Source organism: Puntigrus tetrazona, chromosome 12 (genome assembly GCF_018831695.1).
Source record: "Puntigrus tetrazona isolate hp1 chromosome 12, ASM1883169v1, whole genome shotgun sequence".
Lineage (NCBI taxonomy): Eukaryota > Metazoa > Chordata > Actinopteri > Cypriniformes > Cyprinidae > Puntigrus > Puntigrus tetrazona.
In genome coordinates this window covers 3215083-3320285 of record NC_056710.1, presented here as the reverse complement: position 1 = coordinate 3320285, position 105203 = coordinate 3215083, and the positions used below count along the sequence as shown (strand labels likewise).

The window sequence follows — 105203 nt, the reverse complement described above, 5'->3', positions numbered from 1 at the left end:
CAGCAACATTTGCGCTTTCTGGGCTAAAAGGCTATATATACAAGTAAATAAATCGATTTATATAACTAAATGTAATGTAAGTGTACAGTAGATTGAAATTGTGTTTGGTAAATGATTGGTCAGTACAACAATCCAGTTGTACTAGTAAAAACAACAAGATACAATCATTGTACAACATGAAACCATCTACTGTGTATCTCTCTATGCAGCACTCTATATTCTCTAGTGAAGATTTACACTTTTTGTAATGTTCAAAGAAAATTTGCATGCGTAATATTTTTTATGTAGAAACCACTTTATAAAACATAAAAGACACTTGAGACTATAATGCAAATATAGTCACTCTTGGTGTACTGCAGCATAGACTTTTTGTACCTATTTATACATTTTTTATAAAATACTGTTCTAGACATCATACTTACCTATGCAGTAGCTTAAAAACCTATAAAGCAATATAAAGCATTATATCATTATATTGCATTATAATGCATTATAACATGATACACAACATAACATTTGGTAAGTTATTCATATGTAATGCATTATTTTTTTAATAAATAAGTATTACAACACATTAGTTTATCTCTCATAAATGTTGTAACTTATTATATGTGTAATTAAAAATGAATTGTAAACGCACTGGAAACATCTATGCTTTAACAAACATTTGGGCTTGTTTTGAAGTTATATACTTTTTCTTCAGGAATTGCATTTTCCAATTCTGAGTGTAATGTGCTGTCAGTGTAATTTAAGGCTATATGAGCAACTCCTAATCAAATCCCTGTCAAAACGGTCTTGCATGGGTGTGGCCAGGCTTGTTTTCTTAGGGAGAGCAATTTAACATGGCTTATCTGGATCTGTCTTTCTTCCCGCGATACAGAAGTGCCTTCTTTAAACCAGGGTCATTATTATCCGGGAGAGCCACAGTAAAAACATTTTTCTGCCCGGCTTCTATGCTTATTCTGAGGTGAAATGGGCATGAGATTACAATTTCAAGATGGGGCAAACGTTTGGGGTCGGGCATAAAATGTATTTGCAATTCATTGCTAAAGACATCATGCGAAACTTCAGATGCTAATTCAACAAGATTCAGAACCTGGCATCAATCTCTTGAAAAAGAAAATCTCCTCAAGGACTGATCTTGAATGTTCTTCTGAGTATGTTTTTTATGATGCATCCAAGCTATGTAAAAAAAAAAATATTTATGAGTTGAATAACACATGAATAGGAACACAAAATCATAAAGTAGTAAATGGAAACTCTGAACTCTCAATGAGGCCAGAGTTTCCAGTTGAGGGTATCTCGGTGAGAAAAATATGGCGGGTCTAACAGATGCAGCATCTGTAAATTTGTGAATTATCGATTATTATTTTTACTTTGCAACACAAACTACTTGAAATACATACAAAATGTGTGATAGTATTGTACAATTTGTTAGAATCCAGTCTCCTCAATGAAATGCACAGTAGGTAATTTCAGTGTAGAATTTCGATTTTTTAAAAAGATACAGCACGATACCCTAAAAATCGCATTTCTGCAGGCTTCTCGCTTGATTTTTGGAATATCAATCTCTGAGTCTTAATTTATATGTGGTATCCAAAAGACCAGAGTGTGAAATAATTATACGGATTGGTGGTATGGACAGGAACTTACCGAGCATCTATCTTGATGAGAATGCATGTCTGCTTTCTCAGCTAACGCTCTTTGATTTCTTACTTCATAGGTGGCGCGCTCGTCTTCAGCTCCACCTTCACCCGGTGTTTGCTGGCTACCACGTGGGCATTGGTTGCAATCAGGCTACATCTTCAGACACCATTTTTAAATCAGAGCCGCACACTTCGGCCACTTCCCGCTTAGTGAATATCATTCTAAGAAGGAAAAATTAAGAATTTCTTGAAGCTTTTCAACAACTTTCCACAGAGGAACAGCAAAGAATGATGGTTGCTCAACATTCTGATTTGACCATATTTTCCTGCAGGATTTGAGACCTAGGAGAAAACTCCATTGACAAGTGATTTGTGGAAAAACATGACAGTTATTCTCCATATTTTTTTTTTTTTTTTTTTTTTCATCACAGTGCTCAATTTCAACAAGCTAAAAATTGAGGTTGGCTGTTTTCACATTCCACAAATTCAGAAGTCTTTATGCAGTGATAATGATATTGCGATTATTAAAGCTATTATTTAAGAGGGATATTCCATCCATACTCAAGTCAGATACTTTATGTTATTCTATAATGAAGATAGCTTAATGGATTATGCCTTAAAATGACTTATGAAACGCGACGCAACATGATTTATCCAAGAGGACCATGGTCCTGGAAGAACAATCTTTGTCAATTAATCATAGATCACCTTCTCCAAAAATCTGAAAGAAATTATTAGCTAATAAAATGCTAGTTTAGGGCCAATATGGATGCAATGTCAGCATGCTATGGGAAGAAGTAATTCTGCACCCATATTGATGATAGTTCGACTAATAAAAGAGCAAACAAGTGGAATATCTGTTTTGCCCTGTGGTGACTTTAAAATCGGCAGCAGAAATACCATGAGAACAAAATTGAAATTCAGTTCACTTTAAAAATAAATGTTCCAAAAGGGTATCAAGATCCATTTGCTGCTCATCAAAGAACCCTGCTCCAAAAGAAACCTTTAATTTATTTTTGTGAAAATACTTTTTAAAAGAACTTTTTAAGTAACGTGAAGCTTCCACAGATACTAAATGGTTTTCATGTAACTATAGTCAAAGACAGTCTTGATGAAGACGTGTTTCTGGAGACATGAGATCGCTGATTAATGGAGTGTGTGATTCAGGATACATACTTCAAGGAACAGCTCAATGTGAACCACAGCTGGAGCAATCTTCTCCACCACATCAGCGATGAAGTTATATCTGTGCCGGAGGCTGTCTGGGATTATCCTCATGGCCTGGAGAACATATGGCAAAACAAAGAGTAAAATTATGTTGTGTAAATTATAAAGTATAAAATTAGTATAAAATTAAACCAAATATAGAGTGCAGATAATCGCTCTAATTGTATATCACTATTTAATTCCAGAACTGGATTACAGATTTGTCAGTAAAGTTGCTAACAGGGTCCTTAGTGCTAATGTTAGCAAGTTTCTTTAGTTTATTTATTTATAATTAAAATTAACTAGCATGATACGCTACCTAAAATTCTAATTAAATTAAAAAGTATTTTATTGTGATTTTCTGGGCAACCAGAGCTGTGTATTATTTATTTATTTATTTTGACAGTACAATTTTAGAGCACTTTAAGGCTTAAACAAACATGAAGCATTGATTTGAATAGAAATTACTTTATTATTTAATCGAATTAGAGATCAGTGTGCTAGAAAACATGAAACCAGCATTAACTAGGAATGTCTTTGCAAGGAGACAAGACAAGTGTTTAGTGTCTTTTACAAAATATTCAACCCCAGAATTCCATGATTGCTCAAACAGAACAGCATCTATTCTGAGAAAGTCTCTCGCTCTAATTATTCCATACCAGCCAACATAATCTTGCTTATAAAACAGCAAACTGAAGGAGGCGAATGTTTTTGAGAAACAGGGGTCAGCTTATCTAGAAAACGATACATCCTTAGTCTGAAAGTGCTTATAAAACTTGGATACGAGTCAAAACATATTATTAACTTTGTCCAGTTGTAACACCATTTTTTACCTTTGCATAACCCTGTTTCACAACATCTGCATGCAGCACATCTGCACTGCTCCTTGTCCATGTTAGGTAGTGGTGCTAGTTGTTTCTTCCTAAGGGTCTGTGTGTACAGCTCTTATGCATCCACTGTTTGAAATCCCCAGTGATAAAAACAGCACCTTGACCCAAAAACAAAACTTTTATGTCTTTTTTTTTTTTTTATTTCTGGGAAATTTGCTGCAATAGTGAATGCTCATCTATTAGGGTTGTAAAAAGAGCAATTACCATAATACAAACACAGATGGGTAAAGAATAACTGCACAATTGGCAAAACCAAATACCACTCTGAGGCAATATGAGCGTGAAACTAATAAATCATGTACACCCTGGGCTGTTTTTTTTTGCTATAAATAATATCAGATGCTAAATTCATGGGAAATGTCTTTTTAAATGCTCTTGACAACCTCTGGCAGAGGGGGAAAATCTAAAGTTTCTAAGCTGAAAATTAGTTGTGAATAGGAATTAGATTTTACTATTGTAGAAACAGGTTGGTAAAAACATATTTGTAGGCTTATATAACTGATTGCCATTCCTCTAGCATATCCCATCATGACTCTGGAATCTTGATAATGAATTGTTTTTCCTCCTCATAATATGGCTGCACATCTGTAGAGGGTTTAGTACGTTTAAAGCGAGAGGAACATTTCATTTGTTATGTCATAGCTGGCACAAAAATCTAAATACATTTGTGCAACCCACAGCACGAGTCGCATGTTTACAGTGCAAAAGTACAAATAATGATTCTATAGGTCCCAGGGACGCGTGAAAAGGTCAGTGAAATGGCCACATGGACATCTGCTTCATGCAAGTGCAATTTTAACAAAACTGAAAAGAAAATGGCACTGCTTTCATAACATTTCATTTACTTTTACTTCAGTGTTTTTATAGATTTCCCAGAACAAAAGCAAGGGAGCCCTAAGTTGCAAATGGACGATAGCCTTAGACTGTGTCAATGCTTTGTATTTATGTAGTTATAGGATGTCTATACATTATGTGTGCCCTTCCAGACAATTTTTTCAAAAATCATACTTTTGGCAATATATAAAACAGCTTTAGCAACTACATTACAATAAGAAAGAAAATTACATTATTTTTGGTAAGTGTATAAAACGTGATTTAAAAGTTTTTAAATATTACTTTTGACCAATTAATGAGCAGGTCTGTATGAATCATGCACAATTAATCACTCAACTTCTTCACAGCTTGCTTTATATAATGAAAATATGATACCAAGGGTAAATAAGGATAGTGAAGCTGCAATAACTAACATTCAAGCTTATTGTTCAGATACAAGTGTTCCAGGTACATTATGTGTTAATATTAACTATCTATGAATATCACTCTTCTACTGATTCCAGTTTTAGTGGAACTTTTATTATTATTGCATATAAGACTAATAATCATTTTTTAAAGATTATTAACATCTTCGGTCTACAGTGAAAATACTGTCTTATTTGAATCAGGTTTAAAAATTCATTAAAAACCTCCCCAACTATCAGAAATAAATACAATTTGATCTTTCAAATTTCTGTGATGTTTTCCCTGGTTACCCATTGGGAGAAAAACTTAAATTACATCGTTGAATTACTTTCAAGATTATCAGTTTTATGACAGTCAACCATTGTTTGCCAATTTCAATGACAATAAAAGAGTACTGCCATAAGCTGAATCCTGAAAGCTTGACTAATGGCTTATTTTATTTCATTGTAACCCAAATACAGCTCACTCTAAAATGGCTGTTTAATAGTAAACGCCCACTCTTAATGTAAAATATGCCAAAATGATATTACATTGCATCTACAAGTTTTGGCGACACTTTAAAATGTCCAGTTTGTGGTGATAAAAATTTTTACAGTTTAAGGAAGCAGATACATAACTCTCATGTTGCTGTACATATTGCAGCAGTGGCACCAAAACGTTAATGCTCCCTTACAAAAGTAAAACATAACTGACAGCTGGATAAGTAAATCAGAGACAACAACGCATTTGCTGATGCAGCTAAGCTGCTTATTTTAGCTATTTCTTTTGAGTTCTTTTACAACAACTCGTCAATCCTGAGCACTCAGCATTGTGAATTCAACTCTGCAACCAGGTGCACTACTAGAGCAAGTTTACTGTGTCAAAAATCGCTGGTTTCAGAATGCAAATTTAAACCTTATTAGTTTACAAATAATGCACCTAGGTTAAATATGTTTTGTGGTCATAACATTAGTATTGTGCAAGGAACCAAGAAAATTAATTCTACCCTGTAATAACAGTTTTTGAAATGTATAATATTTGTTGGTATTTTACTGTAACTTGCATTCATTTTTCATTAAAGTGTGTACTAGGCACTATTCTATGACAGTAGAAACATAGTATATAGCAGTATTGTACTATAGTATGTAGTAATATATAGTATAAATAGTAAGAGTAGTGTGTTCATACTGAAAATCCCACTAGGAAAAAAGTGCTCTTATGATGTGCCTAAATAACAAAAAAAAGAAAAAAAGAAAGAAAGTGTGGAATGTTGGACACCTGCAGCACACGACGACACTGTTCAGTTGTATAGTGCATCATTTTGGACATTAGATGGACATCTTTGGATACTACTTTTGATACTACAAATACATCTTGCTTCTTTAATAATCATAGTTTCACAGTTTGACATTTTGATACTAATATGTGAATTTTAACAGTCAAACGATGGAAGCCAAGTGATGTGATAGCAGATGTGGTAATATTTATCAGAAAAGTCTAAAGGCCATTTTATGGTAATTTACCTGGTTCAGTGTGTGTAAGTGCTTAATGAAAAGCAATGTGTTATAAAGACAGCACTGCAAATAGTTGCCCCTGTTTGTTCAGGCCAGGCATCACATGTTTCTTCGTCACGCGGTCCCGCATGTTATAATTTTTTTGCTAATGTTAGATAATAGCGCGCAGTACAAAGCGCAGTTTACATGTTTGTAAATTATACAAGAGGCTGATATGTCATCATTATCCTCGCAAAATGTGTCTTGTTGTTCTGTCGTGAAACACCGATTTGGTCACAAATATTTATTCAAAATTTCAAATTCGCTTCTTTGGTTAAATTCAGTTATGTTGCTATGTATTGTTTGTCATATTAGGATTAGTATTATGGTCACCAGACTAAAAAAAGTGTTTGAAATTGTTTTGGATTACAGGTTATGAATCATGTGGATATTCAGATATTCCAGGTGAAATTCACAGTTCTTTTATGAATGGGAAAACTGTCGAATGCAAACAGACGTCATTAGCCTCATGTGAACTATAGCACATTGCCAACTATAGTAGGAAGGCTTACAAATAGACTTAGAGACAGTTGTGATGTAATGTCGCTTTTGTGTGCTATTAGTGGGTCACATCCTATTGACTTAAACACAGAGACGCATTTCTTACCAACAGTAGCATTAGTGTAGCCACATGATTTTATCATCTTTAAAGAGCACTATGTGAAATATAACGAATGTAATTGGAAAGTGTAGCCCTATATGTTACAAATACTGAGCTTCATCAGGATGGTACTAAATAACCACTTTGAAATTATTCATTTTATGAATTACTCATTAACGCATTATGCTCATTAACATCATTCAAATCTGAATTCCAGTTCAAGGACCTTTCAATCCTTCCTGTCTTCCTCACACTGTCCAGCACAAAAAGGCAAAAAAATCCTTAAGAGTTTAAACATTCAAATTATATCCATTTGTCATGCAATATCTGGCAACCGGAAGTCCTGGATCAGTAGTCCCAGTCAAAGGGGTAACGCCAAAGTCTGAAGCATACCTGCCCTCCTGACGATTTTTCCACATTTTTGCCTGAACTCAGAACTCGCGGTGTAGACATAGGATTCTTAAACTTCCCTTGACGGTTCTTATAGTCTGCATGCCACCTGGCTGAGATTGTCTTGCGGTATGCATTTCTCCTCTAATGCAAACTCAGCACTTGGGGTGAAACCAAAGAGTGTGCGTGTTGGCTTACTGCAGCGTACAGTAACACCCTCCTGTTTCTCAGCTTATGTTTGAGACAGACGCTCTTTATACTGTCATTTATGCAGTAAAATCTGTAGTCGTTAAAAATCTACACCACTGATTCTCTTGCCCAATAAATCACCAATGAACTGACGTCTGTGAGCAATTAAAGCCAAATGCCTCAGTTTGGGGAATTTTAAAACATGATATCACACATATGCTCCTTCGCGGATCGTTTGGGCGCATAAGAATGTACAGTGTTTGGCAAGCAAGACCCCCTAGACCTCATCAAAGGGGCGTGGATAAAATATATAAGGGTGTTTTTAAACACTTAAAACGTATAAATTCTGGGACATTTTTCTTTGTTATATAAAGACAATTATTTTTTATTATGTCATCCTCATTTGCTTTAATACTAAATATATTTTAAGTTTGGAAACTAAATGGCTGGATATTATTAATGGATGACGACGGTGGTAAAAGTCCACAAGGCCAAATGCTTCTCCTAAAGATCTCCTGAATTTGTGGTTAATGAAAAAACGGCTCCAAGACTGTAAAAATTTGACCTAGATCTGGATCCTCAGAGAATAGGCTTTTAGATAATGTCCAGCCTCGAGAACTCCAGATGGTAGATTTACATCATGTGATTAGAGATGTCTTGTTGTAATAGTTTTGACTGAGTAGAAACAGAGCCTTGGCTGTAGATCTAAGATGGAACTTTTCAGCACAACTTGGGTGCACAAACACTGTAAAGCGCTATTTTTGGCCAGTCCAACGTTGACCGGAACAGAAGTGAGGTGATAGCTTAATGAGCCAAAGGGAATCACGCAGAAAGCCGGTTACGTGGATTTGTGCAGACAATGCCAGGCTTGATTTGGAAATCATGTCCAATGACATGAAGGCCTGGTAGCACCTAATTAATCACATCAGATGAGGTTTGTTCAGTGTGTTCAGTCTATCTGTTTCAAAACCCATATTGTTGAAACAAAATTGACAAATTAAAATTTCAGAGAGGCTGGTCTAATTGTGCAGTCAGAGATCTTATTTTCCATTTTGCGCAAGCTTTAACTGACTGTCTTATTTCACAAGCTCATAATAGATTTTATGCATCAGATAATTTTCAAACTGACAAAAATTAGTTTAAATCATTGTTGGCTATCATTTGGATTTTTAAAATCTAATTACGCTTTGGTAGCATTTTGCTTTGTGGAAAACAATATGGGTGGTGAGAGAACGACTTTTTTGAAACACCTAACATTTAATGAATACCTCCTGATGGGACCAAACCCTTTAATGCACTAAATTTATGGAGACCACGCTGTCTCTCTTGAAACTCAAACTTTTTGGAATCTACATTTCTGTTGCACTCCAAGAGAATCTGGATGAACTACAGCTGACTCCTCTTGCAGGGAAGGGTGTAGGCATGTGGTTATCTGCTGTGATTTGTTTTTGCACCTTTTTCCAGTTTGTTTCCAGTGCCAAGCATAAATCCCGGTAATGGGGTTGCAGACGAACTGGCAACATCTAATAAGCTTCTGTGTTTACTGTCTTGAAAAGGAGCCAGTTTAAATCACGCAATATCAAGACGCTAAGCATTCTGCCAACTTAGAATTTTTTGATTAGGGGGAGTATAAAATTCAATCTTTTCTCATCCATTAGAGGAGACTTGAACTATCAATGTTATCTAAATTATAAGAGATCAGATAGCTGATAAGGTAAATATTGAAGAATTATAAGAGTGGGTATAGTTGGATAAAAAGAAGCAGGATATGTGAGTCATTGCTGTATTATTGGAGTGTATTTGATATTTTGTCTGAATTCTCCTCTTGGGCATTTTGACTTTATAGTTTTTCAGCAGACTATCGCTATATAACCCATGGTGATTTTATAAAAAGAAAAACTCTTGGTCTTTTAGAATTGTCTAAATATTGGGATGCTGATCTGAAGAACTTTTTTTAATTTTCTTTTAAAAAGCTATAAATAAAACCCCAGAATTAAGCTTGGGTCCGAATTAGGAGTCTTAAGCTCACTGTGTTTTGACACGGTGCTCTAAGATGTTATAGGCAGCTCACTAGGTTTGGGATTTTGGTTCCGCAAAGAACCATTCAGGTCTGAGGAACATAAACAAAATTGCACTGTGAAAGTTCTTCATGGAATCATAGGTGCCAATGAAGAAACTGTGATATTTAAGAGTGTAGGATGCAAGCACACAAGGTCTTACCTTTCCGCAGGCTTCTCTCTGGATGAAGATGATGGGTGGCTGCTGGAGTTTCTGTGCCCGGTTACTGACTCTCTTGAGCTCGCAGATGTTCCTGTAGGACACCCCATCACCGCCGCAGACGGGCTCGGGGATCTTACAAACGCACACGCCGGTCTTTCCTCTCCTCCTCACGGTAGTTGTTGATCCGACCCCTCAGTGACGGCGCACCCAGACCCTCTCCACACCTGGGTCTCCCAGTTTCTGTACCGCCGCAGGGCTCATCCTCGCCGGCCGCGCACACCGGGCAGCAGTCGCACTGGTCCAGGGATGTCTCCGGCCAGACACTCGGCCGGTATGGGCGGACACACACTCTTATCGCAGCGCCCGACATCCGATCACATAACGCTTAGAGATCCGCGCATCGCACAGCACAGGCACCAGAATAACAGACGCGCAGAGAACCCACAGATGCATTTTAATATTGTTCTGTGATAAACTTTTTCAAGTAGAATCTCTTCAAGTAACTAAGTTGAAGAATACGTCGCCGGACAAATAAAAATATAACGAACGTAAACTTGATAGAGTTTGTTGTGCTGTCAAATGCCCGTTGCCTTGCGTTTCTGTGACAGACTTTATAAAGCTTAGGAGTATAAACAGCAACGCCGATTGATGGATAGGAATGACGTCAAATATGTGGGCGGGACGGGGAGAAAGGGTAAACATTGAGGCTAACGCCTCAAGCATGTGTTTAAATATTGTGTTAACAAATCCCATACATCCCATATATACATAAAATGTCATGCATAAATAATACAAATAAATAAACAAAACATCTGCATAAGTTGTATTTGCAAGTATATTTTAAGGTACAATTCATAAAACAGAAAAACAAACAAAAACAATAAGAGATCTGTCACAGAACGATTTCAGATTGATTTTATAAAGCATACTAGACTGCAATGAAAAAAAAGTAAAATAAATAAATAAAAGTAAAATTGTATCCTGACAATCACAACTTTTAAATTCAAAATTAGTATTATTATTAAAGTCCAAATAATCAATCTAAATACATGAATTTATACTATCAAAAAAATAATAATAATTATGGATTAAGTCAGTAGACTGCACTAATTTCAGGTTACTTTTTATTGGGGGTTAATTTAGTACAGGGTATAATTAAAGCTTCAAGGTAAAAATTGAATCTTACTTATTAAATTATTACAGTATCTCTCTTTAAGATGCTTTTACAGTATATTTGTATTATTATACAACTATTATTATTCAAGTCATAGAGAGTGATGCAATACATCTCCAGTCATTCTTAATATTTATTGCCATATTAAATTTAACTAATTTGGGATAGTACAGAAAAATACTTTTAATATTTCAGATCTAGTTCTTTAGTACAGAAATACTGCAAACATAGAGTTGCTTATGGGTTCCTGGGATCAAGCGATGACTCCCTTCATTGGTGAAAGTTGCCACGTTGATTTATACAGTTTGTTCATTTCAGTGTTCATTTTATGCTTTCGAGCATGGCGGTATAAATCAATGGATTTGTGAACATTTGACTTGTTATGTAAGACATCTATTATAAAGCTTTTAAATGACCAGTCTGCCTTTTTAACTAATAAATCTATAAGTCATTGTGGAGATAACTGGAGTTACATATAAAGCCTATACTTTGTAGATTTTAATAATTGACCTACTAAAAATACATTGAAAAGCATATCCAGTGTGTTGCTGAAGCTCGATCCAAGCTCATAAACTTGTGTTCAGCACTGTGGTCAGATGTAGTACTTGAAGAATTTTTAGACGTGCTTGAGTCACAGAGTGAACAAAAGTGGTCCAAGTTGTCCTCCCATGCAGCTCTCTGAAGGGAGGCGCTCCAGCATTATGCAAATAGAGCGTATAGGATTTCCTCATGCTCACTGATCCTAGGCAACGTGTAGATTTTCGGTTCAATATTTGTGACCTCACAAATATCTCAATATTCTGAATCTATAAAGGGTTGAAGCCATGACTTTTTCACGAGGCCAGTAAATGTGAAATGAATCAAGAACATTCATGTGGTAGAGTCAAATGATTAGAGGAATTTGAAAGTGCACAGAAGCAAGGCTCTTTGCGTTAAGCGTTATGCATCGCTAAGACTTAATGATCGGGTTTTGCATCCACCTTCAAGGGTGTTTGCATTACATGTCATCTCTCAGATCCAGCCTCGGTCATCTCAATTTGAAATTATTTGTCTATAAAAAGGAAAAATCTCTGGCATTTTAAAAATGACCTTTATATATATATATATATATATATATATATATATATATATATATATATATATATATGATATATATATATATATATATATATATATATATAAATTATATAAATTCTAAAAAAACAAGTGATTTTAAAAATAAAATAAAAAAATTGTCTTTTGTGGGGAACGGGATAGAATCAACCAATTCGTTCAAAATGATCTGTTTTTAATTCTGACTGGGAAAGAAGCATGTTTATAAATCGGTCACACTCTCAACCTAATCAATATTCATTCATTCATTTAACAAAACACTACAGTGTGTTGCTGAGAGAACTCAATGGTTTCAATTTAGCTATTTTGTTGGTGAAATATTATCAGTTATGCATCTAAAATGTCACTTAAAATGAACATCCCTGAACTGCTGGAACAAAAATCAGTGTCACGTTTGGAATTGTTCTGACATTCGGCCCTCCAAAAAACAGCTCATGTGTGATAACTCAGGATTTTTTTGAAATAACACCACTGTTTATAGGCTATAAATAGAAACGCCACTCAAGATAGGCGCTTTCGTGTCAGAGAAACAAATGTGCAGCCGTCACTTTAAAATGGAAAAAAGAAATTGAATTTGTATTTACTGCAAGTTCCCAGCTGTTAGGTTTTAAACGAGCTGTTCATTCATCAAATTTGTATGACCTTCACTGTTGAAATACAAGAAGTACAACAGCACAAGGTTCCCAAGATGGCGTGGCTACTTGGGATCTATAAAGGGTTGTTCTTTAGAACCTATGCTCATTAATTCGCCGCGCAGCGCGCTTTTAGTAATGTTTAGTAATGTTGGGTAAGTCCCTTTTTCTGATCAAGATAACTGCCCACGATTTCAAGAACATTCCTGTGAACGCATTCGCAGGAAATAGCCTAACTTACTTCCGCACTAAAAAAATAAGGTGGAGAAAACCTCCAGTTTGAGTTTGAAAGTGCACACGGCAAAGCCTCCATACTTGGCCTTGCCTACGCTGCGTGCAAAGCATATTTCTTGTGCATCGTTCTGCCATTGTGCCACCTTACGGAAAGCCTGTATTTGTTGAAGTTACTGCTACCAGCATCACCTCACTAAGGGTGTATGCGTGCGGAATGATTTGATGACATCGGCAGATGGATCCTGATTGCACTCAATTCCAGAAACAGGCTTTCATCTTAAACATTATAGCTACATCCTATTTAATTACATCTCAATAGCACAGGCCTCCTCTTGACGTGGGAGTGACAAAATATTAAAAACAGCATGAAATATGCTTACTAGTTGACCATTTCGCCTGAGATGTATGACCTGTTTGATAACGTCCGGGACTTGGATTGTAATGAAATCAGCTCATTTCAGTGCTTCTGTGTAACATGCTGCCCATCCTACACTGGATATGGTTGAGGATATGATATGGATATGAACACATTTTAGTTCATATTCATGTTGTCTTAAAATAACACAGTTGAGTACACTTTGACGATCTTAAGTTTATCTTGACTTGGTTTGCTGACTAAAAAAATCATTTTTAGTATATTAAGTACAAAATTTTGCGCCTAAAATAGAGCACTCTTAATTATTATACTTGTCTTTTACCTGGGGACTATTCACAGTGTTGTCTATAAGCTGTGTGTTTGGGGTCGTTAGATCCTGTCATGGAAGGTGACCCCTTCTGCTCAGTCTGAGTTTCTGAATGCTCTGCCCTGTGACTGGGTTTTATTTAAAGCCATCTCTATATTTTGCTGCACAGAGCGCTCTTCTACTCTAAAGACTCCTCATTCCCTGCTGCTGAAACACAGCCCCTACAGCATGAGTCTGCTACCAGCACACTTTACTTTTGGGATGGTACTCTGCAAGTCATGAGCAAAGCTGGTTTCATCAAACATGATGCTTGGAATCGAGATTAATCCGAACAGAATATCTTGTGTCTCAGAACCCGAGGGTCTTTTTTTTTTTTTTTTTTTTGCAAATTCCAAATGTGTTTTCATGTGTCTTAACTGAGGAGAGGATCAAGTCTTACCACACTGCCATAAAACCCAAAGTGATGTTTGTCAAGTTCTGTAGTCTTTCTTCTATCTCCACATACGATCGTGAAGTTTTTACTAGAGTGACCATCAAGTTCTTGGTCACCCTCTAAGCAAAACCCCTTCTCCATCAATTGCTCAGTTTGGACAGGAGGCTAGATCAAGGAAGAGTCCTGGTTGTTTCAAACTTCTTCCATTAAGGTTTACAAGACTACATGCTTCTGTGACCCTTCAGTGAAGCATCAACTTTTTTAAACTCTTTCACAGATGTATGGCTTGGTGCAAACCTGTTTCTCAGTTCTTTAGGCAGTTTCTATTCACCTCAATGTATGGTTTTTGCTCTGATACGCATTATCAGCTGTTAGAAACGTTTTATTAAGTCATGTGTGCCTTTCCAAATCATACCCATTCAATTGAATTTGCTACAGGTTCACTTGACCCTAAATGTAGTAACATCTACAAACAGTATGAATGCTCCTGAGCTATATTTCAACTCCTTCAGATAGGGATATGAATACTTATGCTTTGGAATCATTTTATTTTTTGTTTTTAATAAATTTGCCGTGAGGTATGGAGTGTAGATTGTGTAAAAATATGTATTTTAACATTTAACATTAAGTTAAACATAATGCAGCAACGTAAATGAAAAAACAAAACTAAATAGGTATCAATACTTTTTACAAGGCACTGGGAATATATATATATATATATATATATATATATATATATATATATATAATCATGAACATATATATATGTATTGTTTCACAGTTTTGTGTAAACTATAATACTATTTTTTTATTATTATTTGATAAATAAGAACAAAATGTTTGAAAGAGCAGCATTTGTTTGGTGAAATAAATGAAGGTTGTAACATTATAAATATTTTTACTGTCACTTTTGGTAAATTTAATGCATCCTCCTTGAATAAAAGTCATTTCTTTTTATTAAAAAGTATTATAAATATAGGTAATATTGTTTCATCATTGAAAAGACACTGATTTAGCCTGCAAGATGAGCATAAAACAAACAAAAGTCTGAGGTTAATATGTAGAGAAAAACAGATGCAGATACAGATATAAAAATAAAAGACAGTTTTATAAATTACATCGCTACTTCCTTTTAAATCTCCAGGATGTATCATTAGCTGCATATTGTGTTGATCCATCCTAGAGCGGTAGTTCTTCAACACTTTTATCATAAAGAGCAGAGTACAAAGTTGGCAATGTTACACACATAAACACACTGACTCAAACATCTGGACATCTGTGGACTCTCTCAAACACACAGAAGATAAAAAATAGCAGCAACATGAATCATACAGTGCAAAAACTATAGCTTAACCCAGATTTGTTTGACGTGGCTGTTTTATGTGGCCATGGTGCGTTTCAGCGCTGTAACTGAGCACATATTCCTGCAACCGTTCATCAGGCTGTTCACTATTCCTTCCCACTTCATGACGTGAGAGTATCAAGCTGGGCTCATGTCAGATAGACAGCAGCATTCCGGGAAAGCTAGCCTGCTCTCCTCCCAGAATTTCCTGAAACAATCCCCAGGACAAGTGAGTCACTCTTTTCACATCAGAGAGCATATTTCACTCAAGTAACTTTAATTATGGCACTTCATTTGCTTTTGCTATGTTTTGGTACTACAATGAATCAATTTCAAGTCAACAGAGGAAGAAGGGGAGAAAAAAATCCCAAAATTGCATAATTATGTTGGCTTGACAAAATGTATATACTCATTTACTAAAGAATTAATTTAATACTGCAAATGTGGCCTACAGCTTTTCAAGGTCTGACCACCAAAGCCTAACTGCGCACAAATATGAGTAGAAACAAGTAATGCAATTAATTTCAAAGTCCAAAGTTCAAATTTGTTTAACTCTCTGTAAAGACCATTAGTAGACTCATACATCACGCCTCGATCTACCTTGACCTAAATTGGCAATTGAGTATAGCTTTACATTTTGAATGTACAATAATGAATCATGTCTTTAAAGGTGCTTTATGTAGGATTTCCACTAAAGCATAAAAATACTATAACGCTTGCAGATACTTAAGAAACATGTTAAGTTAACATGCTTATGTGAAAACAATGCAACAGTCAATTATTCTCCTTGAAAATGTGACTTCCGCCCGGAATGTCTGCCGCTGTTTTGGTTTGTGAAACCCGCCCACTGTCCGTTTACCCAATCGTGTTTCGGAACCCCGGGTTGCCAGTTTGCAGAAACCACAGCGTATTTATTTCAATCGTAGAAGCTGGAAAATAAAGGGATGAGCGGAATCTGGCAACCTGCGTGTGCGACAAGTCTGAGTAGGAGCGCCGAGTGAAAAAAAACGTCTCCGGTATTTTGAATTTCGACTGCAATAACTAGTTCGACCACTCGGTGCCAATTCTACATTTAGCACCTTAAGACACTGTATATCGCCATATTAATACCTCTCTCTATATAAATTGTAATCGGGCTTAATAACTATTATACTTAATAACAACAATGTATTTTAACTGTTTATCGGTAGCTAGCCTAGTTTCTATGCTAAAACATTCTAGTCATGTACTAAAAGCGTGGTAGCAATGCTAAACATGCTAAAACATTCATTGTGGAATAAATAGAAGAAACATAGCAACACATTAAAACAAGGTAGCTTTGCTTAAATAAACATGCTAGCAAAAATTAGCGTGTGTTAGTGTGTGACTGTGAAACTGTTTAGAACAAATAATTGAATAAACCAATCCTTGAACTGGAAATACCCAAACCAAAAACCCCAAACATGATTTTTACCGTAAAAAAAAACAACAACAACAACAAAACCAGTTAAACCATAACTACAAATTAACCATGTAAGGTTTTACTACACCAACCATATTTTAACCATGATAATTGTAGCAAAACTGTGGTTTTGCAAACGGTAATCAATACTCTAAAAACATTTTTACTGCCTTTCCACCATGGTGTAGTATATATATATATATATATATATATATATATATATATATATATATATATATATATATATATATATATACATCCATTCATTCATTCGACTTGGGTTACTGGCAATGAAAAGTTCACCTGTTGAATCCTGACAATCAAATGTAAACCGTTATTTCCTATAGGCCTATGTCCGATAGAGCTCCTCCTGGTTAAAAAAACAGCACATGCTGGTTAGGATGTTTGAAGCTGGGATGCCGGTTTAAGATGGTCCTTTGCTGGGTTTTAATCTGGTTTGATCAAGCAGGAACAGCTCAAAACAGCATCCCAGTTTTAAAACATATGCAGCTTTTTTACAGTTATTTTACATTTTCAAAAAAGCTCAAGCTCAAAAAATCATCCAAGATGGCAAACGGAGTAACAAAGAGAGTGATACAGAATATTTCTAATGTACTGTTTAAAACTGTCTGTGGTGGGTGTCATTAGCTTGAGCGACATGCTAATGCTTATTTCTGCTGAAAGAAGTAAACCAATTGTGAGTCAAATCTTCAGACTTCTTTATATTCAATACGTGAATCGCCCTGGCCCACTTTCTACCACAATGCACTGGTGGTCCTGATTATCCGCAACCAGCTGTGCAGACCTTTTGAATGAGCTGTGAGAATTAGTGATGAAGTCAAGGTTCAGCAGAGATCCTGATGCATCATTTATCCTTTCTGAACTGAACTGTAGCAACTCCCTCAGTTGCAGTTGTCTTAAGATGACTATCACTCTTTTGTCAAGCCGCTGGCACTGCTGGAGTGTTAAGCAAATGATCGCTCTTTACCTCTTTTCAAATATAAAAGACAAAATGCACCGTGAAATGATATGCTTTATAAATGCATGTAAAGATATTAAAGAAATTGTTCAATCCAAATCTCCCCTTTCTGAAATATTGTGCATTTGATCATTTTGGCGCAGTGGTCTAGGAGGATATGATTATATAAATCCAAAGTGCTGTTTAATAAAAAAGAAACATCCAAAATGTGCAGTGCTGGATTCCAAAACCAAGACCTTAGAAGCACTGATTAAGCAGACGCTTCATCCCAGGCGCCTTACAATACAAATGAGGAAAAACACAAGCAATTCATCATGAAGGAGATAAACAATATTAGCTTTTCCTGTAATGGCAAATTTCAAACTCAGAGGCATCTGTTCTATGTATTAAAACCTGGCTTGGCTTGAGCAATAGACATTCAACGGCAAATGCATTTTGAGACAAGAGGCGAGGATGAGTAAATAATGACATGGTTAGAACAAATAATATAACCTCGTGAAAAGAAGTGCACTTGATTGTATTAAATAGATATGTGATGGTCAAGTCCTGTAAGCATATATGTTAAAATAATAATAATAACTAATAAATGCAATTTGAAAATAATATTGAAATGAAAAGTCCCAAAGCAGACCCGATTTAATTATACATTTAATTATTAAATACTATGCTTAACTCTCATAAGCGCAAATAACACGCAGTTCATTCTTAGAGGCTTACTCCACCCCAAAATGTGTTCTTTGGGAACACAATTTAAGATTTTGGATGAAATTGTGACTGTCCCACTGAATGCTTCATTTGACAATGGAAAGAGAATAGCACCATCCACAGGACATAAAGCTTTCATGCGTATTTCACAGGGTTAGGGCTGGACAGCAACCCAAAATGCAACAGCCAAAGCCTTCGCATGACTAATATTCATGGTTATTATGAGGGGATTTATTGAATACAGGCACTTTTGCCAGCATTTATATAATAGCATGAATCTAATAAACCTCCACCATTCATCAGTTACATAGTCAAACCCACTCTTTTACTTTCATAACGGATCTCACCTTGGGCAAAACTACCAAAGATGAACAAAACAAATCATATATAACGCATAGCTGTGATAAATTTCTAATGCAGTTTTCCTATTTCTATGCGACATGCAAGACATTTCTGCAGTAAACTAGAAACTATAAAAAGAAATCCAGCAGAGGGCACTACATGAGCATCATAAAAGGCTGCACAGCCCTGAAGACCAGGGGCCGTTTACACAAAGATGAATTTTTTATTCACTATTAACTCTCAAAAGAGTTCCTAGCTAGGGAGTTTTTGCTTAAAACTCGCTCACAAACCGATAAGAGCACATTTCCATTAGTTTTAGCAACAAAATAGCAATTTTACAATTATTAATATGCTATTTGGATATTTAAAATGTTAAATTAAGTGGAGTTGATGAAGGCTGGTTTAAATATTCTCTACGCGATTTCCTCTCGAAAGGTTTGAGGATGATCAAGGTATAAATTCAGACGAGCCTCGAGCTGTTCTTCTGGGAAGCGATGTTTTCTTCCTCACCGCTTCTTACATGGATGTCATTTTTGGTCAGGATTGGATTGGGGATGTATGAACAGCGACCTTTTATTGATGAAGAGAAGCCGCAGTTCCTGCGATGTTGTATTTGGGTCTTTTGTGACTTCCTAGAGAAGGCGGGTCGATCTGGGAAGGCTTGTTACTACGTCCTGAGTTTTTTTCCCCCCCATTCGTAGATAATGCCTTTCACTGAAGCTGAAGTCTGTAGTAATGCACTCAAGGCAAAATCTGCATGAAGGCCATCTCAAGACAGGAGCCACTTTCAAACCAAACAGCTTTCTGATGGTCAGCACCCAAATCCACCCTTGCTGAGCTTAAGCAATATCGGTACAGTCAATTTTTCACAAAACACATGAATTCCTATAGAAATGAATTGAATTTGTATTTGTATATGCATTGGTATATTTGAGTCTCAGACCAAGGGCGTATTTTCTTTTATAATGGTTTTGTAGTTCTCGACATTGGCTGATTTGAACGAGTGGGTTTTTGGCAATTTGGCAAACACTGGTTTGGCAATTTAGTAACAACTAGTAGCTTCGATGATTATCATGTTTTGTTTTGTTTTTTCAATGAAATTATCAAAATCATATAAATGCCAAATATCGGGCTTCTCATAATGTATGGCAATAAAGAGTCAGAAACATCATACAAATGAAGACATCCACAAAATGTGGTTTTGTCAGATTTGGCTCACTTCTGGTTACAAATTTGTTACTGGTGTATATGGTTAAGTGAAGCAAACACACACACACACACACACATTGGTATCGGTGGTTTATGAGGACTCTCCTTGGGCGTTATGGTTTTTATACTGTACAAACTGTATAAAAAGTATTGCCCTACACCTAAACCTACCCCTTACAGGAAACTTTATGCACTTTCAGATTTTAAAAAAACCCAACACCATTTAGTACGTTTTTGAGCCTTTTGAATTATGGAGAGATTGTCAGCGTCCTCATAAACCACCTTCAAAATTTAATACCTCTCTCATATCCATGTTATTAAACACATTTGTGTCCCCATAAACCACAAAAACCAGCACACACACACACTTACTCAGTAACTGTGATACTTCTACTGCATATGCAACACTAATTCCTGACTCAATCCATGACCCTAAAATAAAAGCAAAACAATTATTTTGATTCATTTCAAAAATGTATTTTTTTTCCAGCCAAGGACAACTACATACATTACACATGAAAAACATGTTGAAGTGTCTGAATCCACAGTTAAACAACATACAGTATTTATCATCGGGGTCGCTGACTCTGCTTGCATTCACACCAATACTAACACATGGACCTTTTTCACATGTCTATGTTACCATTTGCTTGAGTAGCATTTTTTTTTACTTTACAAAACAGAATAAAAATATAGAGATACGGGAGTCAGACGACAGAAATACTGTATGTCGAATTTGCCATCTCTTCCTCATGTGCAACTACATTGTAATTGGCAAGGCAATACAGAACAAAGTAGTGTTATGTACAGTTTGTACAAAAGTACATTGTAATTTAAAGAGACAGAGAGAGAGAGAGAGCGAGAGAGAGAGAGAGAGAGAGAGAGAGAGAGAGAGACACAGAGAGAGAGAGAGAGAGAGAGGACAAGAGAGAGAGAGAAGCACAGAGAGACACAGAGAGAGAGAGAGAGAGACACAGAGAGAGAGAGAGAGCGAGAGACACAGACAGAGAGAGACAGAGAGAGAGACACACAGAGAGAGAGAAAGAGAGAGAGAGAGAGACACACAGAGAGAGAGAAAGAGAGAGAGAGAGAGACACACAGAGAGAGAGAGAAGAGAGAGAGAGAGAGAGAGAGAGAGAGAGAGAGACACAGAGAGAGAGAGAGAGATACACACAGAGAGAGAGAGAGAGAAAGAGAGAGAGACACAGAGAGAGAGAGAGAGAGAGAGAGAGAGAGAGAGACAGAGATAGAAAGAGAGAGAGAGAGAGAGAGATTTAAAATAATAAATAATAATAAAACTTGGCTAGATTTGCAACGTTTATAAAATAAGAGTCTGTGAAAAGGGTCCATTCAACAGTGTTCAGTGGATGCCTGTGCTTCGTTGGTAACACTTAAGGTTCAATTAATTAACATTACGTAATGCATTAGGTATCATTAACTAACAATAAACAATAGTGTTAATGTTCTACATATACTAATATATTTGTTATTTGCTGAAAACTCAAAAAAACATTTCAAGTACAAACATTCATTGAATTAACATTATTAAAAATCAGAGTTTGTACATTAATAAAACATTTCATTGTGGAACATCACTACTCATCCTAAGCACGCGATGACCGCCATATAATGAATTCATTAATGTTAATAAACTGAACCTTTTGTAAAGTCTAACTTAAAAGTGTTTTAGAAATACAGAGTCCTACGCTGACATGCATCTGGCAAACAGGAGAGCTTACTCATAGAGTCTCGCTCCCAAAAGAGAGCTGCCTCATGGTGAATGAAATATAATAACACAAAACACGAGCTTGTTGCGGTCAAACACAAAGTCCAATTCAATTTATACGTAAATCATTTCAGCAACAAAAAATTGAATAGCCAACCAAGAAGACAAGAAGGAATACGTTACTGCAGGACCCCAAAAAATGATGTAAAGACACCAGATTAATTTTAAATGAAACAAACGGAATTTATGGATTCAAGGATTCCAGTGGCTTTATTGGTAATATTAGCAATATATAGCATATGATTTTGCTTATCAGTATCAGTTTGATTAGGTCAATACTAGAAACTACTGTTTTAATATTAAGTTCTTACATTTTTTATCTGTGTTTTTAAATAAAAATAAATACTTTCTTTTTTAAACAATATTATTTCCAGTTTTTGACCGTTCATTAAATGATTCCTGATTCCACTAAATTCACTTTATGTGCATGATATTTAGGATTAAAAAAATATACATTTATAACAATAACTATAATATCGCTTTTGGTTGTAACAGCAAAATAAATGCCCATTGGCCCATTTTTTTAAGTCTCCAAGCATTTTCTGGTTTGAACTTTTGGGATTTTTCAAGAGTTTTTTTTTTTTAAGAGCTTTGGTTGGGGAAAACTCCATATCCCATGGTGCACTGGGCTCGATTCACATTCATGAGTCCCTGTCCTGCTTTTAGCATTAATAGTTTGTTTTAACGCGCGTGTGTGTGTGTTATATACCAAGTACACTGTTAAACCTGGGTTTATGCAGGTCTTCTTCTTGTGGGATATCCGGAGGCTTTGTTACGCGCTTCTCATTCGCCATGGTGACGTAATGGTCAGTGTTTACTTGAAGAAGATTTGGGCTTACTCCCTGCAGCGACAGGCGCGCTCGTGGCCCCGGGCGCAGGCTGTTCAGGTCCGGCCCCTCCCACGCTATACTGAGGGCTCGAGGAGGAACGGCATTCTGGGTGATGGAGTTCGGCGGGAGGTGAGCCAGGAGTTGCGAGACTCTGTTCGTCGGAGTAGAAGAGGGAGATGGGTTCAGCGTGCTCCTGTGAAGATTGAGGAACGGTTACAGAACGCAGCGTCAGGAAACGGCTTCGGGAGAAAGGGAAGGTGGAGGAGAAAACTCAAGAACGAGAACGAGTGAAGCAGGAGGAACAGCAGGAAGTTTAGCACACGGGCGGCAGTCACGCCAGCGAGCGGTGGCAGTCAAAGCTACAGCAGGAACAGGATAGCTGCTAGCGCAGAAGAAGGGCTTGTGTTTGGGTTGTTAGTGTCTCAGTGTCACGTTTAATCTCTGAAAGGGAAAAACGAGAGGTGCGAATCAGCATTCGAGGAAGGCTCAGACGGAAAAAGGATTCTGCATAGAAAGGAGGGTTAAATAAAAAGCATAAAGGAGAATATTTTTACATTCGAAACTAATGGTTTTAATTTCCTTTTTTTTTTTTTTTTTTTTTTTTTTGCATTGGTCTGAAAAGAAATGCAAAAACATTATATCAAAATTGGGAAAAACTAACTTGTGTTGTTGTGAACAGGCCTTAAAATGAATGAAAACCCTTGTGAAAAAGAAGCTTAACTTCAGAATTCTTTTTAAAAAGGGTAATTATGGAAAATTACGCTTCAAAACAACATGCTTACGCCGCATAAAATGATTTCAAGGACATGCTATTTTAATAAAATCAATATTATGCATTGACTTATTTATTTCAAATGCAATTAGTTGAATTTTTGTGCTTTTTAAATGCATTTCAGTAGGGCTTAAGTAGATTTTAAAACGCAATTTCATAATTTCATGTTTGTGGCTAAAGTGACAAGCATTTCTGGTAAACTGAAATATACTTTTAAGCTATTTTTAATTGAAACGTTATATGCTTCGTGAATTGCTCATTTATCATTACGGTTGTAATTTTGTACATTTTAAATGTCAATAACACATCAAATAACACATATATGAAAGATTTAAAATTATACTTAAGTACAACAAGTACAAGTAAGCACACTTCTTTTTCACAAGTGACAACTCGGCCAGAAATGAAAACTCTGCCATCATTTCCTCATCCTTTGTCGCTCAGAACCTTTGTGACTTTCTTTTTTATGTTGTATATCAGCCCCACGAAGGTGAGTAAATTATGACAGAATTTTCTTTGGTGAACTATGCCTTAAATGGTGCACTAAGCCATTTATTTATGTGACGCTTTTTATCATTACAGCTTCACGTGTGTATAAAACACATTAAAAGCTAGCAACGCGACATCACGGATGAACAGCCTTTCCTAAACAAATATGACTACGGTCTACATATTTCAGAGAGAACTGATTGAAATAAATAAATAAATGACTTAGTGCATAGTTAATACTCGTTACGATTATATGCAAATTTCGTAATGTCCTGTAATAAAAAAAAAACCAAACAAACAAAAGAAAAGCAGGTGAGGTTAAGAAATGAATTGTGAATGAAAGTTATCAAACATGATTAATACAAAATCATATGACGGATTAGATAATGTGTTGAACAGTATACGATGAAAAACGGTAATACTTTAGGGACCAATCCTCACTTTAACTAGCATGCATACTGCTAGCATACTGGCTACTTATTATAAGTTGCTACTTATAAAGCCTTATTCTGCATGACCATGTTTGAGATTCCTTTATCCTATCCCAAACCTAAACTATTAATCAACAGATCTTCGTTTACACTTCGTGTCCTCGGAGCGATCGAATGAGGAATCTACCAACACCTATCTATGGGTACGACAATGAGATCGATGTTATTCTTTACACTGTCATCAAGGATACGGAGAGAGAAAGTGGGCAGCCACGCCATCGGTTTCAAAACTGCTCCGTTTACACTGAAACGCAACCCCTGCGTTTTCCAACCTAAAATGGCCTCTTCTGCGTTTCCGAGTCGTAAATGATAGGTGTAACCTTAGCAAAACTTACGCTTTAAAACTAAAACGCAATAGCTGGCCTTACAAACAGCGAACAACAAACCACTCTTAACTAAACACAATTAGATATAGTTTCAACTTCATGATAATTTAGGTGGAGATACAAAAAAATAATACCAGCTTGACAAAAGATCCAGTTGGGTCAACTTTTGGCTTTCAATATATCTTATGAACCGTGATTTTGTAAGAATCACAAAGGTGGCTTCTTTATATAGCTGGAGTCGTAATTTATTATTTAATATGGCATCGTTTACTTAAGATTTGATTATTAGATTTCAGTTTAATAAAACCGATCTGAAGCTGTTCTAATGAAACTGAAAAAGAGATCTCGAAATTTCACAATGGTGTACTACATCTATTAAACTGCATTAATCATTGCTCATGATGAGAGTTTATGGAAATGACTCGCCGCTTATAAACGTAGAATAACGCTCAACTGCAAGATGACGAATGGAAATGTTTTTGAAAACAGATTATTAAATATTTTTATGAATCGATGTGGACCTACTAGTAAATACGTCCTGCTGTGCTGGCAAGCTTCATGATTCAGTCATTGTGTTTACATCTTTGCAGCGCTTGTAACGGATATCCCTAATACATTCTATTATTATTCTTCCTCTCTGTAAATTTCTAAAATTAATTCAGCCCTAACGGATTCACATACAGAACACATTCAGCTTTAATTAGACAATTTCAGTGTGTTAGGTCTTTTGTTGTTGTTTTTTTAAACAAGTGTAGAATTTAATTAAAAAATCTTTAACTTTAAGAATGTGCTTCAGTGTAACACTTCAATCTATCCATCTTTTATAATCCCATATTTTAGAATTGAGTCACGGTACAATTGACAAAATTTAAAATAAATCAAAGCGGAAATTTAGCTAAATAAATAAATGATTTAGTCTTTGATATTTGCAAACCGAATTGACTTTCTTGCATATATTTAAATCACTTTATAAAAATCTTTTTTTTTTTTTTTTTTTTTTTAATATGAAATGAGTAACATTAAAATTACATATCAACTATAAATCAATGTTATCAAATATGTTTGTTTTCACGAAAGTGGTTTTATTCTGAATTCATTTATTTTTATATTTTGTTTTCATTCATTTATTTTAGTTTTCGTTTATTTTATTATAGCACATCAACTAAATCACACTGAGAAATGCCGCCTTCATAACTAGGTAAAATAATTATTTTCTTTCATTTCAGTTTATTGTATTTCAAGTAACTTTTCGTTTGTGATTTTAGCTTCAGTTTTAGTTCACTGTGTTAGTTTCCCCGGGCGCAGAAGTGTGGGTAATCGGATGAGCGCGTGAGACTTTAGCGTGGATGTACTGAAGCATGTTAAAAGAGCAAATGGGGATGATGGATGTCAAAGGTAACTATAGAACGACATGAGGTTCGGGTTTAGTTTGGTTCGCTGGGCTTGGATTATTTAGTTGAGGCACCTCTACCCTGCTCAGATCTAGCTCGAGGACTACAGGCCTCTAAAGTCTAAGCAGGGGCTGGATGCAAACAAACAGGGACAAAGCGCAAGGGGTTTGTTCTCAACACATACGTGCTGCATTCACCATTGCAGGATGTATACCTCTGTATACAAGGGTTTGAGAGCCGCCTGGCCTGACGATCTGTAACACAGCGCACATTTATTAGACACCGCAACGGCAGAAAAGAGAACAGAGACAGACAGGCACAAAGAGGATATACTAGAACGGGCAGTCTGGTGAATCAAGTGTTTTTGAGCGGACAATGGCAAATATTTAATTTTAGGGTAAACCACCCTTTTAAGATTGAACTTTTGGTCATTCCAGCAGTAAACATAAACGAGTGACGCTCAAGAGACACATGGATGGGCTGGACATGGACAGGATGTGTGGCTACAAAACACTTCACAAAAGACAATTAAAACCAGGAGAGCACAAAACGGATGAGAACTCGCAATGTCACTAAACAAAGACGATTCTTACAGAGGCTGCCGAACGCCCAGGACCCCGTTGGGCCACTATGGCACCAGAGATAGCCTTGATCCAGCCGTGCATCTCGTCTGGGCTGTCCGACTGAGAAATACAGAAAAATACAGCAGCTTTCAGTCGAATTGTTTAACATTTATCCTAAATACAATCGATTAATGTGTTTATTCGTGTTTAAAAAATGATTTCGGTTAACTTCGAGACTAGTCATTGCACGCTTGTTAAAAAAAATAAATATAACCTCATCTCGTGCATCTCATACTACTAGAATTGGTTATTCTCAACATTTTCTATTTGTAAAATTTTATTTCAACTACTTTATTGTTGAAAAAAAAAAAAGAAATTATTTTAAAATCATAAAAAGTACCATTCTTATTTTTTTACCTGCCAATAAACCCCTACAGTAAGAACTAATATGCATTTATTTTACCTTCACAAAATAAATTCACAAAAGAATTAATATGAATTAAAAAATAAGATTCAATACTACCTGAATGTAGAAAGTTCTTGAGGTAGTAACCAGTTCAAAAAGATTGTCCCTCATCATCAAGTCACTATTAGACACAAATCAGTATTAGACAAAAAACTAATATATAAAAATGGGTAAAATAAACTGTTGTAACAGCACAGCAGCACAGATGCATGATAGAAATGCTGTTATTGTTTATTACTGTTTGTTTGTGCATAATTGTTTGTACTGTTATGCAAGGTCTGCCCAAACAGCAGAAATTTTAAACACTGCGTCTAAACGGTCACGTGTTAACATTACCACAAACTTGGCAGCCTGGAGTAAATAAAAAATAAAACAAATGTCATGTTTGTCTGACCGATCCTGACAGATCACATGCATCACCAGGACGTCTGCTCAGTGTGTGTTTTCATCCGGAAGATCCCATTTTTAAAAGGTTATATATTGCTAACATCACTAACGCTTCCTTAGAACTTGATTTGGTGGATGATTTCTGATGTGAATCTGCTCTTTGAAATGTTTAGCAGGTGCTTTCCAGATGATTTCCCAGACGTAAAAAACAATCTGTGCCTAATGACTGCAATCGCGGTTTAAATGCATGCATTTAAAGTTACGACAAAAAAATGGAAGTAGGATTACGGAATTTCTATTTTTTTTTAAATACATGCATGGGTGAATTCTAAATTAATTAAAGTATTAAATCTGGGGCCCATAACATTTTTAGTTAAAAAATGTTCCAAAATCAGTATATTGAGCTAGTGTTAAAAAACTATTGCCATGCTTTAGATTTACAACAGTTTAGCTTAAAATGAGGCTTTTTAATTTGAGTGGTTTGATGTAATAAAAGCCAATCGATCGCTCGATTAAATCACCACTGGTAGCGTGATTTACGGTAATGCTTTTTTCCTCGGGTTGGTCTGAACAAAGCGTGGCGCACTTGTTATTTGTTCAGATGGCAATATTAGGTGAAAATTCGTGGCGTAGGCTAGGACATTAGATTCATCCGCGCTGGAGCACAACCCAATGCATGGAACATAATTCCACAAGTACCTGCAGTTCCGGGTTTTCAAACATAGATGGCGACGAAGAGCCAAAACGGACTGCAGCTGTAATGTCAAACAGCTTCGCACTTTATAGTGCAACTCTAAGCGAACAATTGAGGCAGTAATTGAGTATTCGTCTACAGTTTTTCCTCTAGTTTAACCACTGGCGTATGTATGCAAGACTTCCTTTTTGTGGAGAGCCGAATGACAAGGGGGTGTGGCAGAAGCGTGTTTGGAAACCATTTTTGAAAAAAAAACAACAACAACAACAACAAAACGAAACAAGACAATACAAGACAAAACACTAAACTAATAAGAACAGAACAAAAGCCCCAGAAGCACTACCGACCTTTGTTTACACTCCTGCACCTTGTTCACTTCTTTCAGAAGAATGACTCGTGAACGCTCTCGCTCCTAAAAACAAAGTTTCATTCAGTGACTTATTAAATATCGTCTTTATTTCATGAGAGTGACTGAGCAATGAGCAAACATTCCAGCCGTTCTGAGCGTGTGCAGTGAGGAAGTGCAGGCCCGAGCAGGGTGCTGAGCCGAGCGCAGGCCTGTGATTATCAGCCCTGAAATAGACTTTATTGACATCTACTGTATGATTTAGCCTCTGACCAAGCCTCCTTCCTATGCCTGCCGTCCACACACACACACACACACACACTCACACACACACACACACACACACACACACACACACACAGAGTAGGAGAGAGAATCAGTTGCTTCCTTTGCTCTCGCTGAAGCTGTAACAAGTTCTTGTCACTTTCGACAAAACAGCTGTCTTTTGCGATGGTATTTAACAAATACTGTACTTTATCCCCGGCTATCAACGGTTTCAGTTTGAAAATAGGTTCTGATGCGAAATCAAACATTCAAGCAAAAAAAAAAAAAAAAAAAAAAAAAAAACGGTTTAATAGTCTCTGCTATTCTTAACTTCGTGCGAATAAAAATAATTAGGCTACTATAAATCCGTGGGAAATTATGTTTGTCAAACATTTTCGACAGGAAGTTGTGTGTTTGAACAGTGGAACAACTTTCCATTGTTCTGCCCCCTCAGTCAAAACAATTAATAACCATTTACCACGAGTTTAAAGGACTACAGGCAAAAAAGTGAGTCAGTGACGGTTTCTTTATTTTAGAGGAAACACGTCATATGCTAAAAATGGGCTTTCCATCAATACTCTAATGAGTATCCCCTCACTCTTGAAACTGTTAACTCGGCGTCACATTCAAACCTGCATTATGAAACTTTTAATTTACCAAATTTAAACCTGTAGGGTTAACAATTCTGATGGTTTAACTCCCATAATGTGGTTTGGAGCAGGGCTTATATCTCAGTATTTCTTACTTTTTAAAAAATTACAAGTGCCCTTGACCTGGGGTTGGGAACCATAGCATTAAAAAGCAGCTTTCCCAAGTACTAAAGACAGAAACTACAACAAAGAAAATGTATATATTTGGTTCCACTTTATATTCTGTATTTAAATCCTGAATCACAACTCACATTTGTGACTTAAAATAAATGTATTCGAAGTATTAAATATATTTAGGAGAATGTCCAAATAAAAAGTCCCCAAGGTCTATAAAAGTGAAAGAAAAAAAAAAAAAAAAAAAAAAAAAAAAAAAGTATAGTAGATTCACTTGAAATGTTGACATATATATATATATATATATATACATATATATATATATATATATATATATATATATATATATATATATATATATATATATATATATATATGTTTATCTAATTAGGATAACTTTATTTAATTAGGAAAACTTTAAAACAACTATAAATATCATTATAACATGGCATGACAAAGATCTTAATTGTCATTTTGATTTTTAAAGGCAAAAAGTATGCCATATGTCTCTGCAGATATTTTTAACATAGGAGTATTGTATTTGTTTCTAAAACATTATTATGAAATCCCCGAAATTCGTATAAAATTTAAAAGCAAGATGTGCTTCCAGTGTAGTCCCAAAGCAATAGCCACTGATATAGACATGTTCTGACACTGTCAGCCTGTTGACACAAAGCAAGAGGAATTCATAACACTGTGAACAAGTTCAAACAACCACTAGGTACGTGCACACACACACACACACACACACACACACACACACACACACACACACACACACACACACACACACACACACACACACACACACACACACACACACACACACACTCATAGTCTCCACTGGATTTAAGCTTTCACTCCCACATGAGTCACTGGTCTAATTCTAGGGGCACATATGTAAATATACTTCATTGGTGAAATGTGATTGGACACAGGATCAGATGGCACGAACAATACACAGGCCGGACTTTCACTTATCAGATGGGAGCTTACAGACAGGCTCATAGATGCACAGGTGCAAAACACAATGAAAACAAAGAGCAGGACAGGCCAGTGGCTTGTGACGAATCCAAGGTCAACAGCAGTGTGCAGGACTCTAGAGAGATGCAGGAGGAGGAAGCAGAAGAGGGAGAGACTAACCATGTCTGATTTGAAGTAGCTGAGCGCATTGTCATCCAGCAGAAAGTATCTCCTTTTCCAGTTTTTCATCTGGAATAAAGACAGAAAGGTTTCTTTTGAAAGTTAGCTGTGCTTTATGTGCAAAGCCTTTTCTCTGCCAAACTTCAGTAACGTGAACACGCGTTCAAACCAACAATTATTCAGACACTAGATATCATTTCTGTAATTTTTTTATTAGTGGGTGCAGGAGAATGTAATGCATTTATGTAAGAGATGATAGTGAAATGAAGTTAACTGCGACATGCTACACCCAAAAACAATAAAATCAACCTGGTCTGATAAAAATATGTACCTCTGAGCACTTTTTGCCTTGCTGCACGTATTGCCGCAGTTTCAAAGAGAAAGGCACACTGAGTGGCGTTAAAACACAGGTTCAATACGTGAACCCTGGCCCGTTTTTATTAAAGCGATATAGTTATGAATTTGCGGCAGTTCAGAATTAAATTATTAATAAGTTAATGCTTTACTATGTTGGAAATATGCCCTATACCAAATCCAATCCAAATGTTAGTGTTGACAAATGCAAAACAGACACATTTGTTGATGCATCTGTGCCATTTCAACTTCTTTTTACTTTTTACACAGTTTTGTTGAAATGTAGTTACACTGGATTCAAACCGAGGCTCCTTGCCTCTCAAACACGTCTCTGTACTCTGCGAGCTACTGAACAAACTCGCCGTCTATGATATGAAGCTGGATATGTGTGACGCTAACGTTCAAAAGCATCGTGTAAAAATACGACGTCAGAGTTCTACTGCCTGTAGTGTTCATTTCTTTAGGAAACTGCGGTGATATGTACTTACTGGCACGCATTCAGTGTCTCGCTAAAAAAGGCACCAAGGTATGTTTATGCCTTGTGACAAGGTAGAGTAAAATAGATACAAATTTGGGACCAGAATTATTCAGATACTTTGCATATTCCGCCGAAGTGTTTTTTCTTTAATTGCTAATGTGACCTTTTACAGCACAGGCTGAACAAAATTAAGCGTTGCTTGGTAATTGGTTGACCTAAATTGGTATTATCTAATTGTGTACTTAAATTAAACAGCTGACAGCTATTCAACGCGATTCATTTGCGAGACAGTATAACGGAAGGATGGCATTATCAAGATGAATTCGTTCCGACACAGTTTAACTCTGGGCTCTTGTCATATTTTATTACCATTTTGTAAACTATAGCCAACAAACTGCGATAATGTGAGAAATGCTGAAGGTGTCTGAATAGGTTTTGTTTGACGGCATAAAGCCTTCTGTATCATATTCGATAAACACATCTTCTCTAAATTATCAACATCGTGTTAAAACGTATCAAATGCGATACATCAGGCTTTTGTAGAATGTTTACTTGTCCACCCTCAATCATCACTCAAGCATTGCGTTACATTTTTCCCCCCCACAATAAAAACGGTACAACTTTGAAAACTTGATCAAATAAAACTAGGTATTTAAATATTATCTTGCTAAGACACATTGTTGGAAGATACAGAGCGAGTGACATTTTTATTTCATTTATATGCATTTTATGCAAGTATTCTGCTATACTGTTATCTAACTGACTTACATTACATGCTATCAGAATTTCATCTCATTTTGTCGCCAAATGAATATCAGTAACTGCATCAAATTGCATATTTCTGCTTATTTCAGACTTCTGAATAAATGTGAGGTGTTTTTCCCCCTTCCCAAGCATGAAATCTATATTCTATATCACATACGAGCCCTAAAAGTCGGATTTATGAAATGTGATACTCAACAAAAAAATGCATATACAAACTTGTTCTGCACTTTTTACTCACCAAAGCTCCCTGTTTGACACAATATCCAGCTTTAATGACTGACTGGTCTTGGTTACTCCGGCTCAGGTAAAACGGTAGCTGACCGGGAGGTTTTCTCAACCCGCTCTTGTCTGCACCGTTCTGACCTTCCCCCTTTTCCTGAGACAGCGACATACAACAATGTTGATTATGTCTATTTATTTTACTCACAAACACATGCTTTGAAAAGTTTCAATCAATTGGTATCATGATGTACATCAAAGATAAACCGACTGATTATCATGAAACTGCTCAGCGTTCCATACAGGATTTTGTATTTGCAGTTTTAATGTACGTTAATGTGTCACAAGGTTAAATGACCTGTGTGGTGGTGATGATGGGTACTCCTGCGATAATCTCGGTCTTGTAGGACACTTGTTTAGTGGCGCCTGATGTGTCCACACATGCTTCTGCTGCATTATGGGCCACCTGCTCACCTGACTTTGGCACCTGGCGAAGAAGTAAGAAAAGACAAAAAAAAAGCATAACTAATTTGTATGGAACGGCTGCTTTCTTTATACATTTACAAGTTTATTTACATTTGGAATCAGTAATTAACGAGTTTTTTTTGTTATGACTGTTATGAGATTTCTATAAAAAAAAAAAAAAAAAAAAAAAAAAAAACACTGACCTCATATATAAAAATCCTAAAAATAAATGCATCACCGTTTCCACAAAAATATCAAGAATCACCAATCATCATATTAGAATAATTTCTGAAGCATAATGGCTGCTGAAAATTAAGCTTTCTTGTAAGTAATACATTACATTTTAAATATATTAAGATTGAAAACTAATTTAAATAAATGCCATTTTATAATACAATTTTTTTTTTTTTATATTTCACAATATTACTGGAATTTTGATCAAATAAATGCAGCCCTGGTGAGTATTAGAGACTTCTTAAACATCTTACCGATGCCAGTTACTTTTTGTAATGATGCATGTATTAAAGTTTTTTAATTCTCTCCATGCCAATGAAATAAATAATAATAAAAAAACACTGCAATTTAGACAAAATAAATCTAGACATTTTCTTTTCCCCTCAGTGTAAATGAATAATTTGTCCCTGTGGTTGAGCCAATGCAGTGATCAATCGCTTGCTAGTATAGGCTGACTGACACTACTGATTCTGTGGGGATGGCAGTTCATCGTTTAGTGCCTTCAGGCCAAAAATACTTTACTCATCAATACACCATCACTACAGATGCAGCCCCTGACCCAAAACAAACCGCCAGTTCTAATCACGTTAGCATCCAGTGGCAAACAAATCCTGCGCTGCATGATAACTCTGCCATTAACATTCAAACAATGTTATTAGCAGCATCTACGTTATGATTTGACATCGTCCATATTGAATATTCTGATTCTGTACGCATCATAAATGACCCAATGTGTTTAAGCTGGATGAAGATGATTAAGCCAATATCAACCTTATAGATGGCTGGCATATACAAAAATATATAAACAAAAAGCAAAGAACATGTACTGTGCATCTCTTTTTCACAATAGAGGTTGTGATGTAATCAATAGGACCCTGATTTGATGCAAGATTCAATGGTTACTTTTTTCAAACGAAAAACAACTCAATTCGATTTGAAAGAAAAAACAAAAATGTTCTATTAATAGTTAGTTAACTATTTCTGCCTTTAGTCGGAGTTTCTGCCTTTAGTCTCCTCTTCGGCTGATGAAATTCATGTTTTATCAGCTTTAGATCTGAAGACGGACTTGGGAAATCTAAGACTTTCTATTTCTTTGCGCTGATAAACTCCCTGACTGAACTGGCAGGATGCTTTGTCGAGTTTGGTGGCATTTTCTTGAACATTGGTAGCCAAGATGGTTTCTTGCCCTTCCAAATTCATTCTGCTACTGTCATCATGCATTAAGTCAATATTAAAGTACCAAGAGTGCCTCTTCCAGAGACAGCCATGCATGCTCATGCCAATGACACCACCTCCAACAAGCTTTACAGATGAGGCCGTTTGCTCAGGATCATTTGCAGTTGACTTTTTCTCCACACTTTGGCTCTCCCATCACTTAGATAAAGGTTAATCTTTGTCTCGTCTGTTCATAAAACTCAGTTCCAAAACTCTACAGGCTTGCAAACTGTAACCTTGCCTTTGTGCTTTCGGTACTGGTCGGAGGTTTGCATCTTGCTGTGCAACATCTGTAATTTGGTGTCCAATGTGGACAGTAGATTATCAGAGCTTCCCCCCAGCTTTCTGGAGGTCGTTGGCGATTTTAGGTGACATTGCGGTTCATTTTTCATCAGTTACTGTTGTTTTTCTCAATCAGGTCAATGTTGGTTGCTGATATTGCCAGTGGTTTCCAAACTCCTAATTGCACAACGGCCTTTGATTTTGCCGTACTTTCTCTTTTCTTTGAGCATCCAAATTGCTAAAAGTTCTCTCAAAGTCATCTTAGGAAAATTATGTAACAAAATGCAACTGATCAACTAGAAAGACTTATGCTGACATCACGAAACTAAAAAAAAGTGCTGATCTTCTGTGTTGAATCACCCAATAATAAAATTCCTGACGTTATGGAGATTTTGCCTCATATTCGCCTTTTAATCATATTTACAGATTTCTTCACTTTCGTCAGCAAACGAAAAAAAAGCCAATAAATTCATTTAAAGAATACTATAACATTTCTCTTCTTTTATGTTTACCGTTACCTTAGTCTATGGCCTAAGACGCTGGGATGGGTTTCAGTATACCCAAGTGTTTTGAAGAACACAATGGATTATTTTCTTATTCAATTTTAGCAGAGAAACTGTATTTAATGTAGGCTAATAGTGTCGGAACTGTTCTCTGCTTGGAGAACTGTTCTCTGAATATTAAGAAGAATTTGATCCAGGGTCAGGACTTACTGTGATTTTGGTGGCGTTGTTGAGGGCACTGACCCACTCCACTAAATCCTGTTTATCATTCGCCTGCAAGTAAAACTTCCTCATTCCAGCGTTGATGACTGTGGGAGGACACCAAATTTTATATTTAAACAAATTTGAGATGATGACATACGCGTCTATGTCATGTCTAAATCTCTGCTTCTAGGCACGGAAAAAAATGTGCTTTCACACTAGCATTTCTGGTTTGCATTCAGGTTAAAGTAAAATAAAATGAAATATCTGCCTTCCATGAACATCAAAAACAAACAAACAAATAAACAAACAAACAACACACAATTACTAAAATTATTTAAAAAAAATAATAATAGTATCTCGGTTATGCTAAAATAACACATACCAGCAAACCACAGCAGGGTCTACTTGAATAGGTAGTAATGTGAACTCCGATACGGTTCGCTGCTGATAAATGCAAATGTGCAAGTGAACCGCTATTAATGAGGAATGATTCGGTCAAATGCGTGTGTGTGTGCAGTCGCGTGTGTGTGCAGTCACTTTCTGACAAGTGGGACTGACGTGCACAGAAAGATTGTACTTCTCATTTCTAAATATGTCACTGTTAATTAACCGTCGCTAAACATGAAATGTTATCTTCACAAGTCACAAAGTATTTTCCTGTGCAAGTGTAAAAGTGAAAACTCTCATGTCCCTTTTGTGTGGCTGGCAGCTACTATAGTTACTGTGTTAACTTAACGCATGCGAAACTTCCTGTCGGTGTTTCCAAAAAACCTTTATTAAAATCACCCTTGATATCGAGATTCAATGAATTTGACCTTCAATGAACTTAAAGAACATGCTTTTAGTGAATAGCTAACATTAAAGAATCAAATAGCATACGGTATTCACGGGGTCTGAATCACTTCAGGAGGGTCATACTCGATGTGTGACTAATTTTAGTATCTGTCTGTTGCTCACGTACACTACTGACAGTGGCCTCTCATCTGACTCCGCCGGGTATAGTCCCAGAACCCCCAGTGTGTGATTGTCTCTGGCTCTGATCTCAGAAACAATAGCCAAGGTCAGGGGTCATGGTCTAACATGCCCTACGTTCTGTGTACTGCGTCCTCTGAGTGACACGTAGAAAGTAAATCAATTGCTTACCAAAGCAGAACTCCGCCTTTGGCCGCAATTTGGTGGCATCGCTAACCTAGCAAAATATGATCAGATCAATAATAATTCTACACATATGCATATTTAAAGGTGCGCTAAAGACATTTTCTACTATATATATTAGGGGTGGAACAGTACACAAACACGATGGTCCGGTACATACCTCAATTTTGACATCACGGTTCAATATGGTTTCAGTACAGCAGGAGGGGAAAAAAACTAAATATAAATTGCTTTTTTTTCTTTTTTTTTTATTCAACAATTGTTTTAAACAACTATAGGAAGCCTTTTTACATTTATATAAGGTTACAATTAGCAAATTTAAATTCAATTACTATTTATTTTAAACAACACTCAAATTTAAAGATTGTATGGAAACATGTAAATAGTTTTTTTAATTAACTACTCATTTATACCATTTCTATTTGTTGTTAAAAACCTGTTTTATGTTAAAAAACATATTTATATTATGAAATTGACTCAAGATACTTATCCACATGATAAAGGATATCTCACATGTTTTGATTAACCCAATATCACCCAAAATCGTGGTTATGGTTTTTTGCCTTTGCATGGCAGTATCTAATATTCTAATAATCTAATATTTCACAAAAACTGTCAATCATGTTCACAGACTGCCTCCAAAACATTTGTTTGTCATAAAAAAAAAAGCTGTTTCGATTTTCTGCATTCACGCATCTGTAGCAAGAATTTTGATAGGTAAGGATGACGAATATGAAAAAAAACGCATAAAAATTTGCGGAATTTAAATTTCGCAAAGACCTTCAGTACAGGCTATGGCGATATGGTGAAAAGAGTGTCAAAACAGGATGCATTGTCTGGTTTTTCTGAAAAAAAAAAAAAAAAAAAAATGGAATGATAACCCGAAAAAACCTGTACTGAACATTTTCATTACAGATACATGTACCGTTGCACCCCTAATACATATTTATTATTGGCTAGGAATTACAATAAACAATGAAATTGAATGCAAAGAAAAGCCATGTCTCACAAACAAGCAGCACAATATCAAATTTATAGTTGGTAAAATATAAAGTTGGTAATAACAGGTAATTACAAACCTTGGATATATATGTTAGTTTGAGAGAGCCGACACAGGATGTTCCTTCTGGAAGATTCTGTAGAAGGAGAAAGCAGAAATCATTAGAGCCAAAATTCAGAATATAAAATGATACAAGCTGATTTGATGTGAGAAGTGTGTTTGTGTGTGTTTTGAGCAGTGTCTGAAAACAACCGTGGACAGAATACATTTACGGTGAGAGTACGGTATTCTCCAAAGTTGTAGAATTGCACAGGGGTCTATGAAAGTTTTAGCACACATCTACAGATGCAGTGAGGTAAATTATTCAAAGTCAGACGTGGCATCAATAAAAGATGCTGGCTGGGGCTACTGACTGAGTCTTAGATAAAGTGATTGGTGCAGAACCTGCAGCAGCCGAGAGAAAAGAGAGAATCCATTAAAGGAAACAAAGAAAGAACATGAAGAATCAAAAAAGACAGGTCCTGACATAGGCTCTTCATCAGTGATCTCAGTTCTTGTCAGCTTTCGCCAGAGATTTCCTATTTTACTCCAAGCTAAATACTGAAAGCATCAAGTATGCACTGAAACACACCAAGAAAAACATTACCATTTATTTTCAATACATTTTATTGTGTTAATTAACTATTTTTTTCATTAAACGCTTTATAATTAACCATCTGCGTAGATTCCACGACAACACAGTTATGAACAGTCAGTTTGCTAGTCTGGAGTCTCAGACAAAGACACCCTTATAAAGTCGCACAGTAAAGCAAAGTGTGACCCACACAGATGCAAATACATTTACGTACATACAAACAACATAAATCTGAATGGTTAGATCACCTAGTTAGATCAACTGGTCTGGAGGCAAAGACACATTAATGCCCTCTAATACTTCATGAGGTCCAACAGAGGCCATGACACATATCCTTTACCATCCAGCACTTGAGAGGTGAAGTTTCTCAGAGTAAAAAAGGCCAATTACAATTATAGTTTATTATAAACAAGCTGTGTAAAAGAGGAAATGTTAGTATCACACATTGTTTTGCATATCAAGGCTCGAACCGTAATAGCAGAAAAAGGTCAACTGTGGCTTATGGTTTTCCTGTTTCCGACAGCAATGAAGGTGTAGTTCTCTACAGTTACCGCCCCAAACCACCAAGACACCGAATCATCGCACTGTAGAACTGTGGTGTGTTTTCAGTGATTTGAGTAAAAAGGTTTTTCTTTTTTTCTCATCCATTTGGGAACTGGACTACTTTAGTTACAAATAGTTAAGTTTGTGCAGTAGCTTCAGTCGTGGTGTTGTGGCATCAGTTGTGTTTCTGTCCACACAGCCAGAAGAATGCTTTATTAAAAGCATAAAGAGAATAGTTTGATTTCAAAATGTATCCATAACGTATTTATTATGTGAAACTTAAATGGGTCAATGACTAGCCCCTGGGGTACACCATACTGTATATATATATATATATATATATATATATATATATATATATATATATATATATATATATATATATATTATTTATTTATTTATTTATTTTTTTTTTTTTTTTTTTTTTTTCACTGACAGGGTGAAAGAGAGGATGATGAGTAGATACCTGAGGGTTATCCATGTACCACACCAGGCTGCCTTCCAGGGTGTCCAGAATGAAGTAACGTCGTAAAACTTGCCGCTGCTCTCCATTTCCTCTATGTCTAGAAAGCCACAGATCCGATTCTGACGATCTACGTACGGCATTTCTGAAACTAAGCATTACCCTGCAAAACAAAGGAAACAATGCTAATTATAAGGGAGATGAGAAGAGCAGAGAAAGAGGTGGAAGACGGTAATTAAAATAAATTTGGTATCTTCGTGTGTAATCGCGTCTGGGAAAAGCGCTGGTAATTTCCTATGATGTCACACATGGTCATGCTCCATGAAAATGACACTTATTTCATTTCAGACCTCGGTGCTGATGAAAACCCCCATCAGACGAAGCTGCATGAATACAAATGACTTGATTGTGACATTACCACAGCTGAGAAGCACTGCACAACTTAAACGGTGTAATTTACAATTTAGCTGCAGCCTCTCTAAATGTCATAACGGCACTATAGTAACTGTGATTCATGCAGAAGTTATGCCCATTAAGGTAGAAATAAACCAAAGCTTGAGGGACAAAATCCACAAAAAGTGATGAAAATGCCAGATATTTAAAATGTGGGAGCAGTCAACTAGTGGCCAGCATCAATCCTTTAAGGATAAGGATACTTAAATGAACTCGACTGTGTAACAAAGGTGCTGAAGTCTTTGAGGTTTCTGAGCTGCAAGACTCTTCCTCTTTAACTACAGGAATATTTCACCCCAAAAATATAAATTCTGCCATCAATTATGCATCTTTGTGTCAGCCCAAATCCGTAAAGCTTTCATTTATCTTCGAAACAGAAATTAAGCTATTTTTAATGAAACCTGTAAGATTTCTTTCTTAAGTGAATAATAGGAAGATATTTGAATTATTTACTAATAAGCTAGTGTTTTCACAGTCCGCAAAAATTCATTTCCTGATTCGCCATCTCCACATAGATGCAGCTTTAGAGAGAAGTCATCTTTACAGATTATTCATTATTATTATTATTATTATTATTTCTATAGATATATTTATCATATCACCTTTTCGCCAAGTCTCTGTACATTTTTGTGAAGTGCTCCCTTTCAAGACGAGATGGCAGAAAGCACATCGTGTTTGTTTTCTTTATTTTACAAAATGACGTTTTGTTGATATTGTCAACGCACATTTATTATTATAGCGCAGGTTTACCGTTTAAACATAGGTATACTTGACACGTCTATAGATTTTATTTTAGGCATGTCGCAATGATTTGAGAAGGCTAAATTGATCAATCATAGTTTATAATCCACTGTCTGCAGCTGAACTACAGTGAACATATTTATATATGTTTTTCTAAATTGATCGAAATATAATAATTTTGCCATTACACTCAAAACTTAACTATTTTAATAGCTGAACCAGTACCCGGGCTTTGGACCCGGGCTTGAGCTTGAGAGTCTCGGGCCAGGGCCGGGCCGGGCCTAAATTTGAGGCCACGCTGGGCTTTAATACAGGAGTACAATCTAAGAAGGCACTTCAAGTCCAAGCACTCAAACTTCAACACACATTTTCCTCCAGGCTCTGATACTCACTGACATAAAGTGCAAAGCTTAACAAGCTATCATGGTCAGATCATGTTTCGAGCAAGAGAAAGCTCTTTCAGCCTCATGAGTCCTCAAGAAAAAAAGATGAAACTGTTCACCGACTGTGAAAGACCACATGCTAACACTATAGAGGATATTGTGATAAAGACAGAAACAACAATCGATTAAAAAAAAATACTAATATTCGACACAATAACAAGAAGTAAAATATCGGCATACTTAGACAAATTAAAGAAGATGGAGTCAATGCCTGTGAATGGATCCACCGAACTTCAACATTAACAACACGAAAGCGTAATGTTTCCTACACGAAGCGATTTATTCCTACATCACAACGATAAACGACAAGAGGAAAGGAAAACATTTTTGTAGACTCAGACAGGAGAATGCTTCTTTTCTCCATGGCTGCCATCACTGGAGAACTGTCACATTTCTGTCTCGAACGCGAGAAGAAAATTTCATGGCAAAAGAGTGTTTTCTGAGTGACAGCTTCCATCGCTTGAACAGCCTTAATCTGGGATTGCAGTGATGAGATAAAATGGTTTGTGATATAGTTGGAACACTCAACGGATTTAAACTTAAGATGCGCTTATATTTGTAACTTTTGCACGCGCCGCTTTCCAACACCTCAAGACTTCATAAACAACTCGACACAACAAATTGGAAGAGATATGATGAAACTTTGCTGCAAGGTTTGAAGACTTCAACACACCTCCAGTTAATTCAATTTGCTATTGCTGTAGAGAGAGTTTGCGCACACAAGGTTCTCACACGATAGCGCAGTCCTTTATGTGTTTATATTTTTCCTTTTTTGATGTTGTGGATATTTAAGACTTTTTAATCATTTTGTGGATATATGCACTATACGTAACAGCCAGAAACAATGTGGCAAAATTAAATATCTTTCCACTGTTTTGTGCCATGTAATGAAAATAGCAACAGTCTTGAAAAGGATTATTGAAAAGAAAAACATGTGAGACAGGGTCTTGGTTTAATCATTAAATTGTTGGTATGAATGGAGGAAGAGATCAATGTGAGATTTCAGTCAACTACAGGAAAGAGACAAGGTCTCTGCAAAAGCTCTGCATTACATCACTAATGAGAAACATGTCATTTTTACAGGAAGTTAACATTTTGATTAAAAACATTAATGAATTACAATTAGATCGGTACGATGCATTTACAAAAAGTCAATATTAATTTCATGCTAGGGCATTTTGTCTTTCATATTGATAATATTAATTATATTCGAGTCTAGATAACTCTGAAAATGCTTGATAAAATTATATTTTAATAATCTAGCCCTCAAAAGACGATAGTTTGCCCTCATTTGCTGTATTGTGATAACACCTGTATGTACAATTTCATACGCATTTGCTGTAGATTTATTTTTATAACACAATAACTCACTTAATGCAACGCATTAAATATTTAAATAAATAAGCAGCACATTTTTAAATTGTTTGAAAAAAATGATGAAGATAAAATAAAACTACATCTAAGATGCTAACAGTTCCCCTCATTCAAAAATCAAAACACAAAAAGCTGTTCTGAATATCTGCTTTTCAGAAATGCGAAAGCAGGTTCAATCTCGACCCAGATTCACTGGAAAAATGTGTGTCTATTTTTACAAAGCTCCAAAAACACACTTAAGCATACAATTTCGACTTACGTGTACACTAGTAGCAGTAAAACACCAACGATTTATGTTCCTTTTAACGCAAATCATTACAGGGGTAGAACGTCAATTATTGTCTTACTAATAAAGACTCAACGCTATGTTATAATCTCAAAACATCTGATTTTGTAATGAATAGCCTACATTTTTAGCCTCATGCATACGGAGTATATGGCTTTTCTAATGCAGTAAGCTTGCTTGGTAGCTCACCCGGTACAGTACGGTAGGTCTACGCTATTTTCAAATGAATAAGCATTAACCTTTTACTGCCACTCATTTTGAAACTTCTGTGTAACTCGTGTAAGCAAAGTAATATGCATTTGTCAAAAATGTTGCCATAGGCAAATATTTTTTCATGAGCCTGGGTTGGCCAATCCTCTTCCCCTTCTCTCCAAAGGAATTTTCTCTTACTTTCTACTGCATTTGTGAGGTATGTGCACAACTACATATTACCGTGCATGTTGTCTGAACAACAACTAGTTGAGCAGTTGGTCTTAACCCCCGCATAACTAGGCTGCAACTGTCTGACATCACAAATTATTTTGCATTTAAATGACCTGTCACTGTAAACCTGTTGGATTGCTTCATAATGTAGGAGTAGAGTCAGGAATCATGTGCTCTGTGTCCTTGTGCAACTAAGTTACTAACCCTGTGTTTGAGCAGTTGGGAGCCACTCCGGCATGACGAACATGCGAAGAAGAGATTTGAAAGCTACAGTGACTCTATAAAAAGGAAGAGAAAGCGTAAGGTTGGCTAAGCCATCACAGGTGCAAAAACAAACGATAGCATGCTCAGTACTGGTAAAAAAAAAGCTTAAACTGGGTAACTGACAAAAAAAGGTGAAGTTTCGAACACGCAGGCTCTTCAAGAGAAAATAAAAAAATTAAACCAGCAAGTTTTAAACTACCAGGTGATTAGTCTCGTGACTAAAAAAGTAACTACAATTCATATACATGCTGAGATATGCAAATTATTTCAAAAATAATTATAATTAAACACGAAAGCCACGAAACAAGCGAAAAATACCAAAAAGGGCCATTCGGATGGCAAATTAGCATTAGATCGCAATACTATAAAAGCGCGGATGGGAGGAAATAATTCTGCATTTGATTTGCTGACAACGCGAAAATTAAAGAACGAAGACGCTGCAAACTCATAATAAATCTAGCCTTAAACGTGAAAGCTAATAATAATAATAATAATACAACAATAAGACATGTAGTAATAATACTAATGTCAAAATCGTCCATTAGTTCTAAAACACCTCTAGTTTACATACAAGAGGTTTCAAGTTTCAAAAGGGAATTATTAAATGTCACCTCCTTCACTTGACAGCTAATTAAAGCTATTGCCATATATGGAAAAGTATAAACCGAATGTCTAAAAGCAGAAAATGCTGAGCAACCACTTTTGAAATCTAATGGTGCAACAGTGTTCTGAAATCTTACTCTATAGAGGTTGTGCCCACACAGACCGATGTCAATGCAACATAAACCACAATGGCAGTTTTACAGGAAACATTGACTATTATTTAATAAAGGGCGCTTACAAGTTCGAGTTTTATAAGCGAAGTTAAGTTACAGACATCTATAATTAGAAAATGCAAGACAGGTGGTAAATCCACTTGTTGCGTAAGATTATATGGCCCTTTATATACACATATAAGCATATGCGCATAACATGTACACAGCAGCTTCAAGTGATGGGTTGATGGGATTTTGGAAAGAGGACCATTTTTTCATCTTTCCAAGTCAAACAATTGCACCTATGCTTTCGTTGCAAAACGCACAGCAGTACATTTTGAAGCAAGCTATAGCAAAACTGATTGTTTATATAATCACAAAGTGTAAACTATATCATAGCCTGCCAATATATATGTCAAAGGTTGGATATACACTGTATAGCATTCTACTGTATGCATAGTCTCACCTAAAAAAAAATCTTGACTGCTCGATAGTATACACTGCTTGTAAGCGAGTAAGTGGATGTATTTATACATCCAACTTGATTATAAAGAGCTGTGAAATAATAGTAGACATATTGCAACAAGGTAAATAAAGTTGAAAAATAGCTTTTTTTATTAGTGTCATGATGATGGATAAAGGTTTAATACACAGGAAGTGCTCTGTTCGTCTCTCTCTGATTCATAGAGACTGACAAATATAGATACACACACACACACACACTCACTCACTCACTCACCCAGACCTCTGATGACCATGCGATAGATATATATATACACACACATATACACGCACATAACACCCATGAATGTCCTCACTTATTAAAAAGCACACATAATCAATCTGTGCCTACAATAAAAGCAACAGTAGCACGCTGTCTGTCAGATCACATGCCCTGCAGGCCCTACCTGAGCTTCTGTTTATGTTCACAGATTTAGGTTTAAGGGAGGCAGAGTGACAATTCCTTCCATATTCACTGTCAACAGATTTAAATCAGGTGTACAGTCGGAGATTTTTTTGTTACATTATCTAGCAAGAGATGCATGTGGCACGTAGACTGTTCCGAGTCAGGTAAAACTCGTAAACTACAGGAAGGAAATGCTAACTGGATTGACTGGATCTAGAGGAAACGGCAACGAAGTATTCCTATGCTGAGCATTATTGTTTTTTTAAGCCCCTGGATGCAAAAGAGAACAAGTCTTACCAATTGGAAAGAAGCACCAGTGGCATTTCAGCAAAATTATACTACGTCGCTAAATTTTGCGATGCTTTAAAGTGAAATGTCCACTAAAAGTGCGTTTAGTTTTCTCCAAATCAATCTGTCAGTATTTTATGATGTTGGTTGTTGTACATGGTTTTCATAGCATGTACAACATAGCACCTAAACCTTAGGGAAAAACGATATGATATCAAGTCCCGATGGTTAGCATTACCGTTTCATATTTTAAATATCGTTAAAACCGCATTTGCTTAAACTGATTTTGTAAACTTGCGGTAACCTCGGAACCAAAGGGTTAATAATGCTGTCGCAAACTGAGTATGACATTTTTGACCGTGTTTTTTTTGTTCTTTCCTATTAAAATGCTTGATACAGATGCAAAAAAAAAATGCAGTAAATCGAACTTGATACGAATTTTTTACGACGATGGAACGTTTTGGAGCGTGTTTGAGTCGTATTTATTTTTTTTTACATGTGAAAATATCAGACAAACATTAAGCGTGCAACGACCTTTACTCCAGCCCAAAATTTAAATTCTGTCATTAACTGCTCACCGTTCATCATTCAAGTATCAGCCGACTAATCGCGCGTTTATTATTAAGCATTTAAATCGTTGTAATGAGCCTTTACCTACGTTGCCCGATAAGCTACTAAACTGTTAGTTCACCCAAAAATTTTAATTAGCATGTGTTTTAATCACCTTCAAGCCATCCTAGGTGTATATGCTTTTTTCCTTTCAGACGAGTCCTGACATTTCTAGTGGGTGGATGTTAAATAAAATGTGTGCAAATGTAATAGAAACAGCTGCAGGATATACCTGAGAAATTGGTAAAATAATGCAGATTATATTAAATAATGCAGATTATATTATAATGTGTGTGTGTATATATATATATATATATATATATATATATATATATATATGTGTGTGTGTGTGTATAAATTCTAAAAAAGGAAATGAATTGATCAGCATAACTTTTGAACTATAATACGGTATTTGTGTCCAAACTCTATATTGCTTTACGTACAAAAGTGCTGTGCAGCAGCACAACACCTGACTGTTTTCACTTCAGCACTGCTGTTTTGGAGGAACTTTGATATATATTTGATACCCTTGACATACTTGCTCGACAGGTTTGACATATCATCCTTGAGTAAAATACCTTGAGCATAACATCACACAACAACCCATTAATTCTGCATCGTTCGGTGCGTTAGAAAGTCGGAAAACCATTCAATCCACTCTTCGCGTTACAATCTTAGTGCTTGCACTTCCATAATATCGTAATACGAATGAATCGTCGTATTACCACGAAAAGTAAATGCACGCTTCAATTTACACAGGTCCTAACTCAAAACCCGTAATATCTGTGGAAACGGGAAACTGTGGAATAACAGCCATGAAAATACAGAACCCAGCGCAGCAATTCAAAGAATAGTTCGCCTAATTATGAAATTATGGCAGCTACTATTGTTATTATTATTAATACTAATTTATATTGTTCTACGCAGCTCTTTTCCATACGCTAACATATTATATAACAAATAATTCCATACAGTAATAAAAAAAAATGTATCTGAGTAAGGTCTGCAATATCTGAGCCCGAACTACTTTACACTTAAGCAATGACAATGGCAAAAAGTAGGTACTATCATAAAACATGTTTAAACCATTCTTGATGCAGCGTGATTACCATGACGCTATCGATTACTGAAGGAATGGGGACAGCGATTTAGAAAGTGGTACGCAAATGCAATTGAAGAGAAAACAACAGCAGAGTGCATGCAACAGTTGGGTTCCAGATATTAAAAATCCCATTCATTTTCTTTAAAAGCCAATACTTAGGCAACTATAACTTACACAAAGTACCTATGTATTATTAAGTGGTTGTAATCGAGTGGATATAGTTTTGTTAAAGCTGTTAAACAATTAATTGCGTTAAATCACATTCAAAAAGTTACACACCTATCTTACGTTAAGTAAAGATCATGTTCCGTGAAGATATTTTGTAAATTTGGACAACGACCTAAAAGGTGATTTTCTCTCTCTCTCTCTCTATATATATATATATATATATATATATATATATATATATTTTTTTTTTTTTTACACCTTCAGATTCCAGATGTTCAAATAGCATCTCAGCCGAATATAGTCCTAACAAACCATACATCAATGGAAAGCTTATTTATCCTTATTTCAATTAATTTTTAGTCAGAAATATACACGTTACACACATGTAGTATGTAAAAACAAACCTTTATTTTGAATGTGATTAATCTTGATTAGGCATAATCATTTTGCAGCCCTACTCTAAATCAATAGTTATATATATATATATATATATATATATATATATATATATATATATATATATATATATATATATATATATATATATATATATATATACAGTACCACAGTACCATATTTATTTATTTCCTTAAAATCAAAGTTTGTTACGTTGTGAATCCCTTCGAAGCTGATTTGTTTGTTGTTTGGTTCATTATCATGTTTCATCAAACAGGTCCAATTCTTTATGAGAAAGATTCACTGTACCTCAAAAAAACCAAGGCCACTGAAAAAAAATGGGCGGCACTTTTTAACTCTAGATCAAAACTGTGATTGAACTGGTCTTTTTTTCCCCATCTCAGTACCATTGACATGGTAACACCATCTGATACTATCACTGCATCGCTGTAACACGGTTTCACCACATTACAGGTATTTCTACAGCATTTACGGGCATCACATGCGCGTTTGTGCGTTCCATGCATGCTTATTATGTCTAAAAATGCTGTCTAGTTAAGCAGTAGAGCTATGACTACAGACTAACGCATCAATGCCATGTCCTCAGACAAAATCTATCTATATTTCAGATAGCGAGGTCAAAAAAGATTTTACACGTCAAGGCTAAATTAACTAATGTGTTCCGATCGGCACGTAACCTGTTATCTGTAACAGAAGCGACAGGTTTTGCATAAAGTGAGCTAGTGAACTGCCCCAGTAAATGTGTAACTAACGTTACTGATTTGATCACAACCAATACAACGCATTCAAAGTTTAATATTCCACGATATGTCTCGTTAGTATATGTGTAGATAACTTACACGCTTATAAGCAGCTGTGAAACTCCTGTGCAGCAGTGTTCGGTCTGCCTGTGCTGGACTTTCAGCCCATCTCCCACAAACTTCCGACGGTCTGCCTATCCCGCAACTGACGGGCGGAGAGCGGAACTGCGAATCCCACTATGATGTGGGATGCGCTCATGAATATTAATTAGGCCCTGCTGACGTCGCTAGGCAACCTTCCTAGAATGTCCAGTCAGGCTTCTGTATTAATAAACATGAGCCAAGCCCTCCTGGCAGTTGGACTTGACAGTTGTGTAGCAGACTAACGCCCACATTCCTATCCCTGCATTCAGCCAATCAAATAGCCGTCTGTCAGGGGATGTGATTAATATTCACGACCCAAACCTTCACCATAGTGGGATTCATAAAATTACGACCGAAGGCGGAAAAGGCCTCTTTTTCTCCGGATGTACAGAAAAGGATTATGGGACTTGTAGTTATAAATAATGTCTGACGCTCAGCCTGTTTAAGTGTAAGTCACTTTTGATATCGTTTTCTAATAGTTACATTGCAGTCACGTAGATGTGATTCAGAAATCACTGAAATATACTGACTTAAAATTATAGCTTTTTAAAATAAAAAGCTTTTTATTGTTTTTTTTGTAGAATTTATTTCTATTTTTATTTAAATGTATTTCTTTATAAAGGTATTTATAAATTGATAACTGTAATAATACTTTTGTTCAGAACAAACTAATCTGAATAAAGTAATGTCTGTTGAAAATTCAGCTTTGCCTTCATAGGAATAAATTATTATATTACAGTTGTCATTATAGTTTTAATTTTTACTTTTTACTAACATATTTTAAAGCTTTGGGGCTTTTACCTCCACAGTGTGAAATAATTTGGTGGTATATCCAGTTCTTTCAATGCACTAGGTGAATGAAGAGAAGGAAATAGTGTTGTATTATGGGAAATTCCCCTGGATGCTCTCACCCAGTGTTTTATTGTTTAGGTGCACGTTGGAGATTCGAGCAAAGGTTATTAGAGGTTATAGTGACCTGCAGAGATTGCACGTATAGAAAAAACAAAACAATACAAAAAACAAACATGATATTTGTACTCAAACAAACTAAAAAAACACTTTAAACACACCACAAATTATGTCTCTAATCAATGGCAATATTAATATATAATAGTGAAATACATTTTTAGCAGTTTGAACAATAAATGCCTGTTATTATGCACGGCTGAAAATGTACATAAACCGTAGAGACTGAAACTGCAAATTTCTGAAAAATAACTACATGCATAAATTCTGTTTTCTATAGAAACCTGTTTTCAACTGTTTAAAAAAATTGTTTGTGACAATTTGGACTTTTCATATTGCAATCCTATGCTAATATCTCAATTCTGAGATCATTTCTTAGATTTGCACAACAATAAGTCATCATCTTTAGGTATTCTCATAATAGGAGTCAGAATTGTTTAAAAAAATATGGCATTTACTTAATAACATTTTTTTTTCCATAGTTTTCTGATCAGTCGTAAGGTAACAGTTCACTCGGACATTACAGTTTTGTCGTGTGCTGACACTCAAGTTGTTCCAAACCAGTATAAATTTCTTTCTTCTGTTGAATGCAAAAAAAAAAAAAAAAAACCAAGAATGTTTTTGAAGAATGCTGCTAACCAAATAGCTGGTGCAGCCATTGACATATGGAAAAAAAGAAGTAAAAGAACGTTCACGCTATATCTAATTACCGTAATTACAAGATACCGACTTGTAAAAAGTGCCGTATAGAACTCGTAATTACAACTTGTGAGCTGGGAGTTTTCTGAGAGCTATGGCTTGACGCGAAACCAGAGACCATAGGCGGCGGCGCTTCCATTAGTAAAATGTAATTTTTTCATAATAATTCTATTTAATAATTTGTGACTTTTTCCAAAGTAAATGTGAACGTAAATGAAATGCATGCAGCCGCAGAGCTAGATATCTAGGCTATCCATGTAATGACAACCTCAAGAAATAATTATGAAGTGTAACAATAACGCATGCACTTGTGTTGCGAGTAGCATTCCTTCACTCTGGTTTATATAATTGACTGTCGCTATAGAAACGGATGACGCTTATTTTGTTCTATTTTGCTAATACCTAAACTTTCTCTGTGACGGGTTAGCAAGACTCTTCTGCTTTCTCATATTCGCTTTCGAATTAAAATGTGGGTCAGGGGAAGCCAGTCGCGGGGTGGCTTTATTTAAAGCCTGCGTGGGGTCAGCGGGTCACGCGGTAGCCTGCGGACGGCTGCTGTATATCCGCATCGCTCGCCTGAGCGTTTTCCAGCATGTATTGTGATCGGGACGGCTTCGCTTCCTCAGTGGCAGTTTGCCCATGTGAAAACACAGAGCGCACCACGCAAAACACGCTTCCTCTTCCCTCAATTCGCAGCCCTTGAAAACAATAGCAATGCAGCACGTTTCAAGAGGAGGGAAACTATTTTGAGGCAGCGCGAGCCAAATGACGGCAGTCCACAGTGTTGACGTGGACACCGTGTCAGATCTAGGTATGAGAAATTAGCTTCAAAGACAACAGCTTATACTGCAATAGATGCTCCTTACGGAGATATTTTTCATTTTCAAATTTAATTTCACAGTATATTATGCAAATTGTATATTGTATGCATGAGCTTCTGCATTCGCCAGAATGTGCAGTACTAGCACACCGGGCAACTTATTGTATTGTAGGGGGAAAAGGCAGCAAGAAGAAGAAGAAAAAGAAGAAGAAGAAGAAGAAGAAGAGAACAAAGACTTTCAAGTGTTCATGGCAGACTGTCACCAGCCTTTCCTTCAACAAAATTTCAGACATTAATCTGGACAAATGATGCAAACAGACAGAAGTGATGAAAACTGAACGTGCCAAAAAAAAAAAAGGAAAAACAAGGAAAGAAAAATACAGAAAAAAAACTTTTATCAAATTAAAATAAGAAAACATATGTCAAACCAAAAAATAAAAACAATATATTCTGTAAAAAAAAAAAAAAAAAAAAAAAAAAAAAATATATATATATATATATATATATATATATATATATATATATATATATATATATATATATATAAATTCTTTCTTTCTTCTTTTTTATCTTTCTATTTATCATACTTTTCATCTTTTATCTTTGTATCTTTACTCTCAGATATTTGCTACCTTTGCATTGTTTATTGACAATTTTTGTACAGCAATGAGGCCACTTTTTCATTAATAATTAAAGCTACAGAGGATTTTGAATGCTGTTATTTTTGTTTCTTAAGCTGGGAATGAATAAAAATACCCAGATGTGTCTAACTGTCTTTAACTAGATTTGATAGATAGATAGATAGATAGATAGATAGATAGATAGATAGATAGATAGATAGATAGATAGATAGATAGATAGATAGATAGATAGATAGATAGATAGATAGATAGATCATAACTATTCCTTAAATATAATTTAGTACCATAAAATGGTAAACGTTAATCATGCAAAATGTTAATTTAAATAATAAACAAACTAAAATAAAGTTAATTGAATTCAAATGTAATAAAAACAAAAACAAAAACAAAACAAAACATGCCGCATTGGTGGGTTATTATGTTACTATTTTTACTATAGGTATATAAACAGTCTTTTCTTTACCTGCAGTAAAGAGGAGTTGACTTATGCACACACAATAAAGATCCGCTTCATAGTTTCATTCCTTTTCATCAAATTGTGCACTCAAAAAATGCTGGGTTAAAAACAACCTTTTGTTTTTCTTAAGCCCAGCAGCTGTTTAAATGATTTATTTTAAGAGGTGGTTGTGAATATTTTTATGGCGCAAGTGCCCACACTCAAATCCCTGATATGATGATATAATAAGCATTTCTGTGCTTTTTTAAGCGTAAATAATTAATAATTTAACACAAATATCAAGCAAGTGCATTGCTCATGTTTAATTTAATGACTAGGGAATTCGTAGCATTAGACATAGTGTCCACTAAACATGAACAACACAAAAGCGTTTTGTCATTCTGTATAATCCATTTATATATTTACTATGAAACGGGGACTAGATGCAAGCTCAAAATGGGAATGCCAGAGCAAAGGTCACCAGGATGGGAGAAGAAAGTCCTTCAATCTGGAACGGCTGTTAAAAAAAGGACAAATTAGAAAAATGTAACTTTTAAAAAAAAAGCATCAAAGTGTATTGTATTGCATTACAGATCAACCACCTATTTTTAAAAATGATAATAATTAAATTAAATAATTAATCATTATAACGCGACTAAAAAAACATGGTTATTCTTTCATTATTTATATTGTTATCAGGGTTATTATTGTTAGCAAAAACTAAAACCATAAAAAGCTAACTTTTGTTATCATAAAAAGTTTGTTATCATAATATATATATATATATATATATATATATAGATATAGATATATCTATATATATATATATATATATATATATATATATATATATATATATATATATATATAATGTAAAAAATAATGACATATATAATTATATAATGACATAAAAATATCAAATATTTTTGTCAATATAGATTATATCAATATAGATCATATTTACTGTATGTTTGTATTTATATATAAATAATAAATATATACCGAACACACAAAAACTGCAAATAAACTGTTCGGATTATTGTGTTCATCCTGCCTTTAGTTTTTGTTGTTTTATATTAGACTCTGGGTGTTGGTACCTTGCTCCTAGAGCGGCGCTTGCATAAGCCAAACTCTTGATTGACAGGTCCACTGCTGTGCTCTTGCCATTGGCCACTGGCAAAGCTTTGCACTGTGATATGATAACACACTGATCGATCAGATCGCATGCTGTACGGACGGCTCACAATGGAAGACTGGCACACAGCAGGATCCCAGTGTCTTAACCTCTACACACAGAGAGAGAAAGAGGGATGACATATGTTCTGAAGAATCTCTCTATGAGTTCACCCAGAATATAAAAGATAAAAAATGTATGACTTTTTTTTCTTTTGTCAAATTCATGCAATGGTCTTCCATTTTTATAGTTTGACATCTCTCTTCTGCTTTTTTTTGCCCCTTGGAGCTTAGGCTGAATGACACAGGAATTCATGAATGATGACACTATTGCTCAAATAACTGCTTTTTTTCCACAACATCAATTAAATACATGGAATACATTGATAGCTCCATCTCAAATCCACAAATCTGGTTCCCAACTTGTTAGACATACAAGATTTTAGTATAGGGACCAATACTCGCTATTAAATGGTTACTCCACCCCAAAATGGAAATGTCATTAACCACTTACCCCTATGTCATGCCAAACCCTTAAAAGCTCATTTTGTCTTTGGAACGCAATCTAAGATATTTTAGATCCCATTGACTGTCATGGTAATGAACACTGTCAAGGTCTAGAAAAGTATGAAAGATATCGTCAGAATAGTCCATCTGCCGTTCAACCATAATGTTATGAAGTGTCGAGAATAGTTTTTGCACAAAAAGAAAAATAAATAATGACTTTATGGTGTAGCTTCATAATGTTACAGTTGAACCACTGTAAGCAGATGAACTATTCTGATGACGTCTTTTCTACTTTAGTCATAACCCCATTTTTCATCCAAAATATCTTAAATTGTGTTCCGAAGACAAACAAAGCTTTATGGGTTTGGAATGACATGGGGGTAAGTGATTAATGACAAAAGTTTCATTTTCATTATTAACATGCCTATTACTAAAAGCTAAAATATAAGCTATAACAACTACTGTACCTTACTATTAATAAGCAGAAAACTAGGAGTAAATTAATGAACAATTTATATGGTTTAACAAGAATTGGGCCTTAAAATAAAACTGTGCATGAGTACTTTTTGATCCAATTAAGTAAGTACATCTCTATATATTGCTTGTATTGTCTTTGAAAAATGGTTAAACTGCATCGCTAAATACACTGGCAAGCATTCTGGGAAAACAAAATATGCTTATCATTGCCATTGGAACTTGTATGCCATAATTATGTTCATCACTATATATTTGTAGTGAAGTCATAAATATGTTAACCTTAATTGCTATATAAAACAACACACTTTATCAAGTGCTTAGTCAACATGTTAAAATAAGTGTCCTTTTCAACACATGATAAAGAAAACGTATAATTTGACGCTTTTTACAAAGCACGCTTTTTGTAGAAAATTGGTCAGGAAGGGTATTTTCAGTATTTTCAGCTCAAACCTCAATAGAGAAGCTGTACGTATCTGATTCCTCCATTTTAGCAGCTTGGAGAAGAAAGTAAAAGCCATAGATGCTGATGGTTTGAGCGTAGCACTCTTGCTCCTGTACGGTGATACAAGGAAAAACAACACACAAAATACTGTCTTACAAGCAAGTAAAAGAAAAAGCACAGACTGATTTTGTTGTATTGTAATAATAGTAACTGCAGGTGACTTAAAGACCGAAAAGCTCCAGGAATGGCCATAACGCATGAAGTGTCAGAAAGTGTACCGCACCCTATCAAGCATCATTCCAAAGCGGATAGCTTGTTTGGAGAAGTCAGTCAATACCATGTCGCCTCCGCTGTAAAGCTATGGAAAAAAAAACATACAGATAAGCCCTACAGCTAATGAATTAGTTTTAACATGGAGCCAAAAAATCTATACAGCTGATATTAAAACAAGCAGCTTATGAATTATGTATGGGGTGCATCTTGAGTGACTGGTGGGTTGAATAAGGTGTTGTGTTTGTGGTCTCTACACACACTCACAGTGTGGTAATGATTGGACAGGATGTGCAGCAGCCAGGATTCAGGAAGAACTCTGATGTTTTGGAGCTCCTGCAGATGCTGCCCTGAGACATGAACACACATAAACAACACATACTTCGCTGAACAAATGTAGTAGCTCTCTCAAATATAAAAGTTTTCTTTAAATGTTTTCACTCATAGTTTTCAAGCTATACATTGTTTTTCATCAGAACGGATTTATAGGAATTTAGCGTTACATCACTGGTTCTGCTTTGTTTTACAGAACGAATCGTTGCCTGGGTTGCGTAGGCTACATATAAGTGGGGTGGAGCAATTAAAATAGGGACGAGGTCCTTTTGGGGTAGGGATCATTTCAAATATCAACATTGGCTTCCAGAAATTCCAGAAAGAGTCTTAACTTTAAACTGTTGCTTCTGTTAAAAACATCTCAAATATAGATTTGTTTATGAGAAACACACAGCTGTTTGCTTCAATGGTGTCTTGCTATTTGGGGATTTTCAAACAATATTTCAAACTAAATGTTGTCAACGGTCACCCAGGTGAGACACAGGGCCCAAGACTCATCTAAATTATCCAGATAGAAATCTGTTACCCATTCTCAATTGAAAAGTGCCCAAGCATAACTGTTAAAAAAAGCCGCCCAGCAAAAACGCTCAAAACACTGCTTAATGTATCTTTAGCATTAACATAACTAAGTGCTAATAACCGTTTCCTTTCAGGTTTCCCCACGTTTTACATCTCATGACACTACAACATTTTTTTTTTCCGTGCAGGTTTGTATGACATGATGGGTATAACAACAAAGTGTTCCTTTTTTTGATACATTATTATTTTAAGACCTAAAAAATAGCCCACATCAGTAGTGTGTCTGTGATGTATTTCAGAATAGTTGATAGAGTTGTCCTGTCTGTTTGGTGGGCGTTGGAGGACCAGTGGTTGAGGTTCTGACTGTGACCATGACGTGATCCTGTAGCTGGGATGTACTGTTTGTCTGGACACGCTTTCGCGGAGATATACACATTCATTGTGCCAAGCGGTCTGTTTTCAGTTAAGCTAACAATGAGGCATAACAGCCTTCAGAGACTGGGGACAAAGATATGCTTGGTTTTGAAGATCGATGTTGTAGACGGTGTTAGTTTGTGATGTTGTGAGCATCTATCACGAAGCAGCCGAAACTTACATTCAGTAATGCCATGCATACGAAGAGCTTGAAAGATAGTAATGTATTTTTGACCCTGAGGCTGTTCCAAGAAAACAGCCGTTTCCCTGAAACAGACAGATAAATGATGGAGGGATGTCATTAAAAAGCATATGTGCATGAAACTAGCTGTATCAAGGTCATTTCAAAAAGAATGAATAGTGTACTGAATTACTGTAATGTCCTCCATAAATGGAGTTCTACTAATGGATCACGTGCATTGTGTTTTGCTGATAGCTGTAAATACCATAAAGAAGGTTACCTACTTGGAGAAGAAGGTGATGACGGTGCTGTGGGCTGGTAGAGTCTGTCTGAGAGGGTTTAACTGCAGGTAAAGCCAGCACAGCACTGCTCTCAAGACCTCATACTCATTAGATGTGAACAATCTAGACACAGAAATCTTATTAGTTTCCTGCTGATTTACACCATCTGCTCAATTTTGATGCGTTCTAATAGCCACTATGTATGCAGAAGGTGACTTGAAGTACAGAAAAGTACTTTATAAGTGTTATTAAGAATGTCCAGGCCAGATGTCACCCCAAAATCAAAACTACGTTTTGCACAAAGAAAAAAGGCCTATTTTAAGAACCTTAAGTGTTTGATAGAGGGAATGAGGCTAAATCGTATTTTACCCATTATAATGTAGAGATAAAAAAATATATAAATAAAGACGAATGTGAATATGCATTGTGGTATTGGTATACGGTATACGGAGCCCCAAGAGACATGGTGGTGGAAAAATTCTGGTTGAGTGGAATTTTTTAATTTTTTTTTGCATTCCCTCCAAAGTTTCTCAGGGGATTTTTTTTTCCTCCACCATGTCCCTTAAGGGGCTCTGTAGTATTATTTAGTTTTGTGTGCATGTGTGTGTGAAAGAGAGAGTATACGCATTAGTGTTTTGTGTTGCATTATGACTTGACACATTTCCCCTATCGATAGATAGATAGATAGATAGATAGATAGATAGATAGATAGATAGATAGATAGATAGATAGATAGATAGATAGATAGATGCTTGTTCTAATTTGAACACTGCCTGTGACTTGGTGTTACAAGCACTTACTCTGTCTGTTTGTCTCTCAAAAAATGAATCACTTGATGTACTCTCAATTGTAAGTCGCTTTGGATAAAAGCGTCTGCAAAATGACTAAATGTAAATGTAGATAGATAGATAGATAGATAGATAGATAGATAGATAGATAGATAGATAGATAGATATAGAGTGTTTGATTCAATGTACTTATTTTATGTTGATGTTAATGGAGAAATGAAATGCATTGTGTAAATGAAGAAAACATTTGCTGAAAAGATGATTTTCCTGACTATATTACAGTAATGAGAATCTAATGAAAATTACCATTGAGAATAAAGGAATTACAAACAGCCTCAAAAGTATGCAATGCAGTAATGAAGCTTTGGAAGGAAAATGTCACCATGCAAAACATCCTAATGGTCTTATAAACAGACTTCATCTTCTTTATGCAAAAGCAATGTAATCAAGATCCTGATGGAAGTGCTTCTCAACGTGATTTGTCACTGAAAGGTCAAAAAGACATGAAAAAAATATGAGACCTTGGACTAAGTAGGGTCTTCAACAGCAGGTCAAAGGTCATATCTCTGAGTTTTATATGGCAGGACAGTTTAGTCACTAGAAACAGCTCCAACCAGCGCTCACATGCACTCTGGAGAACAGTCTCTTTAAACTGAAAAACACAAAAAGAGATTTAAAGACGTTTACACGCTAAATATAGAGCTCCCCCTATTGGTAATTTAAAGAACAATTAAACAAAGCAAGAAGAAGAATTGTTACCTTGCAAGACACTTGATGAAAGCTGCACACAGTCAATGGTGATATATTCTTTAACATCTCTTTAAGACACCTGTCAATCATATCCATCAGCTTTAAAAGGACACAATATTTGATATGACACACAACACAGTGTATTCATGTATGTCTGGATTATTTCTGATATTCTGAAGTGACATTCTAAAAACTAAACATATGACATATCGTGATTGCATGTAAAATTTAATTCCCATTTAAGATTACAAATTGACGCACCCATGACCAAGGGAAAAATGCCCTGTTATGCAATGCACGCTATTAGTACGTTTAAACTCTGCTGGGTGGAACATCGGGTGATCTTATTTGAAAAATATCTTTCAAATAAATACGGTGACTGACTGCAGTGCCAAATTTCACATCCAGTTCCACCCAACATCCTGGATATGAATCAAGCTGAGATTGGACAGCACAAACGTCTCTAGAAACCTGGGTGTGGGCTTATACACTACTGGATCAGTCTTTGTTGCTTAATATGACACACTACACGCACACAGGAATCGTCTTTTTTGTACTTTCTTTTTTTGTAGGAGACATATTCTACGTGACCCTTTCTCAAACCTTTCCTAATCTATGATTTATTTTCATACCAAAATATATGCAGAAACTACTAAATTTACCCCCTAAAATGTCATTCAGTGTAACAATCTTGTCAGGCATATGTACAAAAAAATGAATTCATGACACATTAAAAAGATTAATTCTTTTCACCCTAAGTAGCAATTAGTTTAATTTAATTTTTTTTTAAATTTGCCACCATCCTAGGTTTCACCCACTTTTTTTTTTACTAATTTAAAACTAAATAAAATGTAATATGCTTCCTTATTCTGTTGTCATACAAGAATAAGCATGTTGTTGGAATTTTTACATAAATACTGTGTTACACTGAATGACAATGTAACATAATTTAAACCACATTTTATTCTCCAAAAACTCATTAGAAACCTTAAAAGTAGACACTTAACTTAAACATAAAAACATAAAAACACTTTTTGTGAATTTCTTTTGATGTGAACATCTTTGACCCATGTATAAATGACCGTGACTGCAGAAGCCTTGTGTTTTGGACATCTTGTACTGAACCTGCTAGTGCAAAGACAGATCTGAAATTGCCAATACTCACTTCTGGAAGAGGTCTGACATTCCCAATAACGCAGCAGTAGACAGCACAGCCTCTCCCCACTCACTGGGGCGTTCCTCTGGGTCGTACAGGGTCCGCAGGGCAAAAGACAAAGCTAGAACACAGCAGAGATTCTTACGTAACTGTGTTTCTCCTTAAATGTCACTGTATGCCCCCTCATCAGTCAACATCAATGATAGCACACTTAGTTCAGAAGCTCATGTGACAGCAAGTCAACAAGTGATGATGATGATGACACAGCTTGTTATTTTAGCGCTATAATATAATAAATATGACACCTTCTTAGCGCTTACTTTCTTTATTGATGGAGGCGTCTTTGACAGGCAGTCGGAGAATGAAAGGGCCGCTGTGATGCCACTTTCTGTAGACCAGTTCTCTTTCACGCTGAGACCTATTAACTCTGCTGTCTTTACCGACGGCTGCAGTACACAAACGAAACAGAAGGCCTGAATTTCTCTCTTGAACTGTTTGCTTTTTAATATGTCCATTCCATAAAGTCTAATATAAACATGTGAAATATTTATATCCGAAGCTGTATATTTATTATGATGACTATAATGGGATCTTCACTTTTGCATTATTTATTATATAATATTGGTTTACAAGTTATTATTCTGCATATTTTATGACTGTTTTAATGAACTCCTTCATAAATAAACAGTTATGTCACGTGTGCTTATTATATAATGACCTTTGAATGGGTTTGGCTATGCTTCAGGACTTTTTTGTGCTATTCCTGCACCGAACTAATGACTGTTTTCAAACAAGTTTCCAGATCTTCCACTGGTTAGTCATAGATCCTCATGTTACTAGCTGAGCCATTGTTTTTTGTATGAAGCTTGGTGGGATATTCAAACGATTTTCAGTTTGCACGCAGATACCGATCCCACCTGAGAGTGTTCGTGCAGCATACTGTTGCTATGGTTACACCTTCACGCAAATTTTAAACCCAGAAAACTAGACAATGCACAACAAACCAAAGCAAACGAACAAAAACAAAACAAAACAAAAACCAAGTAAAAGAAAACTAAACAAGCTAAACAACAAAAAAAAAAACAAGTAAACAAAACGCACAGAAAACATATACTGTAGATGGGCACCATACCAGCTCTCTCTTGTAGTTGAACATCCCTCTGTTTTTTGCTGTCAGCATACAACTCAGATAATGTGTCTGAACTGCTCAGGACAGAGCAATGCAACTCCCACCTGACCCCTAGACATTCCAGTACTGCATCTATGAACATAAACAAATCCTTACTATATCATTATATACCATTTTATAGAAGCATGCAGTTGCTATGTCATTGCTAAGTGGATGCTAGGATGTTCAGGGTGGTTGGTAAGTCAAAACAGCCCAACTCCAAGTCTCCACAGCCTCTATTTCAGAACAAAAAAGGCTACAAAACTAGGATTGTGCCTTAAATGGTATTTATTTATTGTTTTAAAATATCCAAATGTAAAGAGTGCATTATTTTTAAGTCTTCTACAGACTGCGCGATTTTAGCACTCCAATAAGATCATTACAAATCACAATGTGTGACATGAACCTAATAAACTTAGGTACGAGATTTATGCAGACTGTCCGATGATGACACCTAGTGACTGGGCAAGTTACTATTGAAGAATAAAACGTCATTAGCATGCACTAGTGCTAAACAAAAAGAGCACGATGAAGCACAGTTTGACAGTTGCACTTTTTATGTTTTCTGATAAAAGAGGAAGGTAAGCAGTTTTAAGATTTAGCGTCATGTCGCACTGATCAAAGCCATTTTTTACTGCATTTTTATTGGCTGGTCAGTAAACATGATTGTAGCAGCAAGCACGATGTGTGATGATCATGCTGAATTTCTGATACTTTCAGAAAACAAATACAAGCTATCTTTGATCTTAGGACCACTGTTTGGTTTAGGAATCATGATCATGATCAGAAATTGACACATTGCTAGGGTGTTTCTATGCCGTAATTTTGACTTTAATATTACTTTTGGCTTACTATTCAGGCTCTAGATGTTCAGGTACCATTTTATCACGTAGAAATACAATAATACACCTCTTCTACACACATAATTTGAGTCATCGTCAATTAATGCACGGTTGTCCAAAATAAATTTGAGTATTAGCAATAATAATTGCTGTTTTAGCAAATATCACAAATTAGATCTGTCAATACCTGGTTTAGCGTTTTGGGTCAATCTGCGAGACAAAATATAAAATTGTTCCTCTGGAGTGTCAAGCTTTGAAGACCATGTGACATCTTTGCTGCATAGAAAGGTAAACAGATACATTATAGGTGCAACTACACACACACACAAACACACACACACACACACACACATTTTGTCAGTTTAATCCTCTCTAATCCCACAGTGCTTTAGTGCCAAGTGTTCTGCGGCCCCTCCTGATAGTCCTTTGTGTTCAAAGGCCCACCAAATTGAAAGTTGTCATTCTCTAATGTGCTATCCAACCTGCTCCATAATGATAGCATGTGGCCTGGCAGATATCCCATAGATCTATCCCTGGAGTGAGATAAACTGTCCCCCTCTCTCCTCGTCTGCCCATCTCTCCCCCGCTAAACAGTTGTCATGGAAGTCTACTTGCCCCTGGCAACATACCAGAGTCTGGTACGTCGGCTGGCCGAGAGGGGGTGAATGAGACGTGGCAAAGGGGATTGTGGGCAGCTAGTGGCATCCTCGTGCCAGTGGAGTGCACTGGGGTCAGCTGCAACATAAACACACAGTGAGAGAAACTCCAAGAGTGTGCATGTTCAAGAATAGGATGAAGTGTTCCAGATATTTGAGTTTTGAATAAACATATGTCTGTGACAGATGGCTGTGTGCTTTAATGAAAATAAGAGTTAATTATGAAAAATAAATGCAAATTAAGAATATTCTACTGTGGATTTATTTACTATACAATTTGAGATCATTTCTATAGCCTTTTAATAAGAAGTGCAAAAGGATTCATAACAGACGGTCTAGTTAAATGTTAGTAAAAAGTAAAACAATGCTGTTTTGCATCAAAAATGTGTTTGTTTCCTCATCACAGAGCAGATTTGGAGAAATTTGCATTATATTTCATGTGATTCCAATGAAGAAACAAACTCATCTACATCTTGGGAATGCCTAAGGGTACATTTTACAAAAAAAAAAAAAAAAAAAAAAAAAAGAAAATAGTTTTTAGCATTTTAACTTCGATATAGCTTTTTTTTAAACGTAATCTTTGCAATTCTGTTTGCAACACTCCAACAATATTTGGGACATGACTGAATGCAGTTTGAAAATGAGCACAATTATATATAAAAAAATAAAAATCTATATCCATATAAAAATATAGTTAATGCAGCTAATCCCTTAGCTCCTATTATATTAATATTATATTAACTTAATGTATTTAAAAAAAAATAAATAATTAAACACTATAATCAAGCTTGCTAGGCAGCTGAAGAGTCATACAGGTTTGGAAAGACATCAGTCAGTAAATGAAGTGGAATAGTGAACTATCCCTATTGTTTAACGTATTTAATAGTTCTCTCCTCAAAAGACATGGGGTTTGTACCTTTACTGCTTTAACAAAGCAACAAAACAGCAATTTGCTCCCTATTTCTGTAAAAGTATGTATTTACATCTCTAAATTCATCCCTATACCGTCTCTGAAAGACAGCAATAACTCCAGTCATGAGAAGCATTCAATTCGAGCATATGCCTCTCAGCATGTGGACCTCTACTTCATCAAAACATTCTGATTATTCTGAATTAAAAAAGACTCACAGAAACCTGGCATAGGAATCAAAAGCCATACTGTCTTTCTTATTGTTTCTCTGGGTAAAGGGCGTTCGAGTGCGTAACTGCCAATGCCTCTTAAACCCCTCCCGTGCCAAAACCCTACAGGTGCCTATCTCTAAAATGATGCCAGGTTTGTGACACCAGGTCGGCGGGTTGGCACAGACTGGCACTCGTATCCCCCTGGTCAACCCAGGAATCTGGCAAAAGTCAGTGCTGAAGACGCACTACGGCATTATGGCTGAAACTCATTCATGCAAGTTGGTTACTTCTTGATATAACAAAGCCTTCGCCAAATATAAACACCATTCTGAAAGACATGTGTTGTCACGATTCGTAGATAGATAGATAGATAGATAGATAGATAGATAGATAGATAGATAGATAGATAGATAGATAGATAGATAGATAGATAGATAGATAGATAGATGATAGATAATTTGGACCGTATTCTATGATGTGACATTATAATAAAATAATTTTAAAAAATAATAAAAAAACTTAACACATAGATACTGTTGGGAAAAATCTTCGTTGTTTCCCATGATAAAAATGTGGTTTATTTTCAATGTTTTTTATATTTATGTCAAACCATAGGACACACTGATACGTTGAATACCCACATACTTGCATAAATACACACATACTGTTTTTTTAACTTTTGTTACATTGCATTTTTTGCATATACTGTAGTATACTGTTAACTTTATTTCAATATTTTATCATAAACTATCATTTTTAATTTGGGATTTGAGTGATGTTCTACATTGTAAGATATTATTGTGTATGATGTTCAAGACGATGTTTAATAGTGTTTAGTAACAGTAAGTTATAGTAGCCTAATTGTTATTTTTAACATGCCGTTTACAGTTTGAATTTTCATTTTCGGGTAACCTATCCCTTAAAAAGTATTTATATAGTCTGAAAGTAAAAAAATTGTTTTTCATGTGTGCATGAATCCAACACAATTTTTCCAGATTGCATTTTTAAGCTGATTGCACATCTTACCTGACTTAATTTTTCTGTCGGCTGATTTATCACCAAACTCCTCTGCCCTTTGAACCTGTGCCTGACCCAACAGGTCACTGCCTAAAGCACCTGCCAGCTGCCAGCGGTTAGTGTGCCCAGCTTGTGTGCGCTGACATAGTGAGTGAGCCGACACCTTTTAGAAACATAGAATAACAGTATGCGCTAAATATTCCAAAGGGAAATGAATAGATTTGGTACAGAGTTGTAAAGGAGATTTCAACGTACACTTCTGGTAGGCCTTTTTTGTAAATTGTGCGAGGTTATGAACATCAACCTGAAAAACAAAAGTACTGAATGAGTGGCCTAATAAAAATGCCCAAACACAATTCCTTAAAACCTTTTACTTTATGAAATGAACTATAGATATGAAGTGTATTGTAAAATATTTGTGTTATATTGACAAAATTAAATAAAACAAACACTGTAGAGTGACTTAAAAAAGTTCTTAGTCGGAAATAAGACAAAGTAAGAGATTTTTGTTTTTGTTTTTTTTTATTTAGTACTGTCCTGAGTAAGATAGTTTACATATAGACCACAAGACAAAAAAAGTGAAAACTTTTTCAATTTAAGATCAAAGTATATTGTACTTAATTTGTCTTCCGAAAAAATGCTACCTTCTGTTGCTTCTGAAGGGCAGTACTATATGGGAAAAAAATAATTTCAACAAATATGAAAACTTTGAACATATTCATCCTCTTGAACATATTCAGAGTCTTAATGCATCTTGTTTCCTTCTGGAGCATCAGTGAATGTTTTTAATAGTTATGTTTCGGTCCCTAAACTGTCCACAGTGTGAAAAGATGGATCTCAAAATCATATAATTCAAGTTCAAATATGCAAAAGATGCTGGGGGAGTCATTCTGAATGATTCATAACCTTGTTTCCTCACAGGGAACGGATATTGCCATCTTTGTGGGGATATATGGTACAAAATATGCGAATATATACAATATAAAGAAGTTATTTAATGCGTAATGCTATTTCCCAATATTAATGTTTTCGTGATTTAGCACGTACATGCACTCTTGATGAAAATGAGACATTATTAACAACATTTAAAAATCTCTTATGAATTAACCCACCTTGTGTGAGGTCTGAATGCCATATTCCTGCTTGATAAATGATTCCACTGAATGTGCATTCTCTTTAAATACAAATAATTTCGCTAGTGGTGGCTGACAGTTCACTTCATGTTTTAAACACTATTACGACGTTAAAAGGCTAAAACCAATAATGAATATAGCGTTGTTTCTCGCTACATTTTAAATCAACACTGAAAGCCGCTAAATAAATCAGGCAGCACCGTACAGGTAGATGAAAAGTAGAAGAAACTCAGCGTTTATGTCCCGTGTCTCCTTCCTGTTGACAGTTCCTGTTGCTAGGAGACATGTAGGTCACTTGATCTGTCAGATTCCTGACCAAAATAAACGGAAAAATAAAATGATATATAAACAAACGAAAATATTCACTATTGGCCCAAAATGTAGATAATGCTAAACTGCCATTTTTTTCTTCATTTAATTGTGTTATTAATTACTAAACACTTGTTTTTTACTAAACAATACAACCTTCTTGCACATGTGTATATATAGATATTGTTGCGTTATTTCAGTAAATTCCTTAACATAAAACCAACAACTGCCTACAATTCCCACAGTTCAGCGAGGAGTACGTGACGCCCATCGCGTTCAAGTTCAAGTCTCTTTTCAGGACTAACCAATTACGCTCCTCGAAAAGCGTCTGACGTGTGCACAGCGCGGCGCGTGATTGGTCAAAATATTTACGCCTGTGCCGCGACGCAATTGTCGTGACGCGAAAACGCGAGGGAGGGGGAACGCGAATGGAGGCCGTTGGTGTTTCAGAGCCGAAACAATCGAGTGATAAATATATGAGAAAAACTTAAACAGAAAGCTTGTAAATCTTTATATTCCGTTATATCGAAACTCATATCTTAGATACACGTATAACTGCGTTGGTTGAGCTCGTGAAACAGTGCTTGTCAGTATTTAGTGTTTGTTTATAGTGTTAGTGGAGCTCGGAGGCCCGGATTCACTCTCTTCATTAACCAGGCGAGTATTTAACCTCCTTCGGTCCTGCTGTGGGTTCAGTTCTCCTGTAGATTAAAAGTCAAATTTTTAACCAATGATTTCGTTTTATTGCTGGACATAGGGGTGCATTTCGCAGCATTGCCTGATAGCCTGCTAGCCTTTTCACGCTAATCCTCTTGCTAGCCCATTAGCCGTTAGCATGGTTATGTTGTTTTTATCAGCTAAGCTGGTTTTCAGACACTCTTTTGTTGGATTAAAACATAAAGAGGTTGTGTTTATGTCTTATTCGCTTTGCGAAGGGAAGAACTTTGCAAAGTGAAAGGTAAACAGGAGAGAACAGGTACAATTAATAGCATTAGCTAATAATCATATTAGCTTTTAGCATTCATAGTTTATTGCTGAATATTGAGGGACAGTCTCTGTGTTTGCAATAATATTGATTGGAATTGTAGCATGCATTTTTGTTTAATATTTTTGGGGTTGTTCAGTTGGCACTAGTTAGTTTGTAAGCAAGTGAATAGCTAAAATTATAATGATTGTAATGCATGGGATTGAATGACTACTATATGGCATTTTACTTGGTACGTCAATGCATTCAACTCTAAAATCTATGCTATTTATTATTTTTAAGGACTTTAAGAACGCGCACAGCCTGTTTTATTTTTTTTTTTTGATGTATGAATACTCAAGACTAACCTATTATTTTTTTTCTTTTGACCACTTTTTCAATTTAGTTTTTATGTAGAGTACAAAGCCACACTGATTTATTCTGATACTTCTGATTGATTTGTGTTAAGAAAGTATTTAATAAAAATTACATTTTAGCATAAATTTTGCTTAATATTTTTGGGGTTTGTCCAGCTGGGTCTAGCTAGGTTGCAAACCATTGATAGCCTCAAATTATCCCAGTGGTAATATTGTGGTTATGAATGATTTCTGTGTTAATGTGCCATAGCATTTGTATTTGCAGGAATACAGGTTTACAACATTCGTCTCAAATTTGTGGCAGGTTTTGGTTTAGTTTAGTTTAATGCTTTATTGTAGTCAGAATTATGGAACTTTCACGGTGCAAAATGAAAATTTGCTCAAAATTTTACTCGCACTAAGGCCGTGCAAGATGTATATGAGTTTTTCATCACTGGATCAGTTTTTGAGAAATTTAGAGATGGTTTGCTCATCAAATCATTTGCTCTGCGGTGAATGGGTGACATCAGAACGAGGTTCCTAGCAGCAGATAAAATCACAGTGTAAAAAAAAAAAAAAACCACACACTATAATAATAAATAATCATATAGTTCAAATGACTCCCGTCCATTAATAAGCATTCTATGAAACGAAAAGCTATTTGTTTGTAAGGAACAAATCCATTAATAAGCTTCTGCCTAAAATACAGGTCCTCTATCTATAATATTGCTTTCTTCAGTGAAAATGTTGTTTTGGCTCATTCAGGAGAGATATATTCTCAGGTTAAGGCCTATTTACAAGTAAAATCAGTCCAAAACGGTTCTAAACAAATAGGTTGATGATTTTGATTTTATGATTTATACTCAATGAAATGACATTATGATTTTTACTCAATGAAATGTTATAGACTGGCAAGCAACAGTTCAAAGTTAATGAGACTTACATGCACACACACACATACATAAAAGACTTGATGGCACCCATTCACTGTAAAAGATCCATTGGTAAGCAAGTAATCCAATTTTTTCCCAAATCGGTTTCCACGAAGGCCAAATAAACTCAGCAAAATGTTGAATGTGTGTATTGAAATCAAGATCATATTATGAAACGTTCTAGTATCCTTCTTTTTACCAGCACAGAAATGCTAGAAGTTGTCAGGTTTGTATGAGTTTGAGTGCATCTGTTTTGAAATGAATAGCCCCAAGATCTTCACACAAGCAGAGTGCTGAATAATGTTGATTTTACTCATTATGAACAGATGAATCTTGAGGCAGGTTGAATACAAAACAGCCAGTGAAATATTTGTGTAACAGTTGACGATTGTTCACAGGGAATATGAGACAGATGCCACAATGACATCTAGATTTGGAAAAACATACAGCCGAAGAGGAGGCGATGGGACCTCGAAGTTTGACGAGGTGTTGTCCAATAAAAGAGCCACGCTCAGCACCAAATGGGGCGAGACGACTTACAAAGCCAAGGTGGGAGCAAAGAGGCCCGGTTTGAAGACCGAGGTGACGGATCAGACCAAGAGGACCAAGGTCTCGGACGGTGATGGCTCAGAGGATCCGTTCGGATTCGACAGCGACGAAGAATCCAAGCCGGTCACGTCTCGCAACGTAGCCCAGGCTAAATCCAAAATGACGTCGACAGGGGGATCCCAGGCCAGCCTAACGCTGGAGCCCAACAGCAGGGTGAACCAGCCTGCCAGTGTAGAGGCCGTGGCCCCCAGCAGGGCCCCTTTCTCTCTCAGCAGTGAGAGAAGTGCTCACAAAGTGCCAGAGGATCCTGGGAAATTTTTTAACACTTCTACTACAGGTATGTTTTTCCTTGAAGGATTTTTTTTTTGTTTGTTTCTTGCATAAAATACATTAGTTGTGTTTTTTACATTTAAACAATACCTAATTTTTTCTAGCGTCCCTGCATTAATCAGTTGTTGTTTTATGCTCTCAGAGTGTTTCAGGTGTTTGACCTGTTTAACTTTACAGGAAGCGAGTGTTAGCTTACCACATCGTATAAACCCGCCCTAGATAGGTTTTTTTTTTTTTTTTGGTTGTTTACTTGCCTGAAACATTTAAACAAACACCTTTAATCTGTTGCTTTTGAATATTTAATTTTGACGTTGCAGTTTGATGAAGTACATCATCCTGTGGAGGGCTGTCAGCTGTTTCTTATAGTTTCCTTTGCTCAGATTTAGAGAGGTGCACTTCAGTTAACATCATCAGGTGTTTCTGAAGTGCATGTGTATGCTTGGATAAAAACCACCAAAGATTAGGCCTACTACTTGTTATTTAAGGCTAAACCAATTTTAAAACATTAGACCCGGTTTTACAGACGAGGCTTAAAAGTAGTCCTAGACTAAATGTAAATCTGAGCTGTTTCAACTGAATGAAAATTAGACTAACTGATCTTGAAACACGTCAGTGTGTTTGTTTTGTCTTAAGATGCACACCAGTGGTGCTTTTTTTTCTAAAGAATGTTGAGCTATGGCTTACTCCTGGAAGCTAAGCCCAATCTATGAAACTGGGCTTAGGTTTCGTACACTTGACGACATCGTAATGGTTTAATTGGAAAAAATGTCATCGTCATAAAATCAACGACTGAAGTTCACACACCGCTACACTCTCAAATCATTCCAAACCCAACAAACACACTCAGAAATGTTACCAGGAGATGAGTAATAAATCAAAACAATGCGTTCTTCTAAAATTGGCTCAAACATGTTTGATATCTTCCGAAGGATAAAATCATTTGTGTGTAGTTTCTAGTTAAAAATCCCAAAATGATGTGCCTCAAAGTATATTTAATCGGTACTAGCCATTTTCAGGCTAAATTCATTGCCTGAAAAATTCATCCACTGTTCATTGGATATAATCGGTGCAATGCTTCTTTGACATTCTCTTACACCGTTCTATGAAACGGCTTGCGCAGTTGAAGCGAAACCAAATCTTCACTGTTTGCAATGATACTGTAGAAGCTATGGATTCTCGTGAAAAGCGTTCCTTCTCATACCCAACAAAATGCCAAAAAGCAAACTGTCACACTTGGATTTTTTTTATATTTGTCACAAGGAGGAAAGAGAAATGTGGAAGTGAATGTGGGTGGAATTTCACATGCGTGTTGCTGTAGGGATGCTGGTCGTAGCGGTACAGATCTGAGATAAACTGACTCATCAATCACACAAGTCACTTTTTTTTCTCGTTTTTTTTAATAATCATCATTCACATTTCACTGAAAGCTTCCTTGAGGGTATCTGCTGCCATGAGTGCTGTAAATGCTCGAAACACCAGCGTTACAGGCTGTAGACTTGTGTAACACCCTGCTTAATATCACCGTAAAGGATACGGTGGACTGGCTCTCGCAACAACAGCCTGGAGCTCCCAGCAGACCAAGAAATGAAAATCTTTAATTGGCCCAAACTCTATTTTACATTTCCTCTGCGTAATTGCTTTTTCAGGTTGGTACTCCTCCAGGGTCTTGCAAATCATTTGGCTGACTAAGTAATCAATGAGGTGAAGTTAGAGGAAACTTTCAGAACACTGACACCCGTCAGCGGCGATGTTAATACGAGGAGAACACTTAGACGCAGATGAAGCGTAGCGTCTGGACAGGCTCCTGTGAGCTGCTTATCTCATTTAGAGGCACAGCACACAGAACTCATCACCTTGTCTGTAACTGCTAAGGGTCTCTTATGATAACAGATGCTGATGAGTGGCTCTCCCTAAGACACTTCAGTTTTGTTGCTCGTGTGCGTTTGGCTTGGATCAATCCATTAGCGAAAAGTAGATGTTTGTTCATATCGTTCTCTAGACCACCGAACAAAGCCCTATGGATCAAAAAGGAATTTGTCTGTGAACAATAACTATAAATGTTACATTTTAATTAGCGTTCTAATTTAATGAGAATAAGAAAGTCCACACCACAGCTAATACGATAAGACAGAAGAACAATTTTATTGCAATCACTTTAATTTGTTTTCGCAGCTGACGAAAAGGGATGTAACGATTAATTAACGTACGATGCGATACGATTCATGATACTGATGATGAGTTTTTTTATTTTTTTTAGAAAGACATAAGTGAAATGATACCAGTATTGCATCTAGTTGCATCTAAAAACAAAGTTGCTTATGAAAAAACTACTTTAAGGCTGCAGTCTGGAAATAAATAAATTATATATTGCGATGATGGATTTCCATCAATTGCAGGATTCCTGTCTGTCCTAAATGTCACTTTTGATCATTTTAAGGCCGTAAATAGGCTTACCTTTCTCAAATAAATGCAGGGATTAAAGTTTTGTCATCACTTAGAAAAAATGAGGGGAAAAGAAACATTTGGCACATTGTTGTTGTTCTACAGGCACACACAAAATCATCCACGCCACAGCTGCAGCTTCTCATCGAAAGCATTGTAAACCCCCTCGCATCATTCACAGTCGGGTTATTAGCAAAGAACACAGAGTTGAACTTGAATTTCAGCATGGGTTTGCAGCTATTAATAATAATTCTGCTCATTCCCACAGTTTCTGACGGAACGTGTCAGGTTTGGACATGCTTTTGAGCCTTGAGAACTCATTTGCATGCTCTCATTTTCTGTGTCCCCACACATCATAAGGAAAGTGATGGCTTTTTAATAATTATTAAGGGAGTTTGCAAATGTAATATTGATTTAATACAACCGATCAGTAAGCAAGCAATGATTTCGCTCTATATCATCAACAAAAATAGTTCCAGTGAGCGCTGCACAGCAGTGTTTCAATCATAAATGAATGATTCACGATTACCGATTTATAAAGACAATCACTTGATTCACTCCTGAATGAATGAATGAGCCGTTTGAACAAATCAATTCCATGAATGATTCAATGATAAAATCAGTGACATGTTTTCTTTTTTTGTCTAGAATATATTTTAAATTTATTTAATGTGTATTTTTATATATTTAATACATAATTGTATTATTTCTGTCTTTTAATATTTCAAGAAATTACTCCTAAAAGATAAAGCATCTAACAGACATTTATTTGCTTTAGCGAGAAATATTTTGATTTTTTTTTTTTTTTTTTGATTCACCTCAAAATTTATTACATGTACTCTTAGACCATGAGGGTGAGTAAAGGATTTTTGGGAGGGTAATTTAATCAATTTTATTATTATTACTATGGAAATAGATGATATTTCTTTAATGATAAGCTCCGGTTTCACAGACAAGGTTTAAGCTAGTCCCAGACTAAAATTCATGTCTGAGCTGTGTCAACTGAAAATATCTTGCTCTAACATATCTTAAAATAGGTCAGTCATTGCAGGTGTGCCTCTTAACACAGTACAATGTTTTCTTCCAAGACATTTTTTTTAAAAAGTTGCTTTTTAACTAATTATACTAAATAATTTAACTTTAATTAGATTCAAGCCCTAGTCTTAGCTTAAGCTACATTCCATTTGTGTAACTGGGCATAAATAATAAACTAAAACTGTCGGTAGGTAGCGGTAAATGTCTTAATGATTAAGATATCTAGTCATTTATTCATTCGTTTGATTTGTTCAAATGTAGTGAATGAAGTAAATGGTTCTTTATGAATAGTCTATTGAATCATTGGTCTTGTTTGACTTGAAGCACATCATCACCATCAGACTGATCGGTGTATGACATCCAAGTACAGCATGCTTTTGAACTGCTCTCGCAATACTTTTAATGCCATGCATGGATTGGTCTGCATACAGCAGCGCTTCAGAACGAGCCTAATTGTTCACCCAGTTCATTCAAAACATGGTTTAAGAAATGAAATGCCACTGCGTGTTGTTGCTCGGAGACGAACAGTTCTGCTTTGTCTTTATTTTCGGTGGCAAAGTTGAGCAAAACATTGTGTCTAAAATAACACTGAACTTCTGTGTAAGATCAGTATCACATTTGCACTTGTGTGATATTGCTTAAGTGTTATGATGTAAATACGAGACAAAAACCCGTGGGCATTTTTTTCCCTGTTTCTTGCATTTTAGGGACTATGTTCTCTAGGCTCCATCATGCAGTGAGTTGTTACCCTGCCTCATATTTGTTATGTCAACTGCATGAAATGTCATATGACCCACGTGGGTCTGGGGTGGGGGTGTGTTAAATGCGTTTATAATGCGGACACTATTTTCTTCTGTTCATGCCATATTTCCTGACTGCTTCATGTACAATTAATGCTAAAAATCCATAGTAACAAACAGACCACATTACTCGATTACTGTTACAGTGTTTGCTTCCTATGTATTTAAATTAAATCTATTCTGAAGATATCTATATTTGAGAAAACAAACCAGGAATTTGCCACCTCAAGTATAAATCTGTTTATTTTGCAGATTTATCAAGTTTTTATAATTTCAGTTAATTTTGTCTGACATTCAGCATTTCGCAGTCAACTTCTTAAATGTTATACTAAACTGCAAGTATTATACAGAAAAAAATAGGGTTGAAAAATTAACACCTGGAACATCAAGACAAACAAATTATGAGGAGAATAGAGCTCCAGTTTCCATTTTTTGCACGACTCTCTCTAAAGGTGGGCTTTCTCTGGGTTGGAAAAATGCTATAATAAACACGTTTTTGATGTATCCGTGCTCAGCAGCATTTAACACGTAAATATTCCCACACAGTCGAGGTGCTTCGTCGTTTGGCACCAGACCTTCTTCTGCAGCTGCAATGACTGTATTGCCTTAGTCATCAGATTCATTTCAACAAACTAGCACAAGCTCCTCTGTCTTTTAAAACTTTACAAAACTTCCTTTTAGCTGTTTTCGAACGCAAGCATCATCTCGGATGAACTGCTCCCCAGATGCAAGGCTCACAGTGACATCGCATCAAAAGGCAAAATCATATCATAACATTGACAGTTAGTTTAACCTTCATAATGAGGTGAGCTTGATCAATTTGTTTCACGAAGTCAATGCATTGCACAGCCCTACCAAGAATGAAATTAATCTTGGTTAAAGGGTCACGTGAGCATAGTGTTGGTTAAATGAGATTTAGTAAAAGGCACTGTTGACCAAAAAAATAACATCGCTAGATTATTAGCTCTATCTAAAAGAAATATGGAACAGAATGCTCCTGACAGCTCCTGGTTATTTAATAGTTTTTCAGAGGTGTTGAGAATTAGTTTGAAATATGTTGGTGTGGGCTGGAAATTGTATTGTATGGGATTAAAGGTGACAGTTACAGCGATAAGACAGAGGCTGAAGTACAGCGAGGGAGGAACATGGGCTTCTCGCTGCTTGAGAGATTGAAACTTGTCAATTCTCTCTCACAGTGTCGGATTGAAAAATGTATTTCTCTTTTCCCTTCCAGAAATGTATTCTTTTTGAAATGTCAAAGAATGGTATTGTCATTTAAGTGGAGGGAGAAAAAAAATGCCATTTTTATAGAATATTTAAAATAGTAGAAAATCATGAAAGCGATTTTTTTTTTTTTTTTGTTTAATTGAAAATTGCATTTATTTTGAGTTATCTATGGATTTATCTTTATATTAATATTTTTAATTAGTTTTTCAAATTATATTTATTTAAAGATTATTCTTTTCCATAATGTCACATTTCATCAGTGTACAAGTTAAACTATTGAAAGATTATTGTAGAAAAAAGCTGTTGTGTGCATGTGGTATGGTAATAGTTTTATCAAATTAAATGGTATAATGCTTATAAACATAAAAAAAAAAAGCTGACTTCATATTTAAAAGGCAGGTTTTTGCACTTAAAAGGGTAAGTTCACCAAAAATGAAGTCAAACACTTTGGGTTGGTGAGGAAGTTTTTTTTTTTGCCACGTGACAACACCAGTAATACCACAATTGCAGCAGGGTGGGGTTTTCTCACTTTAAAATAGTTTAAGAAAGTGGCATGCGCATTTTTTCACTTTCAAACTAGTGGCAATTCGGCGGAAATTACTTGAATGCATTCAAGTAACATCAAAATACAATGCAGACCTCACTTAGCCTATATTTTAATAATAGAATATTTAATTAACAAAGAATACACGTGTGTGTGTATGTGTGTGTGTATATATATATATATATATGCGCTATATGCCTAATATAAAATAACAAATAGCTTACAAAGTTTAAATGGGTGTACAAAACTGAAAATCAGTAAACACAGTGGATCCCAATAAATCAGAAACATAGAAGAACTGTATTAGCCAAATGACTAAGTTTGGAGTATCATCATACAGAAATAAAAACTTCCAAAGTTACCCTTATTAAACGTAAAAGTCAACAGGCTTTTCAAAATCCAAAATATTACCTTACAACTTCAGGAGCCATTTTGTGTGCGTCTTCCATTGGAGGTCACTGTGTCTTATTACTGTGTATTATAATAGTATAATAGTAAACTGTACTGCTTACCATTATTGCGCTGTCAATGGTATCTGTCAGTTACGTGTCCTTAACACACACTCCTATTGAAAATAAATGAGTTCGGCTGCCCTATTCAAAACACTGACCTTATGAGCTCCCCTTGACATGATGTTCGTGCATTACACAGACTTTAATTCAAATGTGTTTTATAGGTCTGTTACATAAATCCTTTTTAGCTAAGATTTGAACAGAATTCAGTCTTTAGATAGTGATGGGTAGTTTGAAAATGTCTGCCTAAATTGTTGTTAATAGGTTTGTTGAAAGTAAACGGTCATTTGGATGTTGTTTAATAAAGGTCAGGATGTTTGAGGTGATCATGACAGCCTAATTTGCCATTTTTTTTGCTCTTTACAATCTAATGAATAGGGGAATGTTCTGAATTACCAAAGTGGTGATATAACTGAAATTGTGTAAGTGCTATTGTGTAATACATGTTTTTTAGAACTAACAGCCTTTCTACGACACTGACTTCTTTTGCTATGGAGCTTAATGGAGGATTTGTATTTTAGGGACCTTTTTCCAAAACTGAAATTAATGTTTAGTCCTGTCTCCTGATTCACAATACGTAGACTTAATTGTGGTTATTGGAGGAATAGAGAATATATACAGTAATGTTATAATGGTGAATAACACACGTTGTCTGCCAGACTATAGCGTAGACAATGTTTTGACTGCAGAGGTGTGATGATTGCTTTGAAGGTGTCTAACGGTGTACTCATTATCTTCTTCCCTGTGTTTGACTAGTCATGGGATCAGAGAAATTCAATGTACTGAGTCTGTGGTCTTAGCTTAAAACTAGAGCTGCCTTAAAAATGTGTAGAACCTCCATTCAGTGATATATTTCACATGAAGATTTTTAACCAGCTTTTGGTGCCTTTTTATGTTGGCTTCACATCATCCTAGTAACCCATGTTCTTTTGGCTTCTTTTGGATAACTGAAACTGTTGCGTAAACTTAAGTATATAGTTTAAAGGGTTACTCCACTCCATATGAAAAAGTTCTCATTAATCACTTACCCCACGTCGGTCCAAACCTTTAAAACATTTTTGTCTTTAGAACACAATTTAAGATATTTTGGAGGAAATATCCAAGTAAATTACATTTGTCAAGGTCCAGAAAAGTCCATCTGCCATCAGTGGTGGCGCATCTTTATGAAGCTATTTTTTCATTATTTTTTTCTATCCATACAAAAATTATTCTGTTTACCTCAAGTGCTGTTATAGCTGTTATATGGACTCTGACATTTTTTTTTAATATTGAACAATTTTAGAACTATATATTTATATTTACCATCCATGATGTGAATGGGGCTTTAGAGCACCATCTGCTATTAAAATCTAAGCTCACCATCGATTCTAAAGAGAATCGCGACGCATTTGGAAGATCTCAGAATCATCCAGAAATCAATTCTGCTATAAGCCCTAATATAGTTTAAAGTCATTTTGGCAGAGAGAGAAATCGATGAGGTAGTGTAACTTAGTAGTTATATAATAGTTTCAACAATATTTTGCTTGAGTAACTGGTTATTGCTTTTTTCTGTTGGTTTTATTAACAGCTATTTACAGTAACCTACTTCCCGCTAATTTAGGATCATTACCGGTCAAGTACATGGTTGTTTGAAGTCATGTTCTTTAAAATCTGAATGATGTTTGACTTTCTTTTCTGTAGGAAAAACCCAGAGCTGGTCCATGGAGAGCACAGATCGCCACAGCTACTCATGGTACAAAAACCCTTCTGAAAGCGACACAAGACCTCTTGCCCAGACCACCACGTTAAAGTCTGAAAAAACAGAGGACAAGGATTCTTACGATGCCTGGAGCGCTGTGGTCGGTCTGGGAGCACGCTCCACATCTCTCTTTACGGGACCTAAAGACCCTCCGTCTACCTTGTGGGCATCCAGTAGTTACAGTCCCAGCAACATTCAGGGCAAATCCTCCACTGAGACTCGGTTAGACGAGTTTGGCCAAGGGGACTTTAATTTTCCTGTAGAACCATCTGAAAGCGAAGACCACTCTCAGTCTGTGCTCAGGGCGTCCAACTGCAGAACATACTGCAGACCCAGTAAAGGCAAACAGCCCGGTGGAGCTGATGGGAGTGGAAGCGCTTCCAGCCATAGCTCCATGGGAGCGTTGGAGAACAGCGGAGCAGAAAATGCTGGGAAAACTATAAACAGAGGTCGGACGAGAGACTTTACAGTGCTACACCCGTCTTGTGTTTCCATGTTTAACGTCACCTTCCAGGACTCCATGGATCGTAGTATGGAGGAGTACACAGCCAGCGCCCCAGCTGCTAGTCCAGGAGATGCAGGAAGACTGAGGAAGAAAATGGAGACAGAAAGCAAACCTTTCAGGTAATCGTTTTATAAAAGAACCTTGCTGTAATATTGTGAAATTGTTAATACCTGCATTTTTTTTGCTGTACTTTATACTGTTTTTGGGGTGGTAGTGTTAGGGTGTTTTCACACTTGGTTCAATTGCCTGGTCCGAATCTGAGTTTGATTGCCTGTCCCCGCTGGAATGCTTTCATATTATGTGGGTCCGATTTGCGTCATCAAGCCGGCAGCCGTTTATCCCGTTGCTTAGTAACGATGGCGCAGAAGGCAGCAAAATGCATAATTTTGTTTCAAAAGCTTCAGTGCGTAACTCATTTTGGTTTTTTTTGTTATTTTTGTGGTATGTTTAGTTTTGTTTTTGTTGTTTTTTGGTTCAGATTTTATGTAATTATTTGTTTTGATCTTTTCACCCATTTGAGCACCGTTTGAGTCTGCAATTAATCAACATCCTCCAAAAACTAAAACAAAAATAGAGAAGTGAACATTAACAGTCTCTATCTTCTCCATTTCATTGAACCCCTGGTACTCTTATTTAATCAAGTAATGACAGCCCTACTTAACAAATAAATCAAATATTTTAAGATTGTTAGCTTTTGTGTTTACAAAGGTTTTTATTAATTTTTCTTTTAAACAAGTGCTAGTTCGTAGATACCAACTCAAGTATTAAATTTGATAAAACCCTTAAGGATGCCAGTAATTCTGTCAAATTCATAATTCATCTGTTGCTCTCACTTGGCTTCATTCCTTCATGTTTGATTTGAAGTCTGTCCGCTTGAGAGTCTGACTGTTTGTCTGTTGGGTTTCTAGTCGTTCCAAACCCACACAGAGCAAAACGAAGAGCAGTAAGCTGGAGCTTTTTGGGTTTGATGACACTGACGCTGTGGCTGAGGATGACGACTCTGCTTCGGGGAGCTCTAACTACAGGATCAAATACTTCGGCTTTGATGACCTAAGTGAGAGTGACAGTGAGGAAGACGAGGGTTCCTCTGAAAGAAGAAAAGCTAAGAGGAAGGCTGCAGCAGGTGTAGCAGTGCCACTGATGTCAACAGAGACCATTGTTGACAGTCCTCTTCCGAGAGAGATGCCGAGCTCTCAGAGCAGTCACACTGCAGGTCACAGTCACGGCCTTAAAAACGGTCAGTATTTACACCCAACACAATTTCTGGGGATGTAGCTTTGGGTTCTGTTTATGTTGCAGTACCTGCTTGAATCTGTAGTTTATCTGCTCAGATGTCTTTGCTGATCTCACTGTGCGGTCAAGAACAAATCTAGGTTGAATTTTCCAAAAAAAAACAAAATTATATATAAAAAAAAAGTGTGTGTGCATATATATAACGTTATATTTAGATTTTTAGTTTGATCTGTTTTTGTTTCTGATAGTATTTTCTTTTTGTTAGTTTGCCTAATTTTTATATTTGTGTATGTTTATTTGTTAGTTTTTCTTTGTAGTTTTGCCTTTTTTGACCCACTTTAAATGTTAACTATTATGTGCATGTACTATGTGCTGCCAAACGTTCCCGTAATTGCAATTGTCTGTATTGTTAGCAATGAAGAGAACACATTTTCCTTTTAGAGATAGTAGCAACTATTAGCAGACACGCGGCTGATTTGTTTGTGGTTTTACAGATCCTCTGGAATTCCCAGAGGTCCCCTTTCCCTCTGAGACGGTAAGGAAACCTCAGGTCAAAGCTCAGGAGAAAGCCAAGGAGAGCAGCAGGAAGATCTTCAGTGGGCCTAAAAAGGTGAGCTTCATAGCGTGTCCCTTCCTTATTATATTTCCTGTGTATATTTCAGCTGATCTGGTTTGCGATGCCAGTATTTGCTACGTGTCATTTCATTTAGAATCTAAAGGTTGTTTCGCCCATTTCCTCCAAAGTAAATGTTACCTTACTGCCATCGTGTAAAGAAACGATTTAGGCTTTTGATTTGTTGTTCTCTTGTTTATGTTCGCGATTGGCAGCGTAGTGGAGGCAGAGGGTGGAACGGGCATCGCACAGTTTTCTTCAGCATGACTTTTATCTGTAATGACAGTAATGCAGTTATGTTGCTCACCCCCGCTGACAGCTCAGCCATTATTACAAATGTTCCTGCGGCTGCTCTATGTGCATACAGCCTTCTGTGGGGTTATGATTGATTGTTAAAGTCATGATTGAACTTTAAGCATATAAATGCTCAAACAAAGCAATGTTTTGATATCACAGTGTTTACGTTATCCGGGGGAATTACCCTGTGAACGGCTTATTTATTGATGATTCTACATCTAACAGAGGCAGGAAAAGGTATTAGGACTGCTTTCCTCCATTGATCACCATACCCTTAGACCGAAGTCTCTCAGATTTCATTAGAAATCTCTTCACCAGAGTTATGGGTTTGGAACGAAATGAGGGCGAGTAAAGCGATGACAAAATTAGAATCTTTTGGGTAAGCCACTTTTGAGACTGCCACAAATATTAGTATTTTATTTAAATAGTAGCCAGCTAATATTAGGCATTTTTTTTGTCCCATTTTTGTACTGACAGTTTTGTATTATGTGTAGTGATGCATTTATGTATTCAGTTGTTTTGACCCTTTTGCATGTCAAAAAAACTGAGAAAATTGGATTAATAAAAAATGTAGCCTGTTTTAGCAATTAACCAGATTTGTCAAATATCACAAAGCAAATGATTAAGTTTGCAAGCCTCAAGAACATTTCACGATCGATAAATGCGAGGTTGTTGAAACGTCTTAACGTAATTGCTGTCCCAGTAGAGCAAGTGACAGTTCTGACAGCTAGCACAAAAGTCTGGTAGTGGCCATCCGTATTATTAACCCACTGCGAGAAAAAATATTTCAATAACACAGCTCAAATAAAACTTTTACTGAATAAATCATGTAAGTGTTACAACAAAAATGTTACAGTACATTTGGCTTTTAAATCCTTCGTATTCATGGCCACATTTAATTAGGTTGTAAGTGCATTACAGTAATTGTACTTTTTGCTCTTTTTAAATTAGCTTAGTCTCTTTTTTTTTTTATCAGCATTCTCACATGACATTAATTTGAGCTTTTATTTTGAGTATTGATTCCATGATATTCCTATCGTGTCTCTTCAGTTGTAGTTACAGGATGAGTCAAGAGGGATGTTCTTATCCATGACTTTTGTGAAGTATCAGAGGTGTTTGAAACGGGTCAAACCTCAGCATCGTGGCGACTTTTCCAGCCACCCCAGAACATGCCAGGGCCAGAACCTGCTCACCTCAATGCTCAGACTAATTCTTCACAGTGCATCATTCATGTGGAGACATTTCACTTGTGCTCTACCTTTGCTCTCTCTCGCTCTCTGAACCAATGTTTTATTTAAGAAACTTTTTCCTCCTTATTTTCGTTGTTTGTTTTAACACTGTTGGATTTTTTTTTTTTTTTGGTACTGGTCTTCAAGTCATATCTAAACAGTTTATGGTTTTATTTTGGCCAGCCTCCGTTCCAGACTCAAACTAACTGCTTTGTAATCCTTTTAAAATGCAATTCGTGTGGAACTCTTGCAAAGTCTGTAAACAGGACATTAATAGGCAAATGTTGAATACTGACGCAAACAGGCGAACAAAGACGTGCCAGCAGAAAAAAATGACTGTAACAGGCTTGATAATATACTGGATGAAAGGTATGGACTTGTATGGAGTCTGTATATATTATATTGCTCATAAGAACTGACATTCTTCAGATAAGTTTCCATGCTACTTTATTTTACTTTGATCTTTATACTTAATAGTAGCCTATAAATGCAGCGCCATTTTGTTTACAGTAGTGACCAAGAATACCTAAGCACCACCTAATGCGAAACTCATGCTCTTATTTGTAGCATCTTTGTGTGGATTGTTATTTAAATTGAGTGGTTGCCTTGAATCTAATGGTTAAACATTTTCAAGAGCAAGCTGGCCTTATTGTTTACTGAACAAATAATTTTAGTGTTTTTTTTTATTGCTTGTTCTTGATTTAAAAGTAAATAAATAGTGAAAATAAATAGTGGCATCTTGGACTTGAAACCTGATGGTAGAGACTAGCGTTTTTAATTGAAGATGATTCGTTTGCGATTATGAATGCAATATTGCCCAGCTTGACAGTGAACTAGGTCTCTGTAGTAAATGCCGCTCCATCTGAAAACAGTCGATGGCGATATACTACTAATCACAGAACCAGCTTTAGATGAGATGCACATAATCAAATTTGCTTTGTACAGCCCTAGTAGAGACTTCCACATGTGTGACTTGCCTCTGTTTTATCATGTGGTAGTTGATAATATCCAGCCCTATTTTGTGTATACCACTAATTTTAAACCGTGATGGTGCAATGGATGGCAGTAACTCTGCTGTATAAGACAGTAGTAAAATTACCTTGAGAGCTTTAGACTGTTTGTGACTGACTCTTTTCCTGAGCTCTTAAGACTTTGATAATGGCATGATTATGATATTTAAGTTAATTAGTGCATAGCTGTTGACTGGGCTGATGGGTCGATTTTGTTTTTTTTTTTTTTTTATTCTCTTGGTGGCGTCATACAGCTGCGCCAAATTATGTTGTGAAATGTCTAAATTGTCTTATATTTTAAAGCTTAGGCTGAACGCATATGAACCGTAATTAGACGAGTTCACTACTCATGAACTTTTAATTTATCTAAAGACAGCATTCGTCAGACGCACTCTTTTTCTTTTCGCTGTTCATGGGCTTGTTCGTTTTTGGTTTTTCTGTGGTCAGGAAATTGACTGGAGAAGATTTCCATGTCAAACAGGGCGGAGTCTCAGAAAACACCCAGCTATTAAACATCCTATAAGTTTCATCCTTTGCAGTACAAATCAAGCCTTTATTTTAAGCCAAGCTCCAAAAACTCATTTGGGTGTTGTTTTTTTTCACAGGGAAAGTAGGCTACATTCGCATATAGCTGCCTCTGGCGTAAGATATTGATCGAATGGCACTACTGGCCACACCCATGCCCTTTTGTATACTAAATATGAGTGCCACATCGTGTCAAAAATAAGTGGAACGTCTTATAATCAATGACACTGACTACATTAGAGGAAGTAGAGAGATGCTTTGTGCTATTTCTGATGTTCTCCACATGCTCAAGCTACTCCTGCCAACAGGACAAATGGATAAAGGAAGCTGATCTTTTTGAAGTGTTTACTGTGATGCATCTTGTTTAGATGGCATTTGCGTCTCTGCAAGCCTTCCAATTGACCCGAGTGTTAGGAACGAAAAAATAATTATTTTTAGAACAGGTGAGAGGATTTTGTGTTTTGTTTGTGGTATCTCATTGTAGGTAGTTTTGAAAATGAGGCACGAGAAGAATCTTTTGCAACCACAACAACTGCATCATAATGCATGTTGTCAAAATACAAACGCAATGCTGTAGTAGGGGGAGTTGATGCGTCGTCTTGTGCAGTTATATTAGCCAGTATTAACAGTTGCCGTTTACTTAATAGCCTTGAAGGAGCTGCACTGCTATGCTAAAATGGGGTATTTAGTGACATTATTTGCAAAGTTGTGTGGGGAAAACCCCTCTAAAAATAACAGTGGCACTGTCCAGAAAGCCTAGATTAATATCTTTTAAAATTTGAATGTAAATAAGTATTGACAGCCCTAATATTTAATATTACGTATTACAAACATAGTTGTTGTGATCTCATTTATTTTTGTTCATCATTGTTTATCTATTTCAGTGTGTGTGTGTTAGACTTTTAAACCCGTTAGACTTTTGTTTATCTTCAAAGTAAGATATTTTTGACAATCCAAAAGCTTTCTGATCCAACATAGACAGAACTACCACATTCAAGGCCCAGAAAGGTATTAAGAACCTATCTTTAAAATAGTCCATGTGACATCAATTGTTCAAACGTAATTTTATGAAGCTATGAGAATGCTTTTTGTGTAACTATCCCTTTAATCTCGTCCTCAGTATTGATCAGAATCCTGACCATTATTGATTACGGTCATAATTGAAAATCTATTTTAACTACCTCAGCAAGACAATCTACTGACCTTAAAAATAGCAATGTTTACAGCAAAGCTTACACTCAATGCATTTGAACAACACCTGAGCTTTCATAGCTAGAAGCGATTTCATGTGCTTAAGCGAGTATCATTTCAGCTGTTTACTATCTCCCTGCTCCTCTTGGAGGTCTTACTTGGCAACATCATTCCCAGACTTTAGAGGGGGATTCCAACTCGTAGAAAAAAACACTTCAGGGGGCAGTTTTGATTTCTTTCTGCAAGACCTTCTGGAGGCTTCTAGCCCAGCATGAGGAGCTCTCCGTGGGGTGGAGCTAGACTTTCGCTCCCTGCTAGCATGAAGAACACTTCTTAATTACAGAAGATTAAAACCAGTCTCCTGCGGAGTTATGTTGGGGGCCAGAATCTTTCTCTTCATTATTAATAATAACCCAGACTCGGTGTTGCCCAGTGGACTGTGCCTACACCTCCTCCTGTAGCCAAGTGCCCTTTTACCACCCCATCCCCTTTTGGCTGTTTGTGTGCCGTCAGTCCCTGCGGTTTGACTCGATCTGGCATCCTCTGCGAGTTGTTCATATATAGAGTGTTCCTGCAGTCTGCTTTGAATGCGCTCCCGCTGAGACAAATGACCTGCGCTTCAATTCACACTCCGCCAACACAAACAAGCTGAGAAATGTAGCACTTCTTAATGAGTTTTAATTACAAATGTGATTACAGTTGAAGGAATATAGCCGCCTTTGTTAAAAGTGAAGCAGAAGCTTATGCGTCAAATGTTTCTAGACCATTATCTTGATGGCTGAAGCGGATTTGGATATTAGATGTTTTCTCAGTTTTCACACTTGTTTTGGTTGCTTTGCTTGAACCCTTGTATAATTCTACATCCAACCCTCACAGGTTTCTTTTTCACAGTGTTTCTTGGCTCAGAATGCTGATATGTTTGCTTCATTACCATGAGTATTATTTTTTTTTTTTTTTTAAATCATTGTAGGAATGTTTTATTTTTTGTGGTATTTTAGTAATGTTTGCTCTTATTTCTGCTCATACTTGAGTGTAGTTTTGGACAGACGAGGACAACTTGTAAAATTTGTAAAAATGTTGGAACTAATAGTATGCCGTGTGGTTGCGATCAGAGTTCAAATCCCAGCTAGTGTTTTTTTACAATCCTGTATTGCTGCTTCGCTTCCTAACCAGACACAATGTGATAAGAATTGGAATAATTCTTAAAACGTGACATGGCTACACGGCATCAAATAAAGTCATAGCTAATCTGAGAGCATGTGGATAAGCATGTTGGCGCTGCCAACAACAAAATTAATAAATACTAGGAGTTTAAATCAGATATGATATCAATTCTCATACCCAGCGATACGATATTTGCCCTTACTCAAGAAATTTGATGGTAAGATTTAATTCCATACGGGAGTATATCGATCGATGCATTGATTTTATGATATTATTATTTTAAACAACCATCTACATTTTTATTAACTCACAAATGCAACCAAAAATATATTTTCATTTTCAATTTTCACAAAAATAAACCATTGGAAAAACAGTGTTAAAATCTTTTGCACAGATAACCATATTATAAGCAAGTTTAGTAAACAGTGTTTTCAGGTTTTTCCAGCCTTTTTGACTGAAACTGTTAAACTTGCAATTCTGTTTTATCTCAATGTATTTGTTCTTCTTGGTCCAAGTCATCACAGTCTAATGAACCCTGAACTTATGTTCAGTAAACTTAGGTTTGAATGGCAAACTCTTGTTTTAAAATGCCTTCAGTGTAACAGTGTCTGTTCTTTCTGCAGTCGCCTACTAAAGCTGTGTATAATGCAAGACACTGGAACCAGCCAGAGCCAGAAGAGCTGCTGCCCATGCCTCCATCACGATCTCAGGCTCCTCCAGTGAGTACACCAAGCACAGGATATTGGACCAAACACTACACACTCCTACACACAATCACAACCTACTTTAGAAAGCACTTCAGCACTGGCACTTCTCATGCTATCACCACAATGTTTATAGCCACATGTGTGTGAAACCCGCACTTATTTTTGCAACTCCATACAGTTTTTGCTTTGGTGTTTCCCCAGTGTGTAAGATGTTTGTGCAGTGATAGCTTAACACCAAAGCAACTGTAAAAGTCAATATAAAATGGGACTGAAAAAATTAGTTTTGTTTAATTTTTTGTAATCAGTTTACATTTAGAATTTTAATGGGCGCTTTTATCCAAACCAACTTACTAATGAGTACAATGGAAGCGATCAAAATCAACAAAAGAGCAATGATAATAAAGGGCTTTAAGAAGTCCGTTAACTTAACTCAGTACACGTAGCAAGGAATTAAGTTATATAATAAAAAACAGATAGAATAAAAAAAGTATAGAGCAAGCTTTGAAGACTTTTTTTTAATTGTATAGTAAAAAGTAATTGAAATACACACACACACACACATACACACAGTATATATGTATACATGTGTATATACATATGTGTATATATGTGTGTGTACATGTATACATGTAGTAATCTTAAGATTTTTCTTAAACTTTAATCTTTACAAGCTGTTTTAATGACGTTTTTATGCAGTTGAATCACTGAACGATTATGTCGGGGTGAGACGATCATTCATGTTTCACGTTAAAACTAGTAGGCCTGATAAAGATGAAGGGATGATCACTCTGTTTTGGTCTGTCACGCCAAATAAGACCATCAAAATGGCCTGTTTTTTCGGAAAAAAATGCAACAAGTTGTTCGGTACACCTTAGGACAGGGCGATAAATTGAAAACGATAATTATTGAGCGATTATAAGTGTTCAATCTAATTTTTGTGAGGCAAATGAGGATCGAAACAGAGCTAGTCATTTGAAGTGTGCCACAGCGGGGTGCAGTGAGCTACTAGAGCAGACTTGCCTGTGCTGCGGTACTAAACCTGTTCGTTTCAATGGCTTGCGGCTCGCCAGAATGGTTTGTGCGCACATTACTTACTAGCTGATAAGTCTCGCACACATTGAACAGCACTGTGAGATTCAGTGTGAAGCTCCATATCGACTGATATGGAGGAAAAAAATAAAATATAGATTTTTTTATTTTATTTTATTTTTGGCCATATCGCTCTGCCCTAGTACACCTACTTACATGTTGCTAAATACTGCATTCTCTACAACAGTAACCTAAAATAGTGACTAAATACATAATTTCTTGGCTGCATTTCCCATAAGAAACTACGATTGAAGTTTCATTTTAGTTCATGAAGCTTGAAACTAACTGGTTAGCGATGGTGCTTTCAGAACTCGTTTTCAAAAAGCTTCAAAAACTTAGCATATATTTTGTTTCAGGTTACTGGTTTGGAGCTTGTATCACACTGACTTCAACAAACAAGGCTTCGTTACATCATACCACTTCAAAACTTTTTTTTTGAAAAGCTTTCACCCATTATTGATTCAGCTCTTGGTTAAAATTAACCAGCAGACTGGGCAGCCTGGGTGAAGTATTTTCAGAGAGATGAAACAAGTTATTACATTTTAATGAAAGATTCCAAAAAAGCATAACTGACCCCAATAAATCATTCACTATTAAATTAAATACTGTATTTTAATGCGCCTCAAACACGACCCCACTGTGCAGTTGTTTTCCAACTAGCATCCTCTCCCTTGGTCTCTACATGTAGCATCCAAACACAATCAATCCCATGCAACTTAGCAAGCCTGCATCTGTTGCTGCCAGTGAAGCCCACAGTAATATTATGCACACTGACAGATATGCTTACACTTCACTTGAACTTGTATGTAAGGATTCTCATTAACGCAGCCCCTCCGTTTCTAGCATTCCTATAACCAAGGCCACAGATATTAGAGTATTCAAAACATTGCATTATTCAGTGCGTGTGTAGCAGCTTGGCCATCTTAGGAGTGTTTTATTTAGCAGCGTTGCTGTTGGTCGTGGATTTGGCCTTTTAGTAGTTGCAGCATGATGAATCCATAATGTTCTGTAGCATCTTTAGTCGCCATGTTGCATAACCAGCGGTGGGTCGGTTGTTGGCAACTCGGGCTATACGGGATTCAGCTCTGCAGTGCTTCCCAACATGCTATTATGCTTTAATTCGAATTGTCGCTCTCGCACAGGCCGCTTCATCGGGAGGCAGTAAAGAGTCGAACTCGCACAAGGACGACGGAGTGTTCAAAGCTCAGCTCCTCCTCCCAAAGTCATCAAGTCCGTCACTGTCCCCACAGAACCTTACCAGGACATGGTCACTGCACTCAAATGTAGGAAAGAACACAAGGAGGTGAGTGTAAACACTTGACAACACTGTGTGATTTGACGCATGTAGAACCTTGCCACTGTGCAAATCATGTATATTATTAATTACTCACCCTTATGTCGTTTTAAACTCGTAAGACCCGTTCATCTTCAGAAAACAAATTACGATATACACTCATAGTATCGAAAAACTGAAGTTGAGCCACTGATGTTTTTTTAGTTTCTGGGCCAGGGATAATGTTGTTGCTGTCTATGGAGGGTCACGTAGGTCTTATGGATTTGGGACGACATGAGGGCGAGTAATTAATGTGAATTTTCATTTGAACATTTTGGATGTAGTATGATTGCTGTCACTTTAATTCAGTAAGTGATTTTAACTGTCATTATCCCTTTTTTTCTCCTCCCCTCTCATCTGAAAAAAGGGCTAATCTACATTTGAGAACAGAGGCTGCTGAGTTAAAAGATTTGTAATGCACTAGACATTTAAATATTTGCCAACTTTATACTAAAGGCCCAAGCAGGAGCAAATTAAATTTGAAAATCAGTGGCATGGAACTGATAAAGGCATAAAGCTTTAATCTTAATATGCATACAAAGTAGTGCAGCTGTTTTTCAGTGAATTTTGAATTTGAAAGTCTCAGTGGCAGCATATTGAAAATGCTGGCATCATCATAAGGACTGTTAATGCTAATACAAAGAGATCTTCTGATGGGGTCCAGAAAGCATTGATGTTCTGTGGAGTAATTCTGACTGTGGGTGTTAAACAGTTGTTCAGGCCCACCTACGTTACAGTCTTCACCTCTTAGTCTGCCCATTGAATAACTTTTTATCTACGCTGCTAGCTGTAAGCCATTCGGATTGTTTCAGACCACCCTCATTTTATTATATCTGTTTTGTGGTTTTTGACCGTGAGGGCTAACATTATCGAGGAAAAATGAAGCAAAACATATTTGTTGGCCATGTCAGATTTAAGTGTCTTTGTGTGCACCGTTTAGAACTTAATCTGAAACTTAATCTGCTCTCTCTCTCTCTCTCTCTCTCTCTCTCTCTCTCTCTCTATATATAAGACTTTATAAAATGAGCAAGGATTCTCTTTATATTCACTGAAACTGAAAAGACTACATTTTTAGTCTGAGAATATTTACATCATAAAATGAAACCCTTGTTTACTTTTTCTTACAGTTGTACACCGTTGTTCAGCACGTGAAGCACTTCAATGACGTAGTGGAATTTGGCGAGAATCAGGAGTTCACAGATGACTTTGAATATCTTGCCACTGGTCTGAAGACTGGTCAACCCCTTAACACACGCTGCCTTAGGTGCAGAAACCATTCCTTCAGTGTATATTCTAACCATTCCCCAATCTTTTAAATATGAACTAATGCTTGCAATAGGCTTACTGTGTATGTTTATTAGAATCCTGTTGTGTTTGTGTTCAGTGTTATTAGTTTGGCCACGCGATGCGCCATGCCCGGTTTCAGGATGCACCTGAGGGCTCGTGGGAAAGTGGCTCAGGTCTTTAAAACTCTCAATGATGCGCCTCAACATCCAGTAAGTCAAGTTATGTTATTTAACTTTTCTGAAACCTTCACTGCCTGACGTTTCATGTCTAATCGATTGTACTTCCCGTCCTTGACCCTTTCTTCAGAATCTAGCTCTGTGTACGGCCTCTCTGATGTACATACTCAGCCGAGACCGTTTGAACATGGACCTGGATCGGGCAAGTCTGGATCTAATGATTCGTTTGCTGGAATTAGAACAGGACAAATCCATTGCCGATCAGCTAACGACAAAAGAGATGAACAAAGTAAAAGAAAAGATTCGTAAACTCTGCGAAACCGTCCATAATAAGCATCTTGACTTGGAGAATATCACGGTAAGCTTGAGATGAGTTGTGATTTGTTATTGGCTGGTGTTTCTTGCTGCAGTGCGGTAGATCTGTTTGTTTACATCTGCAAACTTTGCTGTCAAGGATTTGCACTTTTTTTTTTATTATTCTGCTTGTGTGATAGACCATGTGGGTGAGGGAGTGTGTTCATTTGTGGTTTTTCAGAAAGGTTCAGTTTCTGCTCCCTCTAGTGGATACACTTCATTGTTTGAGTTGTTCATTCTAAGAATGTTGTTGTTTTTTTTTATTCGACAATGTTTTGGTTAGTGTGTTGTGACTAGCTAGTCACAGCTAGTGTTAAAGAATAGTTCATCCCAAAATTACATTATATTTTGTTGTTTATACCCGCCCACCCCCCATGCCAAACCCTTATGATTTACTTTCTTTGATGGAACATAAGGATGTATTGTGTGTTTTTTTGGCGGGGGGGGTATTTTTTTCAATAATCGCATTGCAACGCCCTACCAAGTACCTAGCAATCGCATAGCAACACCTAGCAACCAACCCGAGTACCCTAGCAACTGCACAGCAACACCTTAGAAAATGCATAGCAACATCATCTTTCTAGCTTGGCTTTTCAAGCCATCTCTGTCTACAAAGATTTGTTTCTTTTCACTTCATTACGAATATTTGTCTATTATTTGCCCACTGGTGGGTTGCTTTTAAACTAGTAATTATTTGTTTGTTTTTAATTGCTATTTCCATTGTCTTGCAATGGTAACAGGTCTCATAGTTCACGGTTGCCAGATATTAGATGTAACATTCCCTCAATTGGAGTGTTTCTAAAATGTATATATTTTCTTCCCAGACTTGTCAACAATAAATGTGCTCTTTCTATATTGTGGAAAAAGTGATAATGAGCAGGAAAAACACCCAGAAAGCATTTTTGCAGTTTAATAATATCCATTAAGAGAATTGTTCAAATAAAGGTGTTTTCCAATCTGTTTTTTATTTAACTTAAATCTAAATATGCAAGGAAACCATGCATTCTCTGAATGTACTAGTTCAATAATTTTAATGAAATGTTAAATAAAATGACTGTAATGATTTTTCAAGCAGAATAATCATGATTAACTGTTTAAACTTTATTACAGCTTATTCACAAGTGGATTTTTATTGTCGAATGTTGCAAGAAAGTTGTTTAAAGATTGTGAACCCTTTCATAGAGAGCGTTTAGCGTGCTGCTGACAGTGTAATTTTTATAAGCTGTTCTCACAGGACAGTTGGGTGGAAGACATCAGAATGAAACAGAATTCAAGGATTTTAAAACTTGACACACTGTGCTCAAAATTGTGCTGAAAATGCTGACCTTTAAAAAAAAAACGCATCACACACTAGTAAAGGATATCTGACTGGAGCATGTGCACGTAGACCAGCAATTAAACAAAAAAATTACACAGGCAAACATAATGCATCCTTTGTGAACGCTTGCTTACTGTTAGCACACTAAAAAAAACAGCATGATTCCAGGAACTTTCTATATTCACCCATAAATTCATTGAAAACACCCTTTGCTAAAGTATTAGAATATTTACTTGTTTTCATGTTTTTGCTTTAGCCGTCAATGCCAGATTAAGAGCTTTTATATGAAGTTGTGTTCTTTGCATTTCTCTCCCTCTATTTACATTTGTTTTAATGTTCTGTTTGGCAAATAGAACTTTTGCATTTGCATAATGGAGCCATTAAAGCTGAATGTATCTTTTGTAACATCTTTCAGACTGATTGTGCATTGTCTTTTCTCAACAGACAGGACATTTAGCAATGGAACACTGTTGTCGTTGACGTCGAAGAGCGGGGATTGGTTTAAAGAAGAACTCCGGCTTCTGGGAGGCCTGGACCACATTGTAGATAAAGGTCTTCTACTTTTCGCTCAGTATTTCAGTGTGACATGCATATTATTAAAGATGTGTTTATCTATTATTTGTTAATAGTGTTATGTTGTATTAAGTCATAAACATCCCATTTGCTTGGGTTTCACATACTTGTATAGCGTAATAAGATTCTTGTGAGAATGATTTAACGTGCATGTGTGTTTTACCCACAGTTAAAGAGTGTGTGGAAAACCTGAGCCGAGAGGATGATAAAGGAGAACCTAGTGGCGTCATTGTGGGGTGCTGAGAGATGTTTGCGCGTTCTAGAAAGTGTAAGTTTCATAATCATTCATGCATTTGATTTGAGGTCGTCATAGATGTGTTATTTAAAAGTAAGCGTGTACAGTATAAAGTATTCTGAGTTGGAATAATGTGAATCCTGTGAACATGCAAAATCAATTTACATGGGATACAAATTTCAGTCTAAATTTATGTGCTTTTCAGCATTTATTTAAAAATGAGCAAAGTATATTTGCTTTATGGTTTTTATAATAAAAGACGGTGGTAATAAAAGACGTTAAGTAAGGTTATTTTATATATATATATATATATATATATATATATATATATATATATATATATATATATATTTATATATATATATATATTTATTTATATATATATATATATATATATATATATATATATTTATTTATATATATATATATTTATTTATTTATTTATTTATTTTATTTATTTTTTTGTGAATGAAATTAGTAAAATAATTGTAATTTGGTGTTTCATATGGTGTCAACTTTATTCATTAAAAAATCCTAAAAAAGATCAGTGTTTCGACAAAAATATCGAGCAACTGTTTTTAATGTTTATACTAGGTGTGACAACGTTTCTTTGAAATAGTCTGTAAACGGCGTGCATGTATTACACAATGTTTAAATAGGTATACAAAACTAAAAATCAATAATGAGGAACAAATAATTATGAAAATGTGCAACATTTATTAGCAAAGTAACAAAAAGGCTTCTTTCAAAACAAAAAAATACTGTCCCCAAACCATTAGTCCTGTCGAACGATAAATCGTGAATATATTGTATATTGCGAATATGTTGTATATAGTAGAGATGCACAAACAGCATATACTTATACAAGTATATAATCATAGAATATTTTTCAGAAATATGTACACGTGTATTTATCTATCTGTGTGTGTGTAATTTTTGAGGGAATGCTGGTTATTGTACAGAGCAAGTCAGCTGTAAACCTCAGTAGAGTTTGCTATGGGATAAACAGACTACATTAACCTTGATATTAACTACTGTAGATTGAACAACGGAGTATATCTCCGCTGGGCCAGTTTACAATTTATTTTTAACTTTAATTTGATATTTATTGATGCAGGTAACGGTTCACAATCCAGAAAACCAGGCCTACCTGATCGCGTACAAGGACTCTCAGCTCATAGTGTCTTCAGCAAAGTAAGTTGCTCCAAAAGCAAAGCAGTTGTCTAGCTGTAGTTTTACAGTAATGTAGCAGTACACTTGTCATGTTTCCTGATTGTTTTGGCAGGAAGCTCCTGGTAGTGTGTGTGTGGTCAGACAGGGTGCAGGTTAACCGCTAGCTTTCCTCATTACAGCAGACAGCCTCCAGACTCATTAACAACTCCAACAGCAACAGGAACACTTTATCAACAACACCAGCTGCCAAGACCATAAGCACAAGAGCTGCTGTGCCAGAGAACACCCTCTGATACGGCTCAAGCCACGCTGACATTTCCTAAAGAGGCCAATCATTCCAAACCTTAATGAGAGTTGCATACTGTCTTAAGTGTCAACTTCAGACCACTTAAAAGTATAGTTAACCATAGTCATTTAGTCCCTTGTGTCATTCCTAACTCACAGCCCCGATATACTTTCTTACATCCGAAAGCATGTAATGAAAGCATGCAGTGAGCCAGGAGCCGATCTGATCTGATATTGCACAACTTCACGCATGAAATTAACATTGAATACTTGTATTTAATCTGTTCTCACAAAGTTATTGCCTCAGATGACTGTGGAGTTTATTTGCACATTTATTTTACAGAGTAAACCTCGTTAAATAAATGGGGCGCATTTGTTCCAACAGCAAAAACAAACAAAAAAATCTGTTACTGCTTTTTCACAGCTTTCTAAAAGCATAGAAATATAGCATTCTGATGGGAGAAGGAAGTCAAACATACACAAAGCTAAAAGAAACCACTTGCAGAACCCAAATAAGACAGTAGAGTAAAGTGTGCATATACAATGATAATTATTGCTTGAAATGCTTTCTCTTTCTGTAAAAAAGTGCATACAGCTAATGAGTCATTGACTGATTTTATAATTGTACCATTCATCATATGTTATGAAAGGTGTTTTTTTTCACTTTTATGACTTAGATATTTTTATATTTGTTGGCTTTGTATTGTAACACCCCCACACCTTTTGCGCTAGATACATGAATGATATCTTATATTATTTTCTAAGCAATCCAAACACTTACGCCTCTGGCTTGCTTGAGGGACACTTAAAACTAGTGACTATCGTTGAATTGACTACAGAGACCGTCTCTGCATTTAATAAGAAATTGGTCACTCCGTCACTATACATCCTGTCATTATACTGTACAGTGCTTTCATACAACCTGTGTTTTAAAAAGCGCTATATAAATAAAATGATTGATTGATTGATTGACTTGGAGAAAACTTGCATCGAAGGAATGAAATGAAGCCCGTTTCCAGAGCTCAGAGCGTTATAAAGATGCTTTTAAATCTTACTGGCTCTTTAGATTTGGGCAGCAATCACAGTTAGCAAGCGAATAGCTTACGCTAAAACCACTCTGATAGAAGCTTCAGCAGCCATGAAGCAATGATCTGGCAAGCATCTATAACACCCTAGCATCTCGGCGCATGACTTACGTGGGCAAGTACGCTCACATTTTCAGAAGATGCAAAAATCGACTTTCCATGTGAAAGCACATTTAGGCATCTGTTATGGTAAATCTAGCTTATACTTGTCCGCTTGAGGCAGTCTGGCCTCTCTTCGCTGCTAATGTAATTCTGAGCTGATGGCCCAGCTCTCTAGGCGGGGTCAGACCCTTCAGAGTGCACAGCAGAACCAAACACGAGTGCTCAGGACTGTGAAGAGAATCTAGATGAGTCAACAAAGTCAGCTCACACACACACATGCGCACACACTGCTGGAAGAGCTCGTTCAGCTGGCTCTAATTCAATTAGAGAGTATGGCAGGCTTGCATTAATAGCGACCCCACTAATGTATGAATACATGAACCTCTACCTCCATTTCCCATCTCGCTAAGCTAATGACCTCTCATTATGCTAAGCGCATTAGTGGCATTTTGCATGAAGCTGGTCGTACTGTAGCGCATGTGCTGTGGATGCAGACTCCCTCTCTCTATTGCTATCTCACTCTTTCACACACCCCCATCTTGGGGACTAATAGAGAGGAAGAGCTAAGTTTCCCCCTCTAGAGAAAACTAATGCAGTTTGTGTTAGTGTCTGCTGACCCTGGCTTTGGCGTAAATGCAATCCATTAGGATACCACGCACTTCCGCTGCATCTGTTATCTGAAGGCTGTTTTCCATCTTGAGTGTTACTCCGAACAGCCATTATTTAGATGCTGATAGAGCACTTAAAGTACCAGATTTGGTGTTAAAATGTTCAAATGTGACAACACTGTGTCAAGATGCACCTTATATTCAACTGAAGTATCTGTCAAGAGGCTTTGATGCCATCTGATAGGTTAATATGATTTATCGAGGGCCGTTATTTTTGTGCTTGCAGTAATATTTGGAGTTCACTAAAAGTACTTAATGTAGTGTTTCTCAAATGTTTTGCTGCAGGATACAGATATGGTCAAGTTTAAGTGCATCAATTTAGTCCGAACCACCAGTTGATATTTTTAGTAATTTTTCACTGTGGGGAAGGGCTTTATGGCTAAAACTTTTCTCACAATATTTTATTTTATATAACTGTATTCATTTACCATTAATGGGAAAGGAAAGGCTTTCATCATTGAATAAACATAACCACGGACTAAGCTGCTTTTTAATTTATCAAATCAATTTTATTTTCTGCCAAAATGATTTGATTTTAATGCAAATTTATAATTAAAACTTATTTAAAAATGTAATCAAATCAAATGCTTTTACTTGGGTGACACACAACACTGTTCTATTCCTTTTATTATTTTGAGAAGTATATTTTAGTGGTTTTGTTTATTTGATGCTAGTTTTTCTCAGATGAAATGGTGAAAAGCTTATCTAATGATATCTAAAGCAATGTAATAACTTGTGTGTAAGCAAATAGATGGCATGAGTACTAAATGTAAAATTAAAACCTTTAGAGCAATGTTTTCCAAGATTTTGTATGCTAAAACAATTTGCTCTAGTTCTAGTTCAAATGCACATGTCATATTTGTTCTGTCTGTTGTGAAGCATTCTGGCACTGTGAGGAGATGATCCAGAGGTACAGTCGAGAGAGGTGAACAGAGGTCTGTGCTCATCAGGCACGCCGCTGCCCTACTGCAGCAACAGCAGCGTGGGCAAAGCCGTAGAAGACTGTATCGCGAGCTATCATTGGCGTCCTGCTAAATCTCACACATGACGGTCAGTACAAACAGGGCGTTAAAAAGAAATCTACTTGAACTGTAAAGGAATGCACTGTAAAAGTAACGGTGTTAAAAAAGCTTCTTTGATAATATAACTTGCAAGCTACTCTTAAAGCAGTAGTTCACCCAGTAATGAAAATTCTTTCATCAATTACTTATGGCTTGTTTCCATAGAGCAGGTGGAAATACAGTATGGAACAACAACTAGCTTACTTACACCCTTACTTGATAGTTGTGGTGTAAGGCGAAAAGTAGTAACTTTACCTCTTTTGTTGAGTTTTTATGAGCAATAATGGCCATTATAAAAGTATAAGTGGCTTATATAGGAGAAAATAAAGACATAATTGCGTACTATATTGTATTGAACTGTACCGCTCAGTGAAACAAGCCATTAGCCTCATTCCAAACATTGAAGACTAGGAGACATTATTGCTTTATATGGTAAACATTTAATTTTGGCTTTTATCTACATACACATTCATCATGGACATCAAATGTCCGTTACTTGAAGTGAGCTTACTTATGTAATGGTGGTATGCTTGAAGTGTTTGTAAAAAAAATTTTGTCAAACTAGTATACATAGTCTAGTGTTGCCTCTTTGTGGACCAAAAATGCGAGTGTCCTCCTTGGTTTAATTCTACATTTAAATGCAGGTAATATTAATCAACTACATTTACTTCCTTATACGGTTAGGATTAGGGTTGACTAAGGGTTACTTGCATGTAATTATATGCAAAGCTATTATGAGCAGTGAACTTTGAGCTTAGACAATTACAGACTACGATTTACTTGCATTTAACCACCCTTTTTCACTACTGTAAAGTGTTTTCTGAGACAAAGGTTCTCCATTTTCAGCACAAAGACCAAGCTAATCAGTAATGAAATTCATTATTAGATATTGATTAGCCATTACCAACCTAATAACTTTGCTGCTTTTCAGTAGTTACTTCCAGCACCGAAATGTAATATGCATTGGAAGCTGTTCAGCTGAACAATCAGCGACTAGGCCGTAGCGGCTGTCTCATTACATTACGCCTTATAGCACGTTGTTATTCTGCTTTTAAAAGGCTTAAAGTCAATAAGAGTCTTCTGGCTTTCTTGCATGGCCTTTGTTCGATGTGCCAAATGGATTTCTGTTAGCGGTGGTGCTTTAAGCTGGCTGCTTGCTGAATACTGCTGCCAAACCCTTCAGCATAATGCAGGAGTACTCAGTCATAAGCCAGATGTGAGCGGCAGAACAACAGTCAGAGAAAAATCCTGATTAACTAATGCTGAACTCGTATGCGAAGCGGCCACTGAGTGCGTTTTCTTTCCTTCTGTAGAATGGGGCAGCACAAAGAGGCGGGCGAGCAAGAGGATTTAATCAGCACGCGGCGCTGCACTGTGTGCTCAGGGTCCCACAGTACCTGCCGCGGGAGCGGAGGTTCGATATCAGAGTCCTGGTGAGTACACAGCTCTACTAGTATCACTCAGTGTTGGGCAATAGGAGTTCAAGCAGCCTCACAAGCGGAGGTTTAATACTAATAGAGGGCTGTTATAAATCACATATTTCACACAGAATTCTATAGTTGTCATTTTTTTCTTTTTGTTTTAAAGCATTTTAGTACAGCGTATATGGAGATAATCTATGCATTCCGTTAATTAAGGTGATCACGAATGACTTTTTTTGTTTATTAGTTTGAAAATGTGCGTTCAATCTTGTTTTTGTTTTGTTTGTGAAAGCGGCTGTGCGTGACATTAATATCAAAGTGAAACCATGTTTTCTATCTGCCTTGTGGTTCTTTTTAGATATAAATGAGGTGTGTTTCATTGTATTTGTGTGTGTAGTTTTAGGGTCTGGGCTTGCTCATTAATCTGGTGGGTAGCGCGAGGAACAGACACTGTCTGATAGAGCTGCAGATGGAGAGTTGAAGTCTGAGGACTCCATGTGTGTGTCTGACAAAGATGAGTTGCAGACTGGGAGATCTCTCAGCGCTATCGCTGCTCTGGTGAAGAGTATATAAACACGCACACAGATAAACAACTGCTGTATTGACACACTTCACACTTCATGCACCTATTATTAAAGGAATAGGTTACCCAAAAACAAACTTTTTGCTTGAAATTTTCTCAGCTCCTTTTTAATAGTTTGGTTTAAATTTCAATTTTATTGATCAAGACCAAATTTACGTTTTAACATGTCTAATTATTTGAATGCATTAAACTTAATTTATTCGATTTGTCTTTTCCCTCAGAAATTCTGTCATTTTTTTGTTTTTGTGGATAAATAATGAAACACATACCTTTAATTAGTTTGATCTCTAATTAAGCAAACTTTATTTTTGACAAAGAGGAGTTACTATTAAAATTAAAACATGGAAGAAATATTGTTTAATCCTCAGAAAATATCATACAAAAATGTATTAAACAAAAAATTAGTAGTGGGCTATGTACATTCTACTGAAAAATGGGCACAATGACTTTGAAATTAGCTGGATTTAGATGCACATTTAGCCATGAATAACTTTACAGTTCTGTCAATGTGATATGATGCTAGTTTTACTCAAATCAAATGGTAAAATGGTAAAATAATTCATTTTCAGGTGAAATGCATAGCTATAATAGATAAGCATTGGTTTTAGTGGTGGGAAGTGCGGTAATTCTCAATTATTTGAATCTTTTGAATATGTCACAATCTATTTTTTTCGTTCACTGATTGGGTCACTGATTGTCTGTTTCTGCATGAATAGCTTTTCTTCAGAGAGAGCATGCAGCCATGTTAGCGGATGGGAGACGGATGACTTCATCAACGATCCGCCAAAGTCCCAACTGGACCAGAGTGGAGAATGGAAGGAGACCAATGAAGAGATCAGTGGGTGCGCTTCAGAAAACAACAACAGCACAGAGGACAAGAAGAAGGGAGAGGATGATGAAGAACTGCGATCTCAACAAAGGTAGAGCGTTGCGCAGGCAAAAACAAGTTTTTGCCACTGAAATTCATTTTGCTTAAACTATAAGCCCACTTTGGCACAATAATGTTCAAATAGCATGTTATATTAGAATTGGAACAACAGATGAAAGAAGCTAATAAATGGCTTGGCTTCAGTTCTAATTTCTGTTCATCCCAATCTTCAGGGCCATTCGGTGTGTCGTGCATGTTAGAGGTTTCTGAGAATATAATTTTATTTTTCTCTCTGAATGCACCACACAAACTCAGACTCAAGTCAATGCATTTAGCTCCTCGTCAACAGTCCAAATGCAGCTGTTTCATTTTCTTATATTTGGACAATTCCAGGAATTTTCTTCTGCTTTAAGATACAAAGCTAGTCGAATACAATGCAATTCTCATCTGCAGTCAACGAAGCGCAGCTGCTTGTATAAGACCTTTGTCTTCCTGTGTATTCGGTTTTTTTTAATTGTGTGGCGTTTTGTTTTGGTGTTCAGCAAACATAGCAGCTTAGCAAATCTGTGCGTCCTTGTAACATCTATGCCGGCGGGGTGTTTCCTCTTTTCCTCTTGTTTTTCTCAAAAAGCAAATGAGAAACAATAAAAGCACAAGCCATAATATGCTGAGTTTTATGTATTTTCTGTAAAATAAGTAAAGGCAGCCTGCTTTATTAGTGTTGTTAGCTGGATTTATTACGTGAGTTTAGCTGCTTCAATTCTTTTTTTTTTTACATGTTGCTTACTACAACAAGAAAAGTGTACAGGGTATAGTGTGTGCTTGTGGATATAAATAACTGGTGAAAAGTTTGGAGCAACTAGATTTTTAACTTAAAAAGAAGTCTTTGATTTTCACCAGGGCTGCATTTCTTTGATCATATATGCAGCAAAAACTGTTTAAAATAACCTTTTAACATTATTTTAAAATGCATTTTCTCTGTAATGGCCATTATTCCAGTCTTCATTGTTATGATCCTTCAGAAATCATTATATTATGCTCATGTGGTGATCAGTTATTTTTTGGTGCTCAAACAGTAATAACGTTCTCATTATCAGCGTTGACTTTTGATAAAGTTCAAAACAGCTTTTCAAATAGAAATCTTTTGCAATATTATAAATGTCTATAGGCGTAGGCTTTTGGATGATTTTCAATGCATTGTTACTTCCAAAAATAAACACGTTCAAGGCAAATTAACTTTTTATATTTCATTATATTACGAACTTATATTACTAATTTTAATTATTCTAAAATTATGACCAGTAATGCAATTAAAAAAGTTTTTTAAATATTTTAGTGAAACGTTATCTCATGACATACCTTTTTAAACTTTATTTAAATGTTTCTTTTCAATAAGATTAAAAAAACGGCCCATTTTAAGCAACCTGTCATGTGATTTTTCTCTCCAGCTCTTCAGCATGCTGGCAAGCACATGGAGGACAGTATTGTGGCGTCATACACTGCATTGCTTTTGGGTTGTCTGTGCCAGGGGAGCCCTGTAAGTAACACACTTATTTCACCTCACCTCAGTTTTTCCCATTTTGTATTTTTGATTCATACCTTGTGGCTCTGTCTGCTCAGAACCTGCATTTTCCTCATATTGTTTATTATTAAGGTCAGAGTATGCATTTAGTTCTGCCAAAACCACTACTGTTCAGCTAGTTACCCTTTCTGTCCTGGACAAGAAGTGATACTTGTGCCCTTTAGTAGTAGAATGAGGACACGAGTAGTGCTTTAGGTCAGGACAAACCCAGGCTAGGCCAATAAAAGTACAGCGTTTACTATTAAACTCTTTTTATTTATTAATATTCCTTTTGGTTTGCAGGGTTTGAGTGTTGTTTGTCTAAATTGCTGTTTTCAAGTTTCAGGGCAGGTATCAGAAGAAAGCTGCCTGTGTTGTGTCTGCTGCAGTATTAATGGATTTATTTTCAGGGCGTTAATAGGTGGGGTGTAGAATCGAGCTGTAATGGACTCCTCTGTTTCTCTTTCCTTACCACTCTTTTTGCTTTCTGACTGACGCGTGCGACCAATATCTGTCTCGCCAGTAAACGCATAGCCCAGATGCAGGCGCAAAAAGAGACGCCATTTATACTGTTCAGCTTTAGCCCAATTTTTTCTTTTGATGCGTGTTTGCACACTTTGAAGGTCGTAAGTTTGATTCTGTTTTAGAAAAACAGATTGACTCAAAAATAGGATTCTAAGCATACGCATCTTCCTGTTTGCAGCTTCAGATTCCGTGTTAAGGGGGCATCAGAGGAGGGAAATATTTGATTTGGATCTGTTTCTGAAGATTGAGTACCATAAGAGACTAAGAACCCATCTTGGGAAAGAAATGATGGCCACAGTCAGAGAGAGTGCTGATGCTTTGATCAACAGAAACTTGCTTTAGAGTCTCCAGACTCTTTCAGCGCAGGCCTGAAGTGCACTGTAACTTATACGGGAGGAATGAGCTGCTAATGCTGCCTCTTTCAGATGAATGTGGCTACTGTGAGGGGAAAACACTGCCAAAGGGGATTTTTCTGTCATGACAGAAATGCTGAAGAAGTTCTTGAATTTCACTTGAACCTTACAGTAAGTGCACAAGTGTTAGCAATTGACCAGTATAGAGGGTGGTTTTATATTATGATTGCTACAAAAGTCAGTTGAGTAATTTGATTTTGCCAGTTATCACAGGTCCCGGCAAAGTTGGCATCAGCCTGGATTTCCCTTGACATAAAAAGTTTTACTAATTATTATTGGAAAAAAAATTCTGTGATAAACAGCAGCTTGTTTCTTACATATTACGCAAATCTCTGCAAATTAACTGTAGCTAAATAGAATAGAAAGTAGTGCAAATCTGAACCTAGACTCTAAATATAATGTACTCACAGTCGCTTTGCTTCTGTCACTATTAAGGTTACTGATCACAAATTCCTCATAGTTTGCAAGTGTGAGTAAAAACAAAATGCAATGTTTTTTTTATTATAATAATTCATTTTATTTATAAGCTTTCTTTCAAGATTCTCGGGGACACCTTACAATAATAAAATACATAATTTCAAATGAAAGAAAACAATAACGCAATGAAAAATAATATAAAAACAATACCCAGTAGCATGACTTAATCACTTGGGCTAATCGGAAAAAAGTTTTATGGCATGATTTTTAAAATTGAAAGACTAGAACTAATACACATTATGTCTGAGGTAAAGTATTCCAAATCATTAGAGCAATGCAACTGAAGGCTCTACATCCCATGGTAGTCAGACATACAGATGGTACAAGAGTCACAAAAAGCGGAAGACATAAGAGAATCGGGTAGGTGAATGATCACGTGCATTTTGGATATAAAGGTGCGAGATTATAAAAGGCCTATAAGTAAAATCATAAATTGTATTCGATATCTAATTGGAAGCCAATGAAGGTGCCTTAATACTGCAGTGTTAAGCTTCCAGTCAAACACCACTGAGAGAAGAAAATTGCAATAGTAGACGTATCATTAACAAAGATATGGTCACACTGTTTTACTTTTAGAAGATAATGGGTTTGTGTTAACAAGAGACCAAAAAGCCCATTGAGACAATAAAATAAATCACTTTTCTTTTTTTTTTTAAATGACATGTATATTTAAAAGAAAAAGATCTGGCTCTCTGTTTTTGGAACTTTTTACATTAGAGTTTTATGTGCTCTCTAATATGTATTTACAAATGCACACATGAAGGCAAACCTTAAAACTATAGTAAGTCATTGTTACTTATTAACATTTGTGTAATTGTATTGTAATAAGAGCACATTATAATATATACTTGACCCATGAGAGAAGTACCATTTCTGTTAATTGGCTTAGTGGCTAAATTGCACCAATATTATCTGAAAAATGGCGAAGATATCGATTTTTGAAACGGCTCTGTCACTAGAAATTATTTGACATGAATATAACAAGTAGAAAGCGAGCATATCGTGATCCTGCTGTAATATCAATACTAATGTTCTACCTCATTTTATGAGGAAAACCAGTATAGTTATGCTGAACATTTTGCGTCTTTTTGTTTCTTACAGTGTGATGTAGGCAATCATGAGACAGAAGTCCATCTCCAGGGTCATTGATTATCTGGAGGAACACTGCTAGTGTGTTTGCAGAGCTCACGCACAGACCTCAGATCACTGCTGCCCAGCCCAACACACCTGGGAAAAACTATCATCATCATCATCAGCAGTACCTTCCTCATTCAGACTGTAAAGAGGTAAATCTAAAGCACATCATACGCAGAACTCTGTTAAAAAAGATGATGTTTGATTGAGCTTATCACACAATATTTTCACCCATTTCGTCTTAATGTTTTTGTTACTTACATAAATTTGTGTTCCTCATCATCACAGTCCTCCCTTAACTGGAGTCTATTGATCAGTCACCTTGGAAGCTGGATTTCATTGGCAGAGGAAATGTAGAGAGTGGCTTTGATAAAATTTGTGACGACGTCTCCTCTGCTTGTTTTAATTTCTACCTCTCCAAATCTCGGACTTGAAAGAGCTCTGCAGCTGATTCGAATCGACGGAGGCTAATCCAAAACCGCGTTAGAGATTCTGGTCCTCTTTGAAATGCCGCGAAAGACATGCCCTCCTAGTTCAAATCCATTCTCTCACGCTGCAGGATGTAATCCTTCTGTGCTGCACTGATTGCGTTTTTAATCGATATAAAGCTATGTCAAAGGTCCGCGAATGAATAAATTACATCACTTTCCAGGCATTCTTCGCTTAGAGCAGGAAAGGGACAAAGTGTTTTTTAGAATGTTTTAGTAGTGTTGATTTTTTTTTTTTTAACCGTGATTGTCCAAATGCCAGAACGTTAACTGCTAGTGTTAACAACCCTGATGTCTCAAACCCTTACGACAGTCAGATTTATCAAATCGTGCAATACGCCGGAATTCTGCTTGGCTGGTGAAAGCGTTGTGCAAGAGAGAAACGATTAGAGGTGGGAGTTTTTGATGCTGCAGAAAATCTCTATCCACTGGTTTTTGAGTCGTAACAGGCTGCCAACCCTAAGGTCACCGAAAATCTCCTGCATGCGCTCCTACTACTGGAAGTTTGGCTAGAGCCAAAGTTACTATGAGAATTGGGTGATAAATGCAATAGCAATGCTGGATTCTGTCTAGCAGTGACCACAGTGACCTCTCCTGCCGCTCAAGTGAGCCAAACGGCGGAAGTTTCTTCCTACATTTCATACTTAGTTTGTGGGGTCGTAAAACTACTTAATGAATAAGTCCTCTGGTTTTTATGGTTGGTGCCTTGAATACTAGATTGAATTTAGCACTTGACGCCTCTCTGATAAGGTTTCAGTAGATTCCAATTTTAACCGAAACGATGTTGCAATCTTCTCTCAAGGTTGTTTTCAGAAGCGCTCTATTGTTTGTTCTGCGCCTTCGCGTGCGCCTACTAGCTGACGCTTTGTTGCTGTCCATTGACTGTAATAGACTGGAAATAACTTCCAATCCACACAGCTTGGAGAAAGCAAAGCCAAGGATCTTTTTTTTTTTTTTTTTTCTTCACAGCCTTTTTGGTTCACTCCTGTTACACTTGGAACACTGTGGGTTGAGTGTTTCCGGGCTGTTCTGGGCACAGTCCTGCATTCTGCATCTGAGCTCCAAACATCACAACCGGGATGATTCACACAGCGGGAGACTGGATGAAACAACCTAGAGCTATAAATACTCATTATAAATATGTGGCTGTTGAAGGAACTAGATAGACTACTTTCAGATCAATCGTTTTATTTTATACATAGCATTTTCTCAGTTGTTTTTGAGTAGAGTTATGAAAATGACAACTGCAGGAACATAAAATTTGTACCAATTTCAGAATAATGTCTTTGGTTACGTGTACATAATTTTAGCATAAATAAAAAAGAATTGCTACTTTCAGTACTTTTTACTTGTCATTTTTGTTGTCTGATTGGCATATTACAAGACTATGCTGTTGCTACCAATTATTGGGAGTAATGCATTACAAGTAAACCTTGTAAGTTATGTAATCA

At 36.2% G+C, this 105203-nt stretch overlaps 1 protein-coding gene and 2 pseudogenes across 1 annotated transcript; 1 reads left to right on the top strand and 2 right to left on the bottom strand.

The window, feature by feature from the left end:
* Positions 1 to 26201: 26201 nt before the first annotated feature.
* Positions 26202 to 39583, bottom strand: LOC122355624 (annotated as a pseudogene).
* Positions 39584 to 52446: 12863 nt separating this feature from the next.
* On the bottom strand, positions 52447 to 65568 carry btbd16 (BTB (POZ) domain containing 16). The gene is made up of 17 exons (XM_043254325.1): positions 65311 to 65568; positions 64454 to 64502; positions 64208 to 64361; positions 62033 to 62138; positions 61591 to 61679; positions 60526 to 60654; positions 59714 to 59839; positions 59403 to 59514; positions 58247 to 58316; positions 58009 to 58139; positions 56703 to 56822; positions 56419 to 56504; positions 55239 to 55321; positions 54985 to 55059; positions 54710 to 54811; positions 53200 to 53388; positions 52447 to 52619 (listed from the first exon to the last, which is right to left on the bottom strand). The coding sequence occupies exons 1-17, from the start codon at positions 65367 to 65369 to the stop codon at positions 52554 to 52556; spliced, it is 1746 nt and encodes a 581-aa protein (XP_043110260.1). The 5' UTR covers positions 65370 to 65568; the 3' UTR covers positions 52447 to 52553.
* Positions 65569 to 66045: 477 nt separating this feature from the next.
* LOC122355835 lies at positions 66046 to 93158 on the top strand (annotated as a pseudogene).
* Positions 93159 to 105203: the final 12045 nt, after the last annotated feature.

Excerpts from the sequence above, each read along its gene's own strand:
- btbd16 (XM_043254325.1), bottom strand. The coding sequence starts at position 65,369 with ATGCACATTCAGTGGAATCATTTATCAAGCAGGAATATGGCATTCAGA. Across the intron at positions 64,503-65,310 it reads GCATTCAGACCTCACACAAG|GTTGATGTTCATAACCTCGC; the intron begins GTGGGTTAATTC and ends TTTGTTTTTCAG. Across the intron at positions 61,680-62,032 it reads AGCCGACGTACCAGACTCTG|CAAAGATGTCACATGGTCTT; the intron begins GTATGTTGCCAG and ends CTTTCTATGCAG.